This window comes from Hypomesus nipponensis, chromosome 7, assembly GCF_054491055.1.
Source record: "Hypomesus nipponensis isolate SF chromosome 7, ASM5449105v1, whole genome shotgun sequence".
NCBI lineage: Eukaryota > Metazoa > Chordata > Actinopteri > Osmeriformes > Osmeridae > Hypomesus > Hypomesus nipponensis.
The window spans coordinates 15,705,607-15,826,047 of NC_140367.1; the positions used below are offsets into that span (position 1 = coordinate 15,705,607).

Here is a 120,441-nt window from a genome sequence, read left to right on the forward strand (position 1 = left end):
ACAGCCGGGTGGTTAGATTTGTATGTAGGTTGCTGTAAAAACGTTGATTTGTTTGCTACGTAAGAGGCCCGTCAGCCTCCATGGACGATCGCGGCACTGCAGCTGTTGTCGATCTGCGTCTGATGAGTATTTTCTTAATTTCGTACCAGGGTCAATTCTACATCCAAATGGAGAGCAGTGTTTTAAAGATATGGGGATTGTGAAGACAGCCAGCGGGTCAGCATATTTTTGTTATTTGTGTAAAACTTGGAATTCGAGTGAGACCGCGTCTTGTTTTGACGTTAGCCTCTGAGTCACAGACTCGGCTCGCCCACTGGCAGTGTGTAGTAGTAGGTTACAGTACTGTCTTCAATGCCACAGCTATGGCTAAACTTTATTAGCTCTATGTCTTATTACACGGCTGATCTTAATGCTGTAGAATGCTCCATTCACTTGAATGGGGCTTCCCAACGTTCTGCGGTGAACAATTTTCTCATATTTGACCGTTGCTATGCATATTTGACCGCTGTCAAGGGAAGTGGCCTTTTTGCCTCGGATTCACTTCTTTCGTAGCACTCCGCAAGTAGTCCGGTAACTTTTCAACCCCAGCGTACTCTGTTGCTTAGCGACGTCAGCTGATTTGAAGCCTAAAGAATGTTCAAAGTCTATGAAGTTCAACGTCTTTGGCGAACTATTTCTCTGCTGATCAACAATACGAATGGTAATAAATACATTGTAAAAAGACACACTGTGTTAAGTTATTTTTGTTGGCAAGTAGCCGTGTAATAAGCGGGATAATGTATTAAACGCCGGTCATTATTGGGAACATAAGCCCCGACAGGGCGAACAGCAGCCCGATGCGAGGCCGACATGTGCAAACGCGCTGCAAACTAAGAAAACACATGCATAAACAACACAAGCAAATTAAGAAAACATCTTCATTAATTTGACAACACATGTGCAGCATTCAGCAAACACGTTGCAAAAGCGAAAGCACGCAAACCAAAAACGCTGCAGTACATAAAAGCGTTGCAAAAACGAAAGCATGCAAACCAAAAATGCTGCATCCAGTTTTCACAACGGACGTTTCCAGGCCTCTAGGGGGAGAGCCAAGTGAAACATCTTGATTTCCGGCCCCATGGAGCGAGAGAGAAAGAGAAAGCATATGAAAAGTAAAAAAAAAAACTGTCAAAGTGGAGGGGCACATGTAAAAATGAATACTAATCTTTTTATGTCGCCTCTTTACTTCGATTTTGGTCCTACTCAAAACAAACTTCTCATCTGCCCTCTCTGGTTCTAAAATCATGCTCTTTTACTTGGCGCTCCCACTGGCCTGGAGCACTTCCGTTGTGTTATCTGGATGCAGCGTTTTTCTGTTTGGATTTGTTTTCGGGGTTTGCGTGTTTTCCTTTTTGCAGCTTGTTTCTATATTTGCAGCGTGTTTATGTATTTGGTTGTGTTTTGTGTATTTGCAGCGCATTTCTATATTTGCAGCGCGTTTGCTGATTGCTGCACATGTGTGGTCAAATACATGTTTTCTTAATTTGCTTGTGTATTGTCAATTTGCTTGTACTTTGTCTATTTGTAGCGTGTTTGCACATGTCGGCCACCGTAATTATCCCTTTTCCCAATTTCCGGCGCTTTCAAACAATCAGTGAAGTGTGGATAGCAACAGCAGCTAGCTTGCCTCTAGCAAACTGCTTTTGAATTAGCCATGTCCCCCTAAATTAATATTGAACTTATTTACGTTTTGTGGGGCTTATTTTCAGTTAGCAGACGGTACTATCTGAATCGCAATTCCATCTGAAATACTGCCAGTGACAACACTGTTACAGTAGCTTGTTTCAAGGGGGCTTCTTGTTTCAAAGGGTGTTCTTAATTAATTATGCAATATGAGTAGGCTAAATGCTTGAAAATATCACTAGATGGGAAAAACGGACCCACCTGCATCTGAAATTGTAACCTCTCTAGTTCAACTTATTATTATAATTGTGAGAATGCTGTTAAGCATTCCAAGTATTGTTCTTTGAATCTTTATTAGGGTTCCTCCGGTAGGAGGAAATCTATTGTTTTTGTTAGTTAGGGTTCCTCCGTTAGGAGGATAAGTGATTCTACCTTTTCTTATTATTATTATTGGTGGACAAGCCGCGAAGCGGCGAAGCCACTTAAGTGTTTCTACCTTTTCTTATTATTGGTGGCCAAGCCGCGAAGCGGCGAAGCCACTTAAGTGTTTCTACCTTTTCTTATTATTTGTGGCCAAGCCGCGAAGCGACGAAGCCACTTAAGTGTTTCTACCTTTTCTTATTATTTGTGGCCAAGCCGCGAAGCCACCTAAAGTGTTTCTACGTATTCTTATTATTCTTATTATTCTTATTATTAGGGGCCAAGCAGCGAAGCTGCGAGGCATCTATTGTTATTGTTAGTATTATTATTATTGGTGGCCAAGCCGCGAAGCGGCGAAGCCACTTAAGTGTTTCTACCTTTTCTTATTATTGGTGGCCAAGCCGCGAAGCGGCGAAGCCACTTAAGTGTTTCTACCTTTTCTTATTGGTGGCCAAGCCGCGAAGTGTTTCTACGTATTCTTATTATTATTATTATTATTATTATTATTATTAGGGGCCAAGCAGCGAAGCTGCGAGGCACCTATTGTTATTGTTAGTATTATTAGGGGCCAAGCAGCAAAGCTGCGTGGCACCTATTGTTATTGTTAGTATTATTATTATTATTATTATTATTAGGGGCCAAGCAGCGAAGCTGCGAGGCATCTATTGTTATTGTTAGTATTATTATTATTATTATTATTATTATTAGGGGCCAAGCAGCGAAGCTGCAAATCTTCTTAAAAATTAACAGAGCTGATCTTCAGACTAAGCCGCACAAAAGTTTTGGTAGAGCATTTTGATCCCCACAACCGTTTGTCTGTGACAGCCAATCAAAGTCATCAGGAAAGCCACCAAACAGGAAATGAAGTAATATCTCAGCAGTTCTTTGAGACGGTGACACCAAATTTGGTATGCCTACTCGGAACCTTATTCTGAGGATGTCCTCCAAATATTGTGTCATGTGACTAAAAGGGGGCGTGGCCGGAAGCATAAACGTGTTTTGGCTAATAACTATTGAAGTGTTTACCTTAATAAAGTAATTTCTTTGTCTGTTGATGTCTTGTGAGTTATCAAGCTTGACCATCGATAATATTTCATAACAACCGAATTGACGCGGCCGCCATTTTGGGTTTCATGGAAAAGTGTAAAAACCTTTTACACGCCCCAAATTTTGTCCAATGTTTACAAAGTTTGGCACAGATGATCTTCAGACCAAGCTTCAAAAAGGTGTCAGATGGATTTTCCATTTTCAAAACCGTTTGGTCGGTAGAGCTGATCAAAGGCGGCAGCGAAGCCACAAAAGACACGTGAGAGCATAATTTAGCAACCATTTGTGCGATTGTCACCAAACTTGGGTTCCATCGTTCCCACGAGGGGCAGAGGAGGCCTGTGGTGTTATACCAAAAAAAAAACACTTTGAACACTCAGTAATTTGGAACGCAAACAGATATTTCAACCAAACTTGGTGTGATGCAAGGAGCGCAACAGGTTATTGTGACTTAATTGTTGCGCAAGTGCTATGCAGGCCATATCCTGCTCTGGACTGCTTGGCCCCTCCATTGCTGCTTGCAGCTATATTTGGTGGCCAAGCCGCGAAGCGGCGAAGCCACATAAGTGATTCTACCTTTTCTTATTGGTGGCCAAGCCGCGAAGCGGCGAAGCCACATAAGGGATTCTACCTTTTCTTATTGGGTGTGCTTTGCCTTCGGCAAGGGCACAACCATTGTTATCTCACATATATATTATTATTATTTATTTTCCCACCCCTAAAACTTTGTCAATATTTGGACTACATAGGCAACCTAGGAGTCAAAAGTTTCGTCTTGGTAGCGATTGAGTTGCTTGTATCGGGATTTACGTTCCGTTGCACGGTTTAATAGAAATTACGTTTTTGTGACGAAAAGTTAAGCTAACGGTGGCTCACTTGCTAGCCACAGTCACTGACGCCACTAACGTCACAGTCACTGACGCCACGAACGTCACTAACGTCACGAAAACTCGCGTGACTATCTCTAGCAGAACATTAGTTTAGCAGCTGTTAACTTCTGGGAGATGGCTAGGCTTAGGCTAACTTCTTTACAGCAAGGCAGCTGCAGAAACGCCACAAACAAAGAGGCCTGGGTGATAACTATTTGCTCTTTTTACTTTGTGATATGACACACAATTGTGATGTGTAATGTACAATATAAGGTAATATTATTAAGGAAGTACATCTACTTTCGGAAACGGTAGTCTACAATTTCACTGAAGCATTCGCATCATGACATTAGCCTCTGTTGCCCGGGCAACACATACTGCGGTCTACGATGCATCTGTTTTCAATCGTTAAAATAAACATTCCTCACAAATACATTTTTTTCGTTGTAGGATTTATTATGACATTAGATTACAACTAAACGATTTGTTGGTGAAATTATCATTACCTGTGGTTTTAAACCAGTGTAGCTCACTGCAACGCTGTACTGTAGCATAGTCTATAGAAGAACGCTAGTACTGTAGCGTTAGCTAAAACATCTCCACAGCTGTTAACAGCTCGTAGGATGTCAAACGGCGGCTCATGTTCGGCACTACCCCTTACTTCAAAGTATTTCAATAGGTGAACCTATCTGACTAGTGACTACTAACCTGAACTCCATTGCCACAGCCTAAACTTTGTCAATCTGTTCATGAAAATAATTCATTTCAGCCTAGACCGTACAACGGAAGTAACGTTAAATCAAATTAAACCAACGCAATCGCTACCAAGACAGTAGTACAGTAGTAGTAGCCTCCCAGCTAACAAAATGACGTCCCCGGGACGTCCCCTGAACGTCCCCGAATGTTATCAGGACGTCGCAAAGGAACGTCCCCAGGACGTTTTTTTGTAGGGTCCCCTGAAAGTCCCGGGGACGTCGCAGACAAACGTCCCCGGGACGTCCATGTAACGTCCTCATTACATTTAGGGGACGTTCAGGGGACGTTTGTCTGCGACGTTATTGGGACGTTCCCTTGCGACGTCCTGATAACTTTCGCATTCCAAATGCAGAATCAATTTTTCAACCTTAATTTATAGTCACAGTTATGCATTTAATGGATATTTTTGTATACAAAGTATAAAATGCATATTACCTAGTCATATGTAGCCTATAGTGAAAAACTAAACTGAATGTGTACACTTAAACTCAACAATGTAATTTAACCTCTTTATTTAAAATAAATCTACTTAAAGTAACAGGCTGCTGCTAAATATTGTATATTGTAACTTATTATGTTTATGGTATATAGAAGAAAAAACACGATTCAAAGTATAAACAAACACTTTATTTAAATGTATTTAAATGTAAGGCCTGAATTAATTCTTATATTTTGATTGTCAATCCCTCGTTCTTCCCCTCCCTCTCCCTCTCCCCCGCTTCCCCCTCCCTCTCCCCCTATTCTTCCCCCTCATCCTCCTCCTATTCCTCCACTTCATCGTCCCCCTCCTGCTCCTCCCCCTCCTCCTCTTCTTCCTCCGCGTCCTCCACAAGTTCGTCCGGAATCAACACCTGCTAAAATTAGCTACAGTTAGACAACAGAGCAATTACCTGCTTTTACCTAGTGAGAATTATAATGTAATGCATTAATATGTTAACATAAATGTTTTCTTATTGACTCTTATAGCCTATTTAAATTGTTTAATATAACCCAATTCGCAATAACAGGTTTCCATATTCTGCTTAATCGACATCAATCAACTGTTGCATTAACATTAACACAATCGAAACAATATCGGTCGCATGGCAATAGCAAAATGCATTACAATGTTGCTATATATTTGCACCAATCCACCCCCTTCAGTTGACTGATCCATACGTATGTATGAATAAGAATATATAATTTGTGTAAATACCTGGTTTGTTGATCTGCGGTGGGGAGCATGTTTCAGAGTAACCGCAATGGCCTCCTCCACCCTCTGGCAGTCCACACTGGGAAACGAACGGCTGCAGGCACCTAAACAAAAATATTAATATGACTGAACTAGTAATGGTGGTAGTAAAGTGTTGGGCAATGTCCATTACTGCCCAAGGAGTTTATTTTCATTGTGGTTTGTTTGTTTGTCTGTATTTGTCAGCAGAGTTATGAAAACATTATTATACAGTGTATTATATGAGCATTGTACCCTACAGTGAATGTTTAGTATGCGTGAGTGTGTGAGATTTAACTTACGTATCACCACATCATAAACCAATAAATGGTTGAAGGGTCTCTTCCCCTTTCTCCCCTTCAAACTAAAACCCTTCCACAAGTCATTAGTCCCTATTTTTTTAAGGATTCTCCTTACACCGTCTCCAATATTGTTGCCTCCAAGAAGGCTCAGGTATCGAATCTAAAGAAATAAAATAACAAAAAATCACCTCACAACCATTTCATTTCAAACAACACATTTGACACATTTAACAAGTTGTATATATTAATGTTCTGTTAAAGAATGTGTCACATCAATATAAAGAGAAAAATAAACTTCATTTGTAGGTCTAGTTGTCTCTTGGTCTAATTGTAACAGTTTACTGCCATTAAGAAGAGATGGTTTATTCCAAGGCATACCATTTGCTTTTTAAATGAGCGGTCTTTCACTTTTTGACAGAGGTCCTCCAAGTCTCTGACATTATTGCATGGACACTCCAATATTTCATTTTCTGCTGCATTAGAAGGGCTCATTGGCCGGGACTCCACAGCCTCCATCACACGGCCAATGGAATTCCTGAACTCCTCCTGCATCCTTTCTATTTTAATCATGATTCTCCTCTCAACACCCTCCAGAAAACCGTAAATCTCTGTTGAAACAAGCATAATAATTAACATTACAATCAAGATTCACAAAATGCTTCCTTAGTCGTTGTAATAATCAATGGGAAGGGTTGATTATTTTAGAGATACCTTTACGAAGCTGCTTCATTGGAGCTGGTTCATCTTGATGGCTCCCTAAAACCAAATTGATTCAATAACCAAGTCATTGAAAATGTAAATGCAGGACTAAACTGTGATCAGGTACAAATAGGTTTATATAGTGAGAAAAGTAGTTTTGTGTCTTTATTAATGGAGGAAGTACCTTGAATGGCCTCAGCAGATCTGGAGGTATGTGAGGATTCACATGGAGTAACTGCAGAGCAAATGCAAAGAACATTAAGTGGAAGTGTATTTTTCTGATAACGAATAATTAAATTGGAGTACAACCTAACATATTTCACAATTATTAATAATAAACATGATTTGCAGATATTTATTTTATAACAGTGGCAGATGTAAGGTAGTGACCTTAAGAAGGCCACTAGGTGGCAGTCTTTGTACCTTACGAGCCACCGTAATTTGCATTTGATGTGGGGTAGGTCGCCACGCTTGTTTAAAACGCTGGTTTGTACTGCGTTAAGGTAAGCAGTTTAATCAGTGGCGTATACTATAAAAGTGTAAATATGTGCATTGATAGCCACTCATTCAGCTCATTGGTTCACATATTGCTTATTTAAGTCTAGTGTTTGAGTTACAGTTTGTAGGGTCAAGTACTGCAAATGCGTTTTTATTTACCGTTGGACTAACATTAGCTGAGTGACGAATCAGTAAGATGAGTCGATGGTTTATTTAATAATGAAATTTTATTTGGCAAATCTTTTTGTAATAATCAGTGTCCCAGCTGGTGGGTTAGTTCATTTAGGTCTTGTGATGTAGGCTAGGTAGCCTAGCTCTGAATAATTGCCAACAAACGAGTTTTACCAACTAACAAACTTTTACTATTACGCGAAAGGTCAATTGGGGATGAAGTTTATCTGGCTTTTAATTCATGCAAGGCATGTGAAGAAGTCTTAAGGTGCATTTGGTTTGATTGAATTACAGCCATACCTTCCAATTCGTCATCTGCCCTGACAGGTGTGGTGGACTTAGGTGGCGACGTGACTGCAAAACAAGAAAAAGAAACAGTTTTTTTTTCGGAATGACTTCATCCTCATCTTCAGGAGACATGAATGAAACATACAACTATTAATAACATGAGTCTTACAACATATTCAACAGAGAACTCACATATATATATATATATATATATATATATATATATATATATATATATATATATATATATATATATATATATATATATATATATATATATATATATATATATATATATATATATATGAATGACACACAACTACCATCACTATCAGTCTCCTGGAATCTGGCAGGAACGTTGATCTTTTGAGCATTTCCCTCTGTTTCCACCTGAGAGGTGTCTTGCCCCTTTCTTGCCCTCTCCCTGGCCAAGCTGTAGCTGTCTGTTAATGGAAAGGTGTAACAATTAGAATCTAAATGTTAATTACAGATATGCTATCAGTCATAGGCGATTCTAGGTTTAAATGTTGTTATCATTAGAGCAAAACAAATCATGATAGAATACATAACTCACTGACATCATCTGAAATTCAAAAATAATGTTATTGTTTTCTTACATAAATTTGAACATGTAAATGTTTTCATCCTAAGTAGAGCGCAAATGCATGTGTGGTAAAATCGCCTATGCTATCAGTTATGTTATTAGAGCTATTGTCTCTATTTGTCATTATCGGGTGAAACACATTTTACCTGTTGTAGAAAAAACTCTGACTTCGTACTTCTTCCACTGTGCTTTATCTGGCAGAGCACAGCGTCTTGCCAGAACGCTTACATTATTCTGAGGCCAATAGCAATTCAGGACCTGTAAGATATTTGCAATTGTTGTGTATGCTTTTTTTGTATATGACACTGTCACTGAACAATTTTGAAAATATTATGCAACTTTCAATGAGTCTCCTTACCCCATTACTCCTCTCCAACCATAATGATGGTGCCACGTCTACTTCGTTTTCGTGTATAAAATGCACCACCGAAAACTGTAGACGATGAACCTGAATTAAAAAGACATTTTGATTGAGACTGCATCAGCTGCTGCCAGGTCTGTCAGTGATTGGGGCGATGCTGCTGCCAGGTCTGTCAGTGATGGAGTGAGGTGATGCTGCTGCCAGGTCTGTCAATGATAGAACCGATTGGTGCGAAGTTTTGAAATTTGGCACACTGATTTGGAACGGTCTCCTGATTATCGTCACCAAGTTTCATGTCGATCCCTGAAGCACTATAGCGCCACCAAGGCGTGAAAGTTGGAGGTGCGTTTACGCCCACAACTTTTGAACCGTGAGACCGTTTTTCTTAATTGAGGTATCATTGGATTCCTTGGATGCAGACGATTCGATTGAACCCTGTGACGTCATTGTCGTCATGATGGTTTTTACGTCATTTGTATTTTAAGAAATTGCTACTTTTTCGAACTCGTCCTTGGCCGTTGCTCCGATTTTCATGAAAATTGCAACAAATCATCTTCAGACCATGCCGACAAAAAGTTATCAAAAGTTTATCGATAAGTCAAACCGTTCACGAGTAACGCGCCAACGATTTTGAGAAGGAGCACGCCAAAGCGGACGTGAGGCCTTGTCTCTGCGACGGTTTACCGTATGGAGACGAAACTTTGATAATGTCATCACGAGCATGTCATCTAATCATCTTCCTACTACAATCACCTTGATATGTCAAAATATGACTGAATTACAGCTGTTTATTCTCGGGTCAAATCTGACAAAGCTCGCAACGGGAGAAACGGCTTCCTTTTTTTTATAATGTAACCGAACACATGTTTGCCAGTAGCGAGAAAAGCTCACTGGGATAAGACATGCTGCTTTGGAACGCAAGGTCGTAGGATCGAATCCAGCCACAGTCATCAAGCATGTCATGACACTGGATTATCTGTTTAGCGAAGCCAGGTATGCCACAGTAGCTGTCTAGCAGTATAATCATAATAGTAACGATAACGTTTTATTGTCAGGGGATTTATATTTATACTTAGGACTAGGAGTCTATGGCAGCCCATACAACCGATTGGTGCGAAGTTTTGAAATTTGGAACACTGATTTGGAACGGTCTCCTGATTATCGTCACCAAGTTTCATGTCGATCCCTGAAGCACTATAGCGCCACCAAGGCGTGAAAGTTGGAGGTGCGTTTACGCCCACAACTTTTGAACCGTGAGACCATTTTTCTTAATTGAGGTATCATTGGATTCCTTGGATGCAGACGATTCGATTGAACCCTGTGACGTCATTGTCGTCATGATGGTTTTTACGTCATTTGTATTTTAAGAAATGCCAACTTTTTGAACTCCTCCTAGGCTGTTAATCCGATTTTCATAAAAATCGCAACAGATCATCTTCAGACCATGCCGACAAAAAGTTATCAAAATTGTATTGATGAGTCAAACCGTTCACGAGTAACGCGCAAACGATTTAGACAAAGAGCACGCCAAAGCGGACGTGAGGCCTTGTCTCTGTGACGGTTTACCGTATGGAGTCGAAACTTTGGAAATGTCATCACGAGCATGTCATGTAATCATCTTCCTACTACAATCACCTTGAAATGTCAAAATATGACTGAATTACAGCTGTTTATTCTTGGGTCAAATCTGACAAAGCTCGCCGCGGGAATAACGGCTTCCTGTTTTTTATAATGTTACCGAACACAGCATTTGTCAGCAGCGAGAATAGCTCACAGGGATACGACGTGCTGCTTTGGAACGCAAGGTCGTAGGATCGAATCCAGCCACTGTCGTCAAGCATGTTGGACACTGGATTATCTGTTTAGCGAAACCAGGTATGCCACTGTAGCTGTCTATTAGTATAATCGTATTAGTAACAGTAACATTTCATTGTCATGGGATTTATAGTTGAGAAGAAGTGGATTTATTGTGCTTTGTAGATACAACGCTGCTACATCTAGCCAGTGCATTTTGTCTCAAAATGACATGACTGTTTTATGATTTGTTTCTTTAGCTACTGAATTTCCATATTGAATGCTGTTTGGCTCCTTCATTGCTGCTTGCAGCTATATTTAGGGGCCAAGCAGCGAAGCTGCGAGGCACCTATTGTAATTGGTAGTATTATTAGGGGCCAAGCAGCGAAGCTGCGAGGCACCTATTGTAATTGGTAGTATTATTAGGATTCCTCCGTAAGGAGGAAACCTATTGTTATTGTTAGTTTTATTAGGGTTCCTCCGGTAGGAGGGAACCCTATTGTTATTGGTGGTTTTATTAGGATTCCTCCGTAAGGAGGAAACCTATTGTTATTGGTGGTTTTATTATTAGGATTCCTCCGTAAGGAGGAAACCTATTGTTATTGGTGGTTTTATTATTTGTAATTCTTGTACCATGGGAGTCAATGGCAGCCCCTAGACCCCATCGACAACTTTTTGTGAAATTTGGCACACTCATTAAGGACAGTTTCTTCTATACCTACACCAAGTTTCATGTCTCCCATTAGACCACTCTAGCGCCACCAATGGGTCAAAGTTGGACTTGTGTTTACACACGCAACTTTTGAACCGTATGACTCATTTTCAAAAATGAGGTACCATTGGATTCCCTGGATCAAGCCGAGTTCAACGCACACCATGGCGTTAATTTCCGGTTATATAGATTTCCCGCCATTTCCGGTTTTATCAAAAACCTTTGAAAGCCTACTCCTCCTACAATTTTTGTCATATCTTCTTCAAAATCACCAGAGATGATTTTCAGACCAAGCCTCACAAAAGTTATCAAAGGAATTTTGATCCTCATAACCGTCTGTCCGGTACAGCCAATCAAATTCATCAGAAAAGCCGCAAAACAGGATGTGAAGTCATGTCTCAGCAAATCTTTGAGATATCAACACTAAACTTGGTAGATCGGAGGAAGACACTACAACATGTTACCATGTGCAAAGGCAAATTCATATCTCAAAAAATGATTGATATAAAGCAAATTGAACTTATCGCTAACGCTAAAATTATGCTTTACACATCAGCCATTCAAAAACTGATACTCTGATTCAATCACAAGTTCATATGAAAACTCTTGAGAATGTTCATAACACAAATCTGTGAAAAAGTTGACTGTAAGATGAAAGGTCGATTTTTGGTGAATATTTGAAACATGCTTGCTTGGCTAATTTCTAGGCAAATTTCCAATGAATGTCTCCCTTGCTCCTCCCCGCGCGTGCTCCAAAATCTCACACACACTCAGCCTTCCCTTGACACACGCGCGGCCAAGACGCACACGCAACATTTCAGGAGAGTGTGGGCTGACCAAGCCCCCACTCATTCCTTGGTCTTTAGCAAAGGCCCATGTGGCTCTTGATGGTATTGCATTTCCGATTTTGTATGCAATGGTAAAAAGGTCTCAAATCCTGAAACATTGATAGTGTAGGCCGAGAAACACTTTAACAAAAGCCCATGTGGATCTTGTTGGTATTGCATTTCCGATTTTGTATGCAATGGTAAAAAGTTATAAAAATCCTGAAACATTGATAGTATAGACCAAGAGTAACTACCACACCACAAATGGCCCACCATTACCCATAGGTGGCGCTACAGGCCACGCCAAAAAGCACAAATATACAAGGCTTTCTGGAATGGATAGGCTCACCAAGCCCCCTCCCTTCACTTATTGGCTTGAAAAAAAGGCCCATGTGGCTCTTGATGGTATTGCATTTCCGATTTTGTATGCAATGGTAAAAAGGTCTCAAAATCCTGAAACATAGATAGTATAGGCAAAGAAACACTTTAACAAAAAGCCCATGTGGATCTTGTTGGTATTGCTTTTCCGATTTTGTATACAATGGTAAAAAGTTATAAAAATCCTGAAACATTGATAGTATAGACCAAGAGTAACTACCACACCACAAATGGCCCACTATTACCCATAGGTCTTCCCTTGACACACGCGCGGGCTTGGCAAGACGCACACGCAACATTTCAGGAGAGTGTTCCTTGGTCTTTTGCAAAGGCCATGTGGATCTTGATGGTATTGCATTTCAGATTTTGTTTGCCATGGTAAAAAGTTCTCCAAATCCTGAAACATTGATAGTAAAGGCCAAGAGTAACAACAACACTTTAACAAAAGCCCATGTGGATCTTGTTGGTATTGCATTTCCGATTTTGTATGCAATGGTAAAAAGTTAAAAACATCCTGAAACATTGATAGTATAGGCCAAGAGTAACTACCACACCACAAATGGCCCACCATTACCAATAGGTGTCGCTACAGGCCACGCCCTAAAGCACAAAGCACTTCACTTCTTGTGAAGATTAAAGCGCTTCACTTCTTGGCTTGAAATAAAGGCCCTTGTGGATGTTGATGTTATTGCATTTCAGATTTGGTATCCCATTGGAAATTCTGCAGCATTGATTTTTCTATACAGTTACAATTTGTCAAGAATATACATTTTTCAATGGTTCGCAATGCTTTACACGTAAGCCAGTCAAACAAGTTCATATGAAGACTCTTGAGAATGTTTAGTACACAAATCTGAGAAAAAGTTGACTCTAAGATGAAAGGTCGATTTTTGGTGAATCTTTGAAACATGCATGCTTGGCTAATTTCTAGGGAAATTTACAATGAAATGTGTCCCCTGCTCCTCCCCGCGCATGCTCCAAATTCTCAGACACTCATTCTTCCCTTGACACGCGCGGGCTTGGCAAGACACACACGCAACATATCAGGACTGTGTGGGCTGACCAAGCCCCCACTCATTCCTTGAATATCAGCATAGGCCCTTGAGGACCTTGGTGTCATTGCATTTCCTACTTTGTATGCAATAGTAAAAAGGTCTCCAAATCCTGACACATTGACAGTACAGGCCAAGAGTAACTACCACACTTTACCCAAAGCCCATGTGGATCCTGTTGGTATTGCATTTCCGATTTTATATGCAATGGTAAAAAGTTTTTAAAATCCTGAAACATTAATAGTATAGGCCAAGAGTAACTACCACACCACAAATGGTCCACCATTACCCATAGGTGGCGCTACAGGCCACGCCTTAATGCATAAAGATACAAGGCTTTCTGGAATGGATAAGCTCACCAAGCCCCCTTCCTTCACTTACTGGCTTGAAATAAAGGCCCTTGTGGATCTTGATGGTATTGCATTTCAGATTTGGTATGCCATTGGTAATTCTGCAGCATACATTTTTCTATACAGTTACAATTTGTCAAAAATAAACATTTTTCAATGGTTCGCAGTGTTTGGAGGAATCCGCCATTACTGCTTGCAGTTATATTTTGTAATTCTTGTACCATGGGAGTCAATGGCAGCCCCTAGACCCCATCGACAACTTTTTGTGAAATTTGGCACACTCATTAAGGACAGTTTCTTCTATACCTACACCAAGTTTCATGTCTCCCATTAGACCACTCTAGCGCCACCAATGGGTCAAAGTTGGACTTGTGTTTACACACGCAACTTTTGAACCGTATGACTAATTTTCAAAAATGAGGTACCATTGGATTCCCTGGATCAAGCCGAGTTCAACGCACACCATGGCGTTAATTTCCGGTTATATAGATTTCCCGCCATTTCCGGTTTTATCAAAAACCTTTGAAAGCCTACTCCTCCTACAATTTTTGTCATATATTCTTCAAAATCACCAGAGATGATCTTCAAACCAAGCCTCACAAAAGTTATCAAAGGAATTTTGATCCTCATAACCGTCTGTCCGGTACAGCCAATCAAATTCATCAGAAAAGCCGCCAAACAGGATGTGAAGTCATGTCTCAGCAAATCTTTGAGATATCAACACTAAACTTGGTAAATCGGAGGAAGACACTACAACATATTACCATGTGCAAAGGCAAATTCATATCTCTAAAAATGATTGATATAAATCAAATTGAACTTATCGCTAACGCTAAAATAATGCTTTGCACATCAGCCAGTCAAAAACTGATACTCTGATTCAATCACAAGTTCATATGAAGACTCTTGAGAATGTTCATAACACAAATCTGTGAAAAAGTTGACTGTAAGATGAAAGGTCGATTTTTGGTGAATATTTGAAACATGCTTGCTTGGCTAATTTCTAGGCAAATTTCCAATGAATGTCTCCCCTGCTCCTCCCCGCGCGTGCTCCAAAATCTCACACACACTCAGCCTTCCCTTGACACACGCGCGGCCAAGACGCACACGCAACATTTCAGGAGAGTGTGGGCTGACCAAGCCCCCACTCATTCCTTGGTCTTTAGCAAAGGCCCATGTGGCTCTTGATGGTATTGCATTTCCGATTTTGTATGCAATGGTAAAAAGGTCTCAAATCCTGAAACATTGATAGTATAGACCAAGAGTAAATACCACACCTCAAATGGCCCACCATTACCCATAGGTGGCGCTATAGGCCACGCCCAAAAGCACAAAGATACAAGGCTTTCTGGAATGGATAGGTTCACCAAGCCCCCTCCCTTCACGTATTGGCTTGAAAAAAGGCCCATGTGGATCTTGATGGTATTGCATTTCCGATTTTGTATGCAATGGTAAAAAGGTCTCAAAATCCTGAAACATAGATAGTATAGGCAAAGAAACAGTTTAACAAAAAGCCCATGTGGATCTTGTTGGTATTGCTTTTCCGATTTTGTATACAATGGTAAAAAGTTATAAAAATCCTGAAACATTGATAGTATAGACCAAGAGTAACTACCACACCACAAATGGCCCACTATTACCCATAGGTCTTCCCTTGACACACGCGCGGGCTTGGCAAGACGCACACGCAACATTTCAGGAGAGTGTGGGCTTACCAAGCCCCCACTCATTCCTTGGTCTTTTGCAAAGGCCTTGTGGATCTTGATGGTATTGCATTTCAGATTTTGTTTGCCATGGTAAAAAGTTCTCCAAATCCTGAAACATTGATAGTAAAGGCCAACAGTAACAACAACACTTTAACAAAAGCCCATGTGGATATTGTTGGTATATTTTTCCGATTTTGTATGCAATGGTAAAAAGTTAAAAACATCCTGAAACATTGATAGTATAGGCCAAGAGTAACTACCACACCACAAATGGCCCACCATTACCAATAGGTGTCGCTACAGGCCACGCCTTAAAGCACAAAGCACTTCACTTCTTGTGAAGATTAAAGCACTTCACTTCTTGGCTTGAAATAAAGGCCCTTGTGGATCTTGATGTTATTGCATTTCAGATTTGGTATCCCATTGGAAATTCTGCAGCATTGATTTTTCTATACAGTTACAATTTGTCAAGAATATACATTTTTCAATGGTTCGCAATGCTTTACATGTAAGCCAGTCAAACAAGTTCATATGAAGACTCTTGAGAATGTTTAGTACACAAATCTGAGAAAAAGTTGACTCTAAGATGAAAGGTCGATTTTTGGTGAATCTTTGAAACATGCATGCTTGGCTAATTTCTAGGGAAATTTACAATGAAATGTGTCCCCTGCTCCTCCCCGCGCATGCTCCAAATTCTCACACACTCATTCTTCCCTTGACACGCGCGGCAAGACATACACGCAACATATCAGGACTGTGCGGGCTGACCAAGCCCCAACTCATTCCTTGAATATCAGCATAGGCCCTTGAGGACCTTGGTGTCATTGCATTTCCTACTTTGTATGCAATAGTAAAAAGGTCTCCAAATCCTGACACATTGACAGTACAGGCCAAGAGTAACTACCACACTTTACCCAAAGCCCATGTGGATCCTGTTGGTATTGCATTTTCGATTTTATATGCAGTGGTAAAAAGTTTTTAAAATCCTGAAACATTAATAGTATAGGCCAAGAGTAACTACCACACCACAAATGGCCCACCATTACCCATAGGTGGCGCTACAGGCCACGCCTTAATGCATAAAGATACAAGGCTTTCTGGAATGGATAAGCTCACCAAGCCCCCTTCCTTCACTTACTGGCTTGAAATAAAGGCCCTTGTGGATCTTGATGGTATTGCATTTCAGATTTGGTATGCCATTGGTAATTCTGCAGCATACATTCTTCTATACAGTTACAATTTGTCAAGAATAAACATTGTTCAATGGTTTGCAGTGTTTGGAGGAATCCGCCATTACTGCTTGCAGTTATATTTTGTAATTCTTGTACCATGGGAGTCAATGGCAGCCCCTAGACCCCTTCGACAACTTTTTGTAAAATTTGGCACACTCATTAAGGACAGTTCATTCTATACCGACACCAAGTTTCATGTCTCCCATTAGACCACTCTAGCGCCACCAACGGGTCAAAGTTGGACTTGTGTTTACACACGCAACTTTTGAACCGTATGACCGATTTTCACAAATGAGGTACCATTGGATTCCCTGGATCAAGCCGAGTTCAACGCACCCTATGACGTCAATTTCCGGTTATATAGATTTTCCGCTATTTCCGGTTTTATCAAAAACCTTTGAAAGCCTACTTCTCCTACAATTTTTGCCAAAACTTCTTCAAAATGACCAGAGATGATCTTCAAACCAAGCCTCACAAAAGTTATCAAAGGAATTTTGATCCTCATAACCGTCTGTCCGGTACAGCCAATCAAATTCATCAGAAAAGCCGCCAAACAGGATGTGAAGTCATGTCTCAGCAAATCTTTGAGATATCAACACTAAACTTGGTAGATCGGAGGAAGACACTACAACATATTACCATGTGCAAAGGCAAATTCATATCTCTAAAAATGATTGATATAAATCAAATTGAACTTATCGCTAACGCTAAAATAATGCTTTGCACATCAGCCAGTCAAAAACTGATACTCTGATTCAATCACAAGTTCATATGAAGACTCTTGAGAATGTTCATAACACAAATCTGTGAAAAAGTTGACTGTAAGATGAAAGGTCGATTTTTGGTGAATATTTGAAACATGCTTGCTTGGCTAATTTCTAGGCAAATTTCCAATGAATGTCTCCCCTGCTCCTCCCCGCGCGTGCTCCAAAATCTCACACACACTCAGCCTTCCCTTGACACACGCGCGGCCAAGACGCACACGCAACATTTCAGGAGAGTGTGGGCTGACCAAGCCCCCACTCATTCCTTGGTCTTTAGCAAAGGCCCATGTGGCTCTTGATGGTATTGCATTTCCGATTTTGTATGCAATGGTAAAAAGGTCTCAAATCCTGAAACATTGATAGTATAGACCAAGAGTAAATACCACACCTCAAATGGCCCACCATTACCCATAGGTGGGGCTATAGGCCACGCCCAAAAGCACAAAGATACAAGGCTTTCTGGAATGGATAGGTTCACCAAGCCCCCTCCCTTCACGTATTGGCTTGAAAAAAGGCCCATGTGGATCTTGATGGTATTGCATTTCCGATTTTGTATGCAATGGTAAAAAGGTCTCAAAATCCTGAAACATAGATAGTATAGGCAAAGAAACAGTTTAACAAAAAGCCCATGTGGATCTTGTTGGTATTGCTTTTCCGATTTTGTATACAATGGTAAAAAGTTATAAAAATCTTGAAACATTGATAGTATAGACCAAGAGTAACTACCACACCACAAATGGCCCACTATTACCCATAGGTCTTCCCTTGACACACGCGCGGGCTTGGCAAGACGCACACGCAACATTTCAGGAGAGTGTGGGCTTACCAAGCCCCCACTCATTCCTTGGTCTTTTGCAAAGGCCTTGTGGATCTTGATGGTATTGCATTTCAGATTTTGTTTGCCATGGTAAAAAGTTCTCCAAATCCTGAAACATTGATAGTAAAGGCCAACAACAACAAGGCCAGTAACAACAACACTTTAACAAAAGCCCATGTGGATATTGTTGGTATTTTTTTCCGATTTTGTATGCAATGGTAAAAAGTTAAAAACATCCTGAAACATTGATAGTATAGGCCAAGAGTAACTACCACACCACAAATGGCCCACCATTACCAATAGGTGTCGCTACAGGCCACGCCTTAAAGCACAAAGCACTTCACTTCTTGTGAAGATTAAAGCACTTCACTTCTTGGCTTGAAATAAAGGCCCTTGTGGATCTTGATGTTATTGCATTTCAAATTTGGTATCCCATTGGAAATTCTGCAGCATTGATTTTTCTATACAGTTACAATTTGTCAAGAATATACATTTTTCAATGGTTCGCAATGCTTTACATGTAAGCCAGTCAAACAAGTTCATATGAAGACTCTTGAGAATGTTTAGTACACAAATCTGAGAAAAAGTTGACTCTAAGATGAAAGGTCGATTTTTGGTGAATCTTTGAAACATGCATGCTTGGCTAATTTCTAGGGAAATTTACAATGAAATGTGTCCCCTGCTCCTCCCCGCGCATGCTCCAAATTCTCACACACTCATTCTTCCCTTGACACGCGCGGGCTTGGCAAGACATACACGCAACATATCAGGACTGTGTGGGCTGACCAAGCCCCAACTCATTCCTTGAATATCAGCATAGGCCCTTGAGGACCTTGGTGTCATTGCATTTCCTACTTTGTATGCAATAGTAAAAAGGTCTCCAAATCCTGACACATTGACAGTACCGGCCAAGAGTAACTACCACACTTTACCCAAAGCCCATGTGGATCCTGTTGGTATTGCATTTTCGATTTTATATGCAGTGGTAAAAAGTTTTTAAAATCCTGAAACATTAATAGTATAGGCCAAGAGTAACTACCACACCACAAATGGCCCACCATTACCCATAGGTGGCGCTACAGGCCACGCCTTAATGCATAAAGATACAAGGCTTTCTGGAATGGATAAGCTCACCAAGCCCCCTTCCTTCACTTACTGGCTTGAAATAAAGGCCCTTGTGGATCTTGATGGTATTGCATTTCAGATTTGGTATGCCATTGGTAATTCTGCAGCATACATTCTTCTATACAGTTACAATTTGTCAAGAATAAACATTGTTCAATGGTTTGCAGTGTTTGGAGGAATCCGCCATTACTGCTTGCAGTTATATTTATTATTATGTTTTACCCATGGGAGTCAATGGCAGCCCCTAGAGCACAATGGTAAAAAGTTGAGAAATTTGGCATGTTGAAACTGCAGACCATTAGTAACTACCATACCAAACATGGGCCATGTGAGACAATAGGTGGCGCTACAGGCCACGCCCCAAAATGTCAATTTTTAAAGTGATGCCTTGACTAGTTATCGTGGTCAGTTATCGATTAGAATTGTGATCCTCACAACCGTTTGTCCGGTACAGCCAATCAAATTCAGCAGAAAAGCAGCCAAACAGGAAGTGAAGCCATATCTCAGCAGTTCTTTGAAGCAGTGACACCAAAGTTGTTAGGCCTACTCGGAACTTTATTCTAAGGATGTCCAAAAATGGTGTCATGTGACTAAAAGGGGGCGTGGCCGGAAGCATAAACGTGTTTTGGCTAATAACTATGGAAGTGTTTACCTTAATAAAGTAATTTCTTTGTCTCTTGATGTCTTGTGAGATATCAAGCCTGGCCATTGATAATATTTCATAATAACCGAATTGACGCGGCCGCCATTTTGGATTTCATGGAAAAGTGTAAAAACCTTTTGCACGCCCCAAATTGTGTCCAATGTTGAATAAATTTGGCACAGATGATCTTCAGACCAAGCTTCACAAAGGTGTTGCATGGATTTTCCATTTTCAAAACCGTTTTTTCGTTAGAGCTGATCAAAGGCGGCAGCGAAGCTGCAAAAGACACGTGAGAGCATAACTCAGCAAAATGTGTCTGATCATCACCAAACTTCGGTTCCTTCATTCCCATGAAAAAAAAGTAAATGGGCGGGAAAACGCCACTGGCCATCAGGGCTCCATGCACAAACCCTTTTTTTCACCCACTTTTTTGTACCACCCTCACCCCAAAAACCCAAGCCCTAACCAAAACTCCTCCCCCTCCCCCCCCCGTGGGGCCAGTCAAAGCGAAACATATTTGCCCCACTTAATAAAATGCCATGTTACTTAACGTTATGTGCAGTGCCACTCATTACGTCTATTTAACCGATTTAAAAGTTGCTATCTTTTTTCCTCTGTGTTTCGGTGAAGTTCATCTCAGTGAATTCTGCTGAAAGGTAGAGGAGGAGAGCCTTTAAGAGATTGATCTGTCGGATCAGAATTTTGATTTGGGTCACGAAAGTTGTCGCCTGCATAGTAGTAGGCGGCAGCCATGCCTTGGTCCCCCGGTTACACTGTTTTGATGTTAGCCTCAGAGTCAGACTCGGGCCCTCACTGGCAGTATTCACAATGTTGTATTTCACTCCATTCTACACCAAAAACGTCAGGGAGCCTGTTTCATTTGTCATTTGCCTGAGAAAGCGACCTCCGTTAGCCAGGCTAGTTTTGCCCGTTTCGCTAAGTCAGGCTAGGTTTCGGACAAGTGACTTTTGTGCATAGAACATAATTGCCTCTAAAAGTTCATGTCAAGCCCTGCATCCCCATACAGTGGGGATAGCTTGAAGGGGCTTGAAGCTTGAAGGGGTTATGCACAAGATAAATGTGTATAGGTCTGTCAAGGAAAGCCAATTGGGACAAGCCTGGGGCAGATAACAAGGAACCAAAGAAAACTGGGGGTAACAAATAGGCTTTTTTTTCAACATATCTCTGTCTCTTTCATTGAAATCGGCAGTGTGGGTGGCCATAATGGGCGTTGTGCAGATGGCGGCGGTCTGTTTGGATGTGACGTAGGTGGCATCTAAGAATCAAATGTTGCACTGATAATCCAAGTGTTACCGCTGGTTAAATTAGTCCAGGGTATTGCGCAATAGCCAATCGCCACACACGCATCTCAATCTAGATAAGTGCGTTCTCCGTCCTCGCGGTCTTGCAAGACCATTCTTGGCAAGAACGTTCTTCTCTAGAACACAAGTAGGCCTACGTTATGCGTTATTTCGGATTGATAAACAGCTATTGATTCAACGTTAATACTTTGTTGAATAGTTGGTCTGCTGTCTGGGATATATTTCCGTAATCGTAGAATGCGGAAGGAACGCGTGTCGTACCCAAGCAACTGCATGTTTGAGGACCACTAAAGGGCGGTCCAAAAGTTTTTGGGTGGGCGGAGGCTAGAGCTGTCAAACCATGTCCCTTCCAAACCGCACCCTTTGTCAACTTCAACTACTTTGTCCTCCAATGTTGTGTCAGAAAGAAAAAAAATACTTCTCCATTAACTAAAGTTACTTACACATGACTTGCTTGACGGATAAAATGACCGAAAGTGGAGAGAACGATCTTCTTGAAATGGACTCGATGTCCGATAAGGAAGATTTGCAGGATGATACGGAGATACATATTGGAATAGTAGAGGAAGTCGGTGAGTTCACGCGGAATTTATTTGTTTTTTTTTTGCAACCAACTTTCATTAAAAATATGCCGTCACAGCTGTGATTTCAAGTTATCGGCCCTACTTGTTCTTCAAAGGGTCCGGCACCCTTAACACCGGGGCAGCCGATAACTATGCCAAATCACACAGTAACAAAGCAAAAACCCAAAGATTAATCTCAAATGTTGCCTAATTTAGTTGACCAATAGACCCATTTCCTTTGTTGAATTGTATGTGGCTATCAGTGACAAATTGCTAGCAGTTGACTAATTACTGCATCTAGGCCTATTCGGCATACATACTCCAAATTGTTATACAGGGAAGTGCCCTGTTTAGAAGTTAAAGCATGCTTTTACATGAAGGATGGAATTTAAGCCAACTGGAAGCTACTTATTGTCTTAGTGATGGGTGTGCTAAACTGAAATGTCTGTTTGGTATGATCATTGTATTGTTTACACATTTCTAGTGCAGCAAAGCTTATAGGAACACCCAGAAGAGTTTTCCTCATCACTCACTATTTCTCTGAACCTTACTTACAGTGTAAGCTGAACCTATTGTATTGTAGTGGACTTTTGTCTTGTGTAATACACCTTTACAGTATTTCACTGTATTGTTTTTCTCAATATTTTTTTTAGTTAGGCTAATTCGGGTGCACACTAATTATATGGTATGCTTATATAAGGCATACTTGAGGTTACAGTTTTAGAGACAATGGTAACCTAATAACCATAATAAAGATAACCTACACTAAAAATGCAGAGATTGAACTATATATATTATTATGTTATGGTGTATGGTATTTGGACTGATACAGTTCACTAATGTTCATCCTAACCCTGTTCATTGTGTAATTGATCTATGGTAGACAGAACAGGCAGTTATTTAAACAAAGATTAAATCACCTTAATAATACATATTAGGTGTGTCCCAAAATACAGGATTGTAGAATTTAAAACCACAATGACATTTATTACGACTGTGGAATATTTGGTTTGACCATTTGTCAGTTTGTCAATAAGTGTAGGCCAAATGTTTCCAAAACATCTGTCTTTATTCACATTTTCCAGTGTACAACATTTTCTAAAAAGAATGTTATGTAATCTATTGTGATCCATCAAATATGATCTTAGTTGGCCTGTATTTGAAGCATTAAAATGTCAGAAACAAATGTACTCAAATGGATTCATTGAATGAAACAATTTAAAATACTTTTGTTGGTGAGCCTACATTTTCTTCTTTACTTCAGTTTATTCTCAGGAGTTTTTGCCAACATATGAGACCATACCTGAAGGAACATTAGTTACCAAAGCAGAAAAGGTGGGTATGCAACCATAATTATTAAATAGCTCTGTGTTTCCTTTAGGATTCTTTTTAGCAGTGGGGGCAGGTCTATCAGACATCTATTAAAACTACTTCAGCATAATACTGCACCTAAAATACAAACGTGAGCAAGGGCAGCAATTGCTATCAAATCAGCAGATGTGCAATTCAGCTAGCAGGGGAAGAATACAAACAACGAAAATCACCAGTTAACTTCATTTGAATTTGCAAGAACTATAGACTTATACAATAACAGTCTTAAATTAACTGACAACATCAATTATACGACTACGAATGAGAATACGAGTTCTCAAGTTCTCACACACGCAATTTCAACTGGGTGTGAAGCACGTGTCCGTGCTATTCTCCGACATGCACTCTAACAATCACTGCTGATAGACTGCCTATAATTTTGTACAGCCCTATTTCTGATACCGTGGCGGCAGAAATTGAGCCGTGGAACATAGAGGAAACACTGTAGCTTCTTGTCTTTGATTAAAAAATGTTGGTTGGAGCTTTGTAGAATTAACTGTGCAGCACAGAACAGTAAAATATTTGGCTTGGCTTTGTGTTCAAAAAAGGGTTCTGTTTTGTCTATATGTACAATTTAATGGAGGATGAGGACTGCAAGTTTAGAGCATGGAGAGCCTGATGACTTCTACAATTGCCCACAGGCTGAGTTCAATGACCAACTTGACTCATTGTTCTTCAACGATGGGGTGAGGCGGGTCGATTTTGTCTTGGTCTATGAGGATGAGGACAAGAAAGATATTGACAAAAGTCACATCTTTCATCAACGAAAAGTAAGTAATTTTTGGTTATCTGGTACTTACTTCTGACGTTTTAATTACTCAAGTCCTGTTGGGATATAAACACTTTTTTCCTTTTGTCTTCCTTTTAAACCTTTTTTAGACAATTGTGGTTTTTAATAAACAATATTTTAGAAGTATGTTTAAATAGAGCCTGTAGAATTAAACAAAGTTGTCTTTTTTATATATAGGATTTTAGTTTATGGTATAACTGTACTAAACCGTAACCCTTTAAAGGCCAATATTAAAATCACTACTGTAGTAAAATAGTTAACTGAAAGCATTCACACACAATGATTTTGTCATTGTAAACACATGATATTTACTCTGTTTGTAAAGGGAGTTTGCCTCACAATGCAAGGTCTAAGGTATTCTGAAAATGTATGCACATGGTCCTAAAGTTTAAGATCTTTAAGTTCCTGTAAAGGGACAATAAAATATGTGTTCTGAGTTTGTCACACCACAGAAAAATGTGTTCCTAACCACCAGCCAAATTTGAAAAAATCGCCAAGTAACAAAAATAAGTGATCAAAATTGTGAAAGAATTGACAGGTTTCTCAGATCTCAAACGCTGGGTTCATGTCCGCTGAGGTCGCTGAAACCACGCCCACTCGCGGGAAAGTTGCTCCTCTCTCAACTGTCAAAACCGCTACAACAAATAGGATAGACCGGTGGTACTCAATAGGCGGACCGCGGTCCGGACCTGGACGGAGACGCAATACAATTTGGACCGAAGCCAAAATCAACATTCTAATTTAGTCATGATCCAAGCGAGTTTTCATTGGTGCGTGATTTCACGCCTATATTGTTTTCCCTATGGTATCTATTTTCTGTGTCCAATCCAAAGATCCAATCAAGAGCTGTAATAGTAATCACCATGACAACTCACTCACTCAACGTTGGCCGCAACCTCTGTGGATCATGCAGGTGTCAAAGCATTGACACTTTGAACAAAATTACCCCCAGAACTCTGAGGTAAGGGCCAGAAAAATAAACCATCACTGTTCCAGACCCTGGATGGAAATTTGAGTGGACCTTTTTGAGTTTCTAATTGAGTACCCCTGGGTTAGACTCTACAACAAAAATGGATGCTCCAGGTCATGCTAGCATGACAACGATGACTAAGGCTCTTTGCATATCCATGTTGCACACCATCTGATGTGCGGTTTACGGGGCCATTCCACGCGCACGTCCGACCCAGACCCATTGCTCAATGAGATGTCCTCCTGCAACCAAGTCCCATACACTGACCATCTCCCTGGTACCCTTCTCATCCGATGGTGGGCAGATCACCATGGCTTCATGGAGATCCAAAGAGACATTCTAGCATTAGCAATGTATAAAGCCACCCAGCCACAGGATACTTACGGACCACATTGGTCGCCGTAGGTCTTGCTCAGCACTTGCTCAGCTTGAGCACTATGCCTAGAGTAGAGATAGTTGCTGAGTGTTATCTAATGCAAGCCTCTTTATTGTGTACAAGCTGCGCAAACATTGCCCAAAACACAGTCACACACAGGTCTCAGTTCTCAAGTACTCTACTTTCTGCGCCTCTATGATGTCTAGCGCGTGGCACGCAGTACAGAAGCACTCTCGACTGTGGTATCCCCGAACCTGACCGAGGGGGCAGCATCCGTGTAGAACTCGAGGGCGGTGGACGTTTCCACCTCATTGTTATAGACAAACGAAATACCGTTCCAACCTGCCCCCATCGTTAAGCACCAGGGTGTCCTGCAGGATTGCTACAGTTTTGCACAGGTCCAGGAGGCGAGAAAAATATGGGAGATAATGCGCATTGCAAAGTTTAGATGGTCTAGCAGAGAAAGCTTTTATGTTTATCTTGTGTTTGCTCATGGACACAGCACTACAGGTGGCCCTGTAGCCCTGAACGCGCTCAAGCTTCTCCGTGGGCAACAACGCCTGCATTGGTGTGCTGTCCAGCTGGATGCCTAGGAACTTAAGCTTGGTCAGTGGGCCTACATTATCTAGTCAGACAATGGGACACCTAGCTTGTCGCTACGTACGTAAATGCAACAGGCGGGAGGAGAATAAGGAAAATCCACATGAAAATAATCATCCACCGGTTGCAGAACAAAAGACAATTGACCTGTTCGGGGCGCGCCTTGCAGGTTATTGCAACATGACTAACCATCGGCAGCTCAGACAGACCTTATCCAGCATTGAACCCATGAGTCAGACCATTCAGCAAGTAGGATACAAAACAACGATTGGGATGCTTCTCTAATGCAGCACAAAGTCTCCAAATGTTCACAGGGGTTGACACCAGTTTATTCACTTGCCCTTTGGGGCCGGGGTGGGCACACAACTCGGGGATGAGCGTCACCGCAGTACATTTACATTTAGCTGATGCTTTTTATCCAGAGCGACTTTAAGAGACAACTTTACAAAAGTGCATAGGTCAATGATCATAAACAACGAGATAGCCCCAAAAACCATTGCGCGTAGCCAAAACATGAAGCATACATTGTGAAAAGCAAATAAGTGCCAATGGGAAGAAACATAAGAGCATGTAGTTAAACAAATTACAAATTAAACAACATGAACCTCAAAAGTGCAAAAGCGTACCTGTAGGAAAGCAAGCAACAAAAATATAATTCACAGCGAGTACAAGTAGTTAAATCAGTTAATTATTGGTTACAGTAACTGCAAGCATGCAGATATTTGCAATTAGCATAGCGACATACATTTTCATTGAAATTAATACACAGCATTGGGGTAACAGCGGACAACTGGTTGGGCTCTACCTTCCTCCGATCACCATTTTATACGGCCTCCTGAGGTGCCTCATTTTTAACAACATGTATACGGTTCTCGGACACCGAGTGAGCCAGGGATCTGCACACGGAGCAGGAGAGCATGTGCCAGATAAACACTGGTAGGGGGTTAAATATTGTCCAAACAACCAAAACAAATTCCCCTATGGTTTAAAGGAAGATGGGAAACTGAACAGTTTATTAGCATGAACCAAATAATGCCAATACCAATAGAATTACAGTTATTTGACTCTATGGGTTAAATCAGAGCAAGAATGGTCAAAGTAAGGTTAAAATGAAATATACATTTCATAACATTGAAAATTAATGAAATCAATTACAAGGCAAACATGTTACAAATTTAAGGTTAACTCTTACCTACACTACCATGATTATTGTAAACCGGAGAAAAAAAGAAAGGTGTGAGGAAGGAGAAGGAGTACAAGCCAGAGCTGAGGAGGTCTCAGGGGATCAAGAATCCACAGAACAATGCTTCACAATTCCCTTTACACACAAAGTAAGTAAGTAAGACTTTATTTATATAGCACATTTCATACAAGAATTGTAGCTCAAAGTGCTTTACATAAAATCAATAAAAACAATAATACAGGTGATAAAAGTCATAATTAAAATAGCAACAATAATATAATAAAAGTAGTAAATCCCTTCTGAGATAAAATTACTTAAATGCTTCGGTAAAAAGGTAGGTTTTAAGCTATCTTTTAAAAATGTCTAGCGTGTTTGCTTCCCTAATATTTATGGGTAATTTGTTCCATAGTTTTGGGGCGTAATTAGCAAAGGCCGAATGACCAATCTTCTTATGACTGCTTCTGGTGACCTCTAATAGGCCTGCATTTGATGATCGCAGTGTTCGAGCTGGTGTGTAGTTTATAAGGGAGTTAGCAATGTAGCTAGGTCCTTGTCCGTGTAGAGCTTGTGTGAGAGATTGTATGTGAGGAAAAGGACCTCAAAGTCAATTCTGAAAGTGACAGGGAGCCTGTGTAAAGTAGCTAGGACAGGACTAATGTGTTCTCTCCTTTTAGTTTTTGTTAATAATCTAGCTGCAGAATGTAGTCTTTCAGTGGTTTTCTTGGGAAGACCAGTGAAAAGTGCGTTACAGTAGTCCAGCCAGCTAGATATAAAAGCATGAATTAACTTCTCTGCATCATTTTGGTTTATGAATGGTCGTACCTTTGCTATATTCCTCAGGTGAATAGGTCTCATTCACCAAATGTTCTTACAAACAAATTTGTTCTCAAACCCCACTTACACAGTTTTCACGAAGATTCTGGCATTCACCAATGTTTTCTTATTTGGGATTTGTTCTTAGGTAAGAACAGAATTTCCGCACACCCAAGAGCACTCTTACCACAATTGAGAGCTGAAATTTTTGCGCAAAATAAATAGTTATACCTTTTTCATCCGTTCTAATTTTAAATTGAATATTTCTCTCCTTTATAATTTTCCAACTAATAATTGTCCTAATTTTACACTTCTTTCTTGTTTGTTTTAATAAATACACACTACACTTACACTTCTGCTCATTTGTAATGCAATTGGAATTTCTATTGTGTATGAATTGTGCTAGGCCTATATAAATACAGTATTTTACAATCGCTATGAAAGTTTTTTCAGTACCTTTAACAAGTTTCCTAAACTCAACACAGTGAGCACAACATCCGTCTGTGTAGGCTGTACAATTAACACATTTCTTGTTGATTTGACACAAAATGCATAGAGTAAACACAAATTTTAAATGCTTGAACTTCTTTTACACACAAGCTCAACCAAGACCAAAACAATCGATTTTTACTGCCCAATTTACCAATGCTTTCACACTGTCAACAAAACAGATAACATCATGTTCAAAACCTAAATTATTAGCTAAAGTCAAAGTGAAAAGCTGTTTATATTGTGAATTGAAACAGAAATATATCCCCTGTATTTGATTCTATTGCTTCTGAGAAACAGCTTAAGTTATGTAAATACTGTACATCACAGCTGATTCCCAACTAGGAAACACTAAGGTGTTGAGGTTCTTTCAATTGCATGATCATATGGTATAGACAGTAAAGAGAACCTCTTTGGGCTGATCTGGTGTGGGTAAGACTGAAAGTAAGAATACAGTAATGCCTGCACAAGGGAGAGGAAGACAAGTACCAGGACAAGGGAGAGGAGTGGGACAAGGGAGAGGAAGACAAGTACCAGGACAAGGGAGAGGAGTGGGACAAGGGCAAGCGAGAGGAAGACAAGTGCCAGGACAAGGGAGAGGAAGACAAGTACCAGGAAAAGGGAGAGGAAGACAAGTACCAGGACAAGGGAGAGGAAGACGCGTACCAGGCCAAGGGAGAGGAGTGGGACAAGGGAGAGGAAGACAAGTACCAGGACAAGGGAGAGGAAGACAAGTACCAGGACAAAGGAGAGGAAGACAAGTACCAGGCCAAAGGATAGGGACAAGGGAGAGGGACAGGAGTTAGAAAGGAAGGGCCAGAGCTCGGGTAATACTGTAAATGGAAGCTATATTGCATATTTCTTGTCTTGTTGCAAATGAAGTCTTTACTGCAGCAATTATGTTATGTCTTTTTTTTCAATACAGTAACCGTACATTCTATAAAGCTACTCTGAGATGGGTCATTCAAAAAACTGTAAACTAGCCTTGCTTTGCTTTCAATTCAAATCAATTATGTTAACAGGGAACTTTGCCATCAAATAATAAGTGACTTATCACTGTATTTATAGACCCAAAGTAGGCTTATTCCTTACACTAGGACTACACCACACAATGGCATATTTATTGCTGCTGCAAAATGTTGCAGATCGTTCCCTGAGGAGGGATCACATCTTCCTTGACCATACCGATTTATTTGCAGAGAGCGACGAGTAGGCTACCTGTTGGAACGCTTTAGGCTACCAAGAGCAGTCCTCATGGATATTTGTAACAGTAAAAAAAGTGTTTTTGCTTAAGAATTCAGATTTAAGTTAAACCATACATTTTTTTACTTCATAAGTTCTGTGCACATCTCCAGATACAGCGTTCACTGCATGAGTAATTGCATACCATGCATCGGTTTGATTTACTTATTTGTATCCACAGCCGACGCTATTACGTAAATATGATGTGTCGTTTGTCGCTAACTTTTTGCAGCTGTACCTCCACTTCATAATTATTATTACATTTCTCTGTCTTTTGTCGAGGCCTCCACCGTCTTTACCACGTTGTTTCATTTCTCTGAGTGTGCACACGGCCCTGCCATATCATGTCCTTTTATGGGAATTAACGGGGCGTTTACCTATGCTAAATAGGAGCAACGGGGCATGACCTTTCGGCTTATGAAATATTGGGATTCATCATTCTAAGAACACACCTGCGAACAATTCTGCTGTTTAAGAACGCTTCTTGAATCACACGTAGATTTTTCTTAGGAACCTTCTTAAGAACAAATTTAAGAAAAACCTAGGAAGATATTGGTGAAAGAGGCCCAATGAGTCCAGGATTACACAGAGACTCGTCACCTATGGTTTAAGACAGGGGGTTAAGCCTCCGAGATTCTTAGTAAGCATCTCTCTTTTGGATTTGGGGCCACATAATAGGACTCCGGTTTTGTCTTCATTTAATTTAAGAAAGTTATCATTCATCCATTTGTTTATTGCCAACAGGCAGTTGGTAATGGAATTGATGGCCGTTGCATCAGGGGTTCAGTGGATATATATAGTTGTGTGTCATCCGCATAGCTATGGAAATCTATGTTATGTTCTCTGATTATGTCGCCGAGTGGTAACATATATAAAGAGAAAAAAGTAATGGACCCAAGCAGCTTCCTTGAGCAACCCCATAGCAGTTCTCATGTTTCTTGGACCTATGGTCTCCTAAACTAACGTAAAACTTCCTTCCTGTGATATATGATTTTATCCAGTTCAATACACTATCCGTGAACCCAATAAGCTTTTCCAGTCTATTGATTAGGATGTCGTGATCAATGGTATCAAATGCTGCACTACAAAAGCAATCAATCAAACCACTTCTTGACCCTTATCAACATATGACTAGCAATGCACAGTAAGTTACACAATGGAGTGTGAGAGCCATCAAGTAGAGACCCGGTCGAGCAATTACAGATTTCAGCATATGAGAGGTGGGAGCAGGTTGACATCCAGCCTTACACACTGGTCACCAAATTGAGGTCCCTTACCGACCGTCTAGCTGCAGATGCCATTTCTGGAGGTATAGAGCGTCTGTCTTCAGACAGACAGACTTGACACACCAAAAGCTACATAAAACGTGTCCAGTCAAGTTCTTGGACTTTCTAAGGTTGCTGCCTTTCAGGAATATGGACACACTACTGCACAGACTCTGGCTCCAAATTACATCACCAGCGCAAGATTCATGTACAGTGTGAGGAAGCGGAGACGCGTTGTCCATCTTTTTATAGTCTTGTTTACTTTGGCCGGGCCGCAGCCTGAAGAAGTGAGCTGAATAGCGTATGAGGTGTGAGATGATATGAACGCTTTAAATTTGTCATATTATCTCAACAGTAAATGTAAAATGTACAGCATGTTTAACAACAAGTCTAGCCAGCTATCCAGCCATGTCATTGTCCCCAAATCAATTTAAAGATTCTCACGGAACAAAATGATCAGCCATGTGTGGCCTAATTGTTGGCCGCAGCCTCGAGTAGATAGACTAGCGAGTTGAATAGCAAATGGAATATGAGATGATCGCTTACTAACCCAGTAAGTTCATAAAAGTAATATTCCCCAGATAGATACAAATAAATGTTGGAGGTCACTTGTTGAAATAGATATAAGCTTGTTAAAGGTGTTTTAAATTCTAGGCTTTGACTGACCCAGTTGCTATGGTAACGCAGCAGCCAGTCTGATCTTCAACCTACCCAGATGCTCCCATGTTACCCCGCTCTTCATCTCCCTCAACTGGCTACCCATCACGCCTCGCATCAGATTCAAGACTCTCGTACTGACCTTCTGAGTACACAGGACAGCACCTGACTACATCCAGTCTCTCGTCCAGCCTTACTCCCCCACCTACGGTCTTCTTCTGACAACCGTCTGGTGGTCCCTACCTCTCAAGAGCTCCCGCTCCCAGCCCAAGCTCTTCTCCTGTCTGGCCCCCCCATTGGTGGAATCTTCTCCCCACCTCGATTAGAGATACTGACTGTCTCTCCACCTTCAAGAAAAAGAGTACAACGGTATTTGTAAAGATTTATTGGATCAGATGTTAGTTTATTTCCTCCAGGAACACAATGACACTTGAGGGACTTGTTGCACTTGTTGGTTAGTTGGGGTGTGCTTGCCTTCGGCGAGCATAAACCATTGTTATCTCACATATATATTTATTTCTTTAATTATTATTGTTTATTTTCGCGCCCCTAAGGCTCAGTCAATATTTGGACTACACAGACAACGTTGATGTCAAAAAGTTCGTCTTGGTCACGATTGCATTTGTTCTATTGGGATTTATGTTCCGTTGCACGGTTTAGGTGTGTTTAATTACATTTTTGTGGCAAAAGTGAAGTTAACGGTGGCTAACTTGCTAGCCACAGTCACTGATGCTACTGACGTCATTAACTTCACGAAATATTGCGTGACTACCTCTAGCAGAACATTAGTTTAGCAGCTCGTTAACTTCTGGGAGATAGCTAGGCTAACTGCTTTACTGCAAGGGAGCTGCAGAAACACCACAAGCAAAGAGGCTAGGATGATAACTATTTACTCATTTTACTTTGTGATATGAAACACAAATGTGAATTGTGTGTGTAATGTACAATATAAGCTGATATAAGGAAGTAGTTACATCTACTTTCCAAAACAGTAGTCCACTATTTCACTGAAGCATTAGCATCATGACATTAGCCTCTGTTGCTGGGCAACACATACTACAGCGGTCTATGATGCATCTGTTTTCAATCGTTAAAATAAACATTCCTCACAAATACATTTTTGTTGTAGGATTTATTATGACATTAGATTACAAGGAAATGATTTGTTGGTGAAATTATCATTACGTGTGGCTTCAAACCAGTGTAGCTCACTGCAACACTGTACTGTAGCTTAGTCTAGTAGCTAAAAAAAACATCTCCACAGCTGTTTACATAGCTGCCTACATAGGAAGTCAAACGGCGGCACATGTTCGGCACTACCCTTACTTAAATCGCAAGCTACTGCTGGTAACGTCGTTGTTAAAATACATTTCAAAGAGGGATCTTTATTAATGAATGCAATACGAGTAGGCTAAATGCCTGAAAATATCACGTGAAGGAAAAAACTTACACTGACGTTTAAGTCATAGAGATTAGGTCAATTTTTACACCGGTCTGCCAAATGTATTCGTTTTGATTCAATTATGAGGTTGCTGATCACCATTCCCTCTTGCAGGGGAAATGAGAAGACAACTATTTTATTCTACTCTTCACTCTTAGTATTTTGAGTTGTAAATGAGCAGAAAAAAATATGCTTTTAAATCTATGTAATCTTTATAAATAATAAGTAGGCTATGCATTTTAATATAAAATATACAGAAATGTAATTTAAATACGGACCCCTGCAACCAACGCAAGTAAGCAAGCACACCCTACAATTTCCCCAGAAATTTTACCCTCTCTAGTTGTAACTGATTTAACTACTGGTGCTCGCTGTGAATTATATTATTCTTGCTTTCCTCCAGATACACTTTCACTTTCGAGGATGTTGTTGTTAATTATAATTTGTGTAACTACATGCCTTTGTGGTTCTACTCATTGTCACTTATTTGCTTTTCACAATGTATGCTTCATGTTTTGGTTACCTGCAATGTTTTTGGGGCGTTGTTTATGATCATTGACCTATGCACTTTTTGTAAAGTTCTTTCTTGTGAGTCGCTTTGGATAAAAGAATCTGCTAAATTAATACATGTAAATGTAAACTCATTTTAGACACAAGCTCATAACAGCCATTGAAAAAGCCTTTTTCAATGGCTCTGGCTCATTATGTACCCAGCGCATACATTTTGAACGGTGAACAGACAGTTTTTCTGGAACCAAAGCCTGTGTATTGACAGATTTTTCAACTAATTAGTAGTTCCAGGCAATCAGAATCGAGTATGCACCCGGACTATGGTATAAAAGTATAAATACTTTTTCAGATCTTTTTGAATCTCGCCCTTGACAAATACCCCATATATAATGGCGGATTCCTCCTCAAATTAGCAAAATATTGTAAAATTGACGTTCAAGAGTTAGACTTAACTGCCAACAAAGGAATCATAAAAACATTTCAACCTGCAGAATTTTAAATGCAGAAGGATTTGACCCACCAGCCTCCGGGTTGCAGATGCTACACTAGCAAACTGAGCCACTGGTACTATAATGCTTGGAAAGGATGGTTGCTTAAGTACACTGAGTGACTAACATGAAGGGGACTATACAGTGTCCAATGCAGTCTCACAATATTGTTCAAAACTCACTTTTACACACATGATGTAAGAAATCATTGACGTATGCGCTTTTGTAAAGCTCTTTCTTGGAAGTCGCTTTGGATAAAAGCGTCTGTGATATGCTGGCTTGATATAGCATGATCTTATCAAAAAATAAATAGTTCTTGCTCTTCTTGTTTAGTAGTCCCCTCAGAGCAAAACATTATCGTTACTGTGATGTCCTGACTATGTTGTCAGGCCACCACTAGTTGGCGCTGCGCCGCCAATGATACAATGACTTGGTATGTTGCTCACCAAGGGCGTAACTACGCATTCTTTGGAGGGTCGTGTCCCCCCAATATTGAGAAAATACCAATCTGCCCCCCCAATATACAGCAGAAAATATGTAAAATATATGTTTGCTTTTGATGAACCTTGTCAATGGATCAATCTTGTTATGTCTTATTTGCAATTTATTTCTGTTAAGAAAAACATAAGTGTGGGAATCCCCCCTCCTAATTGTACGCTGGTGTGATTTAGTTTGAATAAACCTGGCAGTCAGTTGAGAGCAAAGAAAGTAATGTTAGTTAACTTGTTGGAGAGGACGTAGAGTAATGGAGCATTTGAGGTTACCTAAAAAGCAGAGAAAACTGGACCAGCAGCCAAGCATACGCGTTTTTTTTCAGACAGTAAGTAACTTGATACCGAGATAAATGTGTAAGCAAAGGGGCAGTCACTGTCTCAGAGAAATTACACTATTCCTTTAGATGTGAATTAAAATGGTCAATGTAGTCCTCGAAACTATGTTCTAAATGTGCACATTTTCATATAAATATAGAATTGTAGGCAATGCACTTAACAAAACAAAAAAATATGGGGAAGAGTCCCCAACAATGTGTTAACCATGGTTTTAATCCAAGTTCAAACCACTGTAATTCAGTCCTATTGTGACATATCAAGGTTAAATTGTGCATGGTAGGCATCTTGAAGCCTATTAAGTTTGAAAAATGTCCATCGTCTCACTACAACTCCAGATGCATATCCACCACTGTATCACACTCTCCCTGACCTCGCCTGGCTGGTCTCCGGCCCAAGATCTTGAGCAATGGCCTCTTCACAGGAGCCTGCCTCTGAATGTCATGCTCCTATCCAACTGGATCCTCTTGCTTATACAGCAGGTCCTCTGTGAAGAGAAATCTGGTTCAGAAGGAAAGACCTCAAAGCCAGGAAGTTGACCCATGTGTTGGTTTTGCCCTTCAAAGAGAATGCTTTTCCGGACCCCATTAACCCCCTCCTTGCTAGTACCCACCAGCAGCAACTGATGACATTAACATTAACACGCCCACCCACACCGCAGTCATTCTCGAGGGCCTCCCACCCCTGCCTCTCTGGTCCCCAGGCCCAAGTATCTCCCAGAACGTAATAAAACAAAGTACATAAAATAGTTTAGAATGGAATAAGAGAGCCAAAGTGGCCACATTAAACTTACCACATCCACAATTCTCATCTCTCCAGTATGGATGTTTTGATTCTCAACTGACTTTCCCTCTGTTATCCACTCTCATTACTCTACCCTCGCCAGCTGGTCACATTTCCAAGATGTTCGCTAGACAGCACCCCTCCTGGATCCTTAGTCACAGCTTGTCCCACAGCTCCTCCCAGCTGTCTCAAAGATCACAATCCCTACCTCCTCAGCAGGGATCCCCCCAGGTATCCACACCCCTGCGGCTTCGCTCGAGCTGTCCCTTCCACTGCTTCCCCAGAGTCCTCAAGTCCTATTGCGATCCAACAATGTCCTTCCAGCTTTTCTCATTCTCCACATGGAATTTCCATGTTCCGCACCATGCAACAAGGGTCTCCTGGCCCTCCTTGGTCTTTACCTCCTGGATGTCTTCCAAGGCAACTATGTTGAGATGCCCAACCTTCTTCTGCCTTCCGTGATCATCGGCCCCGGTACCATCCAGGGACCACCAAGTTTTCGCTCCACATACAGGACTGCTCTAGCGTCTCTGCCTTTCTCTCTTCAAGGACGTTGTATGCTCCACCTTCAACAAGCGCCAGGCTGGGGATGATTTTCTTTACCTTATTCTGCCAGGTAGCACTCAGCGGCACTGGGTTTTACACCAACCTTGTGCGTTTTGCCTCTAAAGCCGCAAGCTGGCCCCTGCAAATAAAGATCCTGCAATAAAGGCACATTCTGGGGCATTCTATTCATCCCAAAGTTAACTTCCTGCTGACAAACTGAAACTCTTCACTCTCTTCTCCAACTACCTGATTTGCACCAATCGTCAACTCCTCTCTCTTTTGGGACATCTCAACTTCCTCTCTGCATGATACCCCTGCAGCAGGCTTGACTTTTCTACCAGCCTCATCATCCTTCAACAGGCTTAGCTTTGCTACCTGCCTTAACATCCTACAACAGGCTTGGATTTCATCTCCCTACAACAGGCTAGGTGGCAAATATATTTCAATATTTTTAATATTTCTATTTATTTGTCTCAAAGTCAACACTACCCGTCCATGGCCATGCTTAAGCCACCTGCTGCATACACGACAAACTCTCAGTGCTATACCACCAGACGGCATTGTTGCTAACAGGAACCGGTTTGTGACGTCATATGCTAGCAAAGGCTGGCTAGTCAGCGGTAGTGGTGATTACTTCCCAAAAATTAAATGATTACCTAAACCGTGCTACAGAGTAATAGCAATGCTAACAGAAATGATACATTATCAGCAACTACATTTCCACCAAACCCATTATTAACGCTAATATCAAATGTCAAATTTTGAGAAAAAGTGTTTTAATGGGTGTACTTACATTTTATAACTCTTATTTCTGTATCTTTAGGTATGCTTAGTAGGTATGCTTATTATTTATGAAGATTGCATGAATTAAAAAGAATACAACATACATTTTTTATACCTTCAAAATACTAAGAGTGAAATTATAGAATGAAACAGGGTTCTCTTATCTTCCTTTTTGCAAGAGGTACCTTAGGTGAAAGGTGATGTGGGGCTCACAGAGTTGAAACAATTGCATAAAAACTGAGAAATTGGGCAATCCTGGCCCTAAACTATATTGTGCCTTAAACTTCCCCTTAAGTTTTCCCCTTCAACTGATGTTGTAGGCAATCATTGGGTGTGCTCACGCCTTCGACGAGCACAACCATTGTTCTCTCACATATATATTTATTATTTCTAGTTTCTTTTCACACCCCTAAGGATCTGTCAATATTTTGACTACATAGACAATGTAGGTGTAAAAAGTTTTTGTCTTGGTAGCGATAGAATTGTTTGTATTTTTATTTACGTTACGTTGCACGGTTTAGGCTGAACTCCCTTGTGTCAACAAAGGGTACTCAGTGGTGCCAACGTCACTACGTCAGCTCACGTTAACAACGACGCATGGATACAACGTGCATAGATGTGCTGCTGCACAGGAGTATCGTATCATGTCGTGGTGTACTAGCAGCATCATACATGTACATTTAAGCAAATCAATGCATGTACAGTAAGTTATGTCACATTAAATAATGTATTTAAACTCAAGCTTGTGTGTCGCTGTCTTCAATGCCACAGCCTAAACTTTAGGTCAAAAGCAACGTTTCTCATTTCAGGCGCATTCAAACAAGCCAGTCAGTGAAGTTTGGCTAGCAACAGCAGTTAGCTTGCTCGTAGCAAATTTATTTTGAATGAGCCATTTCCCCCGAAATAAATGGCAAGCTTTTATGTTTTTGGGAGCATATTTTCAGTTAGCCTATGGTACTGTTTGAATCGTGATTCCATCTGAAACAGTAGCTTGTTTCAAAGGGGATTCTTTATAAATTATGAAATATGAGTAGGCTAAATGTTTGAAAAATGTCACGAGAAGAGACAAATTTAAGGGGACAGACCCACCTGCAACTGACGCTAGCAAGCACACCCTACAATTTCCACAGAAATTGTACCCTCTCTAGTTCACATTGGATTAGAATTGCATTAATGAAGAAACCCCTTTCAAACAAGCTGATCAAACAATGTTGTCCCTCTATGGCTATATCTTATAGTAGCTGAAATCATGATTCAAAGTAGGGGTGGGAATCTTTTGGTACCTCACGATTCGATTTTTTACATTTGTGAATCGATTTGCTAGAAAACTGAATCGCTATTCAAAGATATTTTTTATTTTATTTTTTCTAATTCAAAGAGTACCATCTGCTAACTCAAAGTGTGTCCAAAATGTTTTTAATAACCTCGAAATATATGTGGCAAGCAGCTAAGAAGGAAAAGTTTGCCTTTCTTCTGAAAGTCCTGTGCCTCATACACCACATAACTGCAGAAATAACTTATTGTGTAATAACCACTCTTGAACAAACTAATGGACAAGTAATTTGTGTACATACAGCTCATAATTAGGGTAACAACCACACACAGTCGTCAACATTCTCAATGGTCAACCCATGTCCATTGTAATCTCAACACGATGAACATAACGACTAGTGCTGTCAGTTTAACGTGTTATTAACGGCGTTAACGCAAACCAATTTTAACGGCATCAATTTTTTTATCGCGCAATTAACGTTTTTTGGGGCCAAGCAAACTTTGTAGTTTTTTTTCACATGCTGTTGTAGCAACTACTGATTTTAGAAAACTACAACACCACACCGGATCTAGCTAGACCGGAAACAACAGGCACGCCGCACACACTTGTTTGGGCTTGCAAGCCGGCTAAAGAGTAGTAGCTAATACTGGGGACACACTAAACAACTTTGATCTCAAAAGATCTTCAAAGTGTGAGAGACCACACACAAAGACAAAAAATCCTAGATTTAGCCGTTTTGCTCCTACAGTGTGTGGTGTGCCATGATTTGACAAAGACAGCACACCACAAACAAACAGATTCCAACCAGTGTCCCGACTGTTAACACAAGAAATGTTGCAAAATCTCTCGAGACTTAAGAATAAGCATGGCGGACGATATGCAGGAAGAAATTGCAATGATAGTCTTTGCAATTATTTTCACATAAATTTCACGGGAAAAAAGAAAAGGGTTTGTCGTCGTCGTCGTCGTCATCTGCCGCTTGTCCGGGGATCGGGTCGCGGGGGCAACGACCTAAGCAGGGAGGCCCAGGCTTCCCTCTCCCCGGCCACTTCCACCACCTCTTCCTGGGGGACCCCGAGGCGTTCCCAGGCCAGCTGAGTGACATAGTCCCTCCAGCGTGTCCTGGGTCTTCCCCGGGGCCTCTTCCCAGTGGGACGTGCCCGGAACACCTCACCAGGGAGGCGTCCAGGAGGCATCCTAATCAGATGCCCGAGCCACCTCAGCTGGCTCCTCTCGACGCGGCGGAGCAGCGGTTCTACTCTGAGCCCCTCCCGGATGACCGAGCTTCTCACCTTATCTCTAAGGGAGAGCCCGGACACCCTGCGGAGAAAGCTCATTTCGGCCGCTTGTATTCGCGATCTCTTTGTTTTGGTCACTACCCATAGTTCGTGACCATAGGTGAGGGTAGGAACGTAGATCGACTGGTAAATAGAGAGCTTCGCCTTTCGACTCAGCACCTTCTTCACCACGACGGACCGATGCAGAGCCCGCATCACTGCGGACGCCGCACCGATCCGCCTGTCGACCTCGCGCTCCATTCTTCCCTCACTTGTGAACAAGACCAGGAGATACTTGAACTCCTCCGCTTGGTTCAGGATCTCCTCCCCGACCCGGTGATGGCACTCCACCCTTTTCCGGTCGATAACCATGGCCTCAGATTTGGAGGTGCTGATTCGAATCCCAGCCGCTTCACATTCGGTTGCGAACCGCTCCAGTGAGAGCTGAAGGTCACGGGCCGATGAAGCCAACAGGACCACATCATCTGCAAAAAGCAGCGACCCGATCCTGAGGTCACCAAACCGGACCCCCTCAACACCCTGGCTGCGCCTAGAAATCCTGTCCATATAGGTAATGAACAGAATCGGTGACATAGGGCAGCCCTGGCGGAGTCCAACCCTCACCGGAAACAAGTTCGACTTACTACCGGCAATGCGGACCAAACTCTGGCACCGGTCGTACAGGGACTGGACAGCCCCGATCAGGGAATCCGGTACCCCGTACTCTCGGAGCACCCCCCACATGAGCCCCCGAGGGACACGGTCGAACGCCTTTTCCAAATCCACAAAACATGTGTAGACTGGTTGGGCGAACTCCCATGTACCCTCCAGGACTCCGCGGAGGGTATAGAGCTGGTCCACTGTTCCACGGCCAGGACGAAAACCACATTGCTCCTCCTGAATCCGAGGTTCGACAATCTGGCGGACCCTCCTCTCCAGGACCCCTGAATAGACTTTCCCAGGGAGGCTGAGGAAAAAGGGTTTGCTTTTGCCACAAATAAATCCCATTTAACTTTGTGCTGCGCCGTGACTCCGTTTGTTATGCTTCCGTCTTCTCTCAGCTTGCTTTCTGATTGGATATTGTTTTGTTTCACGTGATAAACTCAGCGTTTGTCCTCGGGGTTCCCCCCACACATCAGGATTTCTGATCGCAAATATTCAACATGTTGAATATTTAGGATTCGCGATCGGGGCACCTCCAACGTCCTTCCGAGCAGATTCGGTCACTCTTAACACACCTCACACCAAGGGAACATCTGATAAAATAATCTGTAGAACCATCAAGATAATCGGGACGTTACCTAGGATTTTCGGAAGGGGCGAAATCGGTCCGATTATCCTGTAGTGTGTCCCCAGCATAATGTTACGTTTTGAGTGGATGGCGAGCGCGAGACGCCAAAATGGATGCCAACATAATTCTGAATGGAACATTTACTAAAGTTGCCAAATGGTTCTATTGACAAGACCAAAGTGATCTTTGTGTTTTGTCATTGTGAACTGACCTATCATTGGAGCACGTTGTGAAAGAAATGTTGGGCCTATGTTCAATTAATGTGTTTTAGAAGAAGTTTACAGTTGGATAAGAAGCTTGATACAATGTATGTGGATTCAACTCATTTGGTAGAGATGCCACCTGTAGTTTTATAACACCTAACTAGGAGACGTGAAGTCTAGGAGATGGGAAGTCTGGGTGACCTGAAAGAGTTCTTGTCACCTGGGGGGGAAGAGACAGTTGTCGGACATTGTCCGAAGACAATGTGGATTCAACTGTATTGTTCTAAGGATTTAACCAATGACAGAAGAGATTTGGTATAGCTTCATGTCTGTAGGATGGACAAATCACTTTTGAGAACTGTTGTATCTATAAAATGGTCTGTTGAAAAATGTTCTGGGGGGGTTCAGGGCCATCAGCTGAGTAGTGCTGGTGGGCTGGATTCTCCCGGTTCCATTCTAGAATGCTAGATGGAGCTGTATGGAATTGTCTTTGTGTTATTGTCTTATGTTTGTGTGCTGATGATGTTATGTTGGTAACGTTATTATCTTTAAAATCTTCGTCAAATAAACATTAACTCTATACTTCACCCGACTTAAAAAATAATGGGACAAAAAGAAATCAATGGACATTTATGATGTGTGGTGTGTGTATAGCTCTATAGAAACCAAGAGCATCGATGTGTATCAATGTATAGAGAGATTTTTTTAACTTGGCCTGCAATACAAGGACTTCTATAGGTATATTCTTCAATGCTTGAGTAGTCCTTTTGGCTAAACAGACCTCTTGACCTCAAAATGCGTTATATATGTTGCTCTGATTATATAATTATCAGTGTTGGGGTAGTTACTCAGAAAAAGTAACTAGTTACAATAGGGCTGCACGATTAATCGAATTTTAATCACGATCACGATTTCGGCTTCCCACGATCAAATTCGCGTGATCGAGCAATATTGAAAATGCGTCATTCCGTTCATCGAACGCTCCGTTTCAAAGTTTTTTTTTGCAAAGCCAATCTTGCGCTACGTAAACCAATAGGTGCGTTCGACATCGGCTGTGGCTGCATGAAACGACCAGCGAGAGTTGCCGCTTGCTGTCGGGGAGGAGTTATAAACGGCTCCCTAAGTCGGAAAACTTTTCATTTTATGTATTGGGCTATGGTAAACTCTTTCTCCAATCTGCAGGCTGCAGCCGGCTGCGGCGCTGCGTGGAGTCGAATACACCTAATGTCTGTTCATGTGCCTCCATGTGCCAGTCAGAGTTGTTCCCTGCACCATACAGCTCAATTTCTAGATGTAAACGGTTACAGACAAAGTAACGTGAGGAAAATTCCGCAACAGATAAAAGTCGGTCATAAGGCTGCTATCTTAACAAAGAAAACTAAAAAAACTAACTGTGACTTAACTTCGCTAATCCCTAAAGCCTTATTTTAGATACAGTATAGGTTTAGATAGCTTGCAAATACAGAGGATAGCCTACCGAAGTTGAGTTAGCCAATGTCGTTAGCGATGCTAGCTAACGTTTGCTAGCTGCATAACTTTTAACTGGGTCTTGCAGCGCTGCTTGATTTACTGAAATTATTCTGAAATGTTATGTTCTACTAGCCATTAGCCTATTTGAGCTTGGCACAGTTTTCCAAAGCCCTAGTGTAACTGAGACGACACAGTAAATAATTCCTCTTTCAAGTAATAAGCCCCCGTTCAATTGTTGAGCATTAAATTAGCTGCAAGGTCTGTAAAGACTTGGGACTATGCCACTCGAGCGAACACAGGTCTGTGTTTTGCTCATGCAGAATTCGGTTAAATAAAATTGGTAAAATAAACGTAATGAGTGGAACAAAAGATAAAGTAACGCAGCATTTTATTTTGTGTGAGTTTTAACTTGTCCAGTGGGGCAAGTACATTTGTCTTCCACTTGCCCCACAAAAAAATCCACTTGTCCCGGACAAGAGGACAAGCCTTAATGCTGAGCCCTGCTGTATTTGTTTTTTATTGATTATATATTATGAGTTTTATACACATCCATTATGCAAGTACAATGTATTGTGACAATAACATTTGATTAGGTTATAATCAACAAATAATCGTGATAATTAATTGTGATCTCAATATTGATCAAAATAATCGTGATTATCATTTTGGCCTCAATCGTGCAGCCCTAAGTAACAAGTTACTTCTGAAAATTGTAACGAGATTACTTTACTAGTTACTGCATTTGAAAAGTAACTTCACTACTACTTACATTACTTTCAAATTTTATAAGCAAATGTCCAGATTTACCGCAAAGATACATGGACAAACATCATGGCCCTTTCATCACTTTATTTTTCAATTTTCAATAAAGGGCATCTCTTAGCCTTTCCACATAGTGTATTGTAATTGTAAACAATGTAAAACAAAATGGCATATAAAACTCAGCCATTCACTTGAACGAACATTAACCCTGTCCACACTGTCTGACCAAAGAAATATGCCTCAGTTTAAAATCTCATTGAGTTGACAGCAGTTGAAAGACACCTCTCGCCTGGACAGAGTGCATTTTACTGTAATATTTTTGTCCTTTCGAGCAACCGTCTCCATCTCATCCATTTTCCCGCTTTTCTCCTTCTACGCCAACCTAGTATCAATTATGTGATACTGGGTTGTCAATGTCTATGCACCAGTAGCAATCACTAGTCTCTGTGGCAACGGTGCCCAGACAAGCAAGCACACAGGCAAGCATGCAAGCGCCACTAAAAGAGAACCTTTCGGACTGGCAAAAATTGCTTGGGGAAAGCGCGTTCCTGAGGTTTAGTAATATCGTTACTGTAATCCATTATTTTCTAAATCGTTTCCCCCCAACACTGATAACTATGTTTGGAAGAAAGAACAGAGGTAATGTCGTTGTATTGAAGGCCAAGTTTAAAATTATATCTCAAAAAATATGTATGCGCATACAACCTCTCTGTTTCTTTGTGTAAATGAATGATGGCAATGACGCAATCAGAAAGGAGCTATATACACACACCGGAAATTACTTGATTTTTGTTTTGTTTTGCACAGGTCACTTCAGGGGCTCTGTAATAAAGTCTATAAATAAACAAAAAAAATTACCTGGGGGGTATTCCAGGTAGCGGGTTTAACAAACTCTGAGATTAACCCTGAACTCTGAGTTGAGTTACTCTAACATGGGAAATTCGGTTCCAGAAAAGCTGATATGAATTTGTTAACTCAACTCGGTAGTACGTCAACTCAGAGTTAAGCGCGGGCATGAGAACTATTAACCTTTTAAGAAGTGAGTTCCAAATATTTTTCACTGACCTTCCAGAGTGAGTTATTTTTCCGCGTGCAGATCAGAATTTCGTCAAATTTTAAATATTGATTATGACGTCACAGTATAATTCCGCCTACATGAGGGGCAAAACATCTAGGCTACCTACAGTGTGTTTTTTTTATCAATTAAATTACATACTATTGTAACTATTGTTTGGGAGGGAGGCTATTCCAAAATCAGGCAAACATAAGGTATCACACCAGTGTATTTAAATTAATATAGGCAGATTCTTATAAGAATCTGCGGCCCTTCAAGCTCAGATCTATTTAAAAGCCAACATCAATGGAACTCCGATACTAGGATCCACCATGGCACCCGGCGACAGAAAACGTTGTCCTACTCCACTAAACTTCAGATACAAGTTTTATTTCGTGTTTATGGTCGAACACATATTCCGGGGGAAAAAGAACACGGCTGTAGCAGCGTATACAAGTGGCGTGGGAGACAACTGCTGCCGAGTCAATGCATACATTTGAAGGCATTAGCCAGTCCATATATTGAACATTTAACCCCACTGTCTGTTTATAATACAGGAGAAAAAGTGTTCAATGTTTTATTAAATGTAAAAACATACTATGAACAGGTAAGGCATATTTTGCTTAGGCTATACGCTTGTGATTGTAGCCTCGACGTCACCTTAGTTTTAATCATATTTGACATGATACTAAGTAAATATCAATTGGTGCCTATTTCAATTTGTAGTACCAGTTTCCCCCAACAGAATGCTTTTCATCAAAAGATGATGATGATGATTAAGATGACGAAGAGACATTGACTGCTGCCGCAGAAAAGGATGCAGAGAATTATGTATAGTAGCTACTGGTACTTCTCTCCCCATCTACTTTTATTTACAGGCTTGTGCGGAATTGTCAGTTACACTCACATTGTGAGAATAATTAATATTTTAAAAACGATTTGCACATTCTGATACTGTTGAACAGAGCATGGATGCTGTATACAGTCAGATATTCATTTATTGGCAGGTGAATTTTGCATGTGGAACTGTGAAATGTAGCTAATGTAATCTCATGTATACCCAGTTACAAGTAAATGAGTTGTACAAATTGCACCTCATGAAGAAAGTGCCAAAAATTGACCAAGAGATGGTGTAGGCCTACTTAAGGTAGAAGAATAAAGGCTCATCTTAAAAAAGATTTACCGGAACACCAGTTATGGGAGGATGCATGGTCACAGGTGATGTTACATAAATATTAATTATTGAATTTGCTGAATTTCTATTTTGACCAAGAGATGTTGTACTTAGGGCAGAAGAATAAAGGCTGATCTTGCAAGGCTGTCAACCTGCCCCCACCTCTCTTATGGCAAAATATGAAGTTACTAGATGGACTCTCAACTTGATGGCTCTCACATCTGTGTAACTTACTGTAGCATTGCTAGCCATGTTGATAAGTAAGGGTCAAGATTCTGGTGTGATTGTAGTTGTTCTTGGGTATAAAAGGAATTGTGAAGCATTGTTCTGTGGATTCTTGATCTCCTGAGACCTTCTCCTCAGCTCTGGCTTGTCCTAGTACTCCTTCTTCCTCACCTCATGCTTTCTATCTCTGGTTTACAATAATTATGGTGGAGTAGGCATAAGAGTTAACTTAATTGATTGCATTCATTTGCAATATGATAAAATGATTATATTATTTAACCTTTATTTGTCAATTTCATAGGGGAATTAGTTTCGGTTGTTTGGCCAATATATTAACCCACAACAATGTTGAAATAGATTTGCTGAAACAACAGTTACAGGACGGTACATCATGTAAATTGTAGGAATCATATGAATCATGTGAATTGTAGGAACATTAGCCGATAGAAATAAGCTAGTCATTGTTAGATTTTAAATTGTAGGCAATGAAGAAGACCAACTACAATTTCAATTATTTGTCTTTATTTCAGTGCCAAGGCATTTGGCGAGTATTACTAGCGATGAAGACCCAAGGGCTGAGATGTTGCTAAAATAAGTTACAGATTGTGACAGGAAACGGTAACGTTAACTTAGGTATTCATCAGGGAATTAAAGTACATCAAACCGCATTCTTAAAATCGTCTCCCGGCATATAACTAAGCTAATTAAATTTAGTTATATATCGCTCGGCTGAACCAGGAAATTATATGCCATGTCTGCCATCAGGCTAATAAAGTGGGAGGGGATCGTTGGAAATGCTTAGTTGGCATGGAAAACCTGCTAGCGAGCAAGTTAGTTTCAAGGAGTAAGTTACCATGGAAACTTACCAAAAGGTTTAGTTACCTCTCTTTCTGGAACGGAAACCTTGGAGTAAGCCTCTTTTCAGGGTTAAACAACTTTGAAGTTTTCACTAAACCCGCTACCTGGAATACCCGGACCTTTCTAACCTTTCCCAACACAAAGATTGGTTTTATATAGAAATACTGAACAGCTGTCATTATGTAGCTGGGGATTGTTAAAGACTGCACTTTGTTAGGCATGCATTTAAGTGCTGATATCCTCGTAGCTTTCTCAACTGACACCCACTAACATATTCTGGTGTTTATAACAGTGCTAATACATTAAATAATGTATATAGACAAACAGCTGAACTATAGAGCTCAGAATGCTCTCAACACAAAGTCAGAAATATTTCACTACAAACTATTAATCCAAAACCATAACCACAGATAAGAATGATTGTCAAATTGTGGTTTTAAACACAGGATTAATTATTGTTGTTCTTCCCAGCGGAGGCGAGAGTACTTTGAAGCCAGCTTGATGAAGATGAAGATGGAATTGGAAGCTACTAGATCTGTAAGTGGGCCATGACAATCACATACATGAGTCATGTAAAATGTAAAAAGTTGGTCAGTTGAAACCAATATCTATTTTGTTCTGCTAATGACATACGCTAGCCTGGCTCTGCCCGCATACGTACTTCCGCTCAATTTTCATTTTGCTTCTGTACTAGGTCTGGGATTTTGGTGTATTAGTCGGTTTTTGGAAACAACATCTTTGTAGGTCCAATCAGCAAATAGAGGGAGTGGCTGAGAACGATGACGTTGATGCGCTAGTTTGAGTTGTAGTTCATTAATGGCGGCGGAAAAAAATGTGAGCAAAGCTATTTGTTCCGTTGTGGCAACGCTGCCAAATATCCAGAGCAAGAACAATCCTTGCTGAGTTTCGTTGGTCGCCATGATGTTGTGGCCCTCCTCCCCACGGGGTTCGGGAAAAGTTTGATTTTCCAGCTACGGCAGCTAGCTCCGTTACAGTAGTTGTGAAGGAGTTGGCTAAGGTCAACGCTAGCGATGGTTATGGCAGATCAGAGTGGCTCTGAGCAGATCCAATAGTTTTAAACTTCAAAAGAGTACCCGCCTTCAAGGAAGTTAACGCTTGTCAATTGAGCAATCCCATACTCTCTGTACAAATGAAATGTACGACAGTCTGGTTAGGACCAGGCTATAGGCACGCCACATTCGCATGAAACTGGCAACTCTTAGCTTTACAACGTGATCAAAAACAGCGCTGTGTGACCAACAGATTTTTTGTGTTTACACTGTCTTTTTGTTTGTGGGATGCAGAGCATACGTGTTTTTAAAACTATGCAATAACAAAACTTCTGTGGAAGTTTTATTTCTCCTATCGCAATCCACTGTGGAACTATAAATTCTGATATGATTAAATGTTGAACAATTGAATGAACGATTTACAGTATTTCTTGTGCCTCAACTAGAAAATTTAGCAATTCCATTAAGTGGTTAGTTTATCATCTCAGACTAAGTAATCAGAATCAGAAAGGGTTTTAATCGCCATGAAAGTTTGCACAGACAAGGAATTTACTTTGGCAAAAAGTTGCATACATTAAACATATAGGAATCATAAAAACTTAAATATGTGGACTAACTATACTAAAGGTGCATACATTAAACATATAGGAATCTTACAAACTTTAATATATGGACTAACTATACTAAAGATACATAGTCAAGCAATACTAAGGGGATTTAGAATAAAAATAGAATATACAATAACATGTAAAGGAGCCATCATTTACAATATAAAAATACAAATTACATTTACATGTATTCATTTAGCAGACGCTTTTATCTAAAGCGACTTCCAAGAGAGAGCTTTACAAAGTGCATAGGTCACTGATAATAACAACAAGATAACCCCAAAGCATTGCGGGCAGCCAAAACAAGAAGCACACATTGTGAACAACCAAAAAATAAGTGCCAAAGGGAAGAACCATAAGAGCATGTAGTTAAGCAAGTTACAATTAAACAACATGAATCGCTATGTGCAAGTGTACCTGTAGAAAAGCAAGCAACAGTCAAAAAATAAAAATAAAATAAGTAGGGCTGTGAAATGATTACAATTTTTAATCAAATTAATCACAGGTTTCTGTGGATTAATCATGATTTATCACATATTACCGATTTTCCGAATTTTTGTAATTAGTGTGCGTCTTTGATTTTGCGTGTGCTCAAGCACTCCTAATAATTTTTTTATATTTTCTTAAATATATTGTTTATTATCATTTGATGCTGGTAGTTCATGCAGAAAGGGACATCCTTAGTTTTTTCATTCAATATTTTGCATAATAATACATACATGTATTAATTGTTATCCAGTGAAATTAGGGATTTATATTAGCAAGGGGGTTTACGTTTAGCACTTTTGCAAGGCACTGTATTCATGTCACATTCTCATGGGGGCTGAGCACCCCTAAAGGTCTGATCCTAGAATCGCCCCTGCGACGCACCATATAAGCTTGAGTTTAAGTACATTATTTAATGTGACATTACGTACTGTACATGCAAGTCTTAGCTAAATGACTTAAATGTATGATGCACTTTTCGATCAGTCCTCTGACACCACAACACCATACTTGCCGAGTATAACAGCGCAACAGCTCAAACACAGGCAGGGATACAGTAGCAACGCTAGTGCTAAATAAGTATTTTCCATGACGCCGGGTAAGAAGGGCTCGTGAAACTGCTCACCAAAAGAACGAAGGGGCACCCAATTGACTGGCAGATAAAGACATGTTCGTAGGTACCTAGCGAAAAATATCCTAAATTTTCCAAGACTACGGTACTAATGCAGAAGGTAAGCTAATATTTCTGTATTACTAGAACGTCATATCTATGTGTTGTTGCTAACGTGTGCACCCAATAAATTCAAAATTTGTAGGTCGCACATGCGCGAGTGCTTGTAAAAAATGCTCGCACTGTCTCAAAAACTGGTCGCAAAATGCGACCATTTGGTCGCAGTCTGGAGCCTTGCCGCGGAGTGTGCTTATCACTTTGGTTTTATTGGATGTTCCATCTTAGTTTTTTTGGAACACGAACTTCTCATCCAGAAGTTGCAGATTGGGTGGAATTGTGGTAATATTACGTTAAATGCGTTAAACAAAAATAACAAATTAATCCTGTAATTTAATCATAACGCGTTATTTTTCACAGCCCTAAAAATAAGATTAGCTAAAATAGAATATTTCACAGCGAATACAACAGTTTAAATCAGTTACCACTAACCATCAAGAGCAACAAGTCTCTAAGCAAGAGTCATTGTGATCCTTGAGGTAACTAGCACTGGGTTCAGCAAACCATTCCTTAGTACCGTTGTACTCCCGGAACTCTTGAATCTGATGCGGGCCGTGATGGGTAGCCAGTGGAGGGAGAAGTAGTGCAAATTGCAATGTGTATAAGGTCATTAAAGTCAGTGTGAGCCCTTGGCCTTGTTGAAGAGGCCAACAGCGGATGGAAAGAAATTGTTTTTGTGGCGCAAGGTTTTGGTCCTGATTGACCGCAGCCTTCTGCCGGAGGGGAGTGGTTGGAACAGAGTGTGACCAGGGTGGGAGGAGTCTTCCTCGCTCGCCTCAGGGACCTCGAGGTGTGCAGGTCCTCGAGGGTAGGCAGATTGCAGCCGATCACCTTCTGTGTGGATTATAAACTGCAGTCTGTTCTTGTCCTTGGCAGTGGCAGCAGCGTACCAGATGGTGATAGAAGAGGTGAGGATGGACGCAATGATGGCTGTGTAGAAGTGCACCCTCATTGTCTTTGGCAGGTTGAATTTCTTCAGCTGCCGTAGGAAGTACATCCTCTGTTGTGCTTTCTTGGTGAGGGAGCTGATATTCAGTTCCCAGGAAGCGGAAAGACTCCACAGTGTTGACTGGGGAGTCGCACAGGGTGATGGGGGTGAGTGGGGCTGTATTCTTCCTGAAGTCCACAACCACTCTCCACTGTCTTGAGAGCATTGAGCTTTAAGTTGTTCTGGCTACACCAGGTCACCAGGTTGTCGGCTTCCCACGTGTAATCAGACTCGTCCCCGCAGAGATGAGCCCAATGAGAGTGGTGTTGTCCGTAAACTTCAGGAGTTTGATGGACGGATGACTGGAGGTGCAGCTGTTGGTGTATAGGGAGACAGAGCAGAGGGGAAAGGACGCAGCCCTGAGGACATCCGGTGCTGATGGACCGGGAGTCAGAGACTTGTTTTCCCAGCTTAACACACTGCTTCCTGTCAGACAGGAAGTCTGTGATCCACCTGCAGGTGAAATCAGGCACGTTCAGCTGGGAGAGCTTGTCCTGAAGCAGGGTGGGGATGATGGTATTGAAGGCAGAACTGAAGTCCACAAACAGGATCCTGGCGTAGGATGCTAGGGAGTCCAGGTGCTGTAGGGTGAAGTGAAGGGCCGTGAACTGCGTCGTCCACAGACCTGTTCGCTCTGTAGGCAAACTGTACAGGGTCCATTAGAGGGTCTGTGATGGATTTGAGGTGTGCTAGCACCAGGCACTCAAAATACTTCATTACCACAGAGGTCAGGGCGACGGGTCTGTAGTCATTATGTCCTGTTGGCCTTGGCTTTTTGGGCACAGGGATGATGGTGGAGGACTTGAGACAGGCTGGAACATGGCATGTCTCCAGGGAGGTGTTAAAGATGTAGGTGAACACTGGAGGCAGCTGGTCAGCACAGTGTTTCAGGGTGGCAGGAGAAACAGCGTCTGGCCCAGCTGCTTTGCGTGGGTTCTGCCTCTTGAAAAGTCTGTTAACTTCACCCTCCTGAATGGAGAGTGTCGCCGCTGTGTTGATAGGGGGGGAGGAGGGGACGGAAGGGATAGTTCAGGACAGTCCAATTGTCTTTGAAATCGACAGTAGAACTCATTCAGGTCGTTGGCCAGGCGAGAGTCGTTGGTGGAGTGGGGTGCACACTGATGTCTGAGTTTCATTGTACCAACTGCAACAACAGCTTAGGCATTTCCAGACAGTTGGCTTTGTTATTGTGGTGTCATGTAGAAACATTTCTTTGAGTTCTCTTTATTTAGTCATATAACCAAAGCAGTACAATACAGACATTCGGTAAAATAAAATGTTGTGCCTCCCAGACACACATGTCTACTTAGTAAAACAAATAGGTAAAACATTTTTTTTTAAATAATGTATCTGGGTGGTTATAGTCCTCATAGTAAGAAGCGGTCTAGCAGAGCATGCCCTGATGCTATGGAACTTTTTTTATTTAAAGGAAGTTGTAGTTGTTTATAGAATGTCAGTTTCAGGTTTCTAAAGATGATTGTATTGCAGACATAAGAGCTATTACTCTTTCTCTTACAACCTTCCCTTCTCTTCTGAAAACAGGTGGTTGATGAAAAACTAATGTTTGTCAAGGTCCACATGCCATGGGACTTATTGTGCACCTACGCTGAGGTTCTCCACATCAAGATGCCCATCCAGCCTAACGATCTCTCGTCCCAGTCTTCACCTTTTAGCTTCCTCTCCTGCCTAACCAAATTATTTTACCCCAGCGAGGAGGTGCTTTCCAAAGAGACAGAGTATTTTACTGCCCCCTTCGAGAAAGATCGTCTTGAGTACTTCTGTGTGAAGGACCAGGACCTCTTTTTCACACCATCCATGAGGAGTAGGATGGCAAGTTAAGCTCTTGCAAATTCCCACTGTTTACATACAGGTAGCCGACTGGTTTGCTTGGTATAGCCCTATTGACATACTTGTAAAGAGCATGCAGTATACCAAGGTAATATACAATAATATCACTAACTTAATGTTAAAGTTTGGTATGGCACAAATTCTTATTTTTTCCCTACATATAGGCATATTATATCCTTAGCCGAGCCCCTTATGAGGTGCGAGGGAACCTGAAGAAGTTTGGCATCAGTAAGCTGCTGGATAGCGGAGTGTATAAGGCTGCCTATCCTCTTCATGATGTAAGTATGGATTAGAAGATAGTAGTTAATGTATATTTCCTAAACAATGGCTTTAGATATTCAAGTATTCTGACCCCTCTTTTTGTAAATTTGATTGTGTTGTAGATATTTGGCCATCAGTCTAAATTCAATTCCAGTCCATTTAATCCCATAACAAACTGCTCAAAGAACTTCACCCACTGCATGTTCTTGGGTTCTGAGCAACAGCTTGGCTAATTTTCAACTACATACAATGGCTGGTTCTTGAGAGAATAGAGACACATACACAGAAATAGATCCCTACGTTCAGACTGCAATTAGTCTAGGGCTGTTGTAATCGAATATTTTAGTAATCGAGTATTCTAGCAAAAATTCCATTGATTAATCAAGTAATCGGATAACATTTTATTTTGCTTAATCAAGTAGCAATAGTAAATATACAAAATAAAATAACAGGTCTCTTAAAATGAACAACTAAAAGGTTTCCTTTTAAAGGAAAATCTAAGTTTTAAATTTTTTTATGCAAATAATGAAATGATTATACATTTTCTCATTTTCTGAGATACAAAAACAAATAAAAATATAGCTGCAAGCAGCGATGCGGGTTCCTCTGAAAAATGGCAAAATATTATAAACATCGACACTACAGAAGATCGAGACTTGGACAACAAGAGAGCAAAACGGCTTCATCTTTGGCCAAAAACAATTCCAGACTCTCAGTCAATGCACAACTAACTAAAGACATGTGGCCAACTGGGCTAAACAGCATTCATATTCAGCTCCTTGCAAGAATAGCCTGTAACGGTTTAGCAGCCAACTCTCTGGTCCGATTAAACTACACAACATACACAATCAGGGTGACCAACAAGATTATATTAACTAACCAACAATAACATTACAAACATCTAATTTAACGAACATAACAACTGAAATCCCTCGCAAGGCTGTGGTAACCAAACTATTTTCCACAAGTCTTTGCGTTTTTGGACATGCCGCACTGCATGCTGGGTACCCAAGGGATCTTACGCTGATTATCTAGCAGTGCTCTGACTGCGTGATATGAGTATTAGTTTTTTGTCAGCTTTGGGACAAAGGTTAAGAAACGGTTGACATTTCATGGTTAAATTGCATGAAATTGTGCATGGTATTTCAGAATGATGTCTGCCAGTTTAACTTAACAAGTAATCAAAATTATGACAGGCCAAAAGACTGCCTGGATTTGAACCTGTGACCTTATGCTTTGCAGTACAACGTTTCAACCCAATGAACTACCTGCAAGGCTGAGAAATTCTGGTCAGTTTCTGTATCAAAAAAGGAAGCCGTTTCTCCTGCAGCATGGATTGTTCGATTCGGCCCAAGTTTAAACAGCTTTAATTCAATGATCTTTTGACATATCAAGGTGAAATTGCACATGGTACTTCAGAACTATGTCATCCTGTTTAACTAAACATATATTCAAATTTAAGACAGACTCAAACAGTGTGGCTGGATTCGAACCTACGCCCCCTTATACTTTGCAGGTCACCGTTCCAACTCGTCGAGTTATTCTCAGTGTTGAATATTGTCATATTCAGTTACTGTACAAAAAAGTAAGCTGTTTCTTCAGTGGTAAGCGTTGTTAGATTCAGCCAAGGTTGAAACAGCTCTAATGCAATCATATTTTGACATACCAAGGTGAAATTGTTTATGGTACTTCAGAGAGATGTGTGATGATCAATATACTTCATTCGAGCTAATTTGGTTGTAAATCTGACACTACCATACGTAGACTCCAAGTAGCTTGCTACTGTTGTAAACCTGGCTTGTTTTGCAGTGGTTGACACAGTCTCGCTTAACAGATGATCGGAGTGTTGTTATGGGCTCAAATAAACACTCATTGCTATGTTTTACAACCGGAGGATTGACCGGAACACTAGAAACTGGTCTGTCCAACAAAAAAAAAATGTGTTCAAAAAATTACCTCTGACTGGTTTTGAACCTACAACCCTTTGTTCATCAGTACAACATCTCAGCCAATTGAGCCATTGCCAGACCTAGAATGTTATGTTCAGTCATCAACTGGATAATAAAATAAGATGTTTCTCCAATGGCAAGCATTGTCAGATTTGGTTGAAGCTCAAACAGCTGTAATTCAGTCATATTTTTACATATTAAGGTGAAACTTTGCAGGGGTACTTCAGGGTGGTGTCATCTTAAAGCCTATTGGGTTTGAAAAAAAACCATCGTTCAAAAATAAATTTGATTTAGTGACACAAACTTATTGAGGCAATGTGGACATTTACATAAATACACCCCTTTCAGACATTTTGTATTTGATTCAACTGTCTTAAGTAAAATGTTTAAATATGTCAATGATACATATCTGTACAAAATGTCAAGTCAATTTGACATTTTTTGTAGGAGGAGATCTATTTTGAAGGTTTTCCCAAATTATCACTGTACATGAAAATACATCATGGTGGACCTTATGGGTCCTTGAGTCTTTTTTGTTCCTCATGAAAAATGAGGCATGCAAACCAAGTTTCAGAAGAATTGAAGCAATGGGGTGGAAATGCAATCACTCTGAAAAGTGGACATTTGGGTGTGGCCTGTAGCGCCCCCTGTGGTCTAATGTGGGCCAGTCTGTGTTTGGGCCGTAGTTGTGGCATGTTGTATCAATATGCCAAATTTCAAAACTTTTTACTAATGTGTTCATGAGATAAATAACAAGAAGAAGAATAATAGTAATACCAACAATTACAATAGGGTCCTCCTGACGGAGGAACCCTAAATATATTGCTTTCCAATTACTTTTTCAGTTTTTAAGTATCAAAACTAAGGCATATATTAAAATAAATAATAATACAAAAAAACTGCCTTTAAGTTGTGCAACTTAACTTTAAGAGCTAAAAGTTTCAACATTTACAGCTCAGGCATAACATAAGACTTTACTACATTTATGAGAATACGCTAAACCTCCTTAAATGTCTCTCTCTCGACGTGTGTTCGTGCAAGTCTTTAAAAGAGCTTGTGATTGCAGTGAAGAAAGGTAAGCATGTCAACATTCTCAGAACTGAGGCTTGCCCTGCGCTGAAAACAAATGTTCTGATGGCGTGGATGTGGCTGGAATACACAGCAAGGTCTTTGCCAGCTTTGCCAGTGTTGGATAGCGTGCTGCATTTATTTTTCACCATGACAGTGGATTCTCCTTCTTGGACAGGGGATGTTCTCCGAAATACATCAAGATCTGTGGAATAGTTAGTTTAATCTTTTGCAAAACTGTATTTCTGTTTCTGTATTACAATTTTTCTAAATGTGTAATTCCTAATGGTGTAAATTGTAAAAGAGAAAAAAAAGAAACAAAAAGAAAACTGCCTACCTCTCTACCACACCTTGGTTTAGCTGCTGCTCCTCCTCTTCTTCATCACTGGTGCTGGAGTCTGATCCCAGTATGTCAAGGAAAGATGTGACCTTCTTGACATGCGCTTCTGGGGAGTTGTGTGCTGTGCTGGATGCTCCATTTTCACTTGCGGTGGGCTGCCTCGCTTGCTTTTTGGTAGCAACAGCAAGTTCCTAGGTTTGTACTGTGCTTTGGACCTTGAATACTTGGTCAGCAGGCAAGAATTTCAGTTTTCGAAACCTAGGATCCAGAGCAGCAGCAAGCAGGGTGATGTTTGGAAACTCAGGTGTATACTCTGACAGTCCTTGCCATCTTGCTGTGATCTGTTCTGTCGCATGAGCCTGGAATGACTTCACTGGTGCAGTCTCAAGATCTGGACTCTGAATGTTGTTCTTAAGTTTGTGCACTTGCTGTGGAAGTGCAGAGAGTGTAACATATTGCTGTCCGCTCAGAAACACTGTAGTTTCTTCAAAGGGCTCAAGGAGCTGGCTCAACTCCTCAATCAGGATCCACTGTTCAGGCTTGAGATTAAGGTAGTGTTTCCCTCTCTGAGTCACTGCTGGGTCAGAGAGTGTAGCGTCATCGGCCATCTTTGTTCTAGCAGCCTGGACAACATATGATGGGTGCTGTTCCAGCGTGTACATGTATCTTGCACCAGCATGTTTTCCTTGGTGCACATTTGCTTCCGCTTCTCCTTCAACTTGGTGCATGCCAGTTCACTCTTCTTAAAATGTTCAACAAGGCATCTCACTGCAGCCACACACTTGGAGAAAGCTTGGTGGATGTTTAGACACCATTTCCCAATCCTCCCCAAGATTGTGACACGTCACACCAAGATAAGCCTCTGTTGCAACACTCGTCCAAATATCTTTGGTGAGTGCAATGCTGTCAGTCTCCTGCAGGGCTTTCTTCAACATGCCTCTGATGTCTTCATACTTTTTCTCCAACGTTTTTGTGAAGATCTTGAAGGAAGCTCGTACTTTGGATTAAAAGTAGAAATCATAGCTTTAAAGCCATCATCCTCCACCATAGACAGTGGGCGCATGTCTGTGACAATCATTTTTAAAATGCTGTCTGAAAATTCAGCTGCTTGCTCAGCGGAACATGTAGCTGTCCGCACGTATCTGTCCATCCTTAGTTGTGATGATGTACTGAAAAAGAGGTGAAAAAATTATTATTGCTGGTATTTATTACTATGGCAAAATATCATTAACATACAGTTAGTTCATAGCAGTGCATTTCGATTCATTGCAATCAAACAAAAATGATCCCTTACATAATTAACGTACATTATTATAAGTCGAGGTTGAAGTTAACAGCCATCCTCTCAACTAGCAATCACATAGATTTAACGCTACATTGAATTTACCTTGTCTCGGGTGACGGTCCTCTTGTCTCTGAGTAGAGTGGATGTTTTCTATGGAGATGCTGCAGCATGGACGACGTGCTGTTGTGGAATGCAATAAACGCACACCACAGCGTTCTCTTTAGTTATTAATTTAAAATGATCCCAAACCTTTGAGATTTTCGGTCGTTTTCTCTTCGTTTCTTCTCTCCCTTCTTCCATTTTGAAGCTTGCACGCGCCCTCGCCCTCAAATCAAAACTACCGCTTACTCCTTGCATCTCCTTACGGTGCGTGTCCACTACAGCGGCGCAGAGCGGCGGCTTCCAATTCATTTTCAATGAGACCGGGCGTTGACGCTCTTGTAGGGCATTGTGGGAGCGTACGCGAGCGTCAACGCCCGGTTTCATTGAAAATGAACTAGAAGCCGACGCTGCGCACCGCTACGCTCTAGTGGACACGCACGTTACGCTTTGTGGGTGACGAAAGCGCGTTATGTCACACAAAAAAATGATAATTGCAAAAGAATGTGACGTGAGCTTTTAAATTAATTGAAAGACGCTTCGAGGTAGAGGGATTTGCCTCGATCATTTTTTGTAATCGAGTTACTCGAGTAATCGTTGCAGCCCTACATTAGTCTTCCCTTAATTCTGACCATTCTCTCTGTCCATGCCACAGATAATCTTTTTTTCTCATGCTTGCAGTCATTTAAATACCAAAAAAAAGTCAAAGTGGGCTTTCATATGCCTTTTACTCAACAGTGTCTTGATTTATGGAGTGCTGCTGAGATTGTCGTCTTTCAGACAGGTTCCTCCTTCTCTGCAGAGGACTTCAGAAGCTCTCAATAGAGTGATCATTTTAGAAATGGTTAAATATTCTTGCCCTGATCTATGCCTTGCCCCTTTTTACTGCTTAGGTCTCCTAAGAGTTCCTTGGACTTCATGGCTTGGTTCATGTCCTGACATGCTTTTGTAAACTATATGTAAATAAAATGCACATGACTATTATTTGGAGTGCCACAGCAAAGGGTAAAAATACTAATTGAGATATTATTTTCATAATTTTGCACGTTATTATTTTGGTAATTGGGTGAGCTTTGCCTTCGGCAAGGGCACAACCTTGTTCTCTCACATGTATATTAAACATATTTATTTTTGCCCCCCTAAGGATCCGTCAATATTTGGACTACATAGACAAAATCGTGGTCAAAAGTTCCATCTTGGTAGAGATTGAGTTGCTTCTATTTTTATTTACGTTCCTTTGCATGGTTTAAGTTTACGTTTTTGTGGCGAAAAGTGAAGCTAACGGTGGCTAACTTGCTAGCCACAGTCACTGACGCAACTAACTTCACGAAAACATGCGTGACTACCTCTAGCAAAACAATAGGTGTGTTCGACTTCATACAGCGCTGGCGGCGCCGACTGTCGGCTGCCTTGAAGCTGAGAATACCATTGGTTGCTTCAAGTCAGCCGGGCTGCAGGCGATGCCGGTGCTGCATGAAGTCGAACACACCTATTAGTTTAGCAGCTCGTTAACTTCTGGGAGATATCTAGGCTATCTATAGCTTTACTTCAAGGCAGCTGCAGAAACGCCACAAGCAAACTATTTACTCATTTTACTTTGTGATATGAAACACAATTGTAGTATTCTACTTTCGGAAACAGTAGTCTACTATTTCACTGAAGCATTAGCATCATGACATTAGCCTCTGTTTCCCGGGCAACACACAGCGGCCTATGATGCATCTGTTTTCAATCGTTAAAATAAACATTCATCATTTTCGTTGTAGGATTTATTATGACATTAGATTACAAGTAGACTTGTTGGTGAAATTATCATTACCTGTGGTTTCAAACCAGTGTAGCTCACTGCAACGCTGTAGCCTACACAAGACACACTGGCTACGTGGCTACGTGCGCAATAGCCATATTAACCACATCTTTTGGGGTTAGGCTACTGGAGTTCACCCAAAACAGCTGGTTACCTGTTAGGGTTACCTTGCCATGATTATAAGAAGTATGATCATGTCTGTGCCCACGTTTCTATATCATGCAGCGACGATTTAAGTATTACTTCGCAATATGTGGTTAGAGTCTGTGATATCGTGGTTAATATGGCTATTGCCTTGAGACAACTCCAAATACATGATGAGTAGCCTACATTCGGGTGGTGTCTACGGTAACTAGTTGATTCAGAAGAACCAAAACAACATGTTGCCTGAAGGCCAACGTACTTAACAAATTCGTGACCGTGTCATGCATGTGCTTCAGTGGCTCACTGTATAATGCAGTGGTTTATAAATATGCAGGTGTTTTTGCTCGTGGGATCGAATCCAACTCAAATGTTTTATTTTCTTAGCTTCCATTTATTATGGTGTGTTTGGCTGTAATGTAGCGCTCATTACATTTGTTCAGAATATTCAATTATGAAATGAATTGATTTCAGAAGATATAGCGAAGAAACACTCAACCATAGGCTACACAAATCGCATAGGAAACAAATGTTTCCATGTTGTGTTACGCGTATTTTGATTGTATTGTCTGGGTTAGCAGCGACGTTCTTCGTATGAATTTTTAATATGTGGTGTCAGAAGGAGCTTTGATGTTGTGGTAAATACGGCTATTGCCTCAGAATAACCCCAAATACGTGATTAGTAGCCTACATTCGGGCAGTGTCTATGGGAACCAATTGATTCAGAAGAAGCCAAGGACTTACGTGTGCACGTAATTTTGCTCTAGTGGGATCGAATCCCACTTCATGCAAGCCTGCAAATGTTTTATTTTGTCTCCATTCATTTTGTCGCAAATGGTAGCCTAATGTAGTGCGCACGTAGCCTATTGGCCTACTTTCATATTTGCCGCAGCAAATATGAGATCCGACTTGAGAATCGCCAGTAATATGTTTGTGAATTTGTGACGAATCTGGTGATAGAGGCGGACTGAAAGGTGCACGCACAGCTGGGAAACCAGTTGGCTTGAAAACCAGTTGGCTTGTAACACCGGTAACGTTGTTGTTAGAATAATCTTCGAAGGGGGTTCTTTATTAATGAATGAATGCATTATGAGTAGGCTACTGCCTGAAAATATAAAGAGAAGGGAAAAACTTTAAAATACATTTAAGTCATAGAGATTAGGTAAATTTTTACACAGGTCTGCCAAATTGATTCGGTTGGATTCAACTATGAGGCTGCTGATCACCATTCCCTCTTGCAGGGGAAATGAGAAGACAACTATTTCATTCTACACTTCACTCTTAGTATTTTTAGTTGTAAATGAGCAGCAAAAAATTATGCTTTTAAATCTATGTAATCTTTATAAATAATAAGTATGCATTTTTTATAAAATATACAGAGATATCATTTGTAAAAATGTCATTAAAAAACGTACCCCTCTGCAACCGACCCAAGCAAGTGTGACGGATATGTAACAGACTTCTGTCAGTTCCGTCAGAGTTCTCCAGACCGTGTCCATCCTTCACCGAGGATCGAACACGCTATCTCTGACTTCCCAAGCGCCACCACTACCAGCTACGCCAAAGAAAAACTAGCTTTTCAATGACGCGGGTGGCCTGTTACATACTTGTGGAATGAGTTTCACCGATTCACAACGGCTTCACAAGCACACCCTACCATTTCCCCAGAAATGGTACCCTCTCTAGTTGAATGTAGGTTAATGCACAAAAATGGCAATCATATACATTTACAGTTAAAGCTCATGGGTTAGAGAAGTTTTACGAAGCTAGCAATTTTAGCTTCTGTTTGACACGATTCAAACCAAAATATCCCACCCCCTCCCTTCAAAGCCATCCACACAAAACTACAGTAATGCGCATTGAGTGCGGGGGCAGAGTGCGCACGGTAGGTAGGTAGACAGACAGACAGGTAGCCCGTCATTAGTCTCGGAATGGTCTTAATGATTTGACGTGTTTATTACAGTCCTGCGACACCCACAGATGTTGGATTTATTTCATATTACCGTCAAACCTGTAGATGTATTGGTTGCTATCAAGATGTGAAGTTTATTTAGGCAAATATGACAAAAAGGGCTTTTTAAACACATTAAATACCTTGCCTTTAAATCTGAAGCACAAAAAAACTTGCTAAAAGTGGAGGGGTCAAATACTTTTAGAAGCCATTGTATGTAATGTACATATTTCAGTATGATTTAACATATAACATTTTTATGTCTAGTGCAGATTCAATGTCCCGTCAAAGGAGGATGTCTGCCCTAATGAGAGATACTTGCTTTATGAGGAATGGGCTCACCCTAAAAGCTTCTACAAGATGCAGCCTCTTGATCTCATTAGGTAGAATAACCCCTTTTCAGTCTAGCCATTTTTAGACAAATGTTTTTTCTATATCTGTGATTTTGTTCATTATGTCTATCATTCACAGAAAATATTATGGTGAGAAGATTGGCATTTATTTTGCGTGGTTGGGCTTCTATACTGTGATGCTTGCCCTCGCAGCCATCGTGGGACTAGGCTGTTTCATTTATGGGTATAAAACTCAGGAAACAAGCACTTGGAGGTATGCAATCAATTGGGTACTGTCCATCTGAGTAATTTAGCAGAGACATAACCATACTTGCACAGGACAGTAAAATTGCACATCCATTTTTACTAGTTCATGCTCTTTGTTTGACCTGTTTCATCTATGAATCTTCTTTAACAGCAAAGAGGTGTGTGATCCCATGATTGGAGGAAATATTGTAATGTGTCCCCAGTGTGACAAGGAGTGCACATACTGGAGATTAAATAGCACTTGTGATTCTTCCAAAGTGAGTAACTTTTTTTATTGTAATTCAATTGAATACATCAAATACATTTTTAAAGATGTTCACAATTGTGGTCTGTGACAAATGTAATAATTGCAGAAATTCTTTCTATTGCAGAAACTTTGCATATTTGATAACTTTGGGACATTGGTGTTTGCGGTCTTTATGGCCATTTGGGGTGAGTCACTTAGTAAGACTGCATTGGGTTGCACCAACTATGCGTAAATTCAAACGTAGCCTAGTTTGAACGTATCTACTAATTTTTGTCGGAGTTTACTAACATGTAAGCGTTGCGCCCCCCCCCCCCCCAAAAAAAAAGTTCCAACGTAGACATAAGTTGCAACTTAAATCTTACATTTTGACCTTAGTAGGTGTAAAGTCCTCCGTAAAATAACGGTTGGAGTGGCGCATCGTTTTGAAAGGTGGGAGGAGGAGATGATTATAATGCCTGTTTTGCGTCAGCTACGTGTTCTTTGGGATAGGTTGCACCCCTTAGACATGACGTATGACGATTTTGATTGATACTTGCGCTTTCATTTTCCATGAGCGGAGATACAAAAAATTACTGATCTGCTAGATGCAGAGTTGCAGCACGACTCTGACCTTAAGGGGCCCTAAGTCCATCCCTACAAGTGTGCCTGGCATTATGCTATTTTGTTATGGGCTCATTTCAAAACTTGGTTGGAGATTCAATTCAAGTGCATAAATCTACTGTATGTAGAGCTATCAGAACAGTCGCACTATCATTGTGTAAGCGCTTGAACGATCATGTTAAGTTTCCAACTCAGCCTGAGCCACAAAACATGATCCATCAGAAACTCCATCAGATAACCGTTTTCCCTGTGTAGATGGCACCCACATCAGAATTAAGGGACCCAACGAAAACGAACAGGAAGGGATATACCACTCAATCAACACTCAGATTGTATGTGATGCTGACCTTGTAATACAAATTCGGTGATCAAATGGCCAGGGGCAAAGCATGACAGCTTCATCCTCAAGCAATCTTGCCTTTGGAGAGACTTTGAGGCTGGAAGATACCCCGGGAGGTTGCTAGGAGACTGAGGGTATCCCCTGAGAACCCAGCAAGTGTCAGTGAGCAGCGCTACAATTTAGCACACACTAAGACCAGAAATGTGGTAGAGCGGTGCATAGGTATTCTGAAGAACCGATGGGCCTGTTTGCACAGAGGTATCCAGCTATATTACATATATACTAATTTATTTTAAGCACTGCAGGCTCTGGATCCTCACATAGCCTTCAATGCCCCTACATGAACACCTACATGCCTTCCTTTTGTCACAGGCATCTTGATGGAGCCTGACACACCTGCAGCTGGTGCCTGCGTTGTCCTACACAACATGGCAATGATGTGGAAAGTACCCTGGTACAGGAAAGAAATGCAGATGATAGGGGTGACATAGACATTCCCTTCGGCGAGGCTACCAACTGAGGCTGCCACTGTCCGGGCCTACCTTACTACATCCTACTTTGGATGAGCTGCAAATAAATACCCTCCCACAAGAATGGGAATGAACAAAAATATATATTACATCAAGTTTATTAGGTAGGCCTACTGCAAAACAACAACATGATAGCTAAAAATAATTATCCAAATATTTGAAATATGAAACTGTCAAATAAAGAATTATCAATACAAATATATAATAGAAATAGTAATAAATATTTATATAGCTGCAAGCAGCGTTGCGGGTTCCTCCGCAAAATGGCAATATATTATAAACATGTACACTGTAGAAGATTGAGACTTGGACAACAAGAGAGCAAAACTACTTCATGTTTGGCCAACAACAATAGGCTGAATGGGGATTTGAACTAATGAGCATATGGTTACAAGTCAGTCTCTCTAGCTTCTCTGCTAAACACCAACTGCTGAGATTTTATGAATAATAAGGGCTGAGTATTAGCTTTTTATAGGACATTGAAACTCTTCTTGAGTTAATCTCTTTCCAGAATCTCAGTCAATGCATAATTAACAAGTCATGTGGGAAACTAGGCTAGGGCAGAGCTCACATTCAGCTCCTTGTGAGAATAGCCTGTGAAAGTATAGCAGCCGACTCTCTGGTCCAATTAAACTACACAACATATACAATCAGGGTGACCGACAAAATTATATTAACTAACAAACAATAACATTACAAACATCTAACTGAACAAACACAACATCTGAAATCCCTCGCACGGCTGTTGTAACCAAACTATTTTCCTATAGTCTTTGCGTTTTTTGACATGCCGCACTGCATGCTGGGTACCCAAAGGTGCTGACGCTGATTATCTAGCTGTGCTCCGACTGCGTGATATGAGTATTAGTTTTTGGTCAGCTTTGGGACAAAGGTTAAGAAACGGTTGACATTTCAAGGTATAATTGAATGAAATTGTGCATTATATTTCAGAATTATATCATCCTGTTTAACTTAACAGATCAAAATTATGACAGGCCAAAAGATAATCACTGGATTTGAACCTAATACCTTATACTTTAGAGGTCACCATCCCAGCCCATTGAGCTATTCTCAGTGTTGAATATTGTCATGTTCAGTTACTGTGTAAAAAAGTAAGCTGTTTCTCCTGTGGTAAGCGTTGTTAGATTCAGCCATGTTGAAACTGCTTGTACATTTCCTATAAAAACGGGACAACGGGATGACTGGGTTGCTGCTGTAAATAATAACCTACTTAAAGGGTTTTAAAAAGTTGTTTGAGTGCCATCACTTGTCATGGAAGGGAATTTCAAATCATGCCTAGCATCAGTGGGGATGTGTCCTGGCTGAGGTTTCTAAAATACATTTGTGCAACAGGCAAGGGATCCACCTGAACAATCAATTTACTTCATTAGAGATAACCATTAGAGTTATCTCTACCATGCATAGAGTACAAGTAGCTAGCTACTGTGGTGAACATGGCTTGTTTTACAGTGTTTTACACAGAGTCTCGCTAAACAGATGATTGGAGTGTTGTGATGGGCTCAAATAAACACGCATTGCTATGTTTTACAACCGGAGGATTGATCGTAAGACTAGAAACCGTTTTGTCAGAATAAAAAGCATGCCTCTGACTGGTTTTGAATCTACAATCCTTTGCTTACTAGCACAACATCTCAGCCAATTAAGCCATTCCCAGGCATGGAATACTCAAAGTTCAATAACTGGATAATAAAAAAAAGCTGTTTCTCCAATGGCGAGCATTGTCAGATTTGGTCCAAGTTCAAACAGCTGTAATTCAGTCATATTTTGACATATCAAGGTGAAACTTTGCATGGTACTTCAGAGGCATGTCACCTTAAAGCGTATTAGGTTTGAACCATCCTTCAAAAATACATTTGATTTTGAGGCAATGTGGACATTTACATAAATACACCCCTTTCAGCCATTTTGTACTTGATTCAATTACCTTAAGTAACATCTTTAAATACGTCAATGATACATATCTGTACAAAATTCAAGTCAATCAGACCTTTGGTTCAAGAGAAGAGGAATTTTGAATGTTTTCCAAAATTATCACTGTACAGGAAAATCCATCTTGGCGGACCTTATGGGTCCTTGAGCCTTTTTTGTTCCTCATGAAAAATTAGACATGCACACCAAGTTTCAGAAGAATTGGAGCAATGGGGTGGAAATGCCAACTTTTTGAAAATTGGACTTTTGGGCATGGCCTGTGGCGCCCCCTATGGTCTGATGTGGCCCATATTTGGTGTGGGGGTACCCACTTGGATGTAAAATCAATGTGCCAAATTAGACAATTTATGACTGGGGACTTTTTGAGATATTGGGGCGCAAGGAGAAGAAAAATCATAATAATAAGAATACCAACAATAACAATAGGTTCCCTCCTACCGGAGGAACCCTAATAATAAGAATACCAACAATAACAATAGGTTCTCTCCTACCGGAGGAACCCTAATTACAATAGGTGCCTCGGAGCTTCGCTGCTTGGCCCCTTATAATAACTGTAATGTTAAAATGTAACAGTTTGTGGCTTGGCCACCCAAAATATTAGGGCTGTCAAAATTAACGCGTTAATAACACGTTAACGCAATCTTACTTTAACGCAACAAAAAAACTAACAAATAGTGCCGTTAACGCAGGTTTTTTTTTTGACCCTGGGAATCACCTGTTGTCACATGACTTCGACTGCCGACGGTAGCTGAATGATGGAGAGAAAACTTTTAGATGAGAAGTTCCATTTCAAAAATTTGCGAGACGTCTCGGTTGACAAAACTAAAGGCCGTTATATGGTACTCCGTACTTCACGATTACGGACACATGGGAAGGGCCTACACATAGATGGAACGCCCCAGAACGCCCTCTCCGTCGTCTCCGGGGCCCTCGGAGAGCTCTCCCGTGCACCGTTGAAATTCCTGTCGATCCGTCATGCCGTGCTGTACAGCGACGGATACGCCTTGGCCGTGATTGGTCCGCTGTTAGCTGCCATCGTTCACTGTGTGTGAGGAAAGCCGGGAGGAGGTACATATAAACACTCAACGACGACGCTGACGACTTCGACAGAAAGGCGTTTTCTCTAAGGTCGTTTTCTTGAAAGACATCTGTGATGAGAACTTCTTGGAGAGAAAGTTTATTGTGAGCTAGTTTATGCTCTTCTCTAGCGAATTCATAGAGACTTGCCATTGCACAACAACATACATATTACCCAGCAATCATCATTGCTAATCACAAAAACACACAAAAAAAATAAGAACGTATTCATTTCATGGAATCGTTTTTTAATAGTTAATAGAGTGTATATAAGATAAGCATATCATTTTGTTATAGAGTGCTACTATTTTCCCCTATTTTTTCGTCTGACTAGTGACAGCTGGTAGGAGGGTCACACGTGTGATGAGAGGTGGGAGATAAACAACAACGATTTCTAACTTACAAAGACGCAACAAAGCAACGTGTTTTCGACAAAAAAACGCTTCTCCACATACTGTTCTGGCGGTGAATTGTTTTCAGCACCCCCAGCCTTCAGAGAACCATAAAGGCAACATAAATGCTAATTAATCCGTCCTATCCGGCGGCCCGCCCATCCGTAACGGAGTCTGAGTACCATACTGGCACCTTAAGGCTTTGTGTACTGATTGTCAGGCGTTTAATTATCACCGAAGTACTTCCAGCCTAAACTATCACATCATGAAAGCAAAGCACACAGCTAGAAGCAGCGTTAGCAGCATTAGCTGTAGCAGCAACAGCGTTTGCTGCGGTTGTATGGCAGACAACACTCGCTAAAGAAGCGAGCAGCTGACTGGGTTCAACAAAATAGAAATGGTAATGTTCAATCTTAAGGTCAATCTGTGGTATCTGAAGTATGTTTGAGTGAGATTTTAATATTATGGAGCAGGATATCGTAGTAGACTATGAGACAACATGTGTTAAATGTATTTTATATTCCAGAACAAGTCAAATTATGTGGATGTTTATTATACAGCAGTATAGTTTGTGAGTGAATAAAACTCCCTCAAAATTTAAATTTTGTTCCATCTGAACTTGTTATATGGACATTATCATCCAGTTAGGCAGATGAAGTTGAAGATAAGTACTCCCTTTTAATGTTATTTCAACAACAAAAAACATTTATTGGGGTAACATTTTAACAAATTAAATAGATTTAATAATTTTGCGTTTCATTGCGATTAATCGCAATTAATCATATGAAACAGTGCGATTAATTGTGATTAAATATTGTAATCCCTTGACAGCCCTAATAAATATATGTGAGAGAACAATGGTTGTGCTTGCCGAAGGCGTGAGCACACCCAATAATAGTAAGAATAGGTAGAAACACTTAATCCTTGTGTTCTTTCGGGTCATTCTGACCCATCAGTCATTGTGACCCACCGTCGTTTGCAACAACTTTACCGCATACAAAAACAAAGTGAAGCATTTTCTTTTAACCGTTGGGCTGTCTCAAACCTCCCACATTGTGAAGGTTAAAATAAAATTATTTTTATTTGCTTTTGTATTGGGTAAAATTGGGTAAACACAACAATGGTTCATTATGAACCTTTTGGTCATGTGACCCGAAGGCAGCACAAGGGTTAAGGTGGCTTTGCCGCTTCACGGCTAGACCACCAACTACAGTTAAACATTAGTGCAAATACAAAATATTTAAATGTGATCCTTGGCATTCCTAGTATTGCCATGCTCTCACTATTCTCATGAATTGTGCAGCATATCGGTGCAATCTATATGTACAAGTAAGGTTGACTGTGTAATACATACAAAGGTGTAAGCAAGACTTATGTCAGAGCGGTCAGATATACGGTCTATGGACTGGAGCGGATCAAAGTTGAACTTTTGTCAATTCATAATTGACATAAAAATATAGGCTACTGTAAAATATACTAACTAGTGTTGGGCATAGATTATTTTTTTAAATCTAGATTAATCTCACTGTAATCTTGGAATTCATCTAGATTAAAATGGCTCATTTGAATTCCGCCGAAGGCATTCAGAATATGTGTGCTACCCAAATAATGACTAAAAGTAAGTCTTCGAGAACGGCTTTCTCAAGCCAGGTGAGCGAGGATATTAGTTCGCTTGGCTGATAGAGCTGTGCTGACGGGCTTGCCTCGGTTGCACTCACACATACTAGTCTGACGACGACTCTTCCCCTGTGCTACATCAGTGCTTGGCTCGGCATCTTCCGCATTAGCTAAGGGATGCTTTGTGTTTAGGTGGTATTTGAGACTGGAAGAACTCCTACAGTAAACTAATTCTGTATCGCACAAGGTGCAAACAACCTTAGTCTCGTCGAGGTTTCCATTGGGAAGCTTCTTAAAAATACATTTTCCCTGAAGCAAACCCGGCGGCTTCATAGCTGCATCCATGTTAGCTTGTCACGTTAGATGTGGTAATTTCATACACAAGGCATACACACAGGTTCAAAGACTCGTTCTCGCCCCCTACAGTGCAATTGGCTGGGTATACATCCGTGCTAAAATATCAAGGTCAAAGTCATCATAGCTTGCATAGTATAGACCGAGCTCCCAACCCAACTTTGAGAATAGATTAACAGCAATATTTTTTTTATCGCCCGATAAGAGTCTCAAGTTAACACAGCACGTTAACGCAGATAATGGACCACCACTAATACTAACACGTCAGTTAACACAGCTTTGTTTTACAGATTGTGTTTGCAATAAAACTTGGGCTTGGTAGCTGCCAATTGAGCATTACACTAACAGCCTTCTGAACATTAACTATGATTTTACAATGCCCTGCCTGGTGAATACATTATAATAAGTAGGATAGCTATTGTTCAAATACTTTGCTCTGTATTGCAGTGACATTGTTTCTTGAGCTCTGGAAACGTTATCAGGCGGAACTGGAGTATGAATGGGACACTGTGGAGTTCCTTGAGCAAGAGGAGCAACCCCGTCCAGAGTTTGAGGCCAAGTGCACCCATGAAAGAATAAATCCTGTCACACAGGTACAGAGAAATGGGCAACACTTTACATTAAGGTTACATTAACTTAATAGCAATACTTATAGTAACAACCTTGTTGTTACATAGGAACTGCTATGTTGTTACACTTCATAACAGTTAAGCGGTACAAGTTATTACACAAGTGCAACTTAGTATGGGGGAGGTTTTAGCTTTTTTTTTGCTAATTGGATGTTAAAATTGGTCTTGTTTGGGGGCCACAATCTTTAACTGCCCCTTTACAACATACCCTTACACCCCATTCTGTGCATTCTTACACTTTTTTCCTAACCTACAGTACCACTACTGTATATCCACTTAATACCTTTTTTTTGCATCATTTTAAACAGAGTTAGCGACTGGACATTAACATCACTAATGGTGTGCAATGCAGTCTCACAATATCGATCAAAATACAACTTCAAACACTTGATGCAAGAAATCCGATATGCTGGCTTGATGTAGCATGACTTTATCTACTATGAATGGTTCAGGTTTTTTTTTTTGCAGTAATTTACTAGTAAAGAATTGTCCACCGGACAATGAAGGTAACCAGTTGGGTGTCGGCTGGGCTTGCTAGCTAGTAGTGGCACAGAACAAAGTTACATAATGTGACAAGACTGTATTTAAAAGAACAAACAAGACACCAGGGGCACCGACAACATTAGCAACCCTGCATCATGCATTATTATTTTTATTTAATCTTTAAATTCAGTTTTTTCACATTACGTAACTTTGTTTTGAACAGTTCTGGGTGTGCAGATACACATGGTTAGTTTATCCTCCATCTTGAAACTGTGAAACCTAGAAATGTTAACCATGACAAACAGTCACTACGTTACAAGAATCCGATTGGCTGACGCTAACATTTAACCCTCCTCATTTACATAAAGTCGAAAATATTTCAGCTCACAACGCTCTGCTCACCTTCCTACAATGGAAGCGTTAATGCCCGGGGTGAAAGGCATCGAGTTGGGGTGGGAATACTTGTTTGCCCTCAGTTCAGCGTCTGTACATTGGGGTTCACCCCGATGGACTAGAGGGTAGCCTCCCTCCACCTTCGGGTGGGGGGACGGGTCCTCACTGTTTGTGCTTACGCACCAAACGACAGCTCAGAGTACCCACCCTTTTTGGAGTCTCTGTGGGGGGTGCTGGAAAGCGCTCCTCCCGGAGATTCCCTCGTCCTCCTGGGGGACTTCGATGCTCATGTGGGCAATGAAAGTGAGACCTGGAGGGGCGTGAGGGGACATTGAGTCCAAATGGGCCATATTCCGGGCCTCCATTGTTGAAGTGGCTGACTGGAGCTGCGGCCGCAAGGCGGTCGGTGCATGTCGCGGCGGTAACCCTCGAACCAGGTGGTGGACGCCGAAGGTGAGGGATGCCGTCAAGCTGAAGAAGGAGGCCTATCGGACTTTAGTGGCTGGTAGGACTCCAGAGGCAACTGATGTATACCGGCAGGCCAAGCGGAAAGCGGCTTTGGCAGTCGCGGAGGCAAAAACCCGGGCATGGGAGGAGTTCGGCGAGGCCATGGAGACTGACTTCTGAACGGCTTCAAAAAGGTTCTGGACCACCATCCGGCGACTCAGGAGGGGGAATCAGTGCTCTGTCAACACTGTACACGGTAGGGATGGTGCACTACTGACCTCGATGGGGGACGTCCTGGATCGGTGGAAGGAATACTTTGAAGACTTCTTTAATTCCACCAACACGCTTTCTTTAATCGTACATGGAGACGTATAAAACAAGACTGGGTGTGTAGACACATATACACAGAAACACAGTTTCGCCTTGAGCAATGGTTGCTACGTTACAAAAAATAAGAAACCAATCCAATTGGCCAAAGGCCAATGCCAGCGTTTAACGCTCCTCATTTACATAAAGTTGAGAACAATCAAACTTTCAACGCTCTACTCCGCTCGCCTTCCCACAATGCCCTACGGGAGCGTCAATGTCTGGTTTCACTGAAAATTAATTGGAAGCCGACGGCCCGCGCCGCCCGCTCCGCTGCAGTGTGAACGCACTGTTAGTGCCAGATACCACAGCACACCTTTAGAGGTCTAGGGGTCCATCCATTGATGAGTTAGGGCTGTTATGGCAGCAAATGCGGGATCTCCACAATATTAGTCATAATGTTATGGCTGATGGGTGTATATATAAAATATTTAATGTTTTATGTTTACTATGTATCCTTATATATATACAGTATATATAGAGAGATATTTTATACTGAAACATTTAGCATATAGATCATTTGCTATTTATTCCAGCTCCTGGAAGCATTTCCACTGATTTTGATGATGCTCAAGACCCATGGTCCCAAGACCTGGAATAAATGAAGAAAAAACTTTGAACATACACAAACTCTAACTTTTTTTGTGTTACATTGTGTCCAATTGTAAACAGTGTCCCAATACTAATAGTACAAACATTTTGTCAAACTAAATGTATATATATAATCTTTGAGATAGTAATTGTGCGAAACACTTTCTGTTTCTCTTATTATTTAGGTGAAGGAGAAAGTTCCTTTTACAGCCTGTGGAAGATGTGTTCGAGTGTCAATAGGAATCGGGACTGTTATGTTCTGGGTAAAAACATCCGCGCAATAATTGTCTTTTTTCGCTACTGTGAATACATGACCTTTTGGGACCTATAACTATAGCATGCCACCTGCTTATCCACACCAGGCAATGGCAAGGCCATTTGGAGTTTCTAATACAATACCACCTGATTCATTATGCTAAAAAGTGACATTTACGAATCCACATATGTTACCTAAAATAGGCTTTCTCATGCAAACTTGAATAATCAAAGGCTTTGTTACCTAGTCGGAATGGTCAGATTGATTCGGCCCTATAGTATAACAACTTTTTCCTATTTTGCCACAAACGTTGGTTAAGTAAGAATAGTGTTTTGCCTGGTGCTTGCTGGATGTGTGGCATCATCAAATGCACAGAATTCTCATTGCTTTTACCATTACTTTATTGTATGTGAAGACACTTGCAAATCTTTCTGACTAATGCTAATTATTAGAAACTTTTTGGTTGTTGCTATGTGACATCTACAATTTTTATATTGCTTTTCAGATCCTGCTGATCCTGGCGTCAGTAGTGGCAATCATAGTCTATCGCCTGGCTGTGTTCTTCTCATTTTCTACAAGACTCAGGGCAGACCTGAAGGAGCTTGAACCGTTCAAGGAGTATGTGACTCCACAAATGGCCACCTCTGTCACAGCCTCCATCATCAGCTTTGTTGTTATCATGATACTCAACATCGTCTATGAAAGAGTGGCCATCTGGATCACAGACTTTGGTGAGTAACCAAATAAAAAACATTTGAGTTGTTTTATTGTTGTTTTTTAGTAACCTATTGTTACTGTTAGTATTTAGGATTCCTCCGACAGCAGTAAACCTATTATAATTGGTTGTTTTATTATTATTATTATTCTCCATAACACAGCCCAATAGCTCACAAAGTCCTTTGTGGAAATGTTCTTTTGGCCCATTGAAACTACAGGCCTATTTACTCCCCAACCACAAATGGCCCATAGGTGGCGCAATGGGCCACGCCGAAAGTCTGTGATTTTCCCTCCGCCCTTTAAGTCCATTGTGGCCCATAACAGCCAACATCTTCGATTCTTCTGTACGATGAAAATGTGTCCAAAGCTACAAAAATCTTCTCATCAACCGCAGATTTGATTGACTTAATCTAGTTTTTTATTCAGAGTTGGGTAAATTGTTGGATTGTTAGACGAGGCTATCAATATCACTTAGGCCTACATGTAAATCTTCAAGTGTCGCCGCCATTGTTCCATCCACTGTCTTGTATAGAAGCCTACATGTTTGTTTTATACAGTTTTCATTGCCATGCATATTACAAAAGTTAGTCAAAAGTTAGTCTTAAAACACTCAATATAATATAATCAAGGATCACTAAATACTAGTGCTGTCAAACGATAAAAATATTGAATTGCAATTAATCGCATTAATGTCATAGTTAACTCGCGATTAATCGCAATTAATCGCACAATTGTATCTATTCTCCCTTGATTTCTTTTTGTCCAATAATTTTTTCTAATTTGAATGCTCTTATCAACATGGAAAAGTAGATCGGATTGCTTGGTACAAATGTTGGTGTTTTTTTTTCTTTTTTACCAACATTGCGATCACCTGGCTTTAACGAGGGGGCGGAGATTTTGCATCAGCTGTGTGCTTGGCCATCAAGTGGTATTTCAGACTGGACGTGCTGCAATGATAGCTCAGTTCACAACGACAAAACACACAGATCACTTTGGTCTTGTCAATGGAACCATTTGGCAACTTTTTAAAAGTAAACTTTCCATTCAGAATCTTATTGGCATCCATTTCGGCGCTCACCATTCACTCAAAACGTAACGTTAGCCTACTACTCTTTAGCCAGCTCGCAAGCCCAAGCCAGTGTGTGCGGTGTGCCTGTTGTTTTGTTTCCGGTCTACTTAGGTCCGTTGTGGTGTTGTAATTTTTCCAACATCATTAGCTGTTGCAACAGGATGTAAAAAAACGACAACGTTTGCTAGGCCAAAAAGAATGTTAATCGCGCGATAAAAAAATTGACGCTGTTAAAATGGGTTTGCGTTAACGCCGTTAATAACGCGTGAAACTGACAGCACTACAAAATACACATAATTTGTTCTTGATTACCTAAGCTTCAAGTTCTAGTTTATTATCATATACTCATAAACAGCATTTATCGGTAATGAAATTCTTTGTGTTCAATGTCCATTCAACTTAGAGAAAAATTTGTAGCGCAAAAAGGTATTTCACGGACAGTTCAACATCCTGATGGCAGGTGGGTAAAAACTATCCCTGTATCTGCTGGTATGGGACCTTATGCTCTTGTATCACCTTCCAGAAGGCAGGAGGGAGAAAATACTGTAGCAGGGATGACTATAGCAAATAGGATAATAGGAAGCGGAGGACGGTGTTGTCGTTTCCTTAATTTCACCAGGGTCACGGTTCGCCTCCCCCTTTTCCTCTGGCGCGTCTTGTAACGGGTATCCAAGGTAAACATCCAGGTACACAACTCTGGTAACCAACGGAGTGAAAGTCCCAAGATGCGTTTATAATTTGTAAATTCAGCCTAATATTCTGAAAAGCCTCTCTGTCGTACGTGATTAGCACTTGACTAACTACTTACTAACCGAGAGTGAGGTCATGCCGGGAAATATCAAACTGAGGCTGGAACGTATTAACCGAGCGATAGCGAGGTCGATACGGCAAAGCCAAGGTTTGATATTTCCCGGCATGACCGAACGGTCGAGGTTAGTAAGTAGTTTATTATATGGCATTTTTAGCTTCTTTTCATTTTGTAAATGAATGGTACCTCTAGGCTAATTGTTGCTAGCTCTCAAGTCTTCTCACGCTGTATTTCATGTGTTGCCTAGCAACTCATTACTTTTGATAGAAAGCGTACAACATGGTTCTGCTAAAATGGCTTTAATTTCAACACAAAATAACGACACAAGTGATTCAAAGAGTCTAGTCTTCATCCTCACTTTCGATGACAAATCTTTTCAGCATCATCTGGATACTAAAACTCAGCAGCTGACTCGTCGATATCGCTCATTTTGAAGCTGACGTCAGAGGGCAATACAGATCCGTATTGACCGGCGAGGAGGGCAATACGCGGCTGGCATGACTACCCATTAGCCAATCAGAACACTCGTATCGTCGTTGCCATATAATAAACGCTGTTAATACATGTGAAAATAACATTATAAAGATGAAAAAAGTGTAGAGTTGTGATGTGATTTGATTTCCATCACCGTGCAGCCAGTTTTTCCTAAGGCTACTTATAGCATGGGGTACTAGCTAGTGAGTACATCTTTCAGGCTGTTTTCAGAAGACAACTTAACCATGTTGACTTAACACATAACTTGAACCATAATCGGGCCAGGTACAGTGCAATGTAATCAGTACAACATAGGATAAGTCAAGAAAGCAGGATCCTGGAATTTGATCGTGTGAATATTGTTTTCTTTTTCTTTTCTACACTGCAGTGAAACAACCGGCACTTGACGCTTCTAACCATCCACACCAAACAATCACACCTCTCCTAAGGCGTAAAAACATCTATAATGTTTGAAGCTGAATATCTGGACGAGAGCTTTTCAGGTTTACCAACATTCTAACATGAGTATCTTCTTAAACTATTTTCAGATTTTTATGTATGACATCATTTGAAAGCTTACAATCTGAACTTTCAAATCAGTAAAAAACGGCGGTTGACAACATCCCATTTTGACTGGACCGTGTCACGTATCAGAATTGGTTTTTATTCGCACAGACAAGAAAATACTTTGTCCGGAAGGTACCGACCGAGGCAGCCATCATCGGTGCCATCTTGAAAATTTCAGCAGAACATGAGGAGAGGGGAGGAGGGAAAAAAGTCAACCCCCAGACTATGCCTCTAGAGGAGTACAGTGTGGGAACAGGAAAAAAACACCTCAGCACATAAGCACATACATTGTAAAACATTACAGAAACAGAAATGCATGACTTGCAACGGGCGGAGGGGGTGGGGTGTAGAGGTAAGCCAGTGCAAACAAGCAGCATCTGGACCTGCAGCCATAATAGGCGCTGGCCACAGACCCGCCTGCCACACTGGGGGAACGAAGCAGGCGAAGGCATTGGATGGGGGTTGGTGGGCGTGATAGCATATCTGTAGTAGGTGAAAGTTACTGTATGAGTAGGCCTGGGTTGTCGCCTTCGCCTAGGCCACAATCAGTCAGATTCTCAGTTTGCAGATTGTATTGCCATGGAGACAGCCTTGCTAATGTCCCAGACAGAGACAATCCACAGGTGTCTGTTGGAAGGGGGGAGGAGGAGGAAGGAGGGATGGCAAGAGCACTCTTCAGGGGAGTTAAGGCCGATTTATACTTCTGCGTCTCCGTTAACGGACAGACGCACGCACGGAGTCGGGACGGATTGGTTGAATTTATACTACTCCGACGGCTCTGCGTGCTGAAAGCAATTTACCGCCAGAACAGTACTGCCGTGCAAAGGCAGAAGACCGTAACTTCAATTTTGTCGAAAATGATTTTTTTTCATTTTCGGAACAGTTAAGGTCTGCTTTATCATGTGGCCAAATATCTTAAATTAACTCGTATGTTTTTCAGAGAAAATAAGGTTGTTGTCTTCACCGTACCTTCCAAAAGCCTGCTTTGGCTTTAGAAATCCAATGCAGAATGCTGTAACATCAGTTACGGTTCTTTGCCTTTCTTTTGCGGCACTCAAAAACATTCAAATGGAGTTACGGTTTCAATTGAACTAATACGTAACCTAGCAACAATAAACACATCTAGCATTAGCTTAGCCTACTCGCTGGCATTCAACACCAAACATCCCAAACATGAGTCGTTTGTAAGTATCTTACCCTGGCAGTTAAATCAAAAACACTCTTGTCTTGTGAGTCTTGTGACAGGTATTCACGTGTATGTTACATTGGCTTATAAAATACAGAGTTTATATTGTGATAAGCAACTAAGTGAGCGAAGAAACGGAAGTTACTGTATTTTGCCTTGGCATGACCACTTACGATAGACTATGGTATACTACTGTTACTTCAAAATATGGGTCAAAAGTGCAGATTAAGTTGAAGACATTTAAAAAATGTCTAGTTTAGATAATGTGTAATCACTAAAACATCAAACTGCTAGATTTCCAGTGTCCTACCTAAAATGCATTTGGCATAACAACTACTTTGAAAGTGCAAAAACTTTGAAGTCGTTTTTCTCAGTTCTACACTTCGGCGAGTTACGGTCTTTTGGCTTTGTAGGGCAGAGTAGATGGCGCTGCACTGCAATGCTAGCTAGGTTATCGAAAAGTCGGAGCAAATTTACAAATTAGCCGCTTCATCAATTAAATAAGCACATTCTTAGCAACTACACTGCCCATTTCTCGTCACATTTTAATTCAGATGCTGATTTACATGTACTGTTTAGCTGAAATATGAATTGTAAAAACTTACAACAATGGCAGTCAAAGGATTCTGTTCTCTTGTTGGTCACGGCAACCACGCCCCTGACGTAAGCGGTTCTTAATACGGACCAATCACAGCCAAGGGGAATCCGTAAAATGACGGACGGACAGACGGATAGTCAGGAAAATCAAGAGGTGCACGCAGAGCTCTCCAAGAGGCTTGGAGAGGACACGGAGAGGGAGTTTCTTGACGGAGAGGGCGTCCCTGTGTGCGTGTACATAAAAACGCAGAAGTATAAATCGGCCTTTACGGCCTTGGCCAAGGCCTGTGCTGGGTACGGAGTTGATAGCAGATAAGATTGGGGTTGTTGGGCGAGTAGCCGCATAAAATTTTCCTGCCTACTCGTTTTCTTTGTCCAACAAGTCTCAGAGTCGGTCCAACTTGCTTTGCAGAGCCCCGAGCTTCTCCTTGTTGTTATCCATAGTGTGGTTAAAAGCCACAGTCTGAGCTGCAACAGCTCTGACCAGCACATAAATCATGCGCTGGTCAGATCATCAATCATTCCAAAAGCATCAAAAAAGTTGATGCTTTTGTAAAATGGCTCTTGGCGATTGCTTTGCTCTCAGTCGTTTACTTCGCAGCAGTTCTTGTGATTTACAGTGTACCATTCTACGAGTCTTTGGATCATTTGTTTACGTGACCTGCATAGGCCCTGTACTGGTAGCTAGACGAAACAAACGATTAGTTCATTTACCGACTCGGTCTTTGGATCATTTTTCGCGTGACCTGCATTTTTTTTGTAGAGCAAACTTTCTTGATTCCCTTTCGCGTGGCCGCTATTATAGTAAGACATGAATGATATTTGCTCAAGTCATGCTGACTAGTTTTGTTATTTTCACTTTACACTTAACTTACAGTTTAGTGCAGTGTAATTGTTTGCCGTGATAATTAAATGCTAGTGTGATAATAAATGACCAAATCATACAAACTGTCATGATACATTATTTAAATGCAGGATAAAAATAAATAAAAAAGTATCTGCTGATGCACATGCACTAACCTATATGAGAATATCATACGTGTTTGCAGTGGACCCCCCCCCCCCCCCCCGTTGAAATGAACGAATGACTCGAAAAAAGATTCGTTCATTTTACTGAACGAGATTCAAAGAACCGAATTAGTAAAATGAACCAAACTTCCCATCACTACTGTCGTTTGCTGTTGTTGTTGCTTTCGTCTTTGCATTTTGACGATCACGCGGATCCTTGCAGTTACGTAGCCTACCTGCTGCCTTTGAAATCGGATTTCTCCCGCTGCCGATTTCATTGGTTTGCAGCACTAAAACTATTTTTGATGTAGATTTTATTTGTCTAAGCCTCCAATCATCAAAACAAATTAGTAGGCCTATAATATAACCCCCCCCCCCCCCCAAATAACCAGATCGGTTATGGATAATGTATGTGTTATGTATCATGTTACATTGTTATGTACACACAGCCTATATACAGTCCTTATGTCTAAGTTTTCAAAATGTTATGTTTCAGACTCATCTTGAAATTGACTCAATTCATTTGTGAATACATCAACAATTACACACAATACAGAACAATACACCTTAGAGTGTTTTATAAAAGGTAGCCTATAGTGGGGGTCAGATGGCTGACGGTTAGGGAATCGGGTTATTAATCAGAAGGTTGCTGGTTCGTTTCTGGGCCGGGCCAAAAATGACGTTGTGTCCTAGGGCAAGGCACTAAACCCTACTTGCCTCAGGGGAATGTTACTTACTGTAATTCGCTTTGGATAAGATTGCTAATAAATGTAAATAAGTAATAAGTATCCCGACAGATTATAAAGACAACCTGCCAGCTCCTAACACATAAATGATCCTTACCATTTTATTAGTTGATATTTGTATATAGTTTTATTCTATACTCAGAGGTAACTGCATAATTGAAACACTATTTGACTCAACAGTCAGTTGAGTTTATGTTAAACATACAACACACTCACTTAACATACCTTTTTTTATTTTAATAAAATCTGTTAATAAACTATAAGAGGATGACGGTCAGTATTTATCCTGATTACCTCCTTTTCTTAGTGGTTTAGCTTCACTGAAACATTCCATTAAAAGTATTTAAGGTAAAGAATTATTCAAATAATTGTTTTGAATAACAATTTGATTATTGTCAAATAATCCTGTGGCAGGAGAGAAGGAACTGGAAGTCCAGGTTCTGTGGCTCTTTTTGGCTAACTGAGTCATTGTCTTGGGGGGGAGCAACACTTGTCCTGGTCACTTCTAAAACACTGAATCATTGCAGATGTATATAACTAAAGTACTGGTTTACTTCATTACCACTACAGTGGTAATAACGTTTTTTTGAGCGCCTGGTGCTGGCACACCTCAAATCTATCACAGACCCTCTACTGAAACCACTGCAGTTTGCCTACAGAGCGAACAGGTGATTTTTACAGGTGTTATTTTTAATTTCTCAAACATTTTCATTTTCGTTTACTCCATTTACTATCTATGAATATAGCGTCTTCCTAAATAGTTTTGTTTCATTAGTTTGTGTTAAGATTTTATTTCATGTTCATTGGTCCCTGCCTTGTTGCTTCAGACTGCGTTCTGCCAATTCGAGTTAGCATAGGCTAATCGTGAAGGTGGGGCTCTGGTGGGGCTAGCCCCTCTCTCACAATGCAATGTACATTGGACGTGGGAAAGTATTAATACGCATTCTCAGAATATAATGTAATGTAAAGTCAGAGCCTGTTTAAGGAGAGCCTTGCCACTCCCTATTAAGCCCCATTGTACCGAATTTGGTTGCAGTTCCACCAGAGTTCCACTGGGGGTGATCGCGAGCGAGTGCATGTTGAATGGGAGTCTATGGAGCTAAACAGCTAAATTTGTCTCCTTTGCCTGATTGTCGTTGAGAAATCTCCGATTTGATTGTAGTTTTTGCATGTTCAACATGGATTATAGGTCGAAAGTTGAATGAACAAGTACTTATGTCCTTTTGATTTCTTACAGGGTGAGTCGTTGTTGCCTATAACACGCTAGCATTCTGCTAATGAATGCTGATTGGTTAGTGAAGGACTGATACGACCAGAGCTCTTGCTTGATGGCATCCAAATCGGAATCAGAATGTCAGAGCATTAGCAACATTAGCAACAACACTAGCAAGCCACAACTCTTTCTAGCATGTGTATTGACAGGAAGAGCCTAACCTGTCAGCTGTGTTGTCGATGCCCTGAGAGAAAAAAGTAAGTGACCAGAGCTTGCCGTAAAGCAGTAGCTCTGGTTGTACGATGTGTATGACGTCGATTACATTTTCAAAAGCTTTTTAGAACAGAAAGGCGACTTTTAATAAATCGAACAGCCAGCAGTGTGTATTTTTTTTGCCTCCCCTTTCCAATTCAGAATTCAAATTACTAGACAAAAAATTACATCCTGAGAAAAGTGGATTTTGAGGGGTATAGCTCCATAGACCTCCATTTATTCTGCACTCGCTCGTTAGCGCCCTCACATGGAACTTCAACCAGTTCAGAACCCGGAAGTTTCCAGAGAGTGGAAGTTCTCTCTATATTAGACATTCTCTGGTAAAGTCGATCACACAAATTTGATGCTAGTGGGGCTGAGAGCCAGTTGCCCCACCACAGCGTCATTTCGTATTTCAGACCTGATTGGCTATCTGTCTTTCTGGCGCCAACATTAGTTGGCAAAAAGGAGAGCGTGGTGGGGCTAGCCCCTCTCTCACAATGCAATGTACATTGGAGGTGGGAAAGTATTAATACGCATGCTCAGAATGTAATGTAATGTGGATCACACAAATGTTATGCCAAGTGGGGCTGAGAGCCGGTTGCCCCAATACAGCGTCATTTTGTATTTCAGCCCTGATTGGCTGCTAGTCGCCAATATTAGTCGGCAAGAAGAGCGAGGAGATGTAGCTAGATTGTCTTAGCTAGCTTGTTAGCTTCACAAACGCCAGATAACTTGAGAAAATGAATAAAGTGGATGTCATACTTGAGCACCGGTTATATACCCTTATATACCCTATAAACCCTTAATTTGGAGGAGAAAGTTGAAGTAAAGCAGCTTAACCCTTATGTTCTCCTCGGGTCATTCTGACCCATCAGTCATTGTGACCCACCTTCGTTTGCGACAATTTTACCGCATACAAAAACAAAGTGAAGCATTTTCTTTTAACCGTTGGGCTTTCTCAGACCCCCCACATTGCAAAGGTTAAAATAAAATTATTTTTATTTGCCTTTGTATTGGGTAAAATTGGGTAAACGCAACGATGGTTCGTTATGAACCTTTTGGTCATGTGACCCAAAGGCAGCACAAGGGTTAAGTGGTGCCCATCAGCCACGATATTGTCATCGCTCAAACTGCTGGTAAAAGTAACCGCAGGTTTAACGTGGAGTGGTTTTTGAAGAAAAAGAAAAACGGTTAGTCTAGTTAGCATACAAAAGAAGGCACCTTTCTCTTCAAGTGAGCTCTCAGCCTTGGTGAGTGAAAGCATATTTTGTCATCCTGCCTTTGTGGCGCTGGTCCGCGCATTGGTCATATTATGGGGCTGGATCGATAAAGATGGTGACGTGTCTTTGTGTCCACGCTTATCTGGCTGTTGTCATAGAATGGATCTGTATCCTTAAAAAGTTGTATTTCTGCTTTGTTGTGGCCTTCCTGTTGTGTTGAGCTCATTACTGTTTGCGCATGGCCCTGTAGGCACATTGGTTCTGATCTTGGTTGCATTCCTAATTTAGGTTTGTAAATATGACAGTGGTAATTTTACATGTGTGTGAGAGCAAGGAGAGCAATTACACAAGAAGGTCTCTCTCCAGTTTGTGTACTACAACACCTGGTAGAAGCAAGCCGCTCTGTTGTTAAAAGTGTTGTGTGGAGCCACGCTGTTTGTTGACGTGTTAAATAAACACATCAGTAGCAAGAAGGACTTTTGTAGCTTACTGGTATCCTATATTTTGAAATGTTTTTTGCCCCACCAATTTGCAAAATGCGTAGGGCACCAAAATGGCTAGCGCCGGCACCGCACAAGTCTGACTCCCGGTCCATCCAGGTTACACTGGTGCCGCTGGGGCTGCGTCCTTTCCCCTCTGTTCTTCTCCCTGTACACCAACAGCTGCACCTCAAGTCATCAGTCCGTCAAACTCTGTGAGGTTGGTTGGGGACGACACCACCCGCATTGGGCTCATCCCTGGTGGGGATGAGTCTGATTATAGGTGGGAAGCTGACAAGCTGGTGACCTGGTGTAGCCAGAACAACCTAGAGCTCAGTGCCCTTAAGACAGTGGAGATGGTTGTGGACTGAAGAATACAGCCCCACTCACCTTCTTCACCCTGCGCAACTCCCCAGTCAACATTGTGGAGTCTTTCCGCTTCCTGGGCACTATCCTCTCCCAGGACCTCAAGTGGGAACTGAACATCAGCTTCCTCCCTATATGAGATTTGCTTTCATTCAGCCAGAACAGCATTAGTAATTGTGCACTGTTGAGACCTGTCATATTTATCCCAAAGGTTGTGGTGTTTAGGTTGGGGCTCTGTGCAGGCCAGTAATGTTTTTTCACTTCAGCTCTGTATTAATGTCCACACACTTTTGTCCAAAGTCTAGATAATTATGTCTAATTCCATCTTGCTTCTAAAGATCAACAAAGGATGCAGAAAAAATAAGATACTTTTCAACATTACCAGCATTTGTGGGTACACAAATTGGATTACAACCCATTATTTGCCCTTCAATCCACAGTTGTGTGAATTTTTTTTTGATAGGGTCCAATTTTTGTTGTTGTTTTTAACAGATATTATTACAATAATAAAGGTATGTTAAGTGAGTGTGTTGTATGTTTAACATAGTATTTAAAAGCTGTTTAGATTTGGATGGTTTTGCTGTAATAAAAACTTTGACTGTTGAGTCAAATAGTGTTTCAATTATGCAGTTACCTCTGAGTATAAAATAAAACTAATATCACATAACAACTAAAACAAAGGTAAGGATCATTTATGTGTTAGGATCTGGCAGGTTGTTCCTATATTCTGTCTGGACACTTTTTCAGTTATATTCTTTTTAAAGTTTATTGTTGTGTATTGTGTGTAATTGTCAATTTCAAGATGAGTCTGAAAAATAACATTTTGAAAACTTGACACAAGCACTGTATATAGGCTGTGTGTACATCACAATGTAACATGATACATAACACATACATTTTCCATAAGCGATCTGGTTATTTTGGGGCAGGGGCGGATCTACTGGGGTGGCATGGGGTGGCAAATGCCACCCTAAGAATAGCCAGGCCACCCCAGCTGCCACCCCAGTTGGCAGCTTTGAAAACAAAGAAAGGTTGTGGCTCATCGGACATTTGTGAGAGCGGATTTCTAATATCCGACTGCAAGTGAATGCAGCACTGGACGACTCCAACCACCCTACCCACTCCACCACGTCGGACATTTGTGTGAGCGAATTTCTAATATCCGAATGTAAGTAAGTGCAGCACGAAACAACTCCATCCACCCTCCCCACATCGCCACCGAAGTTGCTTTCATTTGAACACAAGGAAGGCGCAAAGTGACCATAGAAGGCTCCAACTCAAGGAAGAAATCGTCAGCACAGACAGCAGACCACAGCGGAGGAATGAGGTGTTAAGCAATTATTCATTAATGACTAAGAATAATTCGAAAAGTGCAGGCCGAGTTGCAACGTAACTTTTCCTTTTGAATTGAGGTTAAAAACGTTAATGCTTTGGGAAAGCAACAACAAAGATGACTGTGGTAAAGTTAGTTTGAAGTTTGATCAACAGATATTTAGCACTGCTACAACCGGCCGCTTAGCCAATGCTTTTTGGCTGCCTAAACAACACGTAAGTTTAGGGGCCGTCAACAAATTACAAAAGTCAATAGCTTTTCAAAACATGAACTAGGAGCGTCAAAATAATGTTAAACTGTTAAAGATCTATGCATTCATGCTGCACAGCCTTTTTTGGTCATGTGACCTAAATCCTCAAATTCATTTCAGTGTTCACTTTTTTTTTTAAACACTTTTATCTCACACACTTTTGCCACGGGATGCCACCCCTCACAATATCCTGCCACCCTCTTGCCACCTTTACGTTGTCCCAGGTTTTCAAAACCGTCTTTGGTGAAATGGTTCGAGCAAATGTGTAATTGAGGGTCAAACTGCACAGGGATCGTCTACGCTAGAGCTACGGTATACATCAGCCATGCCCGACGAGTCAATGTTAGCAAGACTCTAGCTCATCTGCTTTTTATTAACACTGACTTGCAAACAATGCAAGAACAGCTAGATAGCGAAAACACCTAGACTGTAGGCATGTAAACTAGCTTAGCTTGCTAACGCAAGAGCATAGTCTCGGTAGAATGTGTGATGATTTAGTTTATTGCAATGGGGCTGCTTCATGTTCCTGACTGTGTTTAATTTGAACAAATAACCAGTGTTACATGTAAATTTCAGGGCTGCCAACTTCCAGGTTTCCAAAAACCTTGGCGTGAGATTTGGTGTGAGGGGCGAGCTTTTGCTAGCTTCACCCCCTCCCCCAAAAGCGAGTTTACACGGCTGTCTGCGCGTCAATGTTACTTCACTCTGTTAACCTGCACGTCATCCGTTTCTGTTTACAACGTTAGCTTGGCTACTTGTTTGGCATTGCATTTCAGCGTGAGATATACAAGGTGGGGCGTGAGAGCGTGAGAAATGGTTGAAATGTGTGTGTCACACGCCAAAACCGTGACAGTTGGCAGCTCTGAAATCTACAATTCACGATGCATGTTTGTCCAGATCTTTGTCTGGTTATTTTTCAGCAAGATATCTAGGTAACTGAAGCTGAGTTGAATCATGATATAGTTTAGTTGCTGAGCTGAAATGAATCAGTCGATGATGCAACAGCAGTCTCACAGAAACAGAGTCTCAGAATAGAGCAAACAAAGGCCTTCGTTGAGAAAGTGGTCGTGACAGAGATCAGAGAGAGTTCTGCCCACACCAAGTCCTGTCTCCCTGTCCTCGGGAGACAGGTCTTGTACCTTGTTTGTGTCTTTGATGGGTGATTGGTCAGGAGACCATGGGGTGGGAATGTGGTTGTCCAATTAAATGTCCAGGGTGTTGGGGTGGAACAAGGTGGGCAGTCCAAGGATCTCGTGATGTTCGGAGAGGGAGGGGGGGGAAGACCCACAGGTCTACTCAGGGAGGGGGGCAGACAAGACCCACAGGTCTGAGGTAATCCAAGGGAGGGGGGGCTCCAAGGAAGGGAGTAGATCGCCCCAAGGTGCTGAAGGCGTGCAGGGAGATGGGAGCCAAGGAAGGGGGGGGCGTGTCTCCAGAGAAATGGGGTGAGGCAGATCAGGCCAGGGTCGATGATGTATGGGGGAAGGTGGAGCAGGGTCTCCAAGGGAATGCAGGTGGGGCAAGGTCTCCAAGGGGAGGGGTAGATAGAAAAAGGGGGGGCAGGGTCTTCAGAGAAACAGGGCCTTAGTACAGGCGTTGTATATCCCTTGTGCTGCCTTCGGGTCACATGACCAAAATGTTCATAATGAACCATCATTGTGTTTACCCAATTTTACCCAATACAAAAGCAAATAAAAATAATTTTCTTTTAACCTTCGCAATGTGGGGGGTCTGAGAAAGCCCAACGGTTAAAAGAAAATGCTTCATTTTGTTTTTGTATGCGGTAAAGTTGTTGCAAACTACGGTGGGTCACAATGACTGATGGGTCAGAATGACCCGAAGAGAACACAAGGGATATAGCCAGACCAGCCAGTCTGACTCGTCCAGAGACAGAGAACGGTTACAGTCCCAGCATCACCTTATCTCTCAAGTTGACACTGTACTCCCATGAGTTGAACAGTTCTTTTGTGCTCGCACCAGTCTCTGAGCGCCACCAGCTTGCCTCCTGCGTGACCTTGGCATGTTTGCCCACACACCAGAGTTACATTGACGCACACACTTGCTGCACAGATGCATCTCAGCATGACCTCACTTGCACAGAAGGCATCCTGTTGCATGATCTCATAAGTTATTTATTAATTCAATTGATCACAATTGGATATATGTTTTAGTATTAAGCATTACATGACATGTGTATACATACATATACGAGGTAGTGATTGGTATAGCAGCATGTTATCATTCCTTCACATTACTCACGTAAGTCGATCCAGTTTGCTTTGACAAAAGAAGTGGAAACAACTAACGTTATAATTTCAAATGATATCTTGTCAATTTGTTGAAAACAGTGTTGTGTAGACACAATACATTTAATTGCACGTTTTAATTTCAAGTCTCCGTCTCCACCTTCGGTGTTTCAGTGAGTACTGATGGCCGTGTTGCGTTTATGCTCCGCAGCTTAACTCGTTGAAAACCAACCAATCAGCGCACAGATCATCTAAATATTAATGAGCATACCATAAAAGGAGAAACCTAGCGTTTTTTCCCGGGAACATTTCAGAGGGATTACCAGAGGGTTTAGAACATCACCCGGACCATTTTCAGCCCAACCAATGTACATACCCTATTCGGACACCTTAAGAAACAGTGTAAAATACCCCAAAAACCCAGTCAATCACCCTTCTAAACTGAAACACGTGTCATCTCAGCCATTAGCAGCCCAACTTTCCTTATCCAAATCAAGGGTTTCATGGACAGAGGGTGTCGTACGCTGTAGGCTTACAGATTGTAAAGCCCCCTGAGGCAAATTGTGATTTGAGATTTTGGGCTACATAAATACAATTTGACTTGGATGGGGAGCTGATTAGAAAATAATCTAGCTAGCAGCTACATTAGCACCGTTCAATATAATTTTAGTTTGCAGAAACTGCATTTTGCAAAGTAAATATAATTTGGCACTTTTAGCAACCATTTGTAATTATGGGTTTGCAAACATAAATCATTGAACTGGCATTTGCCAGGCATGTTTGACAGTACTCAAAGTAATTTAGTGGTAAAAAAAAAAGGCTAAATCCTAACACTTTTAAGGACCTCTTCATTGCTTGGTAAATCCAAGCACTTTCAAGGTCTTTCCAGACCCATGGCAACCCTGTGTAATATATGTTCGAAGATCATTTGTTGTAAGGGGGGGAACACTACTGCAATGATTAAGCACCTCAACGTTGTGCATCAGCTAAAGGTAAATTGCAGTACTTTTGACTGTCTTCGAGAAGCAACGGTGCCAACTCCAACTGCCGTTGCAGGACAATCCTCTTCCACCCAAGGTATGCATGGTGAGCGCAGGCAGCGCACCCCAACTTTGTAGCAAGTATCCATCGTTGACAATAATAAGCCTCAATAATAAGAGCCAAGGGGCACTACAGTGCAACTATTTAACTCGCATATGCCCCTAAAATATGATGCGTGCGCGAACCAGAATCATTCAAAACATAGTCACCGGGAACATGGCTCTGTGGGCTGCTTAAGCATCTTGTTAAAAAAATTACAGAGACAGAACAAAACAGGGATGAGATAAGGAAGGGTTGGGTTTGGTTTACTGGTCATTTAGCTATATCAAGTGCCTTTTGTTGAAGCGTGTTAAACTTTTCATAACGTCTTGAACAATGACGGCTTGTCAATGTCACTTTTTGTCAACCAACCAATCACAGTCATTGGGTGTTCTTTGCCTTCGGCAAGGGCACAACCATTGTTATCTCACATATATATTATTTTTATTGTTTATTTTCGCCCCCCTAAGGATCAGTCAATATTTGGACTACACAGACAAAGCCTGTGTCAAAATATTTGTCTTGGTCTCGATTGCGTTGCTTGTATTGGGATTTATGCTCCATTGCACAGTGTAGGAGGTTACGTTTTTGTGGCGAAAAGTGCCTTTAGTCGACAAAGGGTACTCTGTGCTAGCTACGTCACCACGTCAACACACGTTACATGGATACAACATGATAGAGACGTTCTAGCACGCAAGTTGGAGCATGGATTATGAGTGAAAAATACCACCACCAAAAATTTCCAACCATTGGACTTTGTTGAGAAAGCGATTTTGAGTGGAACTGCCATCTCGGATTTTTGAGTCGTGAAAGTCTTTGTAATTTGAGCGAGTGTGGGTTGCCCGTGAGACCGCCTAGTCTGTTAGGCGGCAGCCTTGCTAGAAAGCGTCATAGTAGTATTTTTGTAATTTTACAGTTCAATTTTACATGAAAAAACAAAGAGGGAAATGTTTTGATGATATGACTATTGTGAAGATAGCCTGGTGGTGAGATTTTAATGTAAGTTGCTGTAAAACTTTGATTTGTTTGCTACGTGAGAGCCCCATCAGCCTCCATCGGTCATTGCCAGACACGTGGGTTTTTTTGTGTGTGACGTCACCGCGCCGCCATTTTCCAGGTACAGCTAACGTGCAGTCGATGAGCACTGATGAGAATTTACTGAAGATAACAAGGAAATAAATCTCTAAACTGGAGAAGCACAAGAAAACTGAGAAATGGCTGTACTGCGATAAACTTACCAAAAATGCTAGGGACTGTTATTTTTAGAAATTGTCAACCATTGAAGACATAGATCCATACAAGCTGACTGCAGTAAATTGGAGTGCGGATTTACATTCGGACCAAAGGACTTTAATGTCAGTACATGCACAAATATATAAATTGCACTGACATTAACTTAAGCATACATTTTCTGTTCAGATAGATGAACTGAACTGATTTGCAGTTTGCACTATTGTAATTGTCAAAATATGACTTTGAATACACCTGAAGTATTAAACCTTACCCATATGTTTGTTTCCATTTAGCTGTCAAAGAAAATCACAAGAAAACAATTAACAACATATTTCTGAAAAATGTTTTAATATGTTTTATTGTAGCCTAAATGCAAGGCGGGTCAGGCTGGTCAACACTGCCTTTAAGAGCGTGCAGTGTTGGTGCGAGTGATTTCTGTCTCCATCATGTCATATGCTGTTTGACCTGCAATAACATTAAAAAAGGTTTAAGCTTCATTACCTGGGACCAGAAGGGTTACTATTAGCAGGGTTTTTCCTGCATAGAGAAAATGTTGGCGTGCGCCTAAGCCGTTTTCGTGAGCGCCAATGACAAATCCCGAGTGCCAAAGGCAAAAAAAAGTCGATGCAAAAAAAATATGAAAAAAAATGAAGAAAAAAAAGCGATGAAAAAAAAGCTGTGTTCATCATGCGTGTAATGCATGTCAGCAAATATGTTCTCAATAGTATGTTTCAAGTAGGCTACAGCCGAACCCTCGTTCTGTTTTGATCCATATTAATCAAGTTGATAAGCATGTCTTCTTGTCTGATCAATACGCAACTGTGAGGTGCGCGAATAGACAGAGTGGCCACTAAACTGTCATCCCGCTGCAAGGGCCAGCCCGATGTGCACAAATACATCTGTACAAATGCAAATTAAATTTCCACTCAAAATGCTGACAAAAGTTTGATTTACGAATTCCAACGCAGCCTCCATTGGTATTCTTAACCTGGAATGATACTATATAGTGCAATGTTTCCTACATGGCAACATTTCTGCCCCCACAGTATCAGAAATCAGGCTGTACAAAATGTTTTGGTAGAGTGCATGTCTGAGAATTGCACGGACATGCGCTTCACACCGCAGTTGAGATCTGTAAAGAACTGTAAAGCCTAATTTATACTTATGTCGCCAACACTTTTGAAACGGTCACAGACGGAAAAAAAAAGTGTCGCTCAGGCTGCTGCATTTATACTTTGGCAAACAGTCGCCTGTGCTCAAGGTTCGCGTGACGTAAACTTAATCATTTTACCATTACATTCATAGCTATGGTTACATTGTTAACGCGTTGGAGGGGTGAATATATAATACTTGGGAATAAATACATTGATTACAGATATATTTTGAGCACCAAAGACTCATTTTGACCCAGGAAAACCCTGCTATTAGTCACACAACAAGAACGTCCCATTTTGACACTTAAATTAAATGAATCAATAGCAAACTCACTGAACACCGCTGTATGCGTACCTGGAAAATGGTGGCTACTCCCATAATGCCCTTTGGTTTTCGCAACTGTGACATCACCTGACAAAGACCAATAGACGATTGCGGCAGCAACAACAGTGTTGTCAACGAGTGTTGACACTCGTCGATCTGCGTCTGGTGAGTATTCTCTTAATTTTGTACGGTACCAGGGTCATTTCTACATCAAAATGGAGAGCAGTGTTTTAAAGATATGGCGATTGCGAAGACAGCCAGCGGGTCAGCATATTTTTGTGATTTGAGTAAAACTTGGAATTTGAGTGAGACCGCGTCTTGTTTTGACGTTAGCTGTCAGACTCGGCTCGCCGGCAGTATGTAGTAGTAGGCTACTGCCTTCAATGCCACAGCTATGGCTATATTATGTCAAAAGAAACATTTTCATTTCCGGCACTTTCAAACAATCAGTGAAGTGTGGCTAGTAACAGCAGCCTCTAGCAAACTTCTTTTGAATTAGCCATGTCCCCCTAAATTAATGTCAAACGTATTTATGTTTTGGGGGGCATATTTTCAGTTAATAACAGACGGTACTGATTGAATTGCAATTCCATCTGAAATACTGCCAGTGACAACGTTGTTACAGTAGCTTGTTCCAAAGCGTGTTCTCTTGTTTCAAAGGCGGTTTGCTTGTTTCAAAGGCGGTCCGCTTTTTTAAGCGGGTGTTCTTAATGAATAATGCAATATGAGAAGGCTAAATGCTTGAAAATATCACTCAAAGGGAAAACTGACCCACCTGCAACCGACGCAAGCAAGCACACCCTACAATTTCCCCAGAAATTGTACCGTCTAGTTTATACTAGTTACTCATCTAGGTTGTGGATAGTACATCTGTAGTGGACAATTGTAGATTTAGCCAGAGCCACGATCCCTTGTGCCAATATGTACTCCTTTTAGCACCTTGAGCAACAATTCTTGTATGAAATGTGCTATATAAATAAAGTCTTACTTACTTACTTTTATCCAGCCTCCTCCTGAGAACTTGCAACACGTTCCCCTTGTTCTATTTTACCTGTTCTGTATCTGTTTTACTTAAGTTATTGTTATAAGTGTTGTTCAGTAATCTTGTTTACATAAAGTGTGGCATGGGTTGTGTGGGTGCTGCTATATGTTTAACATTTGCCAAATTCATTCATTTAGATGGTGGTTAGCTCAGGATCACCCCAGAAAAGTAGTGTAATCGATAGTCTCGGATCGTTAAGCAGTCTCGAAAATTGTATATTGATAAAAAATGTACGATCCCCATCCCTAGTCTAACAGTGTGTGTCCACTGCAGCGACGCGAATCGCTTGCCATCGCTTGCCTTCCCACAGTTCACCATGCTCGGGGGCGTTTCAAACAAATTAATGTAGAATATAGTTCTCTAAAGTCACTGTTGTAGTTGTCATGGCCAAGTGTGCAGACATGGGTTTACGTAGTTGCCACATCGATCAAAATACAACTTGTTTTCAAAATATAAAACTGTTTAATACTGTAGACATACACGTTGACATATGTAAAAAAACGTTTTACTATATTCCTCAATCTCTGCTAAACTGACGATACGATAGGGAGTTTCAACCCGGCTAGCTAACTAGTTAGGACAGAACGAAGTTACGTAATGTGACTAAACTGAATTTGAAAGTACAAGCACCCACAACTTCGGCAAACCTTGTGCCATGCATCGTTTTTTTGTATTAACATCTCTGTACGAATACAGATATGTATCGTACAGGACTGGGTAAGCAGCCACACAAACGATTAGTTTCTCCTCCAGTTTGAAACCTAGAAAGCTAGAAATGTTTACCATGGTTTCTACATTACGAGAAACATGAAAACACTCCGATTGGCCATCGCTAGCGAAAATCGCTCCTCATTAGCATAAAGTTGAGAAAATCTCAACTCGAATCGCTTGAATTGCGTCGCGTCGCTACCCACAATGCACCACGCAAGCGATTCGCCTGACTGGAAAACATGTTGTCGCTCGCATCGCGTCGCTGCAGTGGACACGCACTGTTACAGTGAAACCATGGTAAACATTTCTAGCTTTCTAGGTTTCAAACTGGAGGAGAAACTAATCGTTTGTGTGGCTGCTTACCCAGTCCTGTACGATACATATCTGTATTCGTACAGAGATGTTAATACAAAAAAACAATGCATGGCGCAAGGTTTGCCGAAGTTGTGGGTGCTTGTACTTTCAAATTCAGTTTAGTCACATTACGTAACTTCGTTCTGTCCTAACTAGTTAGCTAGCCGGGGTGAAACTCCCTATTGTATTGGTAGATTAGCAGAGATTGAGGAATATAGTAAAAAGTTTTTTTACATATGTCAACGTGTATGTCTACAGTATTAAACAGTTTTATATTTTGAAAACAAGTTGTATTTTGATCGATGGTGCAACTATGTAAACCCAAGTCTGCACACTTGGCCATGACAACTACAACAGTGACTTTAGAGAACTATATTCTACATAAATCTGTTTGAAACGCCCCCGAGCGTGGTGAACTGTGGGAAGGCAAGCGATGGCAAGCGATTCGCGTCGCTGCAGTGGACACGCACTGTAAGGCTGTGTTAGGGGCAGGGGCAAAAACGTTGGGGCACCCTAAAGGGGCTAGACCACATTTGCTCCACTGGAAGGGCACCCTAGTGGGCACTTTATAAGGCTTTCTCGTATATTGGGCATCCAAGAGGGCACTTCTGGAATAGGAATTATTCCCTTTTCTAACATGCTGTTGTTATGCTATTGTTAAACAGTAAGTCACAAAAAATTGTTTATGTCTCCTATGACAGAGCTACCAAGAACCAAGACAGAGTATGAGAACAGTCTTACTCTGAAGATGTTCCTTTTCCAATTTGTAAACTATTATTCATCTTGCTTCTACATTGCCTTTGCCAAGGGAAAAGTGGTTGGCTATCCTGGTCAGCCAGTCTACTTGTTGGGAAAATACAGGAATGAGGAGGTAAGTCCATGAAGAGCTGCACATGTTTACTTTTGATCATTTTGTATTGGTTATTTATACATTTCCAGTGTTATACATGTTTTTTAGCCAGGTACTAGGGCAGTGCTAAAAATAATTGATATGGCAAAATATTGTGACCTACTCCTTGCTGATGCATGCATTGATGCAGATGCTACTGTATCGATACGGCAGCAAATGCAGTAATGGCTTTTTTGAAAAAGTAGGTAGACTTGCCTCCTAGTAATTTTTAATGGAAGTCACGTGCCAGGCCCCGCAAGGCAGTGTGAGATACCTGTGTACCTGTGTGCGATACCTGGCAGCGGGAACAAGTAGCCTAGCAAGAGAAGCTAACCCTATTTTACGTGTTTATTTGGACATTTGTGGACGAGCAACATCAGTATGTTGTAGTGATGGGAAGTTTGGATCATTTTAGTAGTGAATGCTCACGTGGCATTTGGCCGACCAATGAGTTCATCACTCAGTCTGTCACAAACCATGATGGATTGTTGGAGTACGATAATGATGGACCTGGTGTTCAATAACTAATAAAGATAGCTGGCTTTTAATGAATTAATTGACGTACAAATTATTCACACAAATTATTAAAAGTTGCTCAGGTGGGCCCATACTGAGCGTGGGGCCAGGGGAGGTTTACCTCTCTGCACCAGCGGTAACTCCGCTTCTGGCTGTCCCCCCATCATTTTAAATATAAGAGTTTCTATCAGAGAGATATACAAAATGCCCCCTTGTGGAAACCAAATTCTCAACAGCCGATTTGTTCCAAACCCGAGTCTGCCCGTTCACATGTATGTTGCAATAGTTCTTTCTACAGTGATTTCTGATCTACATTTAAAAATCTAGTTTTCTACCAAGTTGAGAGTTGTTGTTTTTTCTTGGAAATTTTCCAAGTTGCTAAATTATGGTATCCTACACTAGAATGTGGTCAAAGACTAGAGTACTTGCTGGAGAGATGTGTTTTATGCTTTACTTAATCTTTTTTAACTTCTCCCAAAATGGTAACATACTTGTACTTAATACTACTGTATCTTTCGAGCATCCTCAGTCTCCCGTCATCCTCTTGCCTCTGTCCATTTACATCCAACCACCAGAGAATGCTGCCACTCCATGTACAAATAACACTGCACAGACGTGGCTCAAAATGGTATCAACAACATCCTAACCACCACAGTGTGAAGTTGGTAATAAAATGTATCCTCATTCTTGTAGTGTGACCCAGGCGGATGCTTGATTGAGTTAACAACCCAGTTGACCGTCATCATGGGTGGCAAAGCTATCTGGAATAACATACAGGAGGTACTAATGCCGTAAGTTATAGTTTCAACTTCAAATCTGGTCTCCAAACAATTACTTTGCGCAACAAATTTCAAATATATTTTTACGTCTTCATGTAAGGCAAATCTGTAAACCTATAGGTAAAATTTCAGACACAAATATTGACTATTTGTTGGTCACTTACAGCTGTAAATAAACTTCCTATAGCTGTTACTTTTTTGTGAACAAATTCACAAATACAATACATTTGCATTATGTGCAATTATTTTATGTATGCATATTTACAGAAAATGTTAGCTACTCATCAAAGTTATTTTAATTGATAAATGTTTGCACATTGCACAAGTCATCTACCTGTCATTTTGCACTATCTACCAGTCATTGGCATCTGTCCATCGTATAGTATTGTTTAGACTTTTAGACTGTTGTACTTTTTCTACTTTTACATTTAAGATTTGTATATGTTTATCGTGTGCACCGTCTCTGCCACTGAAAATTCATTTTTTGTTTGAACTTACATGGTGAATAAAGCACATTCTGATTCGAACAGGTGGGTCAAGAATTTGATTTTCCGTTACTGCACTCGTGTGGGCTCAGAAAAAATTATTCCTCGCTGGGAACAAGATTACCAGCTTCAGCCCCTTGGAAAGCTGGGACTCTTTTATGAATATTTGGAAATGGGTAAGATAGAAGGAACCTTCTGTGTACTTTACATGTTTGTGTATAAAGCATCCATTAAAATAAAAATAAAAACGCACTAAAATAGAACGTTGGTAAGGTAGATTTCAGATTTCCGACAATAGGTGATACAATTAATTGAGATTTTGTGTGTGTGTGTGTGTGTGTGTGCCTGCGTGTATTTGAGATTTGCTCCCCTACAGTAATCCAGTTTGGCTTTGTGACACTGTTTGTGGCATCCTTTCCACTGGCCCCAGTACTGGCACTGGTCAACAACCTGTTTGAGATCCGAGTTGACGCCTGGAAGATTACCACCCAGTTCCGCCGCATAGTGCCAGAGAAGGCCCAGGACATTGGGGCCTGGCAGCCTATTCTTCAGGGAATTGCAATTTTGGCTGTGGCAACAAACGTGAGTTTTTTGTGATTGTGAAGTTCTGGCAACTTGCTTAATTGTGAGGATTGTGGTGGTATTTGATCAAAGGCAAAATAATCAAGAATAAACTTTCTTTTCCAGGCAATGATTATTGCCTTTACATCTGACATGATTCCTCGGTTGGTGTACTATTGGTCTTTCTCTGTGTACCCATATGGTGACCAATCCAATCATACTATGGAGGGCTACATCAACAACACACTTTCAGTGTTCGACATCAAGGACTTCTCCATTGACAGTAGACCACGTAACACACCATACTGGCTGAACAACATCACCACTTGCAGGTACACTGAACCCATAACATCTAAATATGAACAAACTATGGTATTATTTGATGACAAATGTTTTTCTTCTGATCATTAGATAATATCCTTACAAGCAGGAACATAACATAATTTGTGACGTGTATAACTGCGTTCTCTTATGAGTCTTCCCTTTGACACTTGTTTAGTTTTTCACAATGCATGCTTCATGTTTTGGCTGCTTGCAATGTTTGGGACTACCTTGTTGTTATGATCAGTGACCTATGCTCTTTTGTAAAGCTCTTTCTTGGAAGTCCCTTTGGATAAAAGTGTCTGCTAAATGCATAAATGTAAATGTAATGTAACAATTTAAGTTACAATTGAAACATGTTTTCTATTTGTTTACTCTTTCATTTAATTCATGTTTACTGTGTATGGTTTCATTGTACTTATTACTTTAGGTACAGAGATTTCAGATATCCACCTGGACATCACAGAGAATATCAATACAGCATTTACTACTGGCATGTGGTAGCTGCAAAAATGGCTTTTATAATCGTTGTAGAGGTGAGTACGACAATCTTTCTGGTGCAGAGTAATTCTAGTGTAAGAGTAAATCCAAACAAATTGTTACAACTGGGACCAGAATAATATTTTTTACCATATTTCATAAGAGTAATATTATTTATAGATCTTGCTTTGTACAAAATCTCTTAAAATCCAAACATTTGAATTGTTTCTACTGTGCATCTTAGGTCATCAACCAGCCTGTTAAAACTATTTTTCACATTTTCTTTTCTACCAGCACATTGTGTACCTCACCAAGTTCATACTGGCCTATGTAATCCCGGATGTACCTTACGCTGTAAAAGAACAGATCAAACGAGAGAAGTACTTGACCCAGGTCATCCTTCATGAGGCTAACCTCAAATTGGTAACCAAGCGCTTGAGGCCAGTTACTGACAAGGTCCTTGAATACACTGTGAACACAGAGGTGGATTTACACTGATGACTTGCCTTTCTCATTCAAGATGCAATGATGTAGTGCTTACTTGATGCCAACACTCTGTTAGAAACTTAAAATGTAATTGATTGTTTCAGTTACACTGTTAAATCTCTTGTATTCTACATAGACTGCATAGTGGTAAGTGTTTATGTAAAGTTTGTCACTACCCCAAGGCAAATCACAAAGTGATAAGAATTTGAATATAGTACAATATTTCTTGAATGTGGTCTAAAACCTGGAACATTGAGATGGTGGCAGGAATGAAACCGTTGATGGGAAAGTCTTTTTTTTCTTCTCTTGAGAATTTACATAATCTTTATATGAACATATACATTTTAATCTGTGTCTTGTAACTTTAATTTGTGCTGTATATTATAGGAAGAAAACAAGTTTTACAAAAGTGTAAGAACATCTGAATAAATTTGCGTCCAGCTTTCCAGAAGAATTGGAGATAATGTTCATGTTTTTAGAAAATCACAGTTGGGGACTCAAGTTTGAGACTCAAGGAAGACCTGGAACATTGAGATGGTGGCAGGAATGAAACTGTTGATGGGAAAGTCTTTTTTTTCTTCTCTAGAGAATTTACATAATCTTTATATGAACATATACATTTTAATCTGTGTCTTGTAACTTTAATTTGTGCTGTATATTATAGGAAGAAAACAAGTTTTACAAAAGTGTAAGAACATCTGAATACATTTGCGTCCAGCTTTCCAAAAGAATTGGAGATAATGTTCATGTTTTTAGAAAATCACAGTTGGGGACTCAAGTTTGAGACTCAAGGAAGATGTTGTAGTGATGGGAAGTTTGGATCATTTTAGTAGTGAATGCTCACGTGGCATTTGGCCGACCAATGAGTTCATCACTCAGTCTGTCACAAACCATGATGGATTGTTGGAGTACGATAATGATGGACCTGGTGTTCAATAACTAATAAAGATAGCTGGCTTTTAATTAATTAATTGACATACAAATTATTCACACAAATTATTAAAAGTTGCTCAAGTGGGCCCATACTGAGCGTGGGGCCAGGGGAGGTTTACCTCTCTGCACCAGCGGTAACTCCGCTTCTGGCTGTCCCCCCATCATTTTAAATATAAGAGTTTCTATCAGAGAGATATACAAAATGCCCCCTTGTGGAAACCAAATTCTCAACAGCCGATTTGTTCCAAACCCGAGTCTGCCCGTTCACATGTATGTTGCAATAGTTCTTTCTACAGTGATTTCTGATCTACATTTAAAAATCAAGTTTTCTACCAAGTTGAGAGTTGTTGTTTTTTCTTGGAAATTTTCCAAGTTGCTAAATTATGGTATCCTACACTAGAATGTGGTCAAAGACTAGAGTACTTGCTGGAGAGACGTGTTTTATGCTTTACCTAATCTTTTTTAACTTCTCCCAAAATGGTAACATACTTGTACTTAATACTACTGTATCTTTCGAGCATCCTCAGTCTCCCGTCATCCTCTTGCTTCTGTCCATTTACTTCCAACCACCAGAGAATGAACAATTGTTTTAAATGAGGATTCATTAGGGGCCAAGCAGCAAAGCTGCGAGGGTTAGGGTTAGTTAACCCCAGGCCCTAGAAGCGCTTGGTCGAAAGTTGTGAAATTTGGCACACTCATTGGGGACAGTCCCCTGGTCCAATTCAAAAAGTTTCATGTCCCATACTTGGTCACTCTAGCGCCACCAATGGGTCAAAGTTGGACTTGTGTTTACACACGCAACTTTTGAACCGTTTGACTGATTTTCAAAAATGAGGTACCATTGGATTCCCTGGATCAAGCCGAGTGCAATGCACACCATGGCGTCAATTTTTATAGATTTTCCGCTATTTCGGGTATTATCAAAAACCTTTGAAAGCCTACTCCTCCTACAAATTTTGTCAAATCTTCTTCAAAATAACCACATATGATCTTCAGACCAAGCCTCACAAAAAGGTTTGAAGGGTATTTGATTTTCAAAACCGTTTGTCCGGAACAGCCAATCAAATTCTGCAGAAAAGCTGCCAAACGGGAAATTTGATCAAATCTCATCAAATCTTTGAGATATCAAAACCAGAGTTGGCATATCGGTGGAAGACACTACATCATGTTACCATATGAAAAATGAAATACTTAATATCTTAAAAAATGACTTATATAAAGCAAATCGTATTTATCGCTAACGCTAAAATAATGCTTTACACATCCACCCGTCTAAAATGGATACTCTGATACTATCACTAGTTCATATGAAGACTCTTGAGAATGTTTAGTATTCAAATCTGAAAAAAAGTTGAATGTAAGATGAAAAGTAGATTTTTAGTGAATATTTTAATAATACATGCTTGACTAATTTCTAGATTTTTTTTGCAAAATCCTCTCTCCCCTCCTCCTGCCCGCGCATGCTCCAAATCCCCACACACACAGCCTTCCCTTGACACACGCGCAGGCTTGACAAGACGCACACACAACATTTCAAGAGAGTATGGGCTGACCAAGCCCCCACTCATTCCTTAGTCTCTAGCAAAGGACTTGTGGATCTTGATGGTATTGCATTTCCGATGTTGTATGCCATGGTAAAAAGGTCTCTAAATCCTTAAACATTGATAGTAAAGGCAAAGAAACACTAACAAAAGCTGATCTTGTTGGTATTGCATTTCCGATTTTGTATGCAATGGTAAAAAGTTATACAAATCCTGAAACATATATATATATATATATGTATATCAATATATATATCTATATATATATATATAAATATATATATATAAATCTTTATTTCAGACGCCAAGTTCCATATAAAATAACAGACATAGAGCTATAAAAAAGAGATTAAAAAAAATAGATAAAACTTAGATAATACAGTGCATTAAAAAGTATGAAGACTTTTGTGCCAATGTCGTCTTAAGTTTCAAGTAAATTGATAGCAGCTCTTTGGAGGGTTGACCAGAGCCTCTACTATTCAGTTCTCAGACTTGTTCAGTCGACACATGAAACCATACATCAGTTGTCTCAAGAGTGCCTTACTTGTGTCATGTGACTAAAAGGGGGCGTGGCCGGAAGCATACAAGTGTTTTGGCTAATAACTGTTGGTGTTTACCTTAATAAAGTAATTTCTTTGTCTGTTGATGTATTGTGAGATATCAAGCTTGACCATCGATAATATTTCATAACAACCGAATTGCCGCGGCTGCCATTCTGGCGTTAATGGAAAAGTGTAAAAACCTTTTGTACGCCCCAAATGTTGTCCAATGTTTACTAAATTTGGCACAGATGATCTTCAGACCAAGCTTCACAAAGGTGTCGGATGGATTTTCCATTTACAAAACCGTTTGTTCGGTAGAGCTGATCAAAGGCGGCGGTGAAGCCGCAAGACACGTGAGAGCATAACTCAGCAAAAATGTGTCCGATCATCACCAAACTTCGGTTCCTTCCTTCCCATGAGGAGCAGAGGAGGCCTGTGGTGTTATACCAGAAAGAAAAAAAACATTTGAACACTCAGTACTCTTGAACGCAAACAGATATTTCAGAAAACTTGGTGTGTTGCATGAGTGCAACAGGTTGCTGTGACTTAATTTTTGCGCAAGTGCTATGGAGGCCTTGTCCTGCTCTGGACTGCTTGGCCCCTCCATTGCTGCTTGCAGCTATATTTGGGGTGTGCTTGCCTTCGGCGAGCACAAACCATTGTTATCTCATATATTATTATTATTATTGTGACAATGCTGTTAAGCACTATTGTTTTTCTGTTTCTCTTTATTATTATTCCAACTTCTTGGTTCTTCCGCCGTTTTTTGGACTAGTCCTGCATACTTTCACTGATTCCTACAATTTTTGTACCAACACGTTCAGCTCCTTCAGGAGATGATGGCTATGTCTTCTGGTATTTCTCACTTTTATACTTTTTAAAGAATTAAGGTTTTTGTGCAAATTATTGTCCCATTAAAAGTAATGGTAAATCCTTTCAAATCATTAAAAAGCTTCCTCCTCTTTCAAACGTAACTGCTTCAGCATACTTTCAGCTAGAGACATCATTCAAACTTTAAAATGTTCACAAGACATTCAGCTATTCCAAAATGATTCAGCTTTTTCAAATATATTCATCCAATTTGAATTGTGACAGTTTGAAATACATGAAACATTTAGCTCCTTCTTGATTTTTATGATTGAGCAGCTGCTGGCTGCTCTTTTTCTGATATTCAACTAAATTGTCAAACAAATTCCTCTGACGTTCATATAGTTTAACTTACAGAAACAAGTTTGACCTCAAAATGTAGGAAAACTTGTCCTCTTTCAGACAATTTAACTACTAAAGAGCTCACATTTACAGATTTTTAGCTTTGAGCCTTGAAGCGAGAGCAGCCTTTCAAATTCTCTCACTAACTTCAATGGAGAGGTGGGTAAAATTCGTCAGAGAATATCGAAAGTAGACGTGTTTTTAGACTGCCGGTAGAGTCGTATTTCCGCACAGATATATAAAGGACATGTCTGGTTTCGGGAGAGTCTTGGGTCTCGGAAAATATCCTAATTTTTTGGATTGGACGTATAGTTTTGGGTCTAGGTTAACTTGTTTGAGGTGTGGATTCCAGCTAAATTTGGGATTCTCTCTGCGCAGCTTGTTAGCGATCACAGCTGCGCCATCACCGTGGCAACCAAACAGACACGCACCATGAAAGCAGAATTGGGTGACATTTTGGAAAGTGCCAAAAGAGTTGTATTTCTGACTGCACAGACACATAAAGGATATCAATGGTTTCGGCAGAGTCTTAGGTCTCGGAAAATATCCTTATTTTTTGGATTGGACGTACAGTTTGCATCTAGGTTAACTTGTTTGAGCTGTGGATGCTAGGTAAATGTTTGTTATTGTCTTATAATCGAGCTAGCGCGATATGGCTCTCCATAAAACGGTTCGACTTTTTCTTCCACTACAGTATCGACCAAATTGGCCAAACAAGGTATGTAAATTGAGCTGAAAGTGTACATAATCTAGCTAGATCGTTTTTATTTTAGCAAGTTTCACAGAAATCTGCAAAAATCGAGGCTCAAGACAGGCACAGCTGACCGTCATGAACAGCCAAACCAGGGCTGGGGTAAGTGTTTGCTGCTGCTGGCGTTAATCCTAGGAACAAACGCTTTGTAACTGGACAGTTTTTACTTTTAATCAACGATATTGCACACAGATGTTAAGTAACTTGTCTTTACTCTAAATATCTTCTCCGTTTTCAATTTGAAGTAGTAGATCTAGCTTATGTAGGCAATCTCCCATTGCATCCTCTCTAGCTTCACACCTTCGGTTATTATTCAAGCCTACCGTGTTAATACATACCACTTTGACACACTTGCAAGAACTGATCCGCTGGTTAGATGTAGCATGATCTTATTATTTATGTATAAAAAAACTCACCAGGGACAACGACAACATCGGCAACCCTGCACTATGAATTATCATTTTGATGTCATCTTAAATTAAGTGTCTGAACAGGACTGGGTGTGCAGGCACGCATGATTAGTTTCTCCTCCGTCTTGAACCTGAAACCTAGATTCTAGGTTAGAAATGTTGCCAGTCTGTTGCCAATGACCAACGGTTGCTATGTTTTTCCAGCAAGTTCAAGTCATTCCAGTGTTGTCCTTTTACCTTCAAATTCGTTCACCCAGACTTGAGCAACTGGTTTTCTGCTAAATTTTCACATTTTCCTGCAGCTCATCTTTCTGAAAATTTCCCCTTTTTGTTTAGCATTTTTCTTTTTTTCAGTTTTCTGCCTTCATCTTGCTGCAGGTCCTTTCTATCATACATTTCAGGCCTTTTAAAACTCCAACAAAAAAAATTTCTGCGAAATGTTCACATTTTTATGGATTGTTTCTCTTCTTTCAGATTTTTTTTCACTGTTTGTTTTGCATTTTTCTTCTCTTTTCTGTAGTTTTATGCCTTTGTCCAGCTCCAGCCCTGATTAAAAATACTTTTCGGGTGCTTTGAAGCTTCAGCTTATAACTTTCTAAAAATGTTCACAATTTTCAGCTTTTTTTGCATGGTCAGCTATCCCCATTCAGGTTTTCAGCATTCTCACTGCTGTTTCGCAGGAACAGCCTTTTCTAGTTTATTTTTGCCCCCCTAAAACTTTGTCAATATTTGGACTACATACACAATGCCTGTGTCAAAATGTTTGTCTTGGTCTCCATTGAGTTGCTTGTATTAGGATTTACGTTCAGTTGCACAGTTTAGGAGGTTACAAAGTTTTTGTGGGGACAAAGTGCCTTTCGTCGACGAAGGGTAATCTATGCTAGCTACGTCACTACGTCAACACACGTTAGCAACGACGCATTGATACAACGTGATAGAGACTTTCTAGCTCGCAAATTTGAGCTTGGATTACGAGTGAAAAATACCACCCCCAAAAAACACAACCATTTGGCTTTGTAGAGAAAGCGATTTCGAGTGGAACTGCAATCTCGCATTTTTGATTTAGGTCGTGACAGTCTTTGAAATTTGAGCCAGTGCAGGTCGCCCGTGAGACCACCTCTTCTTTTAGGCGGCAGCCATGCTAGAAAGCGTCATAGTAGTATTTTTTTGTAGCTAGCTAATTTTATAGTTCAATTTTACAAGAAAAAACTGAAAGAGGGAAATGTTATGAAGATATGACTAATGTGAAAACAGCCAGGTGGTGAGATTTTAATATAGATTGCTGTAAAAACGTTGATTTGTTTGCTACGTGAGAGCCTGTCAGCCTCCATTGACGATTGCGGCAGCGTCAACAGTGTTGTCACTCACTCAGTCAACTGTCAATCTGCGTCTGGTGAGTGTTTTCTTACTTTCGTACCAGGGTCAATTCTACATCTAAATGGACAGCAATGTTTTAAAGATATGGCGATTGCTAAGACAGCCAGCGGGTCAGCATAGTTTGTTATTTGTGTAAAACTTGGAATTTGAGTGAGACTGCGTCTTGTTTTGACGTTAGCCACAGAGTCACAGACTCGGCTCGCCAAACAAACCACACACAGTGGCGTGATCTGGCTGGAGTTTTTTATTTACAGGCCATTCAATTTCAGGCCTAGGGCCTAGACCTCAGGTCAAAGTACAAATATCATAACACACTCAAGGCTCTAATAGGTATCAAGCCCTATGGCTCAATATCATTTGTTTCCAAGATGTGGGGAGGAAGAATATCAGACAAGGAGATCAGTGCACAGTCTGACTTGCATCAATTCAGGAGATCAGGTTATGGCAGACATGTTTTTTTTTATTGTTGAAGAACTGGCTAAATGTGGTGCCACACTGGTCATGCCTTCATTCCTCATGGGGAGAAAGCAGCTAAAATTTAGCTGGGCCAAACACTGTTATAAAATGGCCATGAAAGCAAAATACAAATATTTCATTATTTACAGTAATTTGTACAGTACACACACACAGTAAACACAGTATTTACAGTAAGTACAGTACACACAGTATTTACAGTAAACACAGTATTTACAGTAATTTGTATTGTATTATTTATAGATATATGTATATTTAGGAGGTTTACTTATTTAAGCTTAGTATAGATGTAATTTATGTTCTGTGTACTTATATTAGACATATGTAGGTGCTTGCGTTGTCTTAAGAATGTGCATCGGACAATAAAAGACTTTAACTTTAATTATATGAAAACAATATATATATGCTATATACAGACATATACCTACTCTATGAAACACTAACTGATAAGAAATCTAAATGTTTGCTTTATCCAACATTTACCTTTCTACTGTCAACTCTGCTTGCTCATCGATCCACAAATCCTCAAAACTGCTCATAATTACAATGATAAATTTTCCATAGTCAATAAGATAGATAGGTACTTAATTAACCCCCAAAGGAAAATTATTGTGTCCAGACAGATAGCTAGAAAGCTCACGCAGTCCAGAAAATCTTTAATCGTTAAGTTGGATATTGTAGCTACCGCAGCTAGCGATCTCAGTCACTGTATACAAATTTGATACACCGTTACAATATACCGTTATTCGCTAACAATATCAACAGTAACGACATCGGGAACGTCTCGTTCTTCAGTTCACAAGCCTAATAATGAAACGTGTTATAATCATAATAATCATAAAACGTGTTTGTGGTTAAATGACATGGAAAATCCTGTTGGCTTCAATGGCTTGTTAAAGGTGACATGACATGAAAACTTCATTTTATGAGGTTATTTAACATTAATATGAGTTCCCCTAGCCTGCCTTTGGTCCCCCAGTGGCTAGAATTTTCGATAAGTGTAAACCAAGCCCTTCGTGTTCTTCTCCGCCTTTGACAAAATGAAGGCTCAATTGCGCTGTTTGAAAATCTCCCCCTAGTGACGTAGATAGGGGGAAGGTTACCTCCCCTCTCTCTGCTTTGCCCGACCAGATCATCTGGCCTGCCCATGAGAAACTGAGCTACCACCGTGCAAGGGCAAGTGCGATATCGGTTTTTCCTGGAGAGACATCATGGGGAGCAAACAAACGAAGCACAACAGTTGCTCAATGCTTGGATGTACAAATGCAAGCACAAATCTTTATTTAATTCCTTCATCCGAGCCTCTGCACAACCAATATCTCAATTTAATTTTCGCTGGAAATGCTCCGACACAACTTCCCAAAGTTTTGCTTGTCTGCGCCAAACATTTCAGCCACTACTGTTTCCTCAACTTGAGCCAACACAAAGCTGGCCTTGCTGAAATTAAATTCTGGATCATTACTAAATCTCCTTGGTCAAGCTACAAACCTTGGACAAGTAAGTTAACTAACTCTATATCATTTTGTTGCTTCACTGTATATGGTTACCTAGCTTGCTACCCTTAGAATGTGGCTTTAACATTAGCTCTGCAGCTAACAGCTGAGTTACTGTTGCTAACGTAAAGATAAATGGCATCAAGTGTGTGTGTGTGAATACAAACGCTGTAACGCAGGTGTTGTACACTTCTTTGTTATTTGGATAACCGTTCTGCTGTTGGTGTTACAGCTCGCGATATCCGCCTTTCTCCACATTGAAATGACTGAGTGTGCACCTCTGCAAACCAGGGTGATCAGATGAGAATGGCTAAATTCGAGGTATCTTACAGCAACGCGGGCAACGAGCCATTGCGATACATCCTGTAAACATTAGCGCATGTTGCCGCCCCTCTCCTCCTCATCAGCATTTAAAGCTACAGACACAGAAACAGCGCGTTCTGAGGAAAGATGATTGTGGGACTACTTGTAGTGGCTATAATTCTGCACCATGGCTGAATTTCGGGAAAGAGACTTCAGATACGGTATTAGGGGACAACTAATGCCTAGATAAAAGCATCCAAAAACAGCATGTCATGTCACCTTTAAGGTTAACTATCGCTAGCCAAGATCGACGTTATCCACCCGGAAGTAAGATATTTGTTGTTGTGACGTCAGGCTGAAATGTCCTATATCAAACTTATTTACGTTTTAGGGGGCTTTTTTCAGTTAGCAGACGGTACTATTTGAATCGCAATTCCATCTGGGGCCCGTTCGTCGTAGGGGTTGAAGCTGAGTTAATCAATTGTCCCTTTAGCCCGTTAACATTAGCGAGCTAACTGAGAACCGCAAATATCGGTTCGTCGACTGCTGATCAGCATCCAAATCATGTGGTTAATTTCAATCAGGCTAAACTTATCAGGGCAAGTGCACAAGCACGTCCTACTTCAAAAGGCAGGAAAGGTCGATCACCAAAACCGTGATTTTGTAACGGTATGATGGCGGAAAAGACTAAAGAAAGAGCGGTGATATTTTCGCCATCTGAGCAAACTATTATAATGAGTCTACGAAGACAATAAGCATATTATTATGGCTAAATCAAACACCGCTACCGCTGCCAGAGCAAGCTTGGCAAAAAAATAGCCGATAAACTAATTGCGTATTTTGGTAAAATGTATAAGCTCATCTTTAGTGGCTTATTACCCCGATCAATCAGATCACATTTCTTTAAATGTGCCTGCTGGCAGTAGGCTTAATGGAAATTAATCATCGAATAAGATCTTGCTAGCGAAAATAATGATATATATAAAAATAAGGCCAAAGAGTATCTAATTGAGACGAATTCATAGACACTTATGAGGATATATGTAGGCCTACTGAAAGCGCATGTACTAGGGTGATATCAGGTAAAATGGGCCACTTAAATCGTTTGGGACAATAATAGGCTACAATACCATGCCTTTTCCATGTGTTTTTATGATTACTAATGACTGTTTTTGATAATTTTTTGTTGAAATGATGTAATAAAATTATTTAGGCCCTACAGTTCTTGAAACATCAGCTGTGCCAACTTTTTTTGCACAAGCAGTTTCAGGTAAAATGGGCCAGTGAAACTGTAAAGGGAAATGGTAATTTATCATCAATTTTAATTTTAAACACAGTTGGCTATACAGCCACATAACATTTAAACAGCATTAAACAAACATGTTCATATGTGCCATAATTTAAAAAATGATCCTGAAGCCCAGACTCATCACTGTTCCATATATATGTGACGGTGTGCCCAGTGCCGCCGCTAGCCATTTTGGTGCCCTACGCATAATTCCTTTATGATGCCCCCCACCACCACCACCACAGCTGCCCTGTCAATGCATCCACATTCTGTGTTTGATATGATGCTGGTTACGGAGATAATGCGAGCGCGAAATTTTGGGGCCTTTATTTGAGTGCATGATGTATTTGTGTCTCTTAATTTTTCAGCCCCATCCTTACGTTTCTTAGCATGGTTTTCCAAATTAATTATAAACATTTAAAACTGAAAGCATGCAGCCAAGGAGCTCTCCACCTTTATTACTCATTTAAAAACTATTTGATCAATCGAATATAAAAGCATCATAGAATGTACAGTAAAGTAACATCTAGCTGGCGTCAGTTATTTCAAATGCATAGATATTGTTTAACAGTAAAATCTAAATTTAGTTTGCACCTAACATATTTGAGTGTGCTAAAATTAGCAATAACGTCAGCTAGTTCGAGGTGTATGCATAGGCTAACTATAAGTTAGCAGCATATTTCCCGTATTTAACAATAATTAAACATGGACTTACCTGAAAGTGATGCACGGGCATCATCTTGCAGTTTATTTCTTTTTCTGCCCCTGACTCCTGTTGTCTTTTTGAGGCCATTTTCGAAAAGTTTACCTAGCCTACTGTCAAAGTTGTCAGGCCACTGAGATAGAAAAGGGCACCCACGGCGAGCTTGGAAAGTTGAGTGTGTATTTGTTTTTTTGTGGGGTGGGGGTGGGGGCACCATCGTAACGTTTTTTGAGCAATTAAATATATATTGGTTTGTGATAAACATGCCTAAAAGGTGCTTAATATTTATATAGGCCCACTAAAATAATATCGGCATTATAATAATAATAACTATGATGATTTTTCAGTTGGCATATTTTTGGTGCCCCCTCAGGACTTGGTACCCTACGCACAGCGCGTAGCGCGCATTATGGGAGCGGCGGCACTGGGTGTGCCCTCAATACCCAGCTCGACCAAAAGGCTCTCATACTGGTTAAACCACTGGCTAACCACCTCTTTGTTGAGTCCAGCAGCCCATGCTGCAGACAGGACCTCTGGCTTGCGCATCCCAAGCTCTGGGTTGCGCTTTAGAAAATTCTTAAACCAGTAAAATCTGGCCCTCCCTGCTGTCTTGGAAAACCAGATATGTTGTTCTTGGTTGCAAAATCAAAAGCCACTTGCCGGACATCACGTTTTGTGAAGGGAAACCCCCTCTGCGCCAATGTGTTGAGGGTGGCAGCAAGCTCCCTTTCCGCCTCCTGTGGAAAGTAGGGCTTCCGCCCTGACACATGTTCACTGCCAGTCACCTTTCCACTGATGCGTCTTTGCAGTGTGGATTGCGACACACCCCATGCTCTTGATAAGAGGTGCACACTCACTGTAATTCCTTTCTTCTCTCCCTCCATGTATTCATATAAGGCCCCCTTCATCCTCTCCTCTTTCCACAGATTGTAATTGTTTGGCCTTCCTTTCCATCCCTGTTTTATCTTTGTATCCTTTCCTCTCTGGTCCTTGCTCCTACTCTCTTTTCTCTCCCTTTCTTTCTCCCTGTCTACTCTCCTCTCGCTTCCTTCTCGTTCGCCATACTCACTGTACATAAAATATCTACTACCATTATTACTGTTGGGGGGGTCATGGTGTGACACAAAAACACACCCTCACACACACACACACACACACTCCAACACATGTGTATGTGTGTTTGTGAGTGACACAGATGATGGCCCATTTTATCTGAAACCATGTTGCCCATTTTACCTCAGTTGGTTGAGGTAAATTGGACCACCAAGAAAAACATCACTTTTTCAAAAAATTTGTTAATATACCAAACTAACAACATTATTTGTGATTGATGCCATCAAGACAGATATGCATAGTTTTTTTATGTGCATGTAAAAAAAAAAAATATATATAACTGCAAGCAGTAATGGCGGATTCCTCCAAACACTGCAAACCATTGAACAATGTTTATTCTTGACAAATTGTAACTGTATAGAAGAATGTATGCTGCAGAATTACCAATGGCATACCAAATCTGAAATGCAATACCATCAAGATCCACAAGGGCCTTTATTTCAAGCCAGTAAGTGAAGGAAGGGGGCTTGGTGAGCTTATCCATTCCAGAAAGCCTTGTATCTTTATGCATTAAGGCGTGGCCTGTAGCGCCACCTATGGGTAATGGTGGGCCATTTGTGGTGTGGTAGTTACTCTTGGCCTATACTATTAATGTTTCAGGATTTTAAAAACTTTTTACCACTGCATATAAAATCGAAAATGCAATACCAACAGGATCCACATGGGCTTTGGGTAAAGTGTGGTAGTTACTCTTGGCCTGTACTGTCAATGTGTCAGGATTTGGAGACCTTTTTACTATTGCATACAAAGTAGGAAATGCAATGACACCAAGGTCCTCAAGGGCCTATGCTGATATTCAAGGAATGAGTTGGGGCTTGGTCAGCCCACACAGTCCTGATATGTTGCGTGTATGTCTTGCCAAGCCCGCGCGTGTCAAGGGAAGAATGAGTGTGTGAGAATTTGGAGCATGCGCGGGGAGGAGCAGGGGACACATTTCATTGTAAATTTCCCTAGAAATTAGCCAAGCATGCATGTTTCAAAGATTCACCAAAAATCGACCTTTCATCTTAGAGTCAACTTTTTCTCAGATTTGTGTACTAAACATTCTCAAGAGTCTTCATATGAACTTGTTTGACTGGCTTACATGTAAAGCATTGCGAACCATTGAAAAATGTATATTCTTGACAAATTGTAACTGTATAGAAAAATCAATGCTGCAGAATTTCCAATGGGATACCAAATCTGAAATGCAATAACATCAAGATCCACCAGGGCCTTTATTTCAAGCCAAGAAGTGAAGTGCTTTAATCTTCACAAGAAGTGAAGTGCTTTGTGCTTTAAGGCGTGGCCTGTAGCGACACCTGTTGGTAATGGTGGGCCATTTGTGGTGTGGTAGTTACTCTTGGCCTATACTATCAATGTTTCAGGATGTTTTTAACTTTTTACCATTGCATACAAAATCGGAAAAATATACCAACAATATCCACATGGGCTTTTGTTAAAGTGTTGTTGTTACTGTTGGCCTTTACTATCAATGTTTCAGGATTTGGAGAACTTTTTACCATGGCAAACAAAATCTGAAATGCAATACCATCAAGATCCACAAGGCCTTTGCAAAAGACCAAGGAATGAGTGGGGGCTTGGTAAGCCCACACTCTCCTGAAATGTTGCGTGTGCGTCTTGCCAAGCCCGCGCGTGTGTCAAGGGAAGACCTATGGGTAATAGTGGGCCATTTGTGGTGTGGTAGTTACTCTTGGTCTATACTATCAATGTTTCAGGATTTTTATAACTTTTTACCATTGTATACAAAATCGGAAAAGCAATACCAACAAGATCCACATGGGCTTTTTGTTAAACTGTTTCTTTGCCTATACTATCTATGTTTCAGGATTTTGAGACCTTTTTACCATTGCATACAAAATCGGAAATGCAATACCATCAAGATCCACATGGGCCTTTTTTCAAGCCAATACGTGAAGGGAGGGGGCTTGGTGAACCTATCCATTCCAGAAAGCCTTGTATCTTTGTGCTTTTGGGCGTGGCCTATAGCGCCACCTATGGGTAATGGTGGGCCATTTGAGGTGTGGTATTTACTCTTGGTCTATACTATCAATGTTTCAGGATTTGAGACCTTTTTACCATTGCATACAAAATCGGAAATGCAATACCATCAAGAGCCACATGGGCCTTTGCTAAAGACCAAGGAATGAGTGGGGGCTTGGTCAGCCCACACTCTCCTGAAATGTTGCGTGTGCGTCTTGGCCGCGCGTGTGTCAAGGGAAGGCTGAGTGTGTGTGAGATTTTGGAGCACGCGCGGGGAGGAGCAGGGGAGACATTCATTGGAAATTTGCCTAGAAATTAGCCAAGCAAGCATGTTTCAAATATTCACCAAAAATCGACCTTTCATCTTACAGTCAACTTTTTCACAGATTTGTGTTATGAACATTCTCAAGAGTCTTCATATGAACTTGTGATTGAATCAGAGTATCAGTTTTTGACTGGCTGATGTGCAAAGCATTATTTTAGCGTTAGCGATAAGTTCAATTTGATTTATATCAATCATTTTTAGAGATATGAATTTGCCTTTGCACATGGTAATATGTTGTAGTGGCTTCCTCCGATCTACCAAGTTTAGTGTTGATATCTCAAAGATTTGCTGAGACATGACTTCACATCCTGTTTGGCGGCTTTTCTGATGAATTTGATTGGCTGTACCGGACAGACGGTTATGAGGATCAAAATTCCTTTGATAACTTTTGTGAGGCTTGGTTTGAAGATCATCTCTGGTGATTTTGAAGAATATATGACAAAAATTGTAGGAGGAGTAGGCTTTCAAAGGTTTTTGATAAAACCGGAAATGGCGGGAAATCTATATAACCGGAAATTAACGCCATGGTGTGCGTTGAACTCGGCTTGATCCAGGGAATCCAATGGTACCTCATTTTTGAAAATTAGTCATACGGTTCAAAAGTTGCGTGTGTAAACACAAGTCCAACTTTGACCCATTGGTGGCGCTAGAGTGGTCTAATGGGAGACATGAAACTTGGTGTAGGTATAGAAGAAACTGTCCTTAATGAGTGTGCCAAATTTCACAAAAAGTTGTCGATGGGGTCTAGGGGCTGCCATTGACTCCCATGGTACAAGAATTACAAATAATAAAACCACCAATAACAATAGGTTTCCTCCTTACGGAGGAATCCTAATAAGATGTATCATCCTTAAAATAGTTTAATTGGGTGTGCTTTGCCTTCGGCAAGGGCACAACCATTGTTATCTCACATATATATTATTTCACTATAGTTTTTCTGTTTCTCTTTATTATTGTGAGAATGCTGTTAAGCATTCTCACTATTGCTTTTCAACTTCTCAGTTCTTCCGCTGTTTTTTGGCCTTTAACTAGTCCTGCATACTTTCACCGATTCCTACAATTTTGGTATCAAAACGTTCAATTTTGGTATTTCTCACTTTTATACTTTTTAGACAATTAAGGTTTTTGTGCAAATTATTCTCCCATTAAAAGTAATGGTAAATCCTTTCAAATCATTAAAAAGATTCCTCCTCTTTCAAACTTAACCAGTTCAGCATACTTTCAGCTAAAGACACCATTCAAACTTTAAAATGTTCACAAGATATTCAGCTATTCCCAAATGATTCAGCTTTTTCAAATATTCAATTTTCAATCGTGACAGTTTTAAATACATGAAACATTTAGCTCCTTCTTGGTTGAGCAGCCAGCTGGCTGCTCTTTTTCTGATATTCAACTAAATTGTCAAACAAATTCCTCTGACGTTTATATAGTTTAACTTACAGAAACAAGTTATACCTTAAAATGTAGGAAAACTTGTCCTCTTTCAGCCAATGTAACTACTAAAGAGCTCACATTTACAGATTTTCAGCTTTGAGCCTTGAAGCGAGAGCAGCCTTTCAAATTCTCTCACTAACTTCAATGGAGAGGTGGGTAAAATTCGTCAGAGAATTTCGAAAGTATACGTGTTTTTAAACTGCCGGTAGAGTCGTATTTCTGACTGCATAGACATATAAAGGACATGTCTGGTTTCGGGAGAGTCTTGGGTCTCGGAAAATATCCTTTTTTGGATTGGACGTATAGTTTTGCGTCTAGGTTAACTTGTTTGAGGTGTGGATTCTAGCTAAATGTGTCATTCTCTCTGCTCAGCTCGTTAGCGAGTACAGCTGTATGGATGACCAAACCTGCCATATTTAAAAATGAATGAATGAATATATATGATATATTTGGATAAACAAACATGTTATAAAGATTTTACTACGTTAGTTGTGGGCTATCACTTAACACCCAACTTCACTACGCTGACCGGCCAACCATGTGTTTACCCCGATAAAAACGTAAACATTTTAAAATAAAAAATCCTGATTGTTGATTGTCAAACCAACATATTTGTCCTGTGTGTAAGAGCGAGATAGACAATCTGGCATAAAGCCCCCAATCAAGCAGAAGAGAAATTTGTGAAGATTGACGACACAAAGTTAATCATCGAAGATGAAAAGTAGCTTAGTCCTAAATGGAGTTGTATGCCCCATAGCACATATTTTACAAAGACTACGGCAACAAAAGCCAAACGTTGCCACGTTATGTTGGGAATGGGATGCCGTTGCGACGGTTATTGTTGGAGCAACAAGTTGCCTAAATAGCCTGTAGCCTATGCCATGTTTATGTACATGTCAGCTTTACATGTAGAAAAGAAAATCTCAGAGAAGGTGAAAGGCTTGGTGACCGGCGTGGAGAAATGCGCGTCTAGTGTGAACAGCATCGCGCCATTCGTAGTATATTGTGGCGCTCCAGGGCGCTTCGCAGCCAGTGTGTCCCAGGCGTTAGCTAGATTGAATCTATGGCTCTGGATTGATTGCAATGTCTGAACATCAGTTTCCACGCCTACTGGCCTTCCCTCATTATCATATTGGGAACAATGAATGAATGAATGAATGAATGAATGAATGAATACATAAATGAATAAATAAATGAATAAATGAATAAATAAATGAATAAATAAATGAATGAATCAATCAATCAATCAATCAATAAATGAATACATAAATGAATACAAAATAAATAAATACATAAATGTAAATATATGTAACTATTGATTGACAATTGTGCATTAATTAATATATATATTCGTTTATTTCTGTCTAAATGCATGGATGTGGACATTTATTTATTCATTCATTCATTTGTAAATATGGCAGGTTTGGTCCTCCATACAGCTGCTCCATTGCAGTGGCAACCAAACAGACACGCACCATGAAAGCAGAATTGGGTAACGTTTTGGAAACTGCAAAGAGAATTGTATTTCTGACCGCACAGACACATAAAGGATATCAATGGTTTCGGCAGAGTCTTGGGTCTCGGAAAATATCCGTTTTTTGGGGGATTGGACGTGTAGTTTTGCGTGTAGTTTAACTTGTTTGAGGTATGGATGCTAGGCAAATTTCTGTTATTCTCGACGAACCAATAAAGTTAATCATTCATCAAACCCGATTATTAGCAATTGTCGGTTCATGCCAATAATACAATTACTCCGTTTACATGTGTAATTAGTTATGCGATTACTCAATAAACACGTCTACATAATTCTTTTTTTATTAATCGTTGTATGCTTCACGGACGAAACTTGCACCATCATCCTTCTGCAACAAAGTGTCGCCATGTCTTCTTGTATCGGCCCTACTGCTGTATGTTTGAATCCTACTAAGAAAGCCGAGTAAATGCACTCAATGTTAGGCTACATCTGCTACTGCTATTACTATCTCAACTATATTTTTAGCTGTTAAAACGATAATATTCTTGTTATGACTAGCTAGCCTACTTCTTCTCTGTTTAACAGTTGAGCTTTCAGCTTATCCCTCATTGTAGGCTATTTTAGCTCTTAGCTTTGTTAGATCATGCAGTTCAGCTTCCACTCTGCCTCTTTTGTGTGACTCACACATTTTTGAAATTCATTTCAGCTTTCAGCTTGCTGGTATTCTCTCATTTCTGTATTTTCAGCAATAATAAAAAAAATTATATATAATAAAACAAACGTTCAGCTCCTTCAGGAGATGTGTGCTGTGTTTTGGTATTTCTCCCTTTTATACTTAAAAAAATGTTAAGGTTTTTGTGCAAATTATTCTCCCTTTAAAAGTAATGGTAAATCCTTTCAAATCATTAAAAAAGCTTCCTCTTTCAAACTTAACTTCTTCAGCATACTTTCAGATAGAGACACCATTCAACCTTTAAAATGTTCACAAGACATTCAGCTTATAACTTTCTACTAAATTTTCACTATTTTCAGCTTTTTTAGCATGGTCAGCTATCCCCATTCAGGTTTTCAGCATTCTCACTGCTGTTTCGCAGGAACAGCCTTTTCTAGTTTTTATTTATTTTCCTACCCCTATAACTTTGTCAGTATTTGGACTACATAGGCAACCTAGGTGTCAAAAGTCTCGTCTTGGTAGCAATTGAGTTGCTTGTCTCGGGATTTACGTTCCGATGCACGGTTTAGTAGAAATTACGTTTTTGTGACGAAAAGTGAAGCTAACGGTGGCTAACTTGCTAGCCACAGTCACTGACGCCACTAACGTCACTAACGTCCCAGTCACTGACGCCACTAACGTCACTAACGTCACGAAAACTCGCGTGACTATCTCTAGCAGAACATTAGTTTAGCAGCTCGTTAACTTCTGGGAGATGGCTAAGCTTAGGCTAACTTCTTTACAGCAAGGCAGCTGCAGAAACGCCACAAACAAAGAGGCCTTGGTGATAACTATTTGCTCATTTTACACTGATATGACACACAATTGTGATGTGTAATGTACAATATAAGGTAATATTATTAAGGAAGTACATCTACTTTCGGAAACGGTAGTCTACAATTTCACTGAAGCATTAGCATCATGACATTAGCCTCTGTTGCCCGGGCAACACATCTTACTGCGGTTTATGATGCATCTGTTTTCAATCGTTAAAATAAACATTCCTCACAAATACATTTTCGTTGTAGGATTGATTATGACATTAGACTTCAAACCTAACGATTTGTTGGTGAAATTATCATTACCTGTGGTTTCAAACCAGTGTAGCTCACTGCAACGCTGTACTGTAGCCTTGTCTAGAAGAACGCTAGTAGCGTAAGCTAAAAAAAACATCTCCACACTGCAGCTGTTGACAGCTCGTAGGATGTCAAACGGCGGCTCATGTTCGGCACTACCCCTTACTTCAAAAGTCTTTCAATAGGTGAACCTATCTGACTAGTGACTACTAACCTGAACTCCATCGCCACAGCCTAAACTTTGTCAATCTGTTCATGAAAATAATTCATTTCTGCCTAGACCGTACAACGGAAGTAACGTTAAATCGAATTAAACCAACGCAATCGCTACCAAGACAGGCTAGTAAGTAGTAGTAGCCTACAATTTACCGGGGCAGCTTCTCCACACAGCAGGGCTACATCGCATTTTGCCTTGTTACTGACAATGATCGCTACCACCGACATTTTTATGAATGAGTGATTTTCCCCTAACTAAATGTCAAGCTTATTCAAGTTTTTGGGGGCATATTTTCAGTTAGCAGATGGTACTATTTTAATCGCGATTCCATCTGAGATAGCTACTGCTGGTACGTCGTTGTTAAAATAAGCTTCAAAGGGGGTTCTTTATTAATGAATGAATGCAATATGTTAGGCTAAGTGCCTGAAAATATCACGAGAAGGGAAAAACTTGCAATGACATTTAAGTCATACAGATTAGGTCAATTTTTACACCGGTCTGCCAAATGTTTTCGTTTTACATTGTGATATGAAACACGTTTGTGAAATGTAGCTAACTAGCTAAATATGATAGCTCTATAGCTACTACGCTGATATTATTAGAGCTAAGCTAGTAGATCTACTTTAGGAAACAGTGGTCTGCTATTTCACAGAGGAGTTAGCTCTAGCTGTTACCCCAGCACATCCGCTAATATCTGCAGTGTTACCAAGTGTTAGACCTAGCTACAGCTAACTTGCTACCTTGTTAGTCTTCCGTTCCAGACCTCTTCTGGGAGGTACTGTACAAATCGTCCAGCCACCAGCTAGTGCCGTAGTGATAGTCAGTTAGCAATAAAAAAAATCTAGCTAGTCTAGTCAGCTTTTTTGTATTTGTTAGAATACAAAGTGATTATTTAAAGTCAAGTAGCTAAGTGAAATGTTCGGTTTACACATAACAACAGACCAGGATGGTTTACAAAGATGCCTTTTCCATTCATACGTCTGAGCTTACTTTTAAATAACAGAAAACATTAATATATGGAGTTTAGATGGTTATATGAACCAATAAGTCCTACACCAGCTTGCGATCGACTTGGGTCGGGAGTCGGGACCCACCACTTGAGAAACACGGTCTTACACATAATTAGACTAACTGTAATATTAGACGTCCCATAGCCTACAATTGACCCTTTAAATATAGCAAAGATGGGTGCTGATTTTTTAATCCTTAATGTATTGTGTTAAATTAGCTACATTATGCTGATGTCTTACTAACCCAGTGCAACAGGTGCCCTGAGAGGATTAAGGAGTTGAAGAAGCAGATGCTGTGTCTTCCTCTTGTTGGGCAACCAACAAGTTGTTTATCTGATTACAATTTAATAAGTTACCTAGCGCTGCATCTTCATGAGCTACATTTGGCCTCCTTCTCTTCCAACCAACCAGTATCACCTCTCCTCCATCTGAGTGATGCATGTAATTTTTACAAACTTATTATCAAGGGAACACAATGGTCAGAACTGCAGTCATACACTTAAATGCTTTTTAACATATGTAAACACCAGAAGATTATGGGCAGCTGGGGCAGCCGCAAGCACACCCTCACAATTTCCGCAGAAATTGTATGCTCTCTAGTTAGATTTGGTATGCCAGGCTACTTACCATGCAGCTTTCTGGTGCAGTCTTGTTTGAATTATTGGCCCGCCCACCATAGCAACCATAAAGCAATCAATTCCCCTGTTACTTGTCAGGCCTGGGACCCCCAAACCTTAAATGGCCCATTTTACCTGATATCACCCTATATATGTGTATATGCATGTAGGCCTATGTGTAAATCCCTCTTTGATTTCATTGACTGGGGCATGGCCAGGGAATATGATGAATTGATTCATCAGCTGGTTAAGCGCCAAGTACACTTTTCTTACAGGAACGCATGCTGTGGCTTTGCCAATGTTTTCTGCATCGCCTATGCTGTATAAAAATGTAGCCTACCTGACGCGAAAAACCTCAAGGCTATGCAGAGAGTCTGAAGCACAGTCAAAGTTTCAAGTAGCTTTATTGTCCATTTCTTCACGTCAAGACATAAAAATGAATCGATATGACGTTTCCCACTCTCCCACAGTGAAACATAAAAAGCACAGGCACAACAGATTGATATTGCTCAAACAAGAACTCATCCGTGTGAAATAAAGGATTTTGGCGATCGTGAAGAACTCTATTGGTATGGAAAGTTAATCTAACTATATATCTCCTTGGTCAGCTGGGTCTCTCAAAAAGGGAGCTGCCAATTATTTTCCGGGGGTGTGGCAAGCTTATCCAGCTACACTTGCGTTAGCATGCTCTCGAGCAGGTTAGTGCTAATTGATATGTTACTATGGTGATTTATCTAAACTTGCTTCCACGAACCAAAAAAAGGGGCGTGTTTTATCTTAGCCTGAAAATTAGCTCGCTTAACTGCTTAGCGAGCTACAACGAATACCCCCCTGAAATACTGCCAGTGACAACGTTGTTACAGTAGCTTGTTTCAAAGGGGGTTCCTTGTTTCAAAGGGTGTTCTTAATGAATTATGCAATATGAGGAGGCTAAATGCTTGAAAATATCACTAGAAGGGAAAACAGACCCACCTGCAACTGAAGCAAGCAAGCACACCCTACAATTTCCCCAGAAATTGTACCCTCTCTAGTTTTGATTTGTTTTTGTTGTGTTTTCAGTCAAACAATGACAACATGGCTTTTGTATTAAAATTGTCCTTTGTTTATTTTTTATTAGTGTTGCTGTATTAATCCATCTGTCTAGATATTTGTATATCTTGTCTATCTGGTTAAACGAGTCATTTCGTTTATTTTTGCATATAGCCTACCATTTGTAGTAAGTATTCATATTAGCTAAATACCTTAACCCTCTGATGCATGAATTATGACAACCTTAGATTGGATTTTTTTCCCATGTGTTTTCAGTTATCTTTAGGCATACAAAAATGAAGTTTAACATTATTTATTTTATACACACATTTTATACAAAATATTTTTTGTCCACTCAGATGGACAGCATGCATCAGGGTTGTAAAAAAATAAGAATTTTAAGAAATATGGATTAACCAAACCAATAAGAACAATAATATATTATGCTGTTAAAACTATTGTGTCACATTTTTACCATCTTTCTCAATGAAATGCAATGAAATATGACTCCTCAGCCTCTTCCCTCTCCCTTTTTACTATTATCAGATAACGACCCAATCATTTGAATCAGGTGTGGTGGAACAGGGAACTATCTAAAACATTCAGGACAGGGGGTAATTGAGGACCAGGGTTGAGAACCACTGTTGTAGGCCAGTGGTTCTCAAACCTAGTCCTAGGGACATCCCTGCCCTGCATGTTTCCCCTGCTCCAACACACCTGATTCAAATGAATGGTCATTATCAGGCTTCTGCTGAGCTAGATAACAACTCAATCATTTGAATCAGGTGTGAACAACATCTAAAACAGGGGTCTCCAACCCTACTCCTGGGGAGCTACCTGCCTGTAGGGTTTAGCCCCAACAATCTAGCACACCTGAATCTAATAATTAGCTGGTTGACCAGGTAACAAGTGTAGAATAAAGTCAAATGAGTGTTGTTGGAGCAAAAACCAACAGGCAGGTAAAAAAAAACATAAATCAAATTATGACACCCCAAAAAGTTGTTGCATATCAAGTATTTTCACGAACATCAATGTTGCAGTACTGGAATAAATCGTGGGTGACTTAAAGCCTCTGACGCATGATGTCCAATTTAGTGGACAGATGGTCAATCGTAATTTCCTCCCAAAATAAAACAATACTTTGA

At 40.6% G+C, this 120,441-nt stretch overlaps 2 protein-coding genes, 1 long non-coding RNA gene and 1 pseudogene across 4 annotated transcripts; 1 reads left to right on the forward strand and 3 right to left on the reverse strand.

Moving 5' to 3' along the window:
- Window positions 1-5,505: 5,505 nt before the first annotated feature.
- On the reverse strand, window positions 5,506-7,018 carry LOC146277295 (uncharacterized). Its single transcript, XM_084701944.1, has 5 exons — window positions 6,978-7,018; window positions 6,645-6,874; window positions 6,267-6,426; window positions 5,950-6,050; window positions 5,506-5,605 (listed from the first exon to the last, which is right to left on the reverse strand). Exons 1-5 carry the CDS (start codon window positions 6,994-6,996, stop codon window positions 5,516-5,518), a joined length of 600 nt encoding a protein of 199 aa, XP_084558070.1. The 5' UTR covers window positions 6,997-7,018; the 3' UTR covers window positions 5,506-5,515.
- A 917-nt stretch (window positions 7,019-7,935) lies between these two features.
- LOC146277296 (uncharacterized) lies at window positions 7,936-9,159 on the reverse strand. Its single transcript, XR_014762504.1, has 4 exons — window positions 8,885-9,159; window positions 8,673-8,784; window positions 8,246-8,365; window positions 7,936-7,988 (listed from the first exon to the last, which is right to left on the reverse strand). It is a non-coding gene; the product is annotated as an uncharacterized LOC146277296 (long non-coding RNA).
- A 12,738-nt stretch (window positions 9,160-21,897) lies between these two features.
- On the forward strand, window positions 21,898-98,551 carry ano6 (anoctamin 6). Of its 2 annotated transcripts, XM_084701187.1 has the most exons (20): window positions 21,898-22,181; window positions 23,437-23,507; window positions 24,185-24,313; window positions 47,365-47,430; window positions 52,255-52,542; window positions 52,725-52,838; window positions 61,729-61,844; window positions 61,933-62,067; window positions 62,212-62,317; window positions 62,432-62,492; window positions 69,615-69,760; window positions 72,262-72,339; window positions 72,838-73,063; window positions 93,467-93,636; window positions 94,864-94,961; window positions 95,480-95,610; window positions 95,811-96,016; window positions 96,122-96,327; window positions 96,747-96,852; window positions 97,091-98,551. In XM_084701187.1, exons 1-20 carry the CDS (start codon window positions 22,055-22,057, stop codon window positions 97,292-97,294), a joined length of 2,784 nt encoding a protein of 927 aa, XP_084557313.1. In that variant the 5' UTR covers window positions 21,898-22,054; the 3' UTR covers window positions 97,295-98,551. The 2 variants fall into 2 exon arrangements, with proteins under 2 accessions (XP_084557313.1, XP_084557314.1); XM_084701188.1 differs by lacking the exon at window positions 52,255-52,542 and having other exon boundaries at window positions 21,899-22,181.
- LOC146277298 (E3 SUMO-protein ligase ZBED1-like) lies at window positions 55,815-57,874 on the reverse strand (annotated as a pseudogene).
- Window positions 98,552-120,441: the final 21,890 nt, after the last annotated feature.

Excerpts from the sequence above, each read along its gene's own strand:
- LOC146277295 (XM_084701944.1), bottom strand. Across the intron at positions 6,051-6,266 it reads GGTTTATGATGTGGTGATAC|GTGCCTGCAGCCGTTCGTTT; the intron begins GTAAGTTAAATC and ends ATTTTTGTTTAG. Across the intron at positions 5,606-5,949 it reads ACCGCAGATCAACAAACCAG|GTGTTGATTCCGGACGAACT; the intron begins GTATTTACACAA and ends TAATTTTAGCAG.
- ano6 (XM_084701187.1), top strand. The coding sequence starts at position 22,055 with ATGACTTGCTTGACGGATAAAATGACCGAAAGTGGAGAGAACGATCTT. Across the intron at positions 24,314-47,364 it reads ACATCTTTCATCAACGAAAA|CGGAGGCGAGAGTACTTTGA; the intron begins GTAAGTAATTTT and ends TGTTCTTCCCAG. Across the intron at positions 69,761-72,261 it reads GAATAAATCCTGTCACACAG|GTGAAGGAGAAAGTTCCTTT; the intron begins GTACAGAGAAAT and ends CTTATTATTTAG.